Here is a 144,179-nt window from a genome sequence, read left to right on the forward strand (position 1 = left end):
TATTCAAATCTGTTTTTTCATACGTAAACGATTCGATATGCGATCATTGTATATGTTACTTGCCTAACTAAATGTTCTAGAAATTAGTTTATAGAAAATCGTTTGTAGTTGTTATTGTTAGTTGACGTAGGTTTTTAATTACAGTATTCTTAGTACGTAGAAATTTGTGTATGTTGTTTGCTTCGTGTTCGAAACATTCTTTTAACAGCTGTATGGTTGTTGTTATAATTGCTGACAATTTAATTTCAGTTTTCGTATTTGCTTGTTATTATTAATTAGTAATTTTTAGAGTTAGTATTAAAATAACTTGTGTTAACACTAAAAGTTGCCACCGTTTAATCGTTTTCATATTCAAATAAACTGTTTATATCGGCAATTCTGATTCTCAGTATTTAATATGGAAGGGCTGTTTTGTGACAGCATGTAGATTGATAGTTTATTTCAGACTTGTACATGGTACTTCGTCTATAACACAAGGAATAGTTTAAAAAGAGACAACGTGAATTTTACACATTAACAACATTTCATTTAAACAATGGTGTATAAGAAATACATTACAGCAATGGTTATTGAATAAACATACAGTTTATAAACAGTAAGAAAGAAGCAAGTATTATTCATGTAACAATTGTTAATTAGAGTCGGTTTATTAATGACTGCCAATAGGCAGTGGGGATGAACAATTACACAATATTGTCATGTCTTTGTCGAGGGTTCACATTTCGCACATTTTGACTTTACCGTTTATGTCCGGTGCAGCGTGCTTCATGTGTGTGTTAGTGGATACAATTACCGGTTTGTGATTGTATTTAAGAATGTTCAATTTCCCGATGGGTTACACGTTCTCGCGTCAGACCTTGTTTGATGCTTATGGACTTAATGCATGTTACAGTGTTTATGTTAATGACAATATTTAGAGATATTTTTTATGAGTAACATGTCATGGAGACCCATTGATCGATACATCGAATTTTTCCATTTGTGTACTAAGCATGCTTTACTGTCATTTGCTTACACCGTTTTGCTGCTTCTTTAATATAAAAATAAACCGCATATAATATAGTTTTATTGCTATTGATATCAATTCAAAATTCTTCCTATTGTCACGTAAAGCATATACAAACAGGTTAAACGAAACATATTTAATTATTTCTTAAAATTCATAATTTAGAGACATTATTGTACAAACGTAGTTTATTAACTTTGCTAAAATATTTACATGGCCAGTCGCGAACTCTTTTCAGATAATATTTCCCTGCCCTTAGGTTAAAACGTCAAACTACTGTAACCCACTGGCTAATAATTATACTTGAAATGGCGGGTCATTTCCTTTACTGATATCATCTATTACCTGTGCGAAACAATAATTTTCGGTCGACTTCGCAAGTATTGTTAATTGCTGTTATCACCTTTTGATTGGTGTGAATGATTTCTACGTGGTACATTTTCATTGGCTGCCCGAATGTGGGACGCCCAACGAATCATTCGAATACGTAGTATAATTGACATGACGCCTTATCTATGATCGCTCCGCCCACTAGAATTGATCCACCAATCAGCGATCGATTAATCGGGCGCACTCGTTAGCAACGACCTGGCCGCCATTTTCTAGACAAGCTACATGTTTAGGTTCACTTTTATTCCAACGTGTTTCTTTTGTTTTCGTCTTTAAAAAAACGATTAAAAATGGTTAAACGGTGTCAATGGGGATTATGTAACTCGGACAATCGATATCCTGACAGATTTGTTATTGACATTGAATTTATTTCGTTTCCAAAGCCGAAAAAAGATATTGAGAAGTGTAAGAAATTCGGCTTAATATCGAAACATACAGGCAGTTTTGAAAGCACTTCCTCATTTGTAAAGTTGTAAACATGGCCATTTTTATGACACAGATCAGGTTTTGAGGTTTATCGAAAATGGTGGACTTGTAGGATTCACAAGGTGAATACGCAGCATCAGTATTATTTCTACCAATTCAATATAATAATTCGCGCAAATAGTGTTCATACATTATGTGTATCAATTCATTGTTTATCTAGTACTTATTAAGAACTCTTTCGTCGAAAGTAAATAACGGCAAAAACGGTGTAAAAAGGGTAAATGCAACTCTGACATTTGGTATCCAGAAATATAAGTTAGATGAATTATATTTATACCATTTCCAACGCGGCAATGCGGTATTGACAAGAGCGAGTGGAAGCTTCAAGAATTACCGAGATCCCCTTTATAGAACATTAATTTATTTCACAAACTTGAAATGTCATATAAGCAATAACTAAGCATTATTAAGTATGTATTATGTCACGTGTGCATGTAAAATAATTGAGAATTCTGGTACCCAATTCGTGTAACTTTACGAAATCCCCGTTAAAAATCGCGTTTCTGTGTGTGTCAGAAACAAGTGAAAACCATTTTGTTATTATTTTGATAAAGACGTATCGATAAATGATATTGTAAAAGAGTTATTATAACTGATATTAGTTAACCAATAAATGCGGTAACTTCGGGGAAGTCGGTACCTGCGCGAGCGTCTGATATTGGTAGCCTTATTAATTTATAATAGCCTGACCGTATACCATTTCGTACAACGCTAATTTTATATCAGACAATGTCCAAACTTACTGTGTTGTTTTTGCGCTTTAAATTATAGTGATTGATAAATGTCCCATAAGCAATGTTTAATATGATTAACATCTCTTTTATACGCAATAACATGTGGGATTGAGGTACCCACCCGGCGTCAGAAAGCGCGTAAAACTTCACCGAATTCCCAGTTATAAAGCGCTATTTCGTGTCAAATACACGGGTAGGGGGGAATGTTTCGGTAATAATTTTGTTAATAACACGGGTAAATACCGGTGAAGTGTTAATTTATTGCAAATACCACCATTACACGTAATAACGGGTTCGATTTCGGTAAGCGCGCAAGCGTTTGAGAGCGTGTTTAATGTACCGATTTACCCGTTATAAATAGCTGATGTTCTCTTTAATCGTATATTTTTTTGCATTTGCAGAATAACTCAATGGCATCAACCCCTTTACAAGTGTAATATGGTGTTAAACAAGTCCATAAAATCATCCGGAATATCGCGTAAATCTATATGCAGTCTATAGGCAAAGAAGCCATTTTGGTGTTAGTTTGTCTAGGTTTTCTTCCCGCTGAGCCACGTGATTAAGTGGGCGGAGCGATCACTGATAAGGCGTCATGTCAATTCAGTTAGCTACTAGAGGCCGAGACGGTCGGACGGAAAAAATAACAACCTCCGAGTCATGTAGCAATGAACCGATAAACTGTATTAGTCTGTACGCACTTTACGAGCAGAAATGTAATTTCAAGATTTGTAATCATCAAGGTTGAAGCCCATGTTGGGGTTTGCAAGAATATTGTTTACTTTGATATTATTGGACATTAGAAGGTGTTTGTTAATTTAAGCAAAATAAACATCAATGGAACTTTATCGATGTGTTTGTTCAAATGAATAACGTCACACAAACGTTAAGAAAGCAAAATAAACATCAATGGAACTTTATCGATGTGTTTGTTCAAATGAATAACGTCACACTATGCAATGCAAAACTTGCCTGATATTACATAAAAACGTTACCAATCATTAACGTATGGTACATGCTTTATATGTGTTCACAGATAAAGATAACATTTAAATACCATATGAATCATTTAGCAAACACACACTGTGGTTCACACTTTCTGTACGGTCGTATCACATTGTAAAACCAATCCAAATGATTAAAGTCTTTATGACTACCTAATTCGTGAGTAGAAAGTTTTGCTCGCAGATTTATATTTTGATTTATTTTCATCAATTATCTTATTGTATGTTTTCAATTTGTATATGGTGTCAAAATCGAAAGTTTTGAACAGGGCATTTTCATAATGAAATTATATTCTTAGTGAGATAGGTATTCGATATTCCAACAATATTCATTTAATATGATGGTGATTGCAATTTGTCATTATATTCAGTTCTCATAACCATTTTCATCATACTTTCTATGCTTTCAGAACGTCCAAAAGGTCCATGTTACTGTTATTTTGTCTAAGTTATCTCTATGAATTAATTAGGATGATAAAAAGTGCACACAAATCTCGACCCGTGCGTTATGACACACTCTTAATAAATTTGAATGGCGTGTTTATTTAAAACTTGAGATTTATTTTGAAAATGAGTTGCGTCTTAAATTATGCAATAGCGAACAACTTCAGTGCCTTCTGCGCTTTGATTAATTTAACAGGTCCTTTTTACTTAAACACCATAGCGTTTTCTCCAGCTCGAAGGCGCTCACATGATAATCACTATTTTTTTACGAAATTCTACCAACTAAACTGATCGCACAAATTCCGACCGATTCTCGTAAAGTTTACTAAACCTTATACCGCCATAAGATATGTCAAAATCGTTATAAAATTGTTAATAACTTAAATATTCATTAAATTGTATCTGTTAAGTTTCCTGCCAAAACCAGCACCTCCGAGGTACCATTCCACAAGGATGATTGTGATTCCGTCAAATGAAATCGTTCATTTCAATTGGTATGACTGAATAGCGGGAAGTGCCCCTTTCAAAGAACAGGGCTTTCTATAAACGGAAAGGGCCTCATATGTTTTATTTTGAATTTTTCCCAATAGATACAACATAAATGCACTAATAATCTAAATAAATAACTCACACAATATTATTGAAATTTCAGCTTTAATATTTATGAGTCCTTTTCCTTCCACTTAAAGCCCTTTACGCGGGATTTAGCAATCTCCGCTTTTCAGTCACGCCTGTTCAAAATATTTCCCATGAGGAAAATTATAGAAATATGAAAATTTTACAACAAACATATGGAATTATTGCACACAAATCTCAAAGTTTATAACACATACATATTTTGAAAATTATACAACACAAATAACAGAATTATACCACATATATATCAAAATATTGCATACAAATATGAACTTTTAGAATATATCTGAACATTTCGAACATAAATATGAAATTATACAACATATATTTGTTATGCAATATATATATCGGATTTTACCATATATATATATATATGAATTAATACAACATATATATGCAAATGTACCACACAAAAATGGAAATATACAATATATATATACATATATATATATATATATATATATATATATATATATATATATATATATATATATATATATATATATATATATATATATATATATATATATATATATATATATATATATATATATACCACATACATATGGAACATTGAATTTTGCAACGTTTGACACGCAATATTATTGACATAGCATAATTATATCGCTGAATATCTCCATTTAACATATTTCTGGTCTAAAGATAATTCCAGTTTACATAGTTCACGCGATAGCGTCTATATTATATAAAGATTATTTCACTGGCCGCGAACTGACACTGATACCTTGCGGGTTGGAATGCAATGCATTAAAAGGAGACCACGCTTCCACTGCTGGAACGACAGCCTGTTTTAAACCTTTAAACTTTTACCTGTAAAATGTTCAATTTAAAATGGTTTGGCCAACACGAATAATATCAGGATAGGAAAAAAACGATACTTTTATGAACTTAAATATACTAGTACACAGACAGGAATATGGAAGTAATTACTAAATATGAGAATATAGCCTTTAAGTACAAACGCTCTGGCGCTGGCAATCCTCAGAAAATAAAAGGTGCACGAACAAACTGTATTGATGTCGAGAGTTGAGCGTAATATTGTTCTATCTACCAAGCCTTTTCATCAGAGATAAAATTGTCTCATGCTGAACACGCAGTAAAACAGTGTTACAAAGACGCGATCATGTTTCCAATGTTCTGGTGGTATGTTCAAATCAGCCAATTGCATAAATGAAGTGCATTTATTCGTATCTAGCCGCGGGAAATTTTATTTGAATTTTATTGGACACTTACAAAGGTCAGGTAAGGTGAAAAGCTGGATTATACAGCTACGCCGAAAAATAAAAACAACATCGGTAAATACCATTGTATGTGAAATTAATTGTTAATACCAGCGTTACACGTAGTAACATGTGGGATTCCCGTACCCTCGCAAACGTCTAAGAGCATGTTTAACCAAAGATCAGTGTATTTATAGACCTTTGGTTTAACTTACCGGTATAGATAGCAAATGTTATGTAAATAATAATATTTTTGATATTTGCTTCATAAATAAATGGCACAACCCCTTTTAAACAGTATATAGTGGAGGAAAAAATAATCATAAAAATTATCTGGAATAGCTGGAATAATCTATAAGCATAGACGCCACTTTGTCGTTAGCTTGTCGAGGTCTTCTAACCGTTGCGTAACGTGATTAAGAGCATGAAGTCTTCCAGACGAGATATTAATTTACTTTACTAGACTCAAGAACATTGGGACGAATTTTGAATTAAATATGCAATTTATAGCTATTTGGTTTTACTGAAATACATTAAACTTGCTGGGTCTTGTGCTGTGGGGGAAACCGGGTTTCCCGGGGGAACTACACCTGTCAGGTATGACAACCACTCACCAAATTCACAGACGCCGAAAGTGGGGATTAAACAAGGGTCGCCTATGTGAGTAGAGCGTGTACCATCCGCTGCACTAACGGAACAGCCTAATCAATCTTGACACCGTTTGTCCGGTATTGTATTGCCCCTTTGTTAAGCACAACCCGATAATCTCATCATGCTAAGATGCAAACTGTGCACACAGTTACTATCTTTCAATTGGTGACAAAGACAACATGTGTCAAACATTTATCTTGTCTTCTAACAACCTTTATGACTCGTCCTTACCTTTTATCATACCACCGCATTGATATCCGCCTGATATAACGTTGCCTGATATATTTTTGTATATCATGGCCAACAGGATTTTCTAATACCAGTAATGTGCTGAGGATGGCCATATTACTCGGAATCAACTAATATTTGTAATATTTGTAGCAAAATCGAATCAGATTCAACAAAACAAACAATTTTAAAGCAAGATGTAATATCTTTTTAACACAAAATGCAACACAAACAGCAAAAAACATGTTTTTACAAATATTATATTAATGACGGCATGAGCTCTTGCGCTTAATTTTTGTAAAAAATGTTTTTTTTTGCTGTTTGTGGAGGGTGGAATTTTCTTTTGGATACAAGGTAATGATTCTATGTTCATTTTAAAGATAAATTGGTCATTTCCAAATTGGTTTAGAAATAGCTTTGGAATAATTTTCCAATTTGCCTCAGCGTTATTACATAAAAGTTTAATCCATTAAAATTTTTAAGCATTGTGAATAAACTTCAGTCAGGCATATCTATGCCACCTTCAAGCTTCTTGCCAATTTATATCGATCGCTTTATCTTTTCAGGTTTGTTATTCCATAAAAAACTTGAAGAGCATTGAGTTGATTTCATTGAGTCTTTGTTAAGGAGTACATATATTTTGTACTAAATATGCTAACTTTGGTAACACTAATGATTTGATTACCGTTAGCTTTCCGAAGATGGTTAAATTTCGTTTACTAAATTTGTTTATTAACGTTTGGTAATCAGAAAGTTTGTTTTCCCAGTTTAGGAGTTTGCATTCGTCACGGTTTACTCCAAAAACAGTACCAAGAGCCTTCACGGTGGTTTGAATATAACATCGTGTATTTTGATAATTTAGTTGATTTTAGATCTACCACTTAACATGTCCTCTGTTTTATTTTTTTTTATTGAGTTTTAAACCTGGCACGTCTCCAAAATGGTCGACTATTTTTAGTACGCTTGGGATTTCATAGGTATCTCTAAGGAATATAGTTGTGTCATCGGCTAGTTGTGTAAGTTTTATATGCGTACTATTGGATTTAATACGTTTACCTTGGACTTCGTCACTTTCTCTAATGTTATTTGCAAGTACCTCGGCGACAATAATGAATAATAACGATGACAGCGGACATCCTTGTCTAATTCCCCTAGTTACTTTAAAGAAAATATCTGACATCCAGCCATTATTTGTAACTGAAAAGAAAGTATTTGTGTATAATGTCTTGACCCAATAAATGAAGTCTAGTTTAAAACCAAACTTTTTCAGTGTTTCTACCATGAGATTACATTCTACAGTGTCAAATGCTTTTTTGAAGTTTTAAAATATTATCGCGCCATCTATGTCAAAAATATCCGCATAGTCGATTATATCTTGGATCTGGCGTATGTAGCATCCAATAAATCTATTTTTAATAAAAATCCTTGTTGATCTAAACAAATTAGTTTTGGCAATACTGTCTGTAAACGTTGTGCTAGTACTTTTGCTTTTAATTTATAATCCGTATTAAGAAGTGATATAGGGCGCCAATTTTCCAGGTTCACCTTTTTGTAACGTAATGAGAAAATGCACTGTGTTTGTGACCTTGATAATTGACCGTTTGCACTGCATTATAATATGCAGTTAAAAAGAAATGGGGATACCTTTTTTCCAAAATGTTTTGTAAAATTCGACGGTCAGTCCGTCTAGACCTGGGCTTTTATTAAGTTTCATGGTCGGTCAATTCATTTAATGATATAATACCTTTCCGTAGATTACCGTCATCCGATAGTGTGTGTGCAAAAGGCGAGTTATTTAAATAAGACTCTGTTTCTTGACTATTAACAGCGCAAGATTTATAAAGAGATTAATAGAATTCAACTTTGTATTTTAAAATTTCATCCAAGTTGTGTATTGTATTGTGATCAGTGCGTAATGATGTTATAAGTTTTTTGTTTTGTCGCTATGTTCTATACCTAACAAGAAATATCTTTAAAAAAAGATATACGGCGTTGATTGTGGTTGGATTTGGTGAAAAGTAAAGAGTTCATTGAATCAGATCAAATATAGCGAATGTCTTTTTCTGTGCAGTTCTTAGCTGCATCACACGCAGTACGGGATGTTACAAGGAGTTTTCGCAGCGGCTTATTTTACATTATTAAATATTGCTGGTTATAAACCTATAGATACAAAACAGAAAACCTAAAGAAGAATGCAAGTGAAATTAAAACATTAAGTCAACCGGCCACACGCAAAGTTTCCATACATATTTTAAATATTCATACGCGCGTTCTTCGAACAAACCTGTTTTAGTGGTTTGTCGATTATTAACAATATCGAGAACCATCGCGCTCATGCTTAATACATCAGTCAATATGATGGAATAATTCTTGTTAAATAAATCAAAATATTATTAATCATGATATTGTTGAAAACACATTAAGAATCTAGTATTGACATAGCATAAGTATATCATATTTCTGGTCTAAATAAAATTCCACAGTCCAGGGTATATGCCAGATTCTTGAGTCAGATAGACTTCAGCGCTTATCAGCAATACAATAATGGCCTGTAGCTGTTAATAAATAACATACTGAGATTGACCCTTTGAGAAGGTTAACCCGAGAAAGTGTTTTGTTGCTGCTGACCACAAGTCTTTTAGATAATCCAAACACTTCACCTAGTTCACGCGATAACGATTATTTCACTGACCGCGATTTGACCCTGATAGTGGCGCTAGCAATCCTCTGAAAATAAAAGGTGCACGCGCAAACTGCGTTGATGTCGAGAGTTGAGTGTAAAACTGTTCTATCTATCAAGCCTTTTCATCAGAAATCCAATTGTTTCATGCATTAAAACAGTGTTACAAAGACGCGTCCATGTTGCCAATGTTCTGGTGGTATGTTCAAATCAGCCAATTGAATAAATGAAGTGTATTCATTCGTATCTGGTCGCGGGGAATTTTATTTAAATTATATTGGACACTTACAAAGGTCAGGTAAGGTGAAAAGCTGGCTTATACAGCTATGCCGAAAAATATTTTGTATTACGCTCGCCTCCTTCCATAAATTGCAATCTAGAACGTAAGCGTGCTCCTGTCGCTTTAAGGCCATATATTTGTTTTATTTCGTTTTCAAATTCAACTAAAGATGAATTCTCGTGTTGAGTAGTCGAGTTTTGCATGATCAGGTTATTTTGTTGTTCCTCGAGGAAAGCCAATTTATCATGGCGTTCGCGCGCTTTTGATTTCGAGTAATGAATTGAAGCCTGCTATTTGACATATTTTAATTCATGCCGTCGTCAATTACTTTGTTTATCAAAGGTATGTGGTCTGTATCTGATAGAAATGAGTTATTGAGTTTCCAGAATCCAGGACCTCTACTGTAGGTAAGTTAAGTTTAATTGAAATAGCCATGTGCTCCGTTGTCTTGATTATTGCTGGAAGAAAAGAAAAATGCTAAATCGTAGCCACAAGAATTGCAGATGTAATTTGAGGATTTATACGTTGTATTCTGGAAATACCTTTTGTTATATGTCACCTTTTTGCACGTGTTTAGTTTATATATATATAGTCTCCGGACTCCTCCGTAACATAGGAATAAATTGTCTGCTGAGTGTGTATACACTGTGTGAAGTATAGTTTGATGTAACCTATCGTAAAACTTGTGTACACAACAACAACAACTTTAACAAACTATTAAACCAGGAAGAAATTGATATGCCTTTGAAATTATTCAGAGATTATGTGACGTGTTCCAATTTAGAGCGGCTTAAATCTAGAGAAAGAAGGTAATTACAAAATTATGCTTTTTTTACCTTACATCGGAAGATGATGTTTTATTGTTCTTCAAAATAAACTTCGGATCTTCATACTTTGGAATTGTCAGCTTTCGTATTGTATCATGTATGCAATAGAAAGTTAGTTATTAATGATATAATTACGAATATATTTATTATTGACTATAACTTAAATAAAGTTGATTTAACTTTTTTTGGGACAGGGTCCCTTTGGATTTGAAAAAAATCGCAAGGTTTTAAATAAAATTGGGAAATTAGTGGTGTTGATTAAATTTGCTCACAAATTCTTCAAAATTGGGAATATGTAATGTGTTCAATATTATATTTACTTAGGTTCAACTTTAAGAGATGGATTGGAGATAAAGTTAATGTTGAAATCTAAAGAAAATGAATATTTTCTTTTCAAACCTTCAAATGGGAATGTTTAGGTCCCATTTGGGAAAAAAAGATCCTTTTTCCAATGAGAATGGGACTGATTACTGGCTCTAAAGTCTAAATTTGAATGAAAAAAGCACTGAGCGGAATTTCTAAAAAACACTCATTTTCCAGTATAAACAAGCTTGTTGCACATCCTAGGCCTAAGTCACATGTTATATGCCATAAGCAACAATAAACAAACTCACATTCGTACCAGTGTTTTTTTCTCACCATTTTGGGAATGGGGCTGGGTCCCTTTGGATTGGGAAAATTTGCGGCGTTTTGACTAACATTTGGAAATTAGTGTTGTTGTTGTTTTGCTCACAAATGCTTCAAAATTGAGGAAACAAGTGTGTCCAGTATTATATTTACTAAGGTTGATTTTATATGGATGGGAGATGAACAAAATATTGATTTAAAAAAATAAATATATATATTTATTTTTTTGGTTCCATTGGGAATTTTAAGCTCTCATTTGGGAAAATCATATACTTTTTTCCATTGGGAATGGGTCTGGTTACCGGACCCGATTTTGAATGGAAAAAAACACTGCGTACACAAAAGTTTTCATCCATTTTAACTAATCCTCATTTATTCAAACTCATCATTTTATCATTCAGATCATTCTTTAAATTATTCTATCCAAATGTTTTCATTTCATCTGTTTTAAACATAGAACATCCCAGAAAAGTCATGTAATGCTTTAAATATAAATATAGAGAAACTTGAAACTTGAGCATTTGATTGAACGCCTATTTCTAGGTATAAAACATATTCAATGGCGTTGTACAATAAAAATAAAAAATCTAAACACAAATTAAAAACATACAAAGTACCGTACATCACGTATAACCTTAAAAATATACAAAAAACTCACTGAAAAAGTATGTCTTCAGTCGTTTTTTGAAAGTGTCTATTGAAGTACTTTGTCTTATACTCAAAGGTAGGTTGTTCCATAGTTTTGGACCTACAGTACTGAAGCTTCTATCACTAAATGATCTTTTCTTGTTGAAAGGTACATTAAAACAGCCTATTGATGATGCTGATGATCTAAGATTACGTTTAGAAATCAGAGTGGGTAGAGTTTGGTCAAATAGGCAGGGGCATTACCAATTGAACAATTAAACATGAATGTCAGAATTTTGAATTTGATTCTGGCCTTAATTTTTCTTTGGCTCAAAACCAATTTTGCACTGTGACACATATTTTGAATATTCTGTAATTTTGTCAATTCACCAGTCGCTATTTTAGTCTTTTTGTTGCCATAGCAACCAGAATTCTTGACGTAGAAACAAAATGAAATGACGTGCATAATCTTGTTGCCAACTGTCCATGTTTCAAGTTTCATGAAAAAATATGAAGAACTTTTAAAGTTATCCCGGGTGTACTTTGTCCAGGGTTTTCCATGGAAATCCATGGAAAATATGAGGCTGGAGTATTCAGACTAAGTTTCCAGCGTCAATATTTAAAAAAAAAAGGGTGGAAATTGTCCATGGTATGTGGAAATAGCCTGGAATAGTTTCCATGGTTTTCCAGGCTCCCTGGAATAATTACCATGGAACAATTTTCAGGGTTTTCCAGCCAGCATGGAATAAATACCGTCCGAATACTCCATGTAATCTGGAAAACCATGGATTAATTTCCAGGGTTTTCCAGATTACATGGAGTATTCGGACAGTATTTTTTCCATGCTGGCTGAAAAACCCTGGAAAATATTCCAGGGTTTTTCCATGTTTAATATTCCATGGATGCCTGGTATAACATGGATAATTGTCCAGCGTTTACCATGGTCACTGAATAGAAAAAGAAATTTCTGGTCTAAAAACAATATTCATGTATTAAATGAATACAATACTCACAGCTTAAGTAAATCATAATTTAAGGTTAGATTAAAACAAAACAAAAAATCAACATAATGCCTTAGTTTCTTCGATGTATTATTTTGTTCACAATTCATCAAAATATAACATCAGATTACAAATTGTGTTACATTTATTTAACAAATTATTCAGATCAAACAAGTGTTGTTTAATACATGCTTACAAAGCCTCCAGGTCCATTATCATAAATCAGGCCCTTACATAACAGAACAGGCGCTACTTTAAAAGTTAAAAAGTATAATGCAACCTTCACAACATGTATTCAAAGTAACAAAATACAAGCAAGTCAAGTAATATACAGTGTAACAATTCACGAACCCTGTACAAACGATATACAAGAAACAAAATGAAAAATTTAAGTTATTTTTAGCTGCTTCATGTATGTCACAATATATGTAGCTGCCCATGAGCACAAGGATACTATTTTTTTATGTCCCCCACTATAGTAGTGGGGGACATATTGTTTTTGCCCTGTCTGTTGGTTGGTCTGTTGGTTGGTTGGTCTGTTGGTTGGTTGGTTGGTTGGTTTGCGCCAACTTTTAACATTTTGCAATTACTTTTGCTATATTGAATATAGCAACTTGATATTTGGCATGCATGTGTATCTCATGGAGCTGCACATTTTGAGTGGTGAAAGGTCAAGGTCAAGGTCATCCTTCAAGGTCAGAGGTCAAATATATGTGGCCCAAATCGCTTATTTTATGAATACTTTTGCAATATTGAAGATAGCAACTTGATATTTGGCATGCATGTGTATCTCATGGAGCTGCACATTTTGAGTGGTGAAAGGTCAAGGTCAAGGTCATCCTTCAAGGTCAGAGGTCAAATATATGTGGCCCAAATCGCTTATTTTATGAATACTTTTGCAATATTGAAGATAGCAACTTGATATTTGGCATGCATGTGTATCTCATGGAGCTGCACATTTTGAGTGGTGAAAGGTCAAGGTCAACCTTCAAGGTCAGAGGTCAAATATATGTGGCCCAAATCGCTTATTTTATGAAAACTTTTGCAATATTGAAGATAGCAACTTGATATTTGGCATGCATGTGTAACTTATGGAGCTGCACATTTTGAGTGGTGTTGTAATTTTAGTATATGATTTCAATTGAGACTGCTCTGTTTGATGCCATGTGGCATGGTGGGCATTTGTTATCAGAACAGGATACCAGTTGGTCATCATTTTGTAATAAAGATTAGCAACACTGGTTTGTTCTGGTGCTCGCAGAGTCTGCTTGTCAAATATGTCAACACTTGCAATAATAAATACCAATTAAATGCTAAGTTCTATCTGTGTCTGTCCACACATCCAAATATGGGAGGGTGGGCAGAATTGTATGAAAAGCCAGGTTGAGAGAGAGGCTAGACAGAGTTGAATGGACCGTTGAGATGTAAAGAGAGAAGGAGTATGAGAGTCTTATTCATTGTGTATATATTTATTCTCGTAGTGTGTAAATAAAATGTAGAGTACATATACTGTGTGGTGAACTTATGAACTTCCCCCCCCCCTCGAAAATGGTAACACTGGTGGCAGCGTGGGGATAAGGACTTTAACACGCTTGTGAGGAAAGTGCTTATTATATAATTGTGTCAGGATTAAAGTGAGCTGTTGGACTTACGAAATCATCAGGGGACTGTTTCATTGAGGTTGGACATATGGGAATGATACGATGTCTTATTTTGATTATTGGTGTTGTTTCAATGTTTGGAGTTTCGGTTATTGTTGCCCAAAAAGATTTATTTAGCACATGCTGGTTAGTGGAACCCGTGGAAAAGATTTATTTAGCTGCTAGCTGGTTAGTGGAACCTGTGGACATGTTTGGACTGGATTCTGATCGGAATGATCACAGAAAGTTTAGGGATCGATGGAAATGTCTTCAGTAGTGTGATTGTGACAACAATCCCCTCTGGTTGGAAGTGTTCTTGCAGTATGATTTTCGGATACAACACCGAAGTGGCCGAAAACATGTTAATGTGGACAGCCTCAGTCGAATACCAAGTGAACCAGAAGTATGTGAGTGTTATGAAGGTCATCTAACGCTAGAGGAGCCATCATGTAAGGGATGTGACACATGTTTGAGGAAACATAAGCAGTGGTCAGATTTCTCTCAGTTTGATGACGCGGTACCTTTATTTGCAAAAAGGATTGTGCAAATCTCGGGGTCATCGAAAGCAAGAGTTTCCAGAGTAAAACTTCAGGAATCCGGATTCTGGGGTTGGATTTTTTTGCTGCTACAGCTTCAGGTGGTGAAGTTGTTGAATTGTGTACGTTTCATGTATCGTGGGTTACTCAGAATTAGGAAATATCGTCGCTACCGGATATTCCGACTGCGCTTCCGTGAACATTCTGAAAACTCTGATGCAAATTACAGTTCGAAGGCGGATGACAGAAACTATGAAATGCCGAATAAAGACGGAAGACTGCATTAGGTGAAATGTCATCTTCTGTAAAAAGTCTTGTCAAATTCAGCAAAGTCTTCTGTTCATCGGAGAGAATGACCAGACTCCAACAGCAGGATCCAGATATTGGCGTTGTTTTGAAGTGGCTTAAATCTGACAGCCGAAGACCTCCAAGAGATACCGTTTCTGGTTATTCACCTAGTGTTCGAAATTGATGGCTAAATGGGGACTTTATGTTGTGCATTAATACTGCAAAATGTTAAAGACTATCAAAGAAAACTACACCAAATGTATGGGAAGGACCTTATCAAATATAGTTTAAATCATGTGGACAGTGGTTTGAATATACCGTGTTTGTTGCACCAATTCGTGAAGACGGACTTATTGGTATGGATTTTCTGTATAACTTTGATTATCAATTAAGTGGATTACGTTTGAATGGGAAGAGGTGTGCAACATTTGTTGAGAAAATACCTCTCAGGGCAGTTAGGGTCACATCACGAGCCAAGGTAAAAATTCCAGCCAATTCGGAGTGTATCAAACCTGGACAGACAATAAATCTTATATCAATTAATTCAACTCTTGGGATTCTATGCCCTTCGTCAAATAAACAGCCAACAAATGGGATATCATTAGGGCACACTTTAAGCTCCCCAAGGACAGTTAAAAGCCACCAAATACCAATTAGACTGCTGAATACTTCTTCCAGTAATGTTACGCTGGTTAAAGGTGCTACACTGGGATTGTTACAAGAATTTGACCCCAATTAATTGTTGAAAGAAAATGTCGACTTAAATTCAGAAATAGAATCTGTCAGCCGACAGGATCATTCTACATGTGTGTGTCTCCACTGTAACAATAGAAAATGTAGTGTCACTGTGTGCGCTTTTATAGTGTTGTTTTTGTGTGTGTGTGTATTTAATTTCAAACCAATAACTTTGGTATATATGTTGTGCTAAATTGTTGGATTAAGTGAATTTTTACGGAGTGATTGAAAAGTTCCCTGGATTTAAAACCGTGTACACTTGGATTTATTCTTTTTCAGAATCAAACATTGCGCCATATTCTTATAGAATTGTTTATAATATAACCATATGTTCATTTAATAAGTAAGGCGCACAGGACAATTAAGCAGGACGACTGCTACTTATAATTGTATGAACTTAACAAAATTGTTGTGCCTAAATTATACATTCGTTAATGTTAATTTAAAGTAATAAGTGTAAGGCACTTAACGCGGATGCATTTTAGGACTTGTGTGATAGTGATATGTGTGCTTGTGTGAATATGTGCAACTAAATATTAAGACTTTCAAGTAATAAGTGGACAATAAAAGAAGATTTTGCAGATGTGCTTATTAAACAGAGTGTTTACTTTGCATATGACTAAGAATGTATATTCTTGCTTTCATATAATCAAACTGTTGCGATGTTTTAAATATACTAGTAATGCATGATTGTTGAAGAATAATATTTCTTTGAATGTGTTTGTTGTTAATTAAAAGGACGATACTTTAAATGATTCATTATATTGATGGATAGATCTGTGTAATTTTTATTGAGAAGGTATTTGCAATACAAGTCAATGTATATGGATGTTTAATGCCATGTCATGTAGTAATTTACAAGTAATATTCCTTGTTGTGGAGGTTTCTAATCATGAACAAGTACTTTAAAAGGGATGATTCATATGATGTTATGTATTATCACAATTTATCATCGTCTCATAGTAAAATTCCTTATTTGTAGAAGGTTTCTAATATAAGTATTAATAATACATATAGTTTATTTGTATCTGTAGATTTGTGATGTAATATTATATTCATATAAAGTGTTTTGATAACAGTTTCCGTTTAATATGTTGTGAGTGTGAGTCTGGCTATTTAGTCATGTATGCAACAATTTGGCTTAATTGAGGACAATTAAGAAGCTAAGGTGAGGGGAGTGTTGTAATTTTAGTATATGATTTCAATTTAGACTGCTCTGTTTGATGCCATGTGGCATGGTGGGCATTTGTTATCAGAACAGGATACCAGTTGGTCATCATTTTGTAATAAAGATTAGCAACACTGGTTTGTTCTGGTGCTCGCAGAGTCTGCTTGTCAAATATGTCAACACTTGCAATAATAAATACCAATTAAATGCTAAGTTCTATCTGTGTCTGTCCACACATCCAAATATGGGAGGGTGGGCAGAATTGTATGAAAAGCCAGGTTGAGAGAGAGCAGGGCTTCCCCTGGCTAAAAAATTTCTTTAGCCAACATTTTAGCCAATTGGATTTTTTTGTAGCCAAATTTTAGAAACTGTAGCCAAAGTTTTAGCCAAGCATTTGGGACCGCCTCGTGAAAGTCTAGGGGTGTAAGAACACAAATAACTACAATATGAAGCTTAAATATATTTATTACTATAATCATCCTTTTAAAATATTGTACATAACAGAATATAAGTTTATAACAAAAAATATTTATAGATATGCATAGATCTAGATATACATACATCAATGTAATAATCATACTTTTATTCTACATAACAGAATATCAGTTTATACATACATCATAAGCACATGTTCAGTTCACATTGTTTACAAAATAAGCACATTTTCATTATATTCAAGATATTCATTCTTGAGCACATATTTCAATCTTTGCAAAACATAACAGTTGATCAAGACTAAAGATGCTTTATTTTCAAAGCCTCTCACTTCATATTGTTAGTTATATTTGGTCATTTGGATATGATATACATCAGCTTTGACAGCTTCTGTTGTTAAAACATTTTCTGTAAGTGGTCGATGTTTCTAGGCTCAAATAAATGAATGTTTTTCACGCATATTTCTTGACAGAAAGGCCCAGATAATTGCCATCATCCATTCTAGTTGCCTGAAAAATGATAAAACATAGTTTTACCAACTATCAACAACAAACCAACACATAAATGTCCGTATCTTTAAATGTCCGAATTTTTAACTTATCCGAAATATATTACAACAAGTGAATGGTAGACTTTTTATTTCCGAAATTGTTGGTTTCTTAATCAAACTTTACCTTTCCCAAAATATTATAATAATTAAACTATTAAACAGAAATGCTCTCAAATTCCTGTTGAAACAAGATTTCATGTGCTTTTGTGAAGAAATACTTTTTTGTTAAATGCTTTTGCCAGGCCCGTGGTATTGACATAATGTTCGATAACACCTTTACATTTCACACCAGCAAGCGTTCTATACATAGATGGTGACGTCACTGCCAGTACACAATGCACCAGCAAGTTTCCTTTGTTTCGATGACCGGTTCTGACCGGTGTTGCTGCAGACTGCGTATCAAATTTTCTGGTTAATAACACGATGATGTATTGACGCACAGTCGACGGTTTAAAGAGTTTACTATCTGGGATGGTACTTGACAGGCAAAAAACGTTTCGCCGAGCATTTTCGCCAACCGAGAATTTTATTCGCCGAATTTTAAAAACGTTTCGCCGAGCATTTTCGCCAACCGAGAATTTTATTCGCCGAATTTGCGAAATTTTCGCCAACGGCGAATTTGGCGAACGACAGCGGAAGCCCTGGAGAGGCTAGACAGAGTTGAATGGACCGTTGAGATGTAAAGAGAGGAGTATGAGAGTCTTATTCATTGTGTATATATTTATTCTCGTAGTGTGTAAATAAAATGTAGAGTACATATACTGTGTGGTGAACTTATGAACTTCCCCCCCCCCTCGAAAATGGTAACAGTGGTGAAAGGTCAAGGTCATCCTTCTAGGTCAAATATATGGGTCAAAATTGCTCATGTAATGTATCTTCTGCAATATTGAAGCTAGCAATTTTATATTTGACATGCATGTGCATCTTATGGAGCTGCACATTTTGAGTGGTGAAGGGTCAAGGTCAAGGTCATCCTTCAAGGTCAAACGTCATATAGGGGGACATTGTGTTTCACAAACACATCTTGTTCTCAGCTACTTTCACTTTAATGCAATTTAGGTGCTTAATTTCATTAAAATACTTTTATATAATTTTATTGTTCAAAGAAATTCAGAACATAATGCATGTACATGTATTACTTTCCAAGTGACAATTTAAAATGTTATTGCAAGTCTAAAACTTGTGTAGGCAGCTGAGTAAATTATAAGTACCCAGGTGGGATAAAATTACAGTTTTTAAAAACTTTTTAGTTAATTAGCTGGGCTTCAGTAGGTCGTGGATCTTTTATAGAACTTGTACTGCTGTTATACTGTACTGCTCCTGCATGATCTCTAAAAGAAAAACAAAGCAAACAATATTACAAGAAAGTCATAAGTTTTTTACATTCATCTGTAAAAGTAAATGTGCAGCAATCATATGATTGAATGAATATCTTTACTTCAATGCTCATTCATATTTTAATCTATTTTAGATATTTCATATCACTGCTCAATTCGGTACATCTGGCTTTTTTGTATTTGAGCGAACATTTACGATCCTAAGTAGTTAGCAATTATTTCTTTTCCATTTACTGAAATTTATTCTCTTTAAGTTTGCAAGCTGGCTTTAATCTACTTGCAAACAGGCAACCACACAGGAAAACTGAGACTTTCAAGTGAATAAATTGGTGATTTAACTTATATTTTTATATGACTCTCTTTTATTTTGAAATTTATATTGTTGTTTTCTTAAATGCCCCAAAATGGGGTACACTTGCATGTATCTGGAAACTCAAACATATGTAGGAATTTTATATTCAGATATTGCTATATGAAAGTTATGCTAATTTGCTAATTCATATAAAAAATAACCTGTAATTGAAACTAGACCAAAATATTGGAAACCAAAAAGACAAAATACTTTCAGGTGGTTAACACTAAATTACTTATATGAGCCCGGGGCATAACAATATTTACCATGAATTTGTGGCCATGTAAGTCCTCTTGGTAAATGCGCCAAAAGAGCCGCTTTGCTGTCTTGGGTTATTTCCCTGCCAAACTCTGCAGTATCTTCCATCAACTGGTCTGAGCTACAGTTAAAGCACAAAATGAAAATGTATATAGAAAATAATTAAAGTATTGTTTTAAATATTTAGTAAAATGGTCTTTAAATAATAACTTACAATGAAGTTAATACATCACAAAGCATAGCATAACAAAATTTGTTGGTATGATTAGTACAAATTTATTATTGCTATAATTAGAATGATGTGTAATTCTATTGGTATGAAAATGCAAAGTGAAACCTAAAAAACAATTCTATTGGTTTTATTAATTTATTTATAAACATTAACAGCATTAATGAGCATTGAGTTCTCGTCATGCACAGCACATAACTCCCTTAGCCTCAGTTCCCTAGCCATGCATTATAAACTTCCGATACTACATTCAAGCTTATTAATATCTCCACATAGGACTTCCTTTATCAAGCTGCAAACTGCACTTAGTGAAAATGTGTGTGACAACTGCTTTTAAACTTCTATATTTGCCATACTTTTACCTAAAATGTCACATAAAAAAGGTCTACAATGATGACATAACAAGAATAAATTTAAAGGAATATTTAGAAATAATGAAAAGCACAAACCTTCAGTTGTTGTTCTATTCCTAGACAGACTTCTGAAACACTTGTATGCATCACTTTTTAACAATATTTCATGTCACTTTCCAAATGATATCCATACATTATTATTTTAAGAAATTCTTGTTAATGGAAAAACTCATTAACTCTACTGTTTGTGAAATTACATTAACTTCATTTTAACAACAAGTTTAACCTGCATATTTTCTCCAGAATTTCAATCTAACAGGTAAACTTTCTGTATTTGAACTCAGCCAATCAGAAAAGGCTGTGATATTTTATAACCAATAGATTAGCCGCAGACATATCTGACTCACACACAGGCATCTCAGATAGTTTGTTAATTGCAAACCTGGACTGTAGTTAAATATTGAGTGTGTATACACCTTGAACAGGGTTAAGGAATTAAAACTTGTAGACATTGCTTTGAAAGTTACTACTATTACTTCTACTACTAATACTACTACTCCTAGTACTACTACTACTACTACTACTTCTGCAAAACTACTACTATTATTACAACAGCCACAACAACAACAACAACTACTACTACTACTACTACTACTACTACTTCTACTTCTACTACTACTACTACTACTACTACTACTTCTACTACTTCTACTACTACTACTACTACTACTACTACTACTACTACTACAACTGCTGCTACTACTGCTACTACTACTACTACTGCTTCAACTACTACTACTGCTTCAACTACTACTACTACTACTACTGCTACTGCTGCTGCTACTGCTGCTGCTGCTACTACTCCTGCTGCTGCTGCTGCTGCTACTACTACTACTGCTATTGCTGCTGCTGCTGCTGCTACTACTACAACTCCTGCTGCAGCGACTTCTACTACTTCTGCTGCTGCTGCTGTTACTACTACTACTACTACAACCACTACTACTACTTCTACTACTACTACTACTACTACTACTACTACTACTACTACTACTACTACTACTAGTACTTCAACTACTACTGCTACTACCACTGCTACTACTACTGCTACTGATGCTACTGATGCTGCTACTGCTACTACTGCTGCTGCTGCTACTTCTACTACTTCTACTGCTGCTGCTGCTAATGCTACTTCCTTAACTACTACTACTACTGCTGCTACTAGTATTGTTATTATTATTTATACTACTATTGCTACCATTACTGCTACTATTCCTGTAAATGCTAAAACAACAACACAATAATAACTGCTACTACTGCTACTGTCACTTAAATTTGCACCAATAGTATAATTATCAGTAGTTTAACTGCTTGTACAACTTAAACAACAACCACTTTTACTTCTACTCCTACAACATATTCTACTGCCAGCACCAGCATTACTACTTCTACTACTACTACTACTACTACTACTACTATAACTACTACTATTTCTGCCCAAACTATGCACATTGTTTTATGTTTTATTCATATGTTGTGTAAATTGTTGAACTCTGATTTACTTTGAATAAAATGTGTTGCATTTTTATAAGTTATTTTCTCCTCTTATAAAGTCTAAGTTTTTTCCAGGGTCAGCTGAAAATGTTAGAGTCTTTTCCATGCTTAAAAAATTCTATGTTCCACTTTCCATGCTATCTGGAAATATTTTCCATGGTTATCCAGCCTAAATCCAGCGTTTTCCATTCCTTTTCCATGCTTTTCCATCCAAGGCTGGAAAATGCTCGGAAAAAAAGTCCACATTTCATGGACATTTCTAGAACAAAACCCTGGAAAACCCTGGAAACTGTTTCAAATTCCAGAGATTTCCATGGAATTCCATGTTAGACCATGGATTTCCAGCCTAAGTTCCATGATTACCCTGGACAATGTACACCCGGGATCCCAGGATCCAGAAAAGTGTGACTGACAGACAGTGTGTATATACGTCCCCTCCGGTGAAACCGATAGGGGACTAATAATTTGTCTTAATAAATGACACCAATGCAAACTGATAAGACTTAACGTTTTTCCACCCAGAAACAGATAAAATGTTTTTTATATTATTTTCAGCAGAAAATGACATTATAATAATAAATTAATGTTTTTTTCTAACTAAGTCTTCCCTTTATAGTAATTACCTAAATTTATTTTCATTTTTGATGAGTTTACAAATAATCTGTGTGGTAATCAATTAACTTTTACCATTTTGACATTTTGAAATGGTTCTAATTGCATACAGTTGAAAACTGTGAAATAAATAATGTTTAGGTAGTTTTATCAATAGTCTTGTAATTATGTCTTGCAATACCTTTAAATTCAGATACCCTTTATCAAATTAGCTTACCATGTATGTACTGCAGGATACAGTTTTCCACATCCTCTGGGGATTCCTCTAGTAAGCAGTAATATGCTGAAGGATTTTTCTGCTTTGTCAATGTTTTTTTTTGATCATCTTCTGAAACAATAAGTGAAAAAGTGTAAAGCATTTTCACACTGAGTACTTGTCTGATCATTAAAAGCAGGTCATCCCTTTAAATTGAAGATGACATTAACTTGAATGGGGGAATTTAGGATCTTTATCCTGTAAGTGGGGAATTTATTTTCAGCAATGACATGATGCAGACATCTGATCTAGTGGTGAGTGTAAATATTTATGTTAAAAATGGGCAACATGAATCATCCAAAAATCAATTCAATTGAATTTATTTTATGTTACCAATAACTCAATTTACTGTAAAAGCAAGTATCATTGCACTTGTCATTAGGGTCGTTGTGACCTGTGTACTGGTACGTTTTAATTTGGGGACGTTTTGGCTTGCTTCTGTCACTGTTGCATTTTAAAAAGATATTTCATATGAACTAAATCTACCTCATTAACTCAGCAGATGAAGGTTTGAAAATATTTATAAAACAATAAATGTGCTATCCCTTTAGTAGTAATACACAATTTCTTTAGGAGCAAAACAAAATATAAGGTATTAACATGCTGAATCTTGAGAAACAACAAACAATCAGGTTGCGAAAACGTGTAACAATCTGCAAATTGCAGCCATTTGATGAAAATCCAACAAAATGGCGAAGAGTTGCACGTTATAGTACCAAAAAGGCCGCACCAAAAACCCTTCTCGAAAAAGTGCACTAAATGCGCATTTAATGCACATTTAATGCGCATTAAATGCGCATGTTATTGGCACTGTATTTTTTGCTTAACAAGTGCATTTTATTCTGTTAAAAAAACACTTTTTACTAGTGTGTTTATACATATAAGTGTATTTTTTCCACAAAATAATACACTAAAGTGCGTTTATTATGACAATAAGTGCGCTTAAGTTTATTTTTAAGCGCATTTATACACTTGAGTGTATTTTAAGACATACAAATAATACACTTAATGGTCAAAGTAAATTTTTTAATGGGCATTAATACACTCATACAAATAATACACTTCATGGAGTATTCAAAGTGAATTTTTTAAGCGCATTAATACACTTGAGTGCATTTCCAGACATACAAGTAAAACACTTCATTGAGTTTTCAAAGTGAATTTTTGTAAGCGCATTAATACACTTGAGTGCATTTCCACTGATACAAATAATACACCTTACAAAATTGAAAGTGACTTTTTTTAAGCGCATTAATACACTTGAGTGCATTCCCGGTCATACAAATAATACACCTTACAGTATTAAAAGTGAATTTTTAAGCGCTTTTATACACTTGAGTGCATTTTCAGTCATACAAATGATACACTTTATGAAGTGTTGGAAGTGAATTTTTTAAGCGCATTATTCGCTCAAGTGTACTTTTCATCACTTCAAATTAGTATGCTTAAAAATTTACCAAATTTTTTAAAAATCCCAGCATTTTGAAGCCAGCATTCATTCTTTAAATGAAAGGTTTGTGTAAACACATACATAAAAAAAGTACAATTCAATAGATAAGTACACACTTTATTAGAATGTTAAACCTTAAAAAACAAAAACAAAGGTTACATATCAATGTTTTCCCTATCATTTACTAGATTTTTATATATTACATTAATTCCAAATCCCTTTTTAATATGGACAAAAGCAGCACATTCAATTCAATCATACTCTGGATCCTAATATATGATAAATGAACCGTATTCATGAAATTTATATAAATCTATACCTTATTTTTAAGATCTTCCTTTTTTGTTCATTATTGTGCTAAAATATGCCCTTCTGAGAGCCAGTATATGCAGGTTGTTTTGAATTTCCAAGGAAAATTACTGCATACATGCTGACAATATTTAGCAGCTTAGCCCCTGTCACTATATTTGTTGTTATACACTGTTCCTTACAAAGAATGCATTCATAAACCACCCTTTATAGAGCAGTTCACCAGCTGATCAGGTCTGAATACTACTGTCATGGTCTGGGAGGCGCATCTCGTGCATGATCTCATTTGAGATAAGGTCCTGAAAGATATTTTATAATGTAAGTGTTAAATATTGCTGTTATGGTAATCTTGTTCAACAGTTGCTATAAATATCATAAATTTAAATCAAAACAAGTTTGTTGGCTTGTTGTTTTTGTTTCTTTATTTTTGCAATTTTAATCTCGTGATCATATGTGACTTAACGCTTTTCATAAATAATTTAAAAAAAATACGTTTAGTAGAAAATACTGTTTATAAATGTACTAATATATGTGGTCTCCTTTGGCTGTGTGAACTGGTCAGAAGTGTGACGTCTTTAAAATGCAATAACCTTTATTATATAGTTTTACCTCTCAACAAATCCATCTTTTCTTGGTCAAGGACAAGCTACAGGGCGCGGTTTCCCACTCCTGTTCCCCTCAAGTTGGCCTGCGCGAGCAGGGTAAAACCTGGTATAAATGTCCATACATCAGGTAGTCCCCCTTTTGCTCCCTTTTTTGGTAGGCGATGATGCACATTCTGTCCAATGGATCTTCCGATCAATGTAAATTTCACCTTGGGGGTTTAACCTTCAAATATAAAATATAAAAGTTCTTATTAAATATGGGGGAAAGAATTAATGACAAGAAATAGGTATAAATAAATTTTAAGATGACAATAACCATAAAATACAGCCATAATAATTCAAATGGTGTTTTTTTCCTTAAAATTGCATTACATTTTCTTATCCATTTACATTTCCCAGTGACAATACATAAATATGATAATGATCATAATTAATTAAATTCAAAAGAGATGCAGAAATGAAAATACAAACCTGTTACAGCTGTTCTTCAGTATTCCAAAAAAATGGCAGTTGTTGAACAATGAGACCATATCACTTTTACCATCCACTTTGAATTTTCTTTGCAACAAACTTATTGTTGATATACACATTGTTTACAAAAAATAACTTTCTGTGCTCCAAATAACTTGCTGAGCTCCAACCAATCAAAAGTGGTTTATTTTAAAATAGATGGTGCCAGAACCAATCAAAAGTCTATAAACACCCCTTTGTTTTGGCTAGATGGAGCACTGATAGGGATTAGTGTTTATGATGCTAATTGATCTCTTATCTGATCCTGATCTTATCTGATATTTATTGAATAATAATAATATTGAATAATACACAGCACACTTAGCACATTATATTTAATTGTTAATATTTCAATATAACATACTGAATGGTGTTAGCAAATAATAATAATATTATAAAAATTATTTAAATTGTCTTTTAAAATGTATGTTAATAGTCAATGTGGTAGACATTAATTGAATTGGGGTTTAATATCAGTGTAAGAAAGTTCAAATACTTATTTTTTATGTTGTGGAGATAAAATTGATTCTGGCACGCCCACATAATATTTTTGACACTTTCATTATTTTTAATTAGTTACCCACAGCCTGATTTAGTTGTACTTTTCCCTTTAAAAGCTGCTCTACTGATTCACATATTTTATGAGCAGACAAATTGCAACAATAAGACCATAAACATTATGTGAAGATAAAAAAGAATTCAGTACAATCCTCCTATTAAACACTATATCTCTGTCCTTTAACTTCAGTTAGTTGCTATAGTGTTGCTCTTTTTTATGAAGATGCACTAAAACTACACTTGTACAGAAAGAATTTTTTTTTTTGCAAATCAGAAGATACACTAATATGCACAAAAAATGCACTTTATTAAAAAAAAATGCACTTATTGCATAAAAAGATGCACTTTGTCTACAGAAGATACACTAAAAGTACAGTAAAATACACTTAAAGATAATGAAAACACAGATAAAAAAAATGCACTTTTGTTCACTTAATTATGAAATAAGTGCAGAAAAAATACACTTTTTGGTAAAAATGCAGAAAAATACACTTTTTAAAGCGTATTTTGTTAAAAAGTGCATTTTATTTTGAGAAGGGAAGGCTGCATAAGTGAAGCAAAAAGGCCATACAATATTTTTAATTATCATTGAATATTATAGTTATGCTGAATATAATTATCTTAACATTTTTATTAGTCTACTTAAAAGCTGGTAATTTCATCATCAAAGTCGGCAAAATTATCGCCAATTATCGCATACAGTAATTGTTTGTTAGTCACAATATTTTCCTTGAGTAATAGCTGTTTCAGTTTTTTTTTAAATTACAAGCCGTTAATTTTGTAATCAAAGTCGGCATAATTATCGCCAAATAGCACGTAGAAATTATCCATTAAAGAATTTTTTTTCTGAACTTTCTGTTTGCATCTTAAAGTGTAATTATATACAGAGACATACCCCGGTAGATAACGTTATCTACGTCTGTGTTATATAAGAAGACGAAGAACGTTTTATTCAAATCCGATATAATACATATCTACAATGCGTTAGGTCAAAATGACCCATGAGAATTGTTATAATGGCATAACATAGTCAATATCGTCAAAAAAGAACGTAACATGTACATGTATAGTGAACAACGTTTTTCTTAATTACTATGTAAAACAAAAAAATAATAATAAAATAAAATATACACATATCGATAAGTGACTGCTAAAAGACAACTATTTAATATATTTAACATATATAATTAAGTAAATAACAAATTATTATATATTATTAATTTCCTCTTAAACTATTTTTTGCAATGTTTAAAATATAAGATGTTGAAAGAATTTGCATGTACAAAAAAAAACTCGCTTATCAGACCGGGTCTCCAAGTGTCAAGGGTCATTCACAGTTTGCGGCATCTGTTTTGATAACGGATTAGTAGATGCCCACATATGGTGTAAAATGACACTTATTGGGACCTATTGATAATTACTTGCGCATTTCAAAATAGTTTCTTAACTGTTAACGATATAAAACTAGCTACATTAAATTTGGAAGAAATAAAATTGCTTTATTCTATGTTTTATTATCAAAAAATATATCTGATTGTCTATATTATTACGCATTTTATAAGCATTAAAAATATATTTAGCAAGGTTTATAATGTCTTTTTTATTAGTCGACTGCATTAGAATGTCAAATTTATTAAACGTTGGCCACCTTTGAAAATATGGTTTTAGATGTTCCTTTCATATTTCTCTATATAGAGGACAAACAAGTAAAAACTGATACTCGTTTTCTATAGCGCGTCCGTTGCAAAACTTACATTTTCTATTTTCGCATTGTATCTTATTATAACAACCTCTTTTGATCTCTAATTTATGTGGCGATAATCAAAACCGTGTTTGTGATGTTTTACTGCACGTGCATCATTGAATATCACAAAATATATTGTTGTTGTGATACTGTTATAACTTGTTCCAAGTATTTTTAACTAATAGCGGAATATATGTAATTTGCGCATTATGAATAGCGTGTATCGTCCATATACAGGAATAACTCAGATAGCATACAGGGAGGCGATGCGTCTCGGTGAAGTCACATATGTGTCTCGTTCATACAGAGGCAGAGGCCCTCGACAACGAAATGCGCACCCTAGAGATAGTTGACTGTATATTCTCTGTAATTTTTGTGGTAAACGTATTTTTTGTAATAAAGAAAATATTTTTTTTCATGTTTTATGTCATACTCCACTTTGATTTAATAGAAAATAGAATTCACATGTTAAACCATATTATTATGTAATTGAAATTAACTGAAATAATGTATATTTTCTAATTAAGAAAATAAAACATTTCATACATGCTTTATGTTGTACTCCGTTTATTATGTGTATTTGTTTGTAAACACAATTTGAAACTTAAAATAACAATTGCTTTAAGGCCTATTTGGTTCATTTTTTGGCCTTTTTAGTATGCTTTGGGGCCTTTTAAGTAAGGCCTTTTTGGTAATCAGCCTTTTTGGTATGCGGCCTTTTTGGTTTTCGGCCTTTCTGGACCTAAACCAGTTGCATGTGGTAGGTTTCCTATAATTCTTACTTGCTACAACCAAAGAAGGGTACAATTTCCCTTGGAATTTAGTGAAGGTCCATTGTCCGGGTAAAACATCATCTCTGAGTGCTGATTTCAAAACAATATACAAGGTCGTTTCCTCGATCAAATACACCAAGATTTTTGTTGTCTCCATCTTTTGTTAACGTCTTGAATATACCTATCCCGCTGAATCTAAGAGGCATCAGGCTCCCAAGTGTTTTCATTGGTAACTATGAATAGTACACTGGGCTAGAGGGCGCATTTGGTCATGTGATCCGCTCAGCAAGTAGAAATCGTTATGACGTCACACGAAGATGGATTCAACAACAACATTCAAAGATTTCTAGCAAAACTAACAAAAGGAATAAATTGATAGTTCATGAACTAAATTTATTCAGAGTTATTAGTTAGAAAATGTTTGATCAATAGGGAAGTTCAAGAACTATATTTGAATTCATGAACTGTTCAAGAACTTTTTGTGAGACATTGAATAGTTCATGAACTTGGATTCATTGATATAAAAGTTCATGAACTCGTATCTGGGTTCATGAACAGTTATAGAATCCCTAACAAAGTTCATGAACTTAAAATACATCAAAATAAAGTTTCAATAATTTTTTACAGGATTCATCAAATGTTCATGAACTATGCACAAATTCATGAAAAGTTAATGAACAGTTCATGAACTTCATGAACTGCTTTGCAGGGGCAATCATTTCATACGCATTAACTGTTCGCCAACATGCTGATGAAGTGTCAGCAATTCTAATGATTTAATTACAATGTTGAATTTTATTTTTAAGTTCTTTCAGTTATTCAATGGCCCTGGACACATTCCTTAAAGTGTAAGCCTTTCCACACAAGTGTTCAATGCCAAAAGTTAATTATTAAAGTCAAACTGCCTTTTATTTCTATTTTTGGTAAAAAAAACAGAACTTTCAAGCCTAAGCTTTATCCTGGAATTATCCAGGGAATTCCTGCAGAAATTCCAGCAGATATCATCAGCCATTTCCCGTCAAAACCATGACCACTTAAGACTGTGGTGCTGTTTTACAAAAGGAAGGCCATATGACTATGGTCTACCATGGAAGACCATGGTCATATGATCATGGCCAACCACGTTTTGTTAAATGGCACCCTGGTCTTTGACCATGGTCATCATGACCATGATATTTGGCCATGGTAAACCATGTTATTTTGCCATGGTCAACCATGATATTTAGCCATGGTCAACCATGGTATTTTACCATGGTCAACCATGCTCATGATGACCATGGCCAAAGACTGTGGTGTCATTTATCAAAACATTGTCTGCCATGGTAAACCATGGTATATCATGTTGATATGGCCTTCATTTCGCCTGTGATTTTTATGCAACTTCGCTTTTCTCACATGAACACTAAAGGCAGCTCCTGCCCACGTTCAAGGGAAAAGTCAGTAAGACATATGTTATTTTAGTGGTTTAGATTCTAATATTAAGTCAGTTTTATTATTCTAAAAAGTCAGTTTAAACCATCCTGGTCTATTAGTGTATTTTAATATTTATTCAGTTCTCTTATCAAATCAGTCAGTTAAAACATTTAGTCTGTTGGTGTGTATTCTAGTGTTTAGTATTTGACTTGCACTTCCAAATTAACTGCGTATAATGGCATTTGTTCAGGGATCATATTTTTTTCGATTTTGTCAGTCCTAGACTGATTGGTGTTATGAAAGACCAATTGAAAATTCCAAACAGTTGGTCCGATTCTGTTTGCTAAAATTCCCATGTCATGAAATCGATTACACAGTGTACATGCTAACACGCCCTAATGACATTCTTATCTCGATAAGGTGTGATAAACCATTCGCTGCAGTCTCTAAACCGGTCAGGACCGGTTTATTGCATGTCAGTCCAAGAATCAAAATCTTGTGAACAGCAGATTAAAGATGCATCCAAAAAGCTGCGTCTGAAAGCACGCGCTGTAACTAAACAAAACATGCCGATACATTTTCCACCAGCGTTTTAATCCGGTAATATAATTATGAATGAAAGTCGCGGATTTGATCGACAGAACAGCCGAAAGTTATTTTTATGGGCGGAACTTCACATAAAATAGTACACAAGAAAATAATATACATTGTATAAAACTTTAGTAAAACCGTGTTAGAATCGAAATAATTCGTGTTATTTATACTTTGTTGTTGAATTAACTCACGACCGGAAAATTAGATGCGTGGTTTCAAATGTTTGGCTCTCGTGATTAAATCTCTACGCATCTTAACTATCGGCCGTGGGTTATTTGACAACAAACTATAATGTACACAAATTATTTCTTAATTATTTGGTGTGTTATTGTCAGTATTAAACCTACGCAAAGACATTTGTTTGGTTCAGTGCATGTTTGTTAGCTATTATCAAGTCGACAACAATTTAAAACATTGGTATAGACTTATGAAAAGGTCTGATAAAACAGCACACGAAACAAGAATAAAATAGCAAATTATGAAACCAGTTGAAAAAACTCGTTCCGTTTAAAAAAAAATGCCTCAGGGAATTTTACTTGTACATTTATTATACCACCTTCATGAATGGCAAAATCATTGGTAAATATTTTAACGTAATTTGTCATGTTTTCGGACATAAAATTTCTGATACTTTTTCCCCATTTATATCCGGACCGATTGATGATGCAGGAAAATAAGATCCCTGCATTTGTTATATGTTTTATTATACTACTAGTGTAGTTTAGCCTGGGTTAACAGGTGGCTAGGGAAAGAAGAATAATAAGCCTGTTACAATAGAACAACCTTGTTAGCACTCTAAAAGTTACATTTATAGTTTACTCTTCATGAAACTTGGCCAGAACATTTGTTCTAATGATATCTTGGGCAGCACAGAACAGGTCAGTTCCTCCTTTATCTCTCAGGTGAGCAACTTTGGGTCTTTCAGGCCCTCTTATTTTCAGATATGTGCCATAATTTTCAAAATAAGTGAATGGCCGAGCTATAAAACTTGATGAAACTGAGGAGGATAGGCTAAACTGAAATATGTTCTTTTCTTTCAATATAAATATTTAATTGTATGCACTTGAGGTGTATTTTTAAGCAGTAATAGACTGAGTGCACATGTTCCTCGCCAAAACCAAGGCATTATTACTTTTAAATCGTGTGTATTGGTATTCAACATTTCCATGATAGAATATTTGAGGAAAACATTAGAATATTAATGAAACTTGCCTGCTAAAATTTTCCGAGTGGTTACGGAAATTATCGATCGTTGGTTTCCGGAAAACAATATATCACGGTATTTCTGCAAAACACGATGATTTCGCCCAATGATTTAGTAGTGACTGACTTTTACTGTTTCATAAAAATATGACTCTGATTCTCATTTCAGAAATAAAGAGAATTAAACCTAGGTTAAAAGTACAGATATAACACCCCCTGCAAAATGTTGTTCTGCAGTTCACGAATAATTCGTACTCTGTTCATGAACTGTTCGTGAACTGAGTTCATGAATTGTTCACGAATAGTCAGTGAACAGAAAATGAGCCACATTTGTGAAATGTTCTTGAAATTTTAGTTCATGAACTGTTCATGAACACTAATGGCATGAAGTGTTCATGAACTATTCTTGAACCCTTATGGCATGAAGTGTTCATGAACTATTCTTGAAAAATTATGGCATGAAATGTTCATGAACTATTCATTAACACCAATGGCATGAAGTGTTCTTGAACAGTTCATGAACAACACAATTCTTGAAAAATTCTTCAGGGTTTTGCTGTTCATGAACAGTTCATGAACATTTTTCTTCTATTTTTCAATGGCTCATGTTCTGTTCACAGACTGTCAGTGAATAGTTCATGAACCATAGTTCTTCAAGAGTTCATGAACTGAGGTGGCATGAAGTGTTCATGAACTTTTCATGAACAAGAATTTGTCAATTTATGCAAAGGTTATCATAAGTGTTACCAAAGCTCAACAAACAGGTCAGGGTAAGAATAAACAAGTCTTGTATTAGCACTTAACATATTGATAGCAACATATAACAATAATTTGAATATAACACTAATAACTGAGATACAAGTGGTTTGATAATACTCTTTAAATTTCATAATACATCTTTGCACTATATGTTCATGAATAATTCATGTATTGAAAAGATCATTAGTCTCATTTTCAGTTCAAGACTCATTTACTAATCAATGGTTTCCCTGAAATGGTTACACTTACAGTGCCAAAGAACTTGAAATGGAACCAATGGCTGATCAGTTCAGCAGGTAATTTATTAAAGACTTACATTTTCAAATATAACATAAACCATGTGACTTCCGTTTCAACTTCCTGTGCACACAATATTCTTTCTTTGTAAAATCAGCAATGCAATGTACATGTTTGAGTTCTTGATATCATCTTAAACTGTTCTTGAAATAAGATGTCCTTAAAACATTCTTAAACTTGTCTTTTAAGTCTTCCAAGAACAATGACAGATCCTTTTAAGAACATATTGGATTCTTAAAAAGTCCATCATATGTTCAAAAACATTGTGTAGACCTGTTTAAGAAGATCAGAAGGAAACATGTTGTTCAAATAAGTTCTTAAAGTGTTCAAGAATAGTTTAAGAATAATTCAAGAACAGGAAAGGTCCTTAAAAAGTTATTGAACTGTTCCTGAAGGCAGTTCTTGAACAGTTCTTGTACAAATGTTCTTAAAATTCTCTAGAACAGGTCAAGAACTCTTACTTACAGTGGTGAAAATACTATGCATATTCATACTAACTTCACAGGTTTCACAAATCTACAAGATTAGTATGCTAGACATTTCAATATTACTTTCAAAAATATTTATGAAACATCTAGCACAAAGGAATTCATGAATTATTCATGATGGATCCTCAAAGTCTGTCTCAGAAAAGTCATCAGAAATAATTGTTCATGAAATGTTCATTACTAAGAATTTATGGTTAGATGAAGAACTGTTCATGAACTTTGAAGTGTTCAACAAAAATTCATAAACTGTTCATGAATGTGTCTTAAGAACAGTTCATGTCCAAAAGTTCATGAACCAAGATCAGGAACTTTTTGAGAACGGTTCATGAACAATTCCTGATTGGCTTGAAGTGTTCATGAAATCATGAACAACATTTCGCCAAGGTAGACACCACACAATCTAGACATAACAGGTTTGTTTCTACATGTCTCTGGCAAGTTATTAACCCTTTGCATGCTGGGAAATTTGTCGTTTGCTAAAATGTTATCTGCTGAATTTCTAAAATTAGCATTTTCTTCGTTTTTTTTCAAAGAATACTATCAGCATAGAAAACAGTTTGGATCCTGACGTTTTGTGGCGTCTAATCTGGATCCAAACTGTTTGCAAAGGCCTTCAAAATTTGGCTCCAGCACTGAAAGAGTTTTATGGCCTCTTGTTTTGGTTATTGAGATGTCCAGTAGAATATATTTAATATTTCATTTGTTTAAGTATTTGAGGAGTGCAGCTTTAAGGGTTTCACACTTGTGGTAAGTTAAACAAACTTTATTTAATGCTATCCGGTGGTTTATACAGAAATATCAGTGAATTAAAACTGATAATTTCACTGTTTCAAACAATGAAAATTTTCAGTGAAAATTATCGATATCGTCCAGTAGCTATTTTGAAGACAGACGACGATATAAACTCTGTATTCAAAGTATACAGTGTCTGCGCATGAATGACCCAATATTATCCAATAGCTCCTCCCGTTCCCACGTTTCATTCGACAACGTCATTTCATGTGTAAGCGAGCTCAATGTTGATTGGCCAGCTACCATGCGCATTTCAATAACAATAAGGTCAAGTGATGTCTCATAATTGGGTACAGCACGGGTTTCGTTTACTGTTCGAATTGCAAAAACTTTCATTAAACAAAGAGACAAATATAGAAAACCAGTCCGATATAAATGGCGGATGTTTTCAATAAAATTTTACTAGATTTTCGCATTTTCGCAAATAAGATTTTTATTGAGCCAAATTCTCAATATTATGCAAATGGCTCAAATGGCGAACGACAGCGCGAGCCCTGCCTGTTGCACCCCTTTGATGTAATGGTGTAGTTCAAAATGGCTACCGCAAAGCGAATAACAAACGATTAAGTTGAAAATTTGCACAGGAAAAATTTTGTTTTGCTCTAAACTCAAATATTATACGCACCCCCTACTTGAAGAAAAAATCAGCAGGTAAAAAAGTGTGTATTATATTCATGGATTTACAGTAAACGGTGAAAAAAAGGATAAAATAAAATGAAAATTTGTTGGATTTGGAGGAATATCGATTATAATTCACATGTGATCATAGAAACTATATTATTTTCTATGATCAATGGTGAATTAAAATCGATAATCCACTGAATTCAACAAATGTCCTCTATGTAATTGCTTTTATTTTGATGGCATTAAATGATTCTGTAATATTGTAACTGTTACATGTATCAATGTAATAAGGGGGTAACACATGCTATGGTTTTCGGCAATATAGTGAGGAGTTACCTTTCAGACTTATTATTCAAGAAGAAAAAAAGTTCCAGGTATAATTATTATAAATACAATAAAACAACAACAAACCATTTGTGTTGGAGTGTTGAACTTTTGTTAAATTTGTAATAAGCATTATAATGAAAAAGATATGTTGTTTTTAAGTCAAAATTGTGGCTGTTATTGCATGAGCCCGATTCCCAATTAAAAAAAGTATATTTTTTTCCAAATGAATGCCTTACATTGGCAATTAAAGGTTACAAAAAACACAACATTATTATTAGTTTTTTATTTAATAAAATGCAAGATTGAGAGTTTTTCTCTATACAGCTGTGTAAGTTGAATCTTAGTTAAATTATGTTGAAAACCCTTTAACTTTTATTTTTTAAATAATTGTTATGAAAAAACATCAAGTTTCCAATTTTAGTCAAAGTGGGGCAATTTTTTCTAATCCAAAGTGCCCAAGCCCCCTTGCCTAAATGGTGAAAAAACAACAACACCAAGCCTCAACATATCCTATTAAACCAATTCATATTTGTAGTTTGTATTCACTGTGGTTTGTTAACACTTCAACAGCATCCTAGTAGTGATAATTATTCCACAAGAGTGGGACTTGAAGGATCAGCTTGACGCTAGGACCTGACAGACCCACCAGCTGTAGGCTTACTGTCATATGAAGAGGACGTACTTAAGACCCCCTATCAATAACTGATATTTCTAGAAGTTCATTCAGTGTTGTAAGATCTATAGATGGTGTTTCTTATTGGTTAACTGAGCTTCTATAAGGGGTGTGCTTATATACTGTGGACTGGTTGTTGTTGTTTGTGGCTATATACACATGTGTATAAGGATGTTTTCATGCCTACTTACTTGGTGAGACATTTGCATTCACTTTGTGACAAGGATGTATTTGAAATATAGCTTTTGATAGCGATTAAAATTGCTTAAGTTTGTGAAGAAAATCCCATTTCGAAAGTTGTTTTGAAGTGTTGACTGTGTTTGATAGGTAAGGTATATTTGTTGTTTGTGTAAAATTACTTTTCTAAATTATTTTCAAATAGGATATTTTATTTTTACTTGAATATTTAATTCAATTGTAAATTTAAACTTTTGATATAATTGCAACAATTGGTTTTATATACATTTAGATTAAGTTTTGATTTTGCAGAATTACAAGGTTTGTGCAGGTAATGATGGGGAAGGTTTGTGCAGGTAATGAGGTTTGTGCAGGTAATGATGGGGAAGGTTTGTGCAGGTAATGAGGTTTGTGCAGGTAATGATGGGGAAGGTTTGTGCAGGTAATGAGGTTTGTGCAGGTAATGATGGGGAAGGTTTGTGCAGGTAATGAGGTTTGTGCAGGTAATGATGGGGAAGGTTTGTGCAGGTAATGAGGTTTGTGCAGGTAAGGATGGGGAGTCTACTGCTAATCTTAGCACTCCAATAATTTATAAACATGTAGTTTTATTAAATAACAAATAAAAACATTTTCAGATGATGACTCTTTATAGATATTTGTGTTTTGTTCTGATAAAACTGGGCATAATACATGTGCGTAAAGTGTCGTCCCAGATTAGCCTGTGCAGTCCAATCTCGCTCTGCGGTCAAGAGCTATGGTGTACTCTATTAAGTCGCGTAAGGTTTTGTATTATCATCAGGGGACAGGGTAGCTGCTCACCTCACTGCCACATGAATATGTCCTTGGTGTTTTTTTTCATGATTTGGGGAAAGGGACTGACCTTCCATTTTGGGAAAACGTTAATGACAAAACTGAGAAATGGGAAGAAATGTCCCAAAGTAAGCTTGAAATTTGGGGAAAATTGCTTGATTGTAAAGAAATTCTCTTAGGAGCAATGTGCCTTTCTCTTGTGGGAAAGGGCCTTAGTTATAGGACCCTTTCTATAAAATAAAAAGCCGTGTGCCCTCTATTAAAATTTTGCAAAGTTTGAATACCCATGAGTTAACTGCTTTCACTTTTATGGTGGCCTCATGTGGGTCTTTCATGGGTCAAGAAATGATTTCTGCAGTCATTCTCTCCTTTACCTGTGATCTAAGTAGGGCAGTTGTCAGCGTATTAGCATAAGTATTCGCCTTTAAATCCGCTTAAACACACAGGAAAAACGTAAGTTTGATAACTCGGCTACCCCAATGTCAGTGTAATACTGTTGAGAACTGCAAAATATGCAACTGAACATATAAACATTAACAATCTTTAAATAGAATACATGATACTAATCTACTTAAGATGAAAGGCTCCACCAAACATTTACCCATCTTAAAAAGTAATTGAAAACTACAACAATAAAACCATGATAAAACTTGGTATAATGTACAGAATACATTGGTTTGAAGGATTTGTTTTACTGAAAAAATGTACAATAAAAAAAAATAATTAACCACTACATTGCCCATAATGTTATGCACTAATTGGCTTTATATTTGTAAAATAAGTTTAAAGCTGTTTTGTAGCTTTTGTGTATGAAATGTACACTGTGCCATGGTATCAAATTGTTTGCCTTAAATAGGATTCATTTTTTTGTAAATGAAGACTTGATAGTTTATTCTGATTAAAATGACGTACTTCCAAATATAATGACTGATGTCAAGGCCTTAAATAACCTGATATAAATAATATAATTGTCCCCTACCGGTTTCACCGGAGGGGACTTATGGTTTGCACTCCGTCTGTCAGTCCGTCCGTCCGTCACACTTTTCTGGATCCTGCAATAACTTTAAAAGTTCTTAATATTTTTTCATGAAACTTGAAACATAGATAGATGGCAATATGGACATTATGCATGTCATTTCATTCTGTTCCTACGTCAAAAATTCTGGTTGCTATGGCAACAAATAGACTAGAAATACTGCTGAAGATGGTGGTTTTCTGGATCCTGTGATAACTTTAAAAGTTATGAATATTTTTTTTTGAAACTTGGAACATGTCTGAAAATGGTGGAATTTCTGACAATGGTGGAGCCGGTAGGGGACCGTATTGCTTGACAATAGCCTTGTTATATCAGAAGGTATAAAAGGAACTAAAATGATAAAATGAACTTCAGTTTGTGAATTCAAGTAAAGAACTTGAAACTGATTAATACCAGCTACAATATTAGAAAACATTTGACAATGTTATGTTTATTTGCTAAGGAAAATAAGCCTTCTAACCATGGCAACGTTCTGATGTTAAACTCTTAAATTGCAACTTAAAACTTTCTGAAGAATCAAAACAACTTACATCCTGAAAGACTGCTTCAGGGTGATTTATTTGTCATAATTTCCTTTTTTAATCAATAGGGAGAGGATTTTGTAATTAAATCGGCAAAAGAAAACATTAACAGTTAACGTCAATTAAAATTAACTGCAGTTGTCAAAACTCTTGACAAAGGTGAATTACAACACAGCCAGATGAAATTAATTAATTAAATTTCTGTTGGTTATTTAGTAATATTGTACACACATACATTTTAGCCAATGGATTTTATGTCACATCATGACATCAGATATGAAAAAAAAACTATGTTGAATTAAATTTGAATAAAATTCAGTTGATAACAGTTGATAATGAGGAGTTGATCTTAAGTCAAAATGTCCCATGATTTTAACCATTATCCTTGCTCTGGGAAAACAGGGCTAAATGCATGTGATTTTAAATGTCGTCCCATATTAGCCTGTGCGGGCTAGTAAGGGATGGCATTTTTCTCCTTTATATGGTATTGGTCTTCTTAAGGAAGTTATCTCTTCGGAGAATCCAGTTAAGACTGTGTTTCATCCCTCAGATAAGCCTGTGCTAATATATGCACAGGCTTTATATACATTAGTACAGATTTAAGCTTCATTAAGAGAAAGGAATTAAACTTTACACAATTTTGTTTCCCAAAACATCATGGAGTAAATTCATAACAAATATAGCCCTAGGCTGTATTTTTGGAATCTGTATACAAGATCAGGTCAACTGCGAAAGATACTATCAATGAATTTGTATAATTGACTGCTGAAAGCAATTTACTGAATCTGACCACCACTATCTTTTACAGTGTGCGGTAGGGTTGGGGTCATTTACAAAAGGTCATGTTTGGTTGACTTTAATTTTTCATGTCAGTGAATTTGTCAGTAAATAAATTAGAAGGCAAAAATCCAAATAGTCTTTAATTTAGAGCCAACATTTTTTGTGGAGCTAGCGATTGCATGACCATAGCTCAAGCTCAGTTGTTAAACCCTAGAAAACAAATCAGAGGATCACAAGTTTGATTCTAGGCACGCCAACATAACATGATAATTATCCCTGGCAGATGAGGGAGGGATATAGAATTGGCGTTGTCCATCCGCCTGCCTGTTGGTCATTCAGTCCGTCAGTCTGTCTAAAAGCTTTTTAGGGCTATATCTCAGAAACTATATCTCAGATATTCAACATTGAGAAGTGCCATGTAGATAGATAGATAGATAGATTTATTCGGCATATACATGTCAAATAATGCACAAGAACCATAACCTTACACTTTCTTAAGTAAGAGTTATTGCCCTTTGTTTGTTTGTATGATGTAAATTTTCAGGGCTATATCTCAGATACCATGCAAGACTTCAACATTGAACTTCATGGGTGTATTGATATTTATGAGGAGAAGTGCTATGCTAAAGAACCATAACCCTTCGTTTTTAAGCTAACCTGATCACAACGTGCTCATGGTGAGCTTTTGTGATTGCTTTTTTTCCGTCGTCCGTTGTGCAGCGTCAACATTTGCCTTGTTAACTCTCTAGAGGCCACATTTATTGTCCAATCTTCATTAAATTTGGTCAGAAGATTGGTTACAATGATATGTTGGATGAGTTTGAAAATGGCTACGTTTGCTTGAAAAACATGGCTGCCAAGGGGCGGGGCATTTTTCCTTATATGGCTATATTTGGCTTTAGTAAAATCTTGTTAACACTCTAGAGGCCACATTTATTGTCTGATTTTCAAAACCTAGATTTTCAAAACCTAAACGCAAAGTGTGACGGACAGACGGAGGGACAGACAGTCCGATCACTATATGCCCTCCTTCTGAGGGCATAAAAATAATTATACAAAACAATTTGCCTGCTGTCCGTTAAGATTGTTATTTTATTGGTTTAAGTTCTATCTTATGTGTGCACTGAATTATTGATATTACTGGAAACTTATGATTTTATAATACAAAATGGAGCAAATCATAAAATATTTAAGAAATCTATTGTTTTGCCTATCTATTAAGATAATAAGGTTAATGATAATCAATTTGCAGTATTTTCCATGTTTATGTAATCTTTGATCAGCAAATGTGTATACAAATATTGACAATACCATAAAACTTTGTTAAATTTTTCACACCAAATGCCAATGTATGCAAATATGCAAATTTTTTGTGAAACATGTGTTGAAAAAGTTAAAAAATAAAAAAAGTTCCCTTTTTAAGAATGTTAATGTTATTTCTATAACCCTTACTTTTGTATTGCAGAGAAAAAAAAAGTATTGCTTACCATTAATATTTCCTGCAATACTGTAGTAAGTTGACTTACAACAGTATTGCAGGGAATTCAAAATCCCGAACATGTCCAATTTCAGCGCAAGAGAGTAGTAATTCAATTAATTCTACTAAGTTATTATTTTTATTAAGATATATTTTCTTGATTATATGAAATATGTTTGTTTCTCCATTCTTTAATAAAATGTGAAGTATTTTGTTGTTAACAATAAGAATGGAGAAAATGTGCTGTTTTTTGCTTCTCCTGTAAAATTTCAAAAAAGGCAGTTAAGACATTCTTGCGGGCATTTTCCTCCATGGCAATTCAAAACACTATTAAACATGGTTAACATACATGAACAACATTTGTCACATTTCTGCCACTGTAGAATGCTTCTTGAATTTGAAACATCAGAATTCAAAAAGTTATGTAAATTGGGTGCACTTGTGTAAAATGACTATTATGTGGCCAGTGTGATTAATTGTATGAAAAAGTACACTATAATAATTTTTCCATGGAAACTTATATATATATATATAAATTTAATATATTATAATTTAAAAGCTGGCAGTGAAATATTTACTTTAGTAAAAGCATGATATCATATTTCATTGCTAAATTAAATTTTGTGTGTGTTCATTTCATGTATTAAAATGAAAAAGATTGCTGTGATATCAAATGTTTGTAAAAATATGATACCATTTATCATTATGATTAAGCTGTTTTCTTTTCTAGTGTTCATATCTTCTGATTATTTATCCTTCTTGGCCTGTTACACTGACGTAAACCTTATAATATAAATCGGAAAATCTGTAGAAGAAAATTACCATAGACGTTATCTTCTGTTCTTACAAATGGCAGCTATTTTGATATGGTCTTCTCTATATTTGGACTGCTAGGCAGTAAACGGTTAAATTCGATCATGATTTACTGGAAAACTGCATGAAGTCCCTCGCTTTTCTCTGGGATTGTGTTCAATGGACCGTAATTAGGAAGATTGGGGATTTGTTTATTATGGCTCATGATTCTTTGTGTTATGCCAATTGTAGTCATGTTTCTGTCAAGAAAATTTGAGTTTTTGTCGAGCAGTATATGTGTGTGTTGTTATTGATTGGATTTTATGACCATATTTATGCAATTCTTTAACTATGAAATTTTTAAATGAGTTTTTATTAAGAACCCAGTTTAAACTCATATTTTCTGCTTATTTACATGTGGGTCTAATTTAAAAAAAAAGCTTAATTGATTATGCATTATCATTCGAACTAAGGTTAGCTCAAATCAATGTGTCAATTTGTGAGAATTTCATGTAATGCAATAGCATTTAATGGTACAAATTTGTTGTTTGTACCTATTGATAAGTTTTGATCTGTAAGAGTCATTTGTATATATTTTTTGGGTACATTTTATTTTGAGTGTAATTTGAAATGATATATCTGACATTTATGCATCATATACTGTAAAACCATTAAATTTCGTGTGGTACGAATTTTCGTGGATTTCGTTGTTCCGCTGAACCACAATTTTAGTACCAACGATTATTTTTACATTTTTAATCCGAAATCGGTCCTTTTCGAATGTCATTTCCGACATTCTCTATTGTTTTTGGTTATCTGAGTTATTTGATTGAGATATGCTAGGTAATACAATATGTTGTTTTCTTGATCAGTGTTTGGGTAATAATACTTTTTAAATCAAGCACGGAATTTAAACTGTACATCAACGATTGTTCTCTTTTACGTGACATCGTCAAATTAACAGTTTGCAGATTTATCACATATGTCAATTAGTGCCAATTAAAGTTAAAAGAGACATAACGGTTTTCACACCTGTATTTTGGGGACCTTATTACTCAATTGTTACTGCTAGGGGACCGATTGAGCAGAGAATTGCAAATATTGTCAAAACAACATTGATGGCCATTAGCGAGCGGGGACCCACAAGATCGCTGCTTATTCGCTCTTATCAACAATGATCGGCAACACTTTCATGCTTCAGTGCACATTAATCCAAGCCTTGCTGTCAACACACATTAGCAGATTATTCTTCGTTATTACTCTGGTTGTTTTAAGAAAAGATTAATTATTATGACTGTCAATCTTCCCCGAAAATTTGAAATCCACAAAATTACGTGTCAACGAATTATTTGTTTTTTATTTAACCACGAAATTTCATACCGACGAATTTCTATACGTTTACAGTATATCATGAATATGATTGCTAATTGAGTGTCATATTTTTAGGCTTGTTTATTAATTTTTGAGACAATTTTTTCCTTATCTGGTATTCAATGTTGTTGCATAATAGTGTATCATGCACATAAACAATTTGCATTAAAGAGATTTGATCAAAGTTGAAAAGATTAAGACAAAAAAAGAGAATGCACAGGGAAATGTCAAGAATTAAGACTATCCAAAAAAAAGTAAATTCTGGGATTCAAACCTGTGAGGTACTGGATAGCAACAGACTCACGCTCAACCACTTGGCTATTCAAAGCATGACTAATATAGGAGATAATATATCACTGAAAAGGGAAAGCGTATCATATGATGTTGGTTTTAAACTAAAATAGTAAAGGTCATAAAGTATTTTAAGTCCCACACTTAACTGTTCACAATAAGGCAGGGGAAATAGCTTTGTGAAAAAGTTTTGCTTTTAAAATAGCAGTAGTCTTGATTGAAGAAATTGTTGTTTGGGAACAAGTTTTCATTTTAAAGTCAATTTTCCACATTAATATGATATGTATAATAATTCTTACTATGCCTTAATATTTATGTCATTAATATTGCCATGACTGTCAACCATAAGCACACTGTAAACAAACTTCCATCACATGGGCTCCACTTCTCTGTCAATTCCATGGAATCCTGATTGAATCAGAGATGGATTTGACATGTCCTCTGCTAATTATTTTCATCTATTTAGAATGCTCTAGAGTGCATTAACGCTGGACTGGAATTGACACATGTTGGGCAAAATGGCAGTAATTTGTAGGTTTATTATACTCCTGCAGTTGAGTGTCAAAGAATAGTTAATGCTAATGAAATTCTTCCATTTTGAAACCTGAGAGATCTTGTCAGGAGTTTTGTTCTTCAAAAATATATAGAAGTGGGGATAATTTGTAGTTATGATTATAGTTGGATTTAGACATAATTATAGTATTTATCAGTGAAATTGTACCCAGAAAAAGGTGTGTTTGCCATTTGGGGGTAACATGAATGTTGTACAGTCTATTAGCAATTGAAAAAAAGTTGCCGCTGTAGTTACTAATATAATTGCATTTTCTGTATATTGACAGAAAAATTCTTTCTAAATAAACATAGAATATGATTTTGTAATTTCTTTTCTGCTATTTTATTAATGAATCAAGCATTTTAAATAATTATTGTGTATTTATTTCACTAATGATTATGGAAAAAAGGGTTACTTCCACTGAAACCTACACCCACTAGTAAAAAATGTCTTTCTTAAAAAGAAATTCTGCAATATAATTCAATGAAGCAAATATCCTCTATTTATCCTCTATTAATATCCTCTATTTATTCACAATTTACTCTGATAACCTCATCATTCAGCATGAATGTAAATGTCAAGGAATCTGAAAATGTTCTGAAGTCAAAACCAATCAGTCCATTAAACAAGACCAGAAAAAGACTGTGAGAAGTGAGAAGGCTCAGTGGTCTTTTTAAATGGGTAAAATTATACTCTTTGTAGAAAAAGGAGGCCATATTGATGAAATTAATTCCAACACTTATAATACGCAAATATACACCACAGCGTAAAACGTTACATCCATTGGATCATCTTCAGAAGTAGTTTAATAACAATGACAAAATAATTAGGAGCTATATAACAGTTGTACAAAACAAAATCTACTTATTTTAACTGAAAATTTTATTTCAGCAAAATCTTAGGAACCATAATTTTAAAACTATACAATCTAAATAATAAACAACGTTTAATATTGGTAACATAAAATAACTATTGAGCAAAATCTTAACATTTTACCATTTGTAATTAACAAAAAAATACATCCTTTAAAAAAAAATCTAAACTCTGTGATCCTTTGTTCATCAAAAAGAAACTCATTTTCTTTTAATTATATGCTTTAAAATGAAAAATCAAAAGCAGGCTAATAGCTTGAGAGTGGATTGTTTGATGTTATTAAGATGCAAGCTTGCATATAACCTTGCATGGGATTTTATTTGGGGTGTAATTATGGTTAAAAGTCAAGGTCACTTACTTAAAATTGTACTTTGTCACGTAGTCTTTGAAACATAATAAACGTACACAACTCCATTTCAGTGTTCATAGCAATTTATTTCTGTTGATTTAATTATAACACAACGTTGTCAAATGTTTGTAATACTGAAATACAAGCTAAATGCAGGGGCCTTTCGGCCCCATAACAAATTATGTGACTGCAATATACGGCAGTGTGCATGGTATTGTCTCATAAGTTACTTAAGTCAAAATACAGATATAAACAATGAAAAAGTTGATTTAAACATGTGCAAATTCTGACGGGCCGTGTGCAAAGACACGTGTCCAACAATTGCAGAGTAAATATGACGTATGCAATGGACACATAACAAATACATACGGCATTGGCCGATGTTTTGATGCTTATTATGATATGTAAATAAACATTGGGACTCATCAAGTATAATAAGAACATGGAGTGTCCGACACTTATTGACGTTTGATACCCGAGGCAATGAAATGATGGTCTACTCAGGCGTGATTGTCTTTTGAAGATTGTATGCAATTTGGGTTATTGCTTTGATAAAAATTTTGATTATTATATTTATTGTCCCTTACCGCGGGTTTCACAAGAGGAGACTTGTGGTTTGCGCTGTGTGTCCATGAGTCCGTCAGTCTGGGAGTCTGTCACACTTTTCCGGATCCTGCGATAAATTTAAAAGTTCTTACTATTTTTTCATGAAGCTTTTAACATGGATAGATTGCAATATGGACATTATGCACGTCATTTCATTTTGTTCCTTTGTCAAAAATTCTGGTTGCTATGGCAACAAATAAAAAAATAATTATTTCTGACAATGGTGGAGCTGGTAGGGCACATAATATTGCTTTGCAATAATCTTGTTCAATAATGTCCCAAATATTTGTTATGTTACAACTTGTAGTTAGGTTCATTAAGTGATACCAAAGATTTTTCTACTCATGTACAGGATAAACTAAAAAAATAATAAGAATATTCAATATTTTTGCAAAGTATCAAAGGTTGTGTAGACAGTAATTGCCCAGCTGTTTTATGGCAAAATTTGACCTAAAACATCTTATTCTGACCTTGACCTGTGATAGATGGGAGGCATGTGTTACATGCAACATACCGTCTTATGATTGTTTACATTTTTGCCAAATTATTTCAAAATCAATCAATTCAAGGTAAAGTTATGGCTGAAATTGTATAGCTGTTTGAAATCCATATTTAACCTTTGACCTCCAAATGTGAACTCGACTTTAAGGTAGAAAGAATGGTGTCATATGCAATATGTTGTATTATAGTGGACTTTTGTGGCAAGTTTGAAAAAAAATCCTGAAGTATATGGTAACAGGAAACTTCCCACAAAGTACTGACAGTCAGATAGACATGGAGAAAACATGGAGTAAAATCATGATTTTCAAGTAAATTTGCTCATATGCACTCTATCGCATAAGACGTGTCACATTAAATACTTGTCTCCCTTCTTCAAAGTTCAAGGTCAACCTTAAGAGTTCAACGGTCCAAAAACAGCTAGTCTGGACTGCAATTTGTCATTCATTGTGCATTAAAAAGAACTTACCACAAATTACCACATGTGGAGATTGAGTGTGGCATGTATCACCTGTCTCATTACCTCAAAGGTCAAGGTCACACTTAGGGGTCAAAAGTTACAATTTAAGCATTAAACAAGTTGTTTGTTACATAAGCACAATTTTGAGACAAAAGTGGACTGCCATGGGCATCTGTCACACGTTATATAATGCTTATTGTTTCCATACTTACAATAATAATGTGACAGGAAAGTTGTAAAAAGGGGCATCACTTAAATAATTGTTAACATATTACTTTAAAAATAGCACATGCCCGATGTGAATACTATATAGAACAATTCAATACATTGTATTACTTCATAGCATGTGTATTAAACTTTTACCCAGCAAAAACTCAAAAAAGGAATTTAAAGCTCTAAGGTTGATGTAATTTGGTTTCCTATTTTTCAGTCAGTTTTCACTTATGTCTGTCACCATACTTGTGAACATAAGTTATAATATAAGATTTTTGTGAAGAAAAATTATGGTTACTATGATTACAGACACTTATTTAAAACTGTGAGAACAAGAAACCGTCGGAGACGGGTGATGCTCCCCAAAGTTTGTTTATGTCACAATATTGCACTATATATTCAGATACAAGGAAACGTCTTGAGGGCACAGTAGTTGGGGGGCAAGATTTTTTTTAATAGAAAGTTTTTTTTTACTGACAGACATTTTATCTTCGGTGTTGAGCGGGAAGGGAGAGCCAGAGAACCAAGAGGAAGCCTTGCCTGTCAAGTATGGTGAACACCAACCAGGCTTACATTCTTTCTGAGTTGCCAACATAACAAGCATGTTCGTGGAGAACACACAGTTACAAACAAAGTTCATTTCTCTTTTCATCGCGATTTATTTCTGTTGAATATTTTCAAATATAACGCTTGCTACTGTTCGTGAAATACAATTTTACAGCGCGGCGGCCAATAATGCTCACTCAGCCACGCCAAGAAAACGTGACTGCTCTACTCGATTGTCAAACTTAGACTATCTTTTTAGAAAAAATTAAATCTGACAAAACAGGCTGTATACATTTTCTGATCGGCCATGATAAATATGTCGGTTGACCGACTCTTATGTTCCAATTCAATGAAGCGGTCGGCAGATGCTATACAGAAATCATCTTATTTTACCATATGTCAACGAATATTTTTGATGGCTTTTCAAGATAAGTATATTCAGACTGTGTTTCATAACTAATCTTGTTTGACATCTTTAAGTATATACCTATAGGCAGTCACATTTTGATTTGCACCTTGATAACCGTGGTACATTTTAATGTAAACTTAATTACTTTCTCTTATGATTTGATAAATATTTAAATTAAGATTCCATAATTGTATTTAAACCATTATTTTCTCTATAATGAAACATCTATAATATTTAATTCTTTATAATTCTTTATAATAAAACATCATTTGTCATTAGTTGCTGAGAAATAGCCCGGACAAGAATTGCACTATATGTACAGTTAATGGAAAATTTCAAAGGGTCATAACTCTGTAAAAAATCATCCGACCAGATACCGCTGATAAAATGCAAATCTTCCCTTGGTAGTGAAGCTTCCCATAAAGTTTCATTGTATTCCGGTCATTAGTTGCTGAGAAATAGCGTTTTTTCCCAGGAGGGCAAAGGGGCATGGCGCATAACTTTCAAAAAGGGCATTTTAGCGCGCAGTTTAGGCAAAAAAGGGCAAAGAATTTGAATTTGGGAGAAACATTTAATCCCATTAGAGAAAGTTGTTGGTAAAACATAAAAATATAAAGAAGCACACTTACAGGTAATGGATATTTTACTTACTTTAATTATGCCCCCCTTCGAAGAAGAGGGGGTATATTGTTTTGCACATGTCGGTCGGTCCATCGGTTCGGTCGGTCTGTCCGTCCACCAGATGGTTTCCGGATGATAACTCAAGAACGCTTAGGCCTAGGATCATGAAACTTCATAGGTAAATTGATCATGACTGGCAGATGACCCCTATTGATTTTAGGTCACTAGGTCAAAGGTCAAGGTCACAGTGACTCAAAATAGTAAAATGGTTTCCGGATGATAACTCAAGAATGCTTATGCCTAGGATCATGAAACTTCTAAGGAACATTGATCATGACTGGCAGATGACCCCTGTTGATTTTCAGGTCACTAAGTCAAAGGACAAGGTCACAGTGACTCGAAACAGTAAAATGGTTTCCGGATGATAACTCAAGAATGCTTACGCCTAGAATCATGAAACTTCATAGGTACATTGATCATGACTGGCAGATGACCCCTATTGATTTTCAGGTCACTAGGTCAAATGCAAGGTCACAGTGACTCGAAATAGTAAAATGGTTTTCGGATGATAAATCAAGAATGCTTACGCCTAAGATCATGAAACTTGACATTGATCATGACTGGCAGATGACCCCTATTAATTTTCAGGTCACTAGGTCAAAGGTCAAGGTCACAGTGACTCGTTCATTCATTGTATGTATGTGTCCAAAAACTTTAACCTTGGTTAAAGTTTTATAACTTTTGCAATATTGAAGATGGCAACTTCATATTTGGCATACACGTGTATCTGAGCTGCACATTTTGAGTGGTGAAAAGTCAAGGTTCAGGTCACTAGGTCAAAGGTCAAGGTCACAGTGACAAAAACGTATTCACACAATGGCTTTCACTACAACTGACAGCCCATATGGGGGGCATGCATGTTTTACAAACAGCCCTTGTTAATATTAATATATTTACCTTGCAATGTCTGACATTAAGTTCCATGCAGTTTCAATAAACTGTACTGCACGACAAACATAATAAAGCAATATATGCATATGAATCTGATTATACACAGATCCACTAACATATAAATGAAACCATGATTGTCTTATCCCATTTTCTAACGATGATCTTGTCAGATGTTTAAAATTGCGAGTAAACTGATCGCAAACACTCATTTCCGTGACATACATCCACTATGTAAATTGAAAATATGTTGTTGCTATCTAAAACATTTTTATGCATCGTTGATTATCACAGACATTTCATGAATTCCTTCTAAATGTATAACCTCCATCGTAAATTTGATCGTTTGCAACTTTATTTGCCATTTTTTCCGAGTCAAAGTTTAATTCTGTATAGTCCGCCATGTTGTTAAAATGTTAAATGATGTAAGCGACAAGTGCGCATGGCAACATAAAATCGTAAAATACGTCCGCCAAATACGCGATTCGCATTTTGTTTAATTAGTATACGTCTCAGTAATTATTTCAATAATTAATTATCTTAAAGACGATACCGATAAAGAATTAATTTGTTTGTGTTTTTAAATGTTATTATGCGTAAAAATATATGTTTTGATATAACTGATCTATGCACAATCGCCACGAGGATAGAATTGAGTTTTTCATCAAAAGTCTCCGAAGTAACAGTCCACGATTTTACCGTAGAGGAGTACACATTACCGACCAATTAGTGCGCTTGGTATAACAAAGCCTCTAATGTTATCCATTGATATTGACATGGGGTTATTCACGCATGACTAATTTACAACCGCGCGAATCTTCGTTGCCTTGGGGCCAAAATCTGATACTAGTCGGCTTAGAAGTTTGGTCAAGGGGCAATTTAGATGTTATCAATAAGGGCGTAAAACAGCGGGTGCTCATGAATGGGCAGGGCGGCGGCCTTTGGAAAGGGCAGCGTGGTGCTAAATAGCTTTGAAAGGGGCAGCGTGGCGCTACAAAAAAGGGCATGGCGCCGCGCCACTCTTAAACGGCCTGGAAAAAACACTAATAGCCCAGACATGAATTGCACTATATGTACAGTTAATGGAAAATTTCAAAGAGCCATAACTCTGTGAAAAATCATCCGACCAGAATCGGCTGATAATATGCACATCTCCTCTTGGTAGTGAAGCTTCCCATAAAGATTCATTGAATTCCGGTCATTAATTGCTGAGAAATAGCCAGGACAAAAATTGTGCACAGACGGACGGACACACGGACTGACAGACAAAGAGGCAACTACATGCTCCCCCCCCAAATTTTTTGGGGGGGCATAAAAATACGGATCCTGCAATAACTTAGAAAGTGCTTAAGCTAGGTTCAGAAACTTAAATGGCCATACAGGGAAAATGCTTATTATTTTAGTTGTATATCAAACACAAATTTCGGTTGATTTTATAATGGCATCAGAAAAAGTGAAAACTTAAATGAGAGTCAAGCAACCTTTGCTAAAAATATAACCGGTTTAACAAGCATTCAGTAGATTTATCAGTTAAACTGTTGCCTCTCTTAATAATATTATCATCAATATTTTGTTGCTTTTTCAGGAAGGCATAGCCCTTGCTTCCATTTAAAGCCTTCCAAGTGCCATGCTTCGATTCTTTCTTGCAACGTGTGTGATATTGGTGGTGTGTAGCCTGTGCGAGGGCTACACCGAGTACTGTGTGATAGGGGCGGGGCCCGCAGGTCTCCAGATGGGGTACTTCTTCAGTCGCGCTGGACGTGATTACATCATCTTTGAAAAATCAAATGTCTCAGGTAGGTGTCAATAAAGTATTGACATAGGAACTTTCTTAATATGTTATATTCTTGTTGTTTGCATTGTTTTTTGGGAAATCGGTTTATGGTTTAAGTAGGACTTGCTTCACTGACGATGTAGTATCACTCGTTAGACTTGCTGACAATTGTTTGTTCAAATGAAAATTTTCCATTTTTTTTTGTCACAATGTCAAAAAATAATAGAACACTGCACATCAGGGAGTGTAATGGCCTGGACTGGTAATGAAAAAACAGTATTGTAATGAAAACACAGTATTGTTTGTAATGATCAATTGAAATTGATAAAATTATAAAGCGTAAACAACAGTGATTATGGCGGTAGCCTAAATGTAATCCAAAGGACAATTGTTCAAGCCCCAAATAGGAACAAACTTGTTTCTGTTTGTTTTTTTGTTTTTAGCTCATCAATTTTTTGAAAAAAAAAGAGCTATTGTCATCACCTTGGCGTCGGCGTTGGCATCGGTTTCGACGTCCGGTTAAGTTTTCCGTTTAGGTACACTTTTCTCATAAAGTATCAATGCTATTGCATTCAAACTTGGTACACTTACTTACTATCATGAGGGGACTGGGCAGGCAAAGTATGATACTTCTGGCTTGCATTTTGACAGAATTATGTGCCCTTTTTATACGTAGAAAATTGAAAATTTTGGTCAAGTTTAGTGTTAAGGTCCATTTTATTTCTTAAGTATCAAAGCTATTGCTTTCATACTTGCAACACTCACTAACTATTATAAGGGGACTGTGCAGGCAAAGTTATGTAACTATGATAGGCATTTTGACAGAATTATGTGCCCTTTTTATACTTAGAAAATTGAAAATTTGGCTAAGTTTTGTGTTTAGGTCCACTTTTTTCCTAAAGTATCAAAGCCATTGCTTTCATACTCTCAACACTTACTTACTATCGTAAGGGGACTGTGCAGGCAAAGTTATGTAACTCTGACTTGCATTTTGACAGACTTATGTGCCCTTTTTATACTTAGAAAATTAAGTTTTGTGCTTAGGTCCACTTTTTTCCTAAAGTATCAAAGCCATTGCTTTCATACTTGCAACACTTACTAACTATCGTAAGGGGACTGTGCAAGCAAAGTTATGTAACTCTGACTGGTATTTTGATGGAATTATGGGCCCTTTATACTTGAAAATTTGGTTAAGTTTTTTGTTTTGGTCCTTTTTACCTCTAAAGTATCATAGATATTGCTTTCATACTTGGAACACTCACAAACTATCATAAGGGGACAGTAAAGGACAAGTTGCAGAACTCTGGTTGTCATTTTTATGGAATTATGGCCCTTTCTTGACTTAGTAACTTTGAATATATGGTTACATTTTGTGTTTAGATCCACTTTACTTCTAAAGTATCAAGGCTATTGCTTTTAAACTTTAAATACTTTCATGCTATCATGAGGGTACTGTACCTGGCAAGTTGAATTTTACCCTGACCTTTGAATGACCTTGACTCTCAAGGTCAAAATATTAAATTTTGCTAAAATTGCCATAACTTCTTTATTTATGATAAGATTCAATTGATACTTTGACAAAACAACTCTTACCTGACATTCCACAATTGACTCCATCCAAACCATCCCCCAACCCTATCAGGTCATCCTTCAAGGTCAAAAAAATATAATTCAAAGCGGTGTTCTCATGAAGCTGCACATTTTGAGTGGTGGAAGTTCAAGGTCATCCTTCAAGGTCAAGGTCATCCTTCAAGGTCAAAGGTAAAAAAACAAATATTTTTTTTTAAAGCGGCATTATCTGTGATGAAGCTTTACATTTTGAGTGGTGGAAGGTCAAGGTCATTCTTCAAGGTCAAGGTCATCCTTCAAGGTAAAAGGTAAAAAAAATAATTAAAGCGGCGTTATCATGATGCTGCACATTTTGAGTGGTGTAGGTTCAAGGTCAAGTTCATCCTTCAAGGTCAAGGTCATCCTTCAAGGTCAAAGGTCAAACAAAATTTTTTAAAAATCAAAGCGGCGTTATCATAAAGCTGCACATTTTGAGTGGTGGAAGTTCAAGGTCAAGGTCATCCTTAAAGGTCAAAGGTAAAAAAAATAAAATCAAAGCGACGTTTTCATGAAGCTGCACATTTTGAGTGGTTGAAGTTCAAGGTCAAGGTCATTCTTCAAGGTCAAGGTCATCCTTAAAGGTCAAAGGTCAAAAATAAAATAATTTCAAAGCGGTGCTATCATGAAGCTGCACATTTTGAGTGGTGAAAGTTTATGTTCAAGGTCATCCTTCAAGGTCAAGTTCATCCTTCAAGGTCAAAGGTCAAAAAAATAATATTTCAAAGCGGCCTTCCCATAAAGCTGCACATTTTGAGTGGTGGAAGTTCAAGGTCAAGGTCATCCTTCAAGGTCAAAGGTAAAAAAAAAATAAAAAATTTCAAAGGTGCGCAATAGGGGCATTGTGTTTCTGACAAACACATCTCTTGTTTTTTTCAAACATGGTTAAAAAACACAAATATTTATTTTTATTATTTTATTTTTGAAATACAATCCAACCATCACAACCAAGAATCCCCCCCCCCCCCCCAAAAAAAAAATTTGTTTTTGCATTTTTGGAAGATAATGTAATAAATGACCACACCCCCACACTATACATCCCTCTCCACTCCACCCCTCCCTCCTTTGTGATTGAAATTGAGATAGGTCCATACACCTTTAAAAAGAAAAATAGATGAGCGGTCTGCACCCGCAAGGCGGTGCTCTTGTTTTTTTTTGTTATTATGCTGGAGTTTTTTGGAATGTTTTAATTAAACAATTAACAACATTTAATGACTCACTTAGAGTAAATTTATGAACAATTCACTTTTATATATAAGTGCAAATCTATGAGAGAACCTAACTACTGTAAACAAATTTAGTTTCAGCTCACTGAGTTTCTTGTACAAAGTTTTAATATTTAGTGAAAAAATGCACAAACATGATATTTTTGTCATAACAAGGTCAACTTTTACAAATGTCAGATTGGGGTTGTGAACCTGAAACATTTTAAGTTTATCCAAACAATTGTTCTTGTAAGTGAAAATGTGGGGAGAACAAAAGCATTTTTGTTTCTTTTTCTTCAAAAAAGTGGGGACTTTGAGTGGTGAAAACATGTAAAAATGTATTAATAGCAACCTACCAATGCAATTTGCTGTTTATAATTAAAAAAAAAATAGAGTTGCATGTAATTTAGACACTGGATGAATGGGGCCTTATAATGCATATGCTTAAAATGTTTTCCCAGATTAACCTGTGCAGTCAACAGGGATGCAATTTTCTTTCTAGACTAGACTTTTGTGTAGAGAGACTTCTAAGACAAAATATTCCATTAAAGCGGAAAGAGGTGTCCCTGATTAGCCTGTGGAAACTGCACTGGCTAATCTTGGGTGACACTTTATATGCAAATGCATTCAGCTCTTCTTTCCCAAATCAAGGCTCTTATATGCAGCTGCAGCCTGTCTTATAAAATCTTGTACACCAAATCAAAGTTATGTTGTTATGTGTTACAAAATAAATGGGATGTGCTCTGTGAAAAAGGGGTTTAATGCATGTGCACAAGGTGATGTCCCAGATTAGCCTGTGCAGTTCGCATAGGCTAATAAGGGACGACACTCTACGCTGTTATGGAATTTTTTGTTGACAGAAAGTCTCTTCTTAGCAAAAATCCAGTTTAGGCGGAAAGTGTAATGCCTGATTAACCTGTGCTGACTGCATAGACTAATCTGGGAGGACACTTAACGAACATGCATTAAACCCCCTTTTTACAGAGCATGGCTCAATTACCTTTTAGCAATCTACAACAACCTGTATGATAAGTAAATTAAAGTTTTATTATTATTTCAATGTCTCATTTGATCTTTTATTATATTTAGGACTTATTGATCATGAGTGAAATTTATTTTTATATTGAAATATTCTATGCTTTAATAACTTAAAATCTGAACACCCCCCCCCCAAAAAAAAAAAAAAAAAAAAAAAATTATAAATAAAACAACAACACAAAAACAAACACACTTTAACAAAAGTAACTTAATATGCTGAATTTATGGATGCAGAAGATTTGTTGATAATGTACAAAGTTTGCTTGATTTTCCTCATCTGAGAATAACTTCCATATAACTGTCACATCTTCATATGATTTGTTATGCAACACAAAACTTCCGCAAAACATTGTTATGGCAACCATCTGCATACAAATATTATTTTATTATTCTTTACCATCTAATGACATTTGATATGCTTGAACAGTCATGGTTTCCCAGCAGCCAGTGAATTGAATAAGCCAAGCTCATAAAGATATTATTACATTATTTCATAATGTTTCTAATGTCATTTATAACTGCTTGCAAACACCATTGACTCGTGAATTTATTGGTATTAGCTGCAGACAGACATTAGTCTCTTGGATTTTCTAGGGCATCATTAATAGTTTGAAGAATGCACAATGAGGAAGACAAACACAAATATATTTGTAAACATTTTTATTATTCTATCCACAAATGTATGTACACTTGTAATCACATGCAGTCTTTATGTAAATAAGTACTTGAGTGTCTTATGCATTTTAAAATTATGTTTCTTATGTTTTGCATCACATGCATATTGTATAAAATTGTCTGCCTTTTGCATCCTTAAATTATGTGCCTTTTGTGTTGTTAAATGATGTTTCTTTTGCTCATCAAAGTTATGTGCCTTTTACATGTCAAAGTTTATAATGTGCCTTTTAACATATGGTTGATTCAAGAAAGGGCAAGCATAGCACAAAAAGTCTGATTTGGGGAAATAAATTTGGCGTGTTAGTTTCAGTTTGAGGAAAATATTCACACCTTTGAACTATAAACGCATGAATCTGATTAAACACAGATCCACTAAAATATAAATCAAACAATGTTTGTCTTTTTCATTTTCAAATGATAATCTTGTTAGATGTATTTTTCTAGACAAGTAGACTGAACTCCAATTCACCCGTTCTGTGACATTCATACATAAATTTCTTTTTGTTTATTAGCTCACCTGAGCACAACGTGCTCATGGTGAGCTATTGTGATCGCCCCTTGTCCGTCGTGCGTTGTGTGTCGTCAACATTTACCTTGTTAACACTCTAAAGGTCACATTTATTGTCCAATCGTCGTGAAACTTGGTTAGAACATGTGTCTCGATAATTTCTTGGACGAGTTCAAAAATGGTTCCGGTTGGTTGAAAAACATGGCTGCCAGGGGGGTGTGGCAGTTTTCCTGATATGGCTATAGTAAAACCTTGTTAACACTCAAGTCACATTTTTAGTCCAATCTTCATGAAACTTTGTCAGAACATGTGTCCCAATAATATCTTGGGACGAGTTCAAAAATGGTTTCAGTTAAATGAAAAACATGGCCGCCATGGGGCGGGGCAGTTTTTTCTTATATGGCCTTACTGTATGGTGGTAAAACCTTGTTAACACTCTAGAAGTCACATTTGTGGTCCAATGCTCATGAAACTTTGTCAGAATATTTGAACAAATAATATCTGGGCTAAGTTCAAAAATGGTTGAGATCTGTTAAAAACATGGCCGCAAGGGGGCGTGGCATTTTTCCTTAAATGGCTATTTACTACAAAACCTTGTTAACACTCTAGAAGTCACATTTATTATCTTTATGAAACTTGATCAGAACATTTGTTCTAACAATAGCTCGAGTGAGTTTGAAAATGGTTATGGTTCGTTGAAAAACACGGCCGCCAGGGGGGGGGGCAGTTGTCCTTATATGGCTTTAGTGAAAACTTGTTGACACTATACACTATATTAGCCACATTTATTGGCCAATCTTCATGAAACTTGGTCAGAACATTTGTCCCAATGAAATTTTGCCAGAGATCGAAGCTGGGTCATATGAGCTCAAAAACTAGGTCAATGTGACTGTTTTAAGGGGTAAAATAAGCTCGATCCGCAGTCAAATTGTGTCGTGTTCTGAGAAAACTGGGCATTATGCATGTGCGTAAAGTGTCGTTCTTGATTAGCCTGTGAGGCAGGCTAATGTGGGACGACATTTTACGCACATGCATTTTGCCCAGTTTTCTCAGAACATGTCTCAATTTATTACACAAACGTAAGCCGATGAGATCAATTCATTTTCTGTGAGTCTCTCAGGTAACCACATCTGGGTGTTTGGCCTTGTTATTATTCTAGCTGGTCAAGGATGTTTAAAGAATTGCATTTGTGGTAATTATACGTAATAAAAAGTCATGTGCTTCAGTATTTTAGTCGTTATTTATTTAATTATACTTCTTTTACTAATGGATCAACAGTCTATATATATATCTGAGTTGTCAAAAAGCCCTATTTGTAATTTGCTAAATTAACCATTTTAATTATATGTATATGTTGTTTTTATTTTGTTTTAAATGAATTTATTTATCCTAACCCATGCTGAATTTTACTGTTATTTTAATTATAATGTGTGGCCCCTGATCTAAAATCTTAAGAATTATTTTACCTGTTCTAGCTCTTCTTTTGGAGCCTTAGAGTGGAGTGCAGAATTAAGGTCAAATCCCAAAAATTAATAATAATTATAAGAATATTTTATATGTTCTATTGAAAAAAGACACTTTTTTATAATTCTGCAGATAAAGTTTGTCCATTAATTTATCTGAATCTAAGCTGACCTATGAAACGAATGGTGATTATGAATTTTATGTCTATGATGTTGGAATATGAAGAAGGTACCAACTACTGTGAAACCATTTATTTTCGCCAGCACGAAATTTCGCTATTTTTATAAAAATGACGTTTTCGTCAGCACTTAAATTTGCCAATTCCTGACTTTGAAAGAATATATGTATAAATGCTAATCAGGCAATATCCGATTTGTTTGCCCGAAATATATCGCAGTTGCGATGAATCGTAGTAGGGAAAGAGGGAGGACACTCGCGAGTCACTTGCAGGAGGTTGGGCCTGTTTGTCACATATGCTAGTCATGTTAGGTGATCAGTAATTGGCCCTATTTAGTGTATCATTATTAAGATTAGCGGATAAGTGGGACCGAATATTAAACCGTTAACGAGTGTTTGAAACAGTGAAGCAAATTGCCAATTGGTCTTATTTATTTATAATCATCGCCAAACTAATAACAATCTTATCTTTATAGGCGCAAATTAGAGAAGATGCGAAGATTATTGGTTAAATGAGCAAACTATTTGGTCAATTTTCAATAAAGTTTCCAGAGTTTTGCATCGTAAATATTTGAACACTTTAAGTACAATAATTTTCTGAAGTGTAAAATTAACAGTGCATTATGGGACAGCGGTTTCATAGGGCACAGTTCAGATTTAATTGTAACAACCAATGGGCGAATGAGTTTAAATTAGATTGAATGAAATAGGATACAAAACAATGTTTTATTTTGTCATACTCAGTCATTCAAAAATTGTGCTTTCCGGGGATTTCCTGAAAATCGCGCAAAAATATAAGTGAATTTTTGTAAACAAATATCCTACGTTCGGATGGAACTAATCGTCATGATTTCTAATTTCTCTTTACCTGTTACGTTTTCAATTTATGTTTTCTGCATAAATTTGTAATCAATGCCGAGAATGTATATAAGTCAGGTGTTGATCACACATCATCATCTTTTGATTTCGTTCATTGTCTCTGAATTCCGGATGCGCTGCGTGGAGGCTGTATAATTTGCTACAACACTGAAAAGTACAATACACACAATGGGTAATAAAGTTGTTAACAATTAGCGCTAATCATTACTATTCTACCTAAAGGAAGTCAACGCAGTCGATACAGCTGTACTGCACTCGCGTTTCAGAGCAATGTCACCTGTCAGTTAAGTACACTGTGTAGTGTAATCTACTCCCTTATGTGTCAAAACCGGATTAATCTTGATTGCGAAACAGACGGAGTATGTATGCGTGGATAAGGTTGGATTTTAGGGCCTCATCCCTTTGGTAATTCAGTCTGTATAATTTGTTCAAATATGGGACATAATTGTTTGTTAAGATCTTGATTTCGTCAATTTGTCGCCTGACGGAATACACGAAAATTAATGCCTGACGATTAATAATGGTTTCACAGTAATTTTTGAGGTTTATTTAAAGAACAAATGGCCACTTCAGTTTCAACGCTTTATTATAATTATTTGGTCTTAAATATATATAGGGAAAATAAATTTGATGTGAAATAAATCATTAACAAGTATGTTGGAAAATTCCCTTTTTGAATGTTACTTATTGATCGATTAAAGAGGGGTTTACTGGATTGGTGTGATTTATTTTACATTCAATAGAAAATTCACAACAGCATTGTTATCTGTTCTATGACTAACTCTATTTGAGATATGCTCTGTTTAATGCATTTGCGTAAAGTAGCATCCCATATTAGCCTGCGCAGTCCCACACACTAATTGGGGACGACGCTTTCCACTTGCATTGTATCATTTGTTTAAAGGAAGACTCTTTGTGACAAAAATTCAGTTAAGGCGGAAAGTATTGTCTCTGATTAGCCTGTGCAGACTGCACAGGTTTGTCTGGTACGACACTTCATGCACATGCATAGAACACTTTGTTCTCAGAGTGCGTCTCATTTGAAAATACAAGATTAACAGCATCCAAATATAACCCATGGTTACGCCCCTGCTATCAGAAAATACCATATGTGACCCAGTCAGTTACTATTTGTTGACCTCATTTTGAATATTTTATACTACCCATGAAAATAGGCCATGCAATCAATTTGATCACCTCTGCAGTCAACTTTAAATAATAGTTGGACTGAACAGCCTACCATTTATTGACCAGTGTTGAATAATGAATTGTTTCTCATTATCAACTATACCATAATTGATTATAATGACTCATAATTCATCATTAACAATTCTAACATAATTGGATCAGGCATTATATTCTAATGAATTTTGTTTTGTTTAAATAATGAGAACATATTGAAAGAAACAATTTTTAAAAAGGATATATCCTTCAATACACTTGACATTATCAATCCTATTTTTATGGAGGAGGATACATACATCCTTAAAGGTACTTGACTTAAATGATGCCCTTGGAAAACGGAAGTGCTTGAATTAATGATTTGAGTCGTGTTCTGAGAAAACTGGGCATAATGCATGTGCGTAAAGTGTCGTCCCAGATTAGCCTGTGCAGTCTGCACAGGCTAATCAGGGATGACACTTTCTGCTTTCATGGTATTTTTAGTTTCAAGGAAATCCTTCCTTACCGAAAATCAAGTTAAGGTGGAAAGTGTCGTCCCTGATTAGCCTGTGCGGACTGCACAGGCTAATCTGGGACGACACTATGCGCAAATGCATTAAGCCCAGTTTTCTCAGAACAGGACTCATTTAATACAGAATTGAGAGGATGTGGTGCGGTAGTGGATTTGGGCCCGTATTCACCAAACAACTCTTAGACTTAAAGGATCATCTTTTCACGTTTTGGTAAATTGACAAAATTGAAAATAGTTGTTTCAGATTAGCAAATTTTCGGTTTAGTTATGATATTTGATATTTGATATTTACTGAACATTTGCCATGGTCTAATATAGCCAATATACGCATCTTTTGACAATTTAAAAACCTAAAAATTATAAAGCGTTGCAACGCGAAACGATTGAATAATTTGGAGAGTTCTGTTATTGTCGTTTAAATTTGTGAAACTACATAGATTGCTTATATAAGCTATAAAATACGCAACTTATGTATGCTTGGCAGGATAGCTCAGTTGGCTAATGCGTTTTTACTTCAGAATTCTGGGGGTCACTGGTTCAATCCCTGCTGCGGGCTACTTTTTTTTTCCTTTTTTAAATTTTATTTTTGATTTTTCACTGGAGCTTTTTAAATTTAATGTTTACATTTATCAAAATAAAGCATTTAATGACAAACTTCAAAGCATGTGAAAATCTGTGAAAAGGCCCCTTTAAGTCTAAGAATACTTTTTTTTCTTAAATTGATATATTCAATTATTGCTTGATTTTTTAGTAAAACTTGTTATTAAACACCCCTATCTATGACATTTTTCATGTAGAACAGTTTGCTAATTACATAATTACCAGTGGAGGCATCTATATATTCAAACACTGAATGCATTTTTCTTGGTTCCAAGTATTTTCTTTATTCTTAAGTCTAAGAATGGGTTGGTGAATACGGGCCATGATAAGGAGGTCTCATGTTTGATTTCTTCTCTGGGACTGTTCCCAAAAACTTATCTTACAATGCTAAGTCCTGATTCTACAGAGGAAACAGGCTCAGAGAGTGCCTCAGGGAGGCCCTAAATTCAATCAAGGTTAATTAAATGTGCGCTCTGGGAAAACAGGGCTCAACATGGCTAAATGTATGTGTGAAAAGTGTCCCAAATTAGCCTGTGCAGTCTGCTTGTTGTCCCCTACCGGTTTCACCGGAGGGGACTTATGGTTTTCGCTCTGTGTGTCCGTCTGTCTGTCGGTCGTCAGTCTGTCACACTTTTCTGGATCCTGCGATATTTTTGAAAGTTCTTCATATTTTTTCATGAAACTTGAAACATGGACAGATGGCAATATGGAGATGATGCACGTCCTTTCATTTTGTTCCTACATCAAGAATTCTGATTGCTATGGCAACAAATGGACTAGAAATACTGCTGAAAATGGGGGATCCTGCACACCTTTTTGGATCCTGCAATAACTTTTACAGTTCTTAATATTTTTTCATGAAACTTGCAACATGGATAGATGGCAATATGGACATTATGCATGCCATTTCATGTTGTTCCTACGTCAAAAATTGTGGTTGCTATGGCAACTAAAAAAAAAATTCTGAAAATGATGGAGTTTCTGACAATGGTGGAGTCAGTAGGGGACCATATTGCTTGACATTATAGCCTTGTATATAACTTTTGTTGAAAGGATTCAGTCTCCTCTTAGCGAAAATCCAGTTTAGTGAGTATATGTAAATGTTTTCCCTGATTTACTTTCAATGCTTTATCTGGGATGACACTTCGCTTTGGCTTTTGCTTTGTTACAATTTTTGTTCACCACCTGTTTTCCTGATTTTAATATTTGTTTTGCCACTTTAAAAAAAATTCTAAGACATTCTTAAATCAAAGCATTCTTTTATTCTTTGTTTTATTATATAAAAAAACAATATAACAGTAGCCCTTGCTTTAATTTTCAGTTGTCACGATACAATAAACATGCACAGTAAGGCTGAAACGAGTGGACAATATCAACTCCATGCATTTCAATTATAACATGACATAAGCAATTAAAACCTTTATTTTTCTTATTTTTTATGGATTGAAGATTATGATTGTACTTTTAAAATTTTGATGTTTGTTTTTGCCTGTAAAAAAGGTGTATTAGCTAATAAAAATGATGTTTAAATCAGTATTCATGTTCCATATATTTTTACTTTCTTGTAATTTAAAACCTTTAACATTGAATCAAATTTATATTTTGTTAAACAAATTTGTTTTTATTAAAAAATACATGTTAAAAAAATGCATTTAATAGGAGACATTCCAATTCTGACCTGTAAACATTAACCACATATTTATGCCCCCCTTCGAAGAAGAGGGGGTATATTGTTTTGCACATGTTGGTCTGTCCGTCGGTCGGTCCGTCCACCAAATGGTTTCCGGATGATTACTCAAGAACGGTTAGGCCTAGGATCATGAAACTTAATAGGTACATTGATTATGACTGGCAGATGACCCCTATTGATTTTTAGGTCACTAGGTTAAAGGTCAAGGTCACAGTGACTCGAAACAGTAAAATGGTTTCCGGATGATAACTCAAGAATGCTTATGCCTAGGATCATGAAACTTCATAGGTACATTGATCATCACTGGCAGATGACTCCTATTGATTTTCAGGTCACTAGGTCAGAGGTCAAGGTCACAGTGACTCGAAACAGTAAAATGGTTTTCAGATGATACTCAAGAATGCTTAGGCCTAGGATCAGGAAACTTCATAGGTACATTGATCATGACTGCCAGATGACCCCTATTGATTTTCAGGTCACTAGGACAAAGTTCAAGGTCACTGAAATGAAGCAGTAAAATGGTTTCTAAAGTATTCACACAATGGCTGCCACTACAACTGACAGCCCATTTGGGGGGCATGCATGTTTTACAAACAGCCCTTGTTATCGATAGTGACTTGAAAAACCTTTATTTCAGCCATGTTACCTCATCCTAATTTCTCAATATACCCCCATTACCATTAGTAATGTGGGCTTTATAGGTCAGTCACTTTGTCGGTGTTTCTGTCGGTCTGTCAGTCGGTCTGTCTGTCTGTCCCGCAATTTCATCTGGTCTTCACCAAACTTTGTCAGAAGTTGTATATAGATGTCTAGGTCACATTTGAATATGGGTCATGCCTGGTCAAAAAATAGGTCACAGGGTCATTTAGTGCATTTTTAACCAAAAGTTTGTCCGGACCATAACTTTGTCATTTATTGTTAGATTTTAAAATGACTTGGTACATTTGTTCAACATCATTGGACAGTGTGTCACGCACAAGAATTACGTCGATATCTGCAAGGTCAAGGTCACACTTTTAGTTCAAAGGTCAAATGCTTGTCCGGGCATAACTTTTCGATTATTGTGAGACTTAAAAATCATTTGACACATTTGTTCACCATCATTGAACGGTGTGTTGCACGAAAGAATTACATCAATATCTCCAAGGTCAAGGTCACACTTTGTGTTTAAAGGTCAAAAAGGCCATAAATGAGCTTGTCCGGGCCATAACTATATGTCATTCATTGCGAGATTTTGAAATCATTTGGCACATTTGTTAACCATTATTGATGGTGTGTCGCGCAAAAGAATTACGTTGATATCATCAAGGTCAAGGTCACACTTTGAGTTTAAAGGTCAAAAATGGCCATAAATGAGCTTGTCCAAGCCATAACTATAATGTTGTTCATTGTGAGATTTTAAAATCATTTGGCACATTTGTTAACCATTATTGGACGATGTATCGCGCAAAAGAATTACATCGGTATCTCCAAGGTCAAGGTCACAGTTTTAGTTCAAAGGTCAAAAATGGCCATAAATGATATTTTCCGAGCCATAACTTTATAATGTCATTTATTGTGAGATTTTAAAATGACTCTGTACATTAATTTTGTTCACAGTCATTGGAGGGCATGTCATGCGAAAGAATTCAAGAGTTCAAAGGTCAAAATGGCCATAAATGATAATGGCATAATAATTTTTAAAAATCGCCATAAAATAGATTCTCTTGTTTTGTGCAGATAGCATGCCAAATAGTCTGTGTCAATGTGGCACATGGGGGTATACGTCACGTCTGTGACAAAGCTCTTGTTCTTAGTGTTGTTTTAATGGGCCAATTTATCAAGGCATCGTCGATAAACAATTTCAAAATGTCTTATGTTTCCTGGCTGTCCAATGTTCAACTTTGCATGACCTTTAAAAGGGATATAACTTATTGCAGAGACTGCTCTGTTGACCAGCCATTCTCCACATCTAAATGATTATGTTTATGCAAATTGAATGATTTTATGGCCACTTTTCTAAAACTTTTGCATGTGGTGACAATTGCAAATGGCAGCGAGAGCACTGCTTTGTGCACATGCAGTAAGCCCCATTTTACCATAGCAAGGCTAAAATAAGTCGTGTTCTGAGAAAACTGGGCATAATGCATGTGGTTAAAGTGTCGTTCCAGATTAGCCTGTGCAGTCCGCACTGTGTGAGGCTAATCTGGGACGACACTTTCCGCCTAAATTGGATTTTTGCTAAGAAGAGACTTCATTTCAACAATAAAAGTCATAAAAGCGGACTACACAGGCTTATCTGGGATGACACTACCCACATGCATTTAGCCCAGTTTTCTCAGAACAAGGCTCAAATGACTATGTATTTTTTTTCAGGGAATTTCTTTGTCAAATATCCACGCCACCGAAAGCTGATCAGTATTAACAAACGCTGGACAGGCAAAACCAACAAGGAGTTCAACCTCCGTCACGATTGGAACAGCCTTCTTAGCGACAATGAAGACCTTCTCTTTACCAAGTATTCCAATAAGATGTTCCCGCATGCTGACGAGATCGTAAAGTACTTCGATGACTTTCAGAAGACGTTTGGGCTGAAAGTCCAGTTAAATACAGAGATCCGTAACATTCAGAAGGAGGTTTGTGACATGGCTCCTGATGGTCACATCTTCACCATGGTGGACCAGAATAACACACCCTACAGATGTGGGTAGGTAACACTACAGTATTTTTGTTAAACTGCTGTTAAAAAATGTTATTACAATAGTGGGATTGAAAAGCACTATATACCCACAGATACTGTTTGGATAAAGTAGACTTTTCTGAAATCCTGGCCTTTAAGTCCATGGTGTCTTTATAGGTTCAATCATTATTCACAAAACTGAATGAAAAATGTGTGGGCATTATTTTGATAAACAGTAAAATAATGACCAATGTATTATTGTCAGAAATTTACCTTTTCAGCACTTTCTTTACATCTGAATTTTTATCAACATAAAACTCTCATTAACATTTTTATAAAAATAAAATCTGCTTATATCAATTTATATGAAATTATCCCAGGAAATGATATTGAATAATTTCACACCATTTTGGTGTTGATAATACTATTGTTTTGTGTGTAGCACAGTTTAAAAAATAGCCTTGCTTTGAAGCTTAATGCATTAGTGTTAAGTGTTATCCCATTTTAGCCTGTGCTGTCTGAACAAGCTAATCAGGGACGATACTTTCTGCTTTTATAGTATTTTCATTGTTTCTTGTTAGCAAACATCCTTATTAGGTGCAAAGTGTCATCCCTGATTAGCCTGTGTGTGTGTGTGGACTGAGTGTCATCCCTGATTAGCCTGTGTGTGTGTGGACTGAGCGTCATCCCTGATTAGCCTGTGTGTCATCCCTGATTAGCATGTGTGTCATCCCTGATTAGCCTGTGTGTCATCCCTGATTAGCCTGTGTGTCATCCCTGATTAGCCTGTGTGGACTGCCAGCTTTTTTTCAGACGGAGACTGAAATAAAAAATTATACCACTTAGTGAATGATGACTTTAATTAATTTGCAGATCATTAGTTCAAATTTTATGGTCAAGGTCACAGGTGCATGCAATAATAAAATGTATTTTAACATAATTGCAAAAATAGACACTAGGATTTATGTTGAGGGCACAGAACCCAGGCGAAACGATGACCATGGTAGACCATGGTTGGCTATGGTCCCGAAAAACATAGACCATGGTCGGCAATGGTGACCACAGTTAACCATGGTAGGCAGTGTCACAAAAGACAGACCATGGTTGGACATGGTCACAAAAAACATGGACCATGATTGGCAATGTTACTTTTATTTTTATTTTAGTGTTCCCATGGTGTTTAATGTTCATTTACATAAAATATGCAATAACTTTAATTGTTTTTGGAAGAATTAAAAGAACAGTTTGAGAAAGTTTTAAAGACATCTTATTTCAAAAACAGTTTAAGATGATATCAAGAACACAAACATTTACATTGCATTGCTGTTTTTACAAAGGAAGAATATTGTGTGCACAGGAATTTGAAACGGAAGCAAGCTGAATGAAGCAACATGGTTTATGTTATATTTGGAAATGTAAGTCTTTAATAAATTACCGGCTAAACTGATCAGCCATTGGTTCCATTTCAGATACTTTTGCACTGTGTTCACTTATGTTTCCCAATTTTTGCTACATTGTATCACTCTTTCCTCTGCTTTATGAATGTTTTTGTCATCAACCGAATCAGAAGCATAACTTATCATTTCATACTCATCAACTGATCGCCAACATGCCGATGAAGTGTCAGCAATTCTAATGATTTTATTACAATGTTGAATTTTATCTTTAAGTTCTTTCAGTAATTCAATGGCCCTGGACACATCCCTTAGAATAAGAGCCTTTCCACACAAGTGTTCAATGCCAATAAGTTAATTATTAATGTCAAACTGCCATTTATTTATAGTTTTGGTAAAAAAAAACAGAACTATCAAGCCTGACCTTTTTCCTGGAATTCTTCAGGTAATTCCTGCAGATATTCCAGCAGTTATCATCAGCCTTTTTCCCTCAAAACCATGACTACTTAAGATTGTAGTGCCGTTTTACAAAAGGAAGGCCATATGACTATGGTCTACCATGGTAGACCATGGTCATATGACCATGGTAGACCATGGCTAACCACGTTTTGTTAAATGGCACCACGGTCTTTGACCATGGTCAACATGACCATGGTATTTGGCCATGGTCGACCATGGTATTTTGCCGTGGTTGACCATGGTATTTGGCCATTGTGGACCATGATATTTGGCCATGGTCGACCATGGTCAACCATGGTCATGATGACCATGACCAAAGACTGTGGTGCAATTTAACAAAATGTGGTCTACCATGGTATTCCATGGTCATATGACCATGGTCAGCCATGGTTTAGCCATGGTATTCCATGGTCACATGGTCTTCATTTTGTATGGAAAATCTCTTTTTAGTGCCAATTATTTTGTTATTAGAATGGGTGTGGAAAGCTAATCAGCAATCATTTAAGAACATGCTAAATGGGCTAAAAAACTATCATAATTTAATTTCTGTTTCCATAAAATTCATCAGGAATGCAAGCATGTTTTCTATTCAGTGTTAAATGCTTTAATAAAAAGTAAAAGCCATTATTCCCAAGAGTTCACACCTGTTCCATGATTTAAATTTGTGTTATTTTTTATTTGTCTGACATTCAGTATGCTAGAAAAAGATGCATTATACATATTTTCTAAGATTGGTGATCCTATAGAGAAAAAATATTTATGAACTTGTATTCCATGCATAAATAACATGAGCAGGTGATGATATAAATGTTACTTGCTACTCCAGTGAAGGTGTGAAAGGGCATATATAGACTGTACTTCTTCTAATTGAAAAACCATAAAGAGAAATGTTCCTTTGCTGTGAATCTTTATTTGAGGTGTTATATTCAAGTTGTTTGTTTTATCAGTTAAAGTATTCATAATCAATCAATGCTAGCATAATCATGTTAAAATTACGATTGTTTTATAATGGAGCCGTGCTCTGGGAAATGCATCATGCCTCAAGTGTTATCCCAGATTAGCCTGCGCAGTGTGCACAGGCTTATAAGGGACAACACTTTCAGCATAGATTTGTGTTTCTTTAGAATTAAAATTCTGTACACACAAAACGTGTTGTACTGTCACTGCAGCACAATCTAATCTGAGACAACACTTTTGGTACATACTTTAATCACCCTTTTCGCAGAGAGTTGCTAAATTATTATGTATACAAGCTTCTGTTTGGTGATCATAACTATGAATCTTACATGTTTATCTTCAATAAGTTATAATATACATTTATATAATTTTTTAAAAATTTTTCTATGCATATTAATTTATCTTTTGTAGTCTTATATTATCAATCATGGTTTAGATGAAACGGGCACACATCTCTCTTTTATGCTAACTTAGATTATCTGTCTATCAAATTAGAACTGTGTCTTTTAATCATATGTAAATTCCATATGCAATCATTAAGATATGCAAACAAGCCATGATATTCATAAAACGATAATAACGTGTTCCATTAGATAGTTCTGTTAGTTTGCTAACCTTGCCATTAACCCTTTGCATGCTGGGAAATTTGTCATCTGCTTAAATGTCATCTGCTGAATTTCTTAAAATAGCATTTTCTACGAATTTTTTTAAAGAATATTATCAGAATAGCAAACAGTTTGGATCCTGATGAGACGCCACGTTCTGTGGCGTCTCATCTGGATCCAAACTGTTTGCAAAGGCCTTTAAAATTCGGTTCCAGCGCTGAAAGGGTTAAGATCTGCTTTCAGATAACTTCATTTCTCCCCCTCACAAATTGCCTTCATTAAAACCATAACATCTGCCATATTTGGAAAATGCGTTTTGATGGAGCCGTGGATATTCCTTGCCAAGCCTTAACAGAGAGGGTTTCTGTGTTTTAATAATCTGTTTAGAGAGTCTTGCATAAGAATCTACTGGTCTCCTGTTGATGATGCATTTACTATGAGGATTGCATGTCAAAACCTCCTAGCTGATATAGGCATGTTCTGGGAATACAGGGCTTAATACATGCATTGAGTGTTGTCCCAGATTAGCCTGTACTGCCTGAACAATTTTTGCCTTAACTCACTCAGGATTAAATTTGTGCATGAAAGAGACTTCCTTACAACAATTACAATAAAAGCAGAAAGTGCCCTTCATAATGAGCGTCTATGGACTTAACAGGCTAATCTGGGACAATATTTTACTCAGATGCATTAAGCCACATTTTCCCATGTTCTGGAGATATAGGAGCTGTTTGCTCATTGTCATTAGAAGTTTGGTCTCCCTGCATAAAGCCCTTATGTTTGTGCATGTGCAGACTGTTTTAGGCGTGTTAAATATGTACAACTGAATATCTAAATAGGTGTGCTAATTTGCTCGTATGTCAGAAACATTAATTGTAATGGCCTTTACGGAAGACCAATATGTCTCCTTTGGGGGATTGATGAATATGCATGTGCAGGCTCTCAGTTTTAGGAGTGTTCAATAAAAACAACACAGTATCCAATGATGCCAGCTAATAGCTCATAAATCATGATATGCTTATACGTCAGGAGCATTTATGGTAATGACCTTTATGCAAGAACATGTTTCCTTTTGGGGATTGATCATATGCCCAGAGACTGATGTGAAACATTACTGGATGATGGAATTTCTATGTTATTTACACTGCAAACACTAGTTATTGTGTTGATCCTGTTCCAGTTGATTTATCAGATAATGATGGGACGTATGTTGTTTTGAGATAAAACAAAAATATTAAGATTGAACAAAGGATATAAAATGTTAGTATAAAATGTCATTCACAAGATCGATAAACAATATCCGCCTTCTAGATATTTAAGTACATGTAAATTTTGGAAATCTAACCAAAATCTAAACTGATTTGATGACTCAATTCTCAGTAATCAAACATTATTGCTTGATATTTAACCTTAAGTTTTCCTAAATTTTTCACAAGTTTTAACTTTAAAAGGCTCCATTTTCAAACCCTGAGATGAGCAGTCTTAAGGTCTCAAATTAAATTGTGTCGTGTTCTGAGAAAACTGGGCTTAATACATGTGCGTAAAGTGTCATCCCAGATTAGCCTGTGCAGTCCGCACAGGCTAATCTGGGACGACACTTTCTGCTTTTATGGTATTTTTAGTTACAAGGAAGTTCCTCCTTACCGAAAATCAAGTTTAGGCGGAAAGTGTCGTCCCTGATTAGCCTGTGCGGACTGCACAGGCTAATCTGGGACGACACTTTACGCACATGTATTATGCCCAGTTTTATCAGAACAAGACACAATTTAACGTTCTTAGGGACAACAAATACGTCAAATACATATCTAAGTGGTAAAGGGTTAATTCAAGCTTAACTCAAGTTTGCCTTAAACTGCAGGACAACACTTAATTCATCTAATGAAATTAATGGAGTTTATCCATTGAAATCTCTTTCAACATTATTATTACAACTACTCAAATAAATTTAAATGTGCAATAAAAGTATTTCCCCAGTTTAATTGCATGTTATTAGTGTAATTAATTTAATCTTGAATGAGAACAATTCATGATCAGTGTTGTACTTGGATGAGATGGGATTGTTTTAATTTAGAGATTAGTTGATAATAAGTTGCAAAATAGGGCTCCTATTGGTTGCAATATCCAGTAGGATAATAAAATGGTATTAACTTTATCTATGATTATTTTTTTACTGTCATTAGTCACATTTTTGTCCCCTACCGGTAAAACCGGTGGGGTCATATGGTTTGCACTCCGTCTGTCAGTCAGTCTGTCTGTCTGTCTGTCTGTCTGTCTGTCTGTCTGTCTGTCTGTCTGTCTGTCTGTCTGTCTGTCTGTCTGTCTGTCTGTCTGTCTGTCTGTCTGTCTGTCAGTCAGTCAGTCAGTCAGTCAGTCAGTCAGTCAGTCAGTCAGTCAGTCAGTCAGTCAGTCAGTCAGTCAGTCAGTCAGTCAGTCAGTCAGTCAGTCAGTCAGTCACACTTTTCTGGATCCTGCGATAACTTTAAAAGTTTTTAATATTTTTTCATGAAACTTGAAACATGGATAGATGGCAATATGGAGATTATGCAGGTCATTTCATTTTGTGTCTAGGTCAAAAATTCTGGTTGCTATGGCAACAAATATTTTTTTTTTTTAACTGACAATGGTGGATTATATTGCTTGGAAATCTCTTGTTTAAAAGGGCATAATTTGTTAGATTGTATACATTTGTTAGTAAGTGAAAAATTAGCCATTCTATGGGAAAATGGGGCTTAATGCATTTGTGTAATGTGGCGTCCCAGATGTGGTCCTGACAGCCTGACTTTACCACAACACTTTCCACCTTGAGGTGATTTTCAATGAGAAGAGACTTCCTTTTAAAGAAAACATTCGTTAAAGTGGTACCTTCTGAACTTGTCTCCCAAAATGCAAGTGAATTGTGGGAATTATAAGTGTGCTCTAAATATGAAGACTAGTACCAAAAAAATTGGTGTGCATGTTAGAAGAAACAAAGAAGACCATTTTAGTAAATTATGAATTTTACTGTACATTTTACAAGTAGCCTATGTTATGAATGGAAAAACATTGGTCATACAATTCATAGTACATGCGGAGAACAATGTATACGGTGAACTCAACAACTTTGGCTGATGTGTATAAAATGTTGTGACCTAACCCAGGCTAAATAAAGGCCATATGACCATGGTATACCATGATCAGGAACATGGTTGGCCATGGTCACAAAAAACATGGACCATGGTCAGCAATAGTGACCATGTCCAATCATGGTCTGTCTTTTGTCACCATTGCTGACTATGGTTAACCAAGGTCACCATTGCCGACCATGGTCCATGTTTTTTGTGACCATGGCCAACCATGTTCCTGATCATGTTTCACCACTGTTTTTGATGGCTGACAATCAAATTTCATGGTCAACCATCAAAAACCATGTTGACCATGGTCTACCATGGTCATTGTTTCGCCTGGGTAATGGCATTAATTTTCCATCGTTGTCTTGTCCTATTTTGATAATGTGGTTATTATATTTTTTTAATTTTCAACACAAAAATGAATGCAATAATGTAGCTAAAAGGTGTCACAGAAATGTCCTACAAATATAAGGCAGGTATTTTTATACCCCCGGTATAGCGGCATATAGTATTTGAACTGTCTGTCAGTCCGTCCGTCAGTCAGTCCGAAAACTTTAACATTTGCCATAACTTTTGCAATGTTGAAGATAGCAACTTGATATATGGCATGCATGTGTATCTCATGGAGCAGGCTTTTTCCGCTCCATTTTGGGAATACGCCACACTGGAATTTTGGGAATTTCGCGTCGTGAAAACCCCCATTTTGGGAAAAAAAATATTCGCAAAATTGGCTCAATTGGGAAAAATAATCGCATGTAAATAGTGTTTCTTATATTTCAAAGAAGCCGTTAACTGGTAAATAACGACTATTTTGATAACTTATTATTGAAATTTTACAAAGTATTATGAACATGTGAGATAAGTGCAGGTTTTTTAATTTGAATTTGGGGAAAAGGCCTGGCCTTTTTTGAGGTGAAAAAAATCGTGTGAAGCGCCGGATTTTGAGGAAAATAAGGAAAGTCTTAAATAATCATTTATATATTTTACAGTTTTTAAAACAAATTCAAGGCAACAGATAATTTTATTATGCAACACTTTCTATTTTCTACACCGGATAAGGTTAACTTATATATTTTAAGGTAAAAAAAAAAAAAAAAAATTTTTTTTTTTTTTTTTTTGGAATTGGGAATTTTTTTTTTCAATTGGGAAAAAAACAACCAGATTTGCATTGGGAATGGGGCCGAATTTCGGACCCGTGGCATAGGGCGGAAAAAGCCTGTGGAGCTGCACATTTTGAGTGGTGAAGGGTCAAGGTCATCCTTCAATGCCAAAAGTCAGAAAGTACAATCCAAGGGAAGTAATAAGCTTTAAAAGGGAGATAATTTCTAAACCTGCCAAATGATATATTGAAATTTATATCAAAGCGGCGCAAAAGGAGGCATTGTGTTTCTGACAAACACATCTCTTGTTTTTCTAGAGTTAGCTATAAATAAAAGCTCTGTTATATGTAATTCTAGGGCTTTGAGGTTACAGTATATTAAATAACCGTTTCATGTAGGGCTGTACTTTCTAAAAAATATCATAGTTGATTCGAAGGCATGTTGTACACTTTAAACTATTGTTCTGGCTTTATCTTTGAGAGAAAGTAGTAGGGCGTGAATAGGTGCTCACTACTAAATCTCTGACATATGATAAACTTAAAGACTATAGTAAAACATTGCACTGAAAAAGGTTACATTCCACTAGAAAACGGCCGGAAAAAAAGTTGCAAAAACAGTCGATTTTGACTTTTGACAAATTCTTTCTTGGTTCGTACATGACATACCTTTTTTATTGCACAAATCGACTCCGCTTAGAATGACCTTTAAGAAAAGGTATGGCTATGGGGGTCTCTATGTGCAAAATGTTGCATTTATTTTTGCTCAGAGATGTCGCTTTTACATTGAATTATATAGGGAAACTATTTAGTATATTATGACCTTGAGAAGCAAATGAATAGTATTTTGGAAATTATAATGTGCCATTCGGCTCAAAACCTTTTGTTATTGAACACTAAAAATGTTTCCATGAAAATAACTTCATTTCATTTAAATTTATCAGCAGTTATACAAGCATGTTGGCTTTTAAGAATTAAATGCTGTAATAAAAAATAACAGCTATTGTTACTGATATTTCACACCTGGTCCATAATATATGATACTCAAAGCAATTGGTGTTTTTCTGTAGTGGAAAAAAAGCAAATGGAAATGCATTATTTAAACTTTTTAACACTTTTGTAATGGAGAAATATTTATTAAGTTTGATTCCATGCATAAATAACTGGAGCAGGTGGTGTCATTATTGTTACTTTTCACTCCAGGGAAGGTGTGAAAGGGCGTATATAGAATGTACTTTCTTGAAATCTCTTGATGTAAGCCATATAGTAATATTTCTTTAACCCATTTATGCCTAGCGTCTAGAAAAAAGGCCTTGGCAAACAGCGTAGACCCAGATGAGACGCCGCATGATGCGGCGTCTCATCTGGGTCTGCGCTGTTTGCTTAAAGGAATTTCTGTAAGAAATAGTCTAAATATAGAAATTAATATAGTAGACTTCCCTAATTTTGGAAATAAATTGATCCAATTTAGAAGGATGGGAGAGTCCACTAGGCATAAATGGGTTAAGTGTTATGTGCAGGTTGTGTGTTCATCTGTCAACGTGTTCATAATCTGCAATCAATTTTAGCCTTCATTAAAAGTCATATTAAAATATCATTACAATATTAAATATATCAAGCAATAGTGTTTGGCTGCTGGGCATAGATTTATTAAACCAGTCTTAGATTGTATAGATATCCAAATTCGGCTTAATAATTTGTAGATATTGTTAAAAGATTGTGACATCTTGTGGTTTATACTTTTGTAATAAACAGGATATAAAACACCATTGACGTTGATTCTAATGTACAACCTTTTATATCATTAATTTTGTTCAATTTTATATGAGTTTGTGTTATCAAAGCAATATAATTATACAATGTATACATTCCTCAATGATCTGATGAACAAACTGAAACAGGATCAACAAAATAACTAGTGTTTAAAGTAAATAACATAGAAATTCGAGCATCCAGTAATGTTTCACACCACTCTGGGCATATGATCAATCCCCAAAAGGAAACATGTTCTTGCATGAAGGTCATTACCATAAATGCTCCTGAGGTATAAGCATATCATTGATTCATGAGCCATTAGCTGGCATCATTGGATACTGTGTTGTTTTTATTGAACATTCCTAATGCACATGCACATTCATCAATACCCCAAAGGAGACATGGTATACCACAAACATATGAGCAAATAAGCCCAATCATACTGTGTTGTTTGTGAACACTCTTAACAGAGCCGTAACATGCACAAACAAGCCAGCTTTATGCCCCCATAGAGACTTACTTTTGAGACTAACAAGTCTTTATCAGCTACCAGGTTTCGACATTCATCCCTTCTAGTAATGCATCGCCAACAGGAGACCAGTACTGTTATTCTTATTCAGGACTCTCTAAACAGATTATTAAAACACAGAAACCCTCTCTCTAAAGGCATGGCAACACAAATCCTTGAATCCATCAATATGTATTTTCCACAAACATGGCAAACATTAACGTTTTAATGAAGGCAATTTGTGTGGGTGTCTTCAGTTATCTGAAAGCAGAACTTATTGGTGAGGGTAGCATTACAAATATCTATTTAGAAATATCTCATGGAATTAGTTAGAATTGTTTTATGGATATCATTTACTCAATGTATGCATATGAGATTTACATATGATAATATGACACTGTACTAATTTGATAGACACATAATTATAAAGTTGACATGTCTGGACTGAGATGTTTGGCATCATCTGCGCCATGATTGATAATTTCAGACTAATAGAGGTCAATAAATATGTTATATGTCAATGTTTATCATAAGATTAACATTTAAACATGTACAAGTCGTAATGTTCTCGACAAACAATCATATTATGCATATCTATTATAGAGCAGCACTCTCAGAAAATTGGGCTTAATGCATGTGTGCACAGGCTAATCAGGGACCACATCTACATGTACTGTGTATATGGAATTTAACTTGTAGAGGAAGTCTCCCTGTAAACAAACATCCAGTCTAGATGGGCGATGTTTTCCCAGAGCACAGCTCGATTACAAAACAATAGTAATAGGAACATGAAGGCAATTTACATAGACTTACCTTTCACACTTTGACAGATTAACAAACAACCAGTGTTTACTAACAAATCTATACAATTTTAACCATTTAAACCAATAATTACAGCAAGAAAAAAGGCTGTAAAAAATATTGCCTTTCCTTAGGCATTCGAACCTGGGACTTCTGGAATAAGAAGATTTTGGGTGTCCACTGCGCCACTCTTGCTTTAATATTGTTGAGAGTATTATATACACTATGTTAGTTCCCAATTGATGAGAAAAAGCCTTACAAATGCCTCATTATTACACTCATTTTGAATGACAACTTTACATTAATGAACCAATATATTTGATATTTGCCAGTTCTGGGGTTTGAACAATGGTGTCTTAATGATATAACCAACATCTAACCCTGCAGCACTACGCCACACTAGATTTTGAATTTTGATGGTAGTTTTTAAGCCGGAGACACTTTCCGCTTTAAGATGGATTTTCGTTTAGAAGAGACTTCCTTTTAAGGAAAAATTCCATAAAAGTGGAAAGTGTTGTCCCTGATTAGCCTGTGCAGACTGCTCAGGCTTATCAGGGATGAAGTTTTACCCACAGGAATTGAGCCCAATTTTCCCATAGGCAGCATTATTTTTAGAACTTAATGGTTTCACACTGATGATTTCCATTGAAATCTATTTTAACGTCACCTAAACTGCATCTACCATACTAAATAAAGTGTGCAATAAAAGTTTGAGCACCCTTTGATTTAAAACAGTTGAAAACAGTAATTGCTGCCAGTGGGAGTGTTGTGTTCAACAACATGCAGTAATAAGGGTAAGTGAATCTAATCTAGTCCAAAAACATTTAATGAGTAATTTACTTTGATGAGAAGGGATTAGTATTTGCAGAGTTTTTTAATTATTAGATAACAAAATAGGGCTCCTATTAGTAATGTGCAGGAGGAAAATAAATGGTGTTAACTTTATCAATCATTTTATTCGTGTAATTTGTTAAAGTTTTAAAAAGGGCATTATTTGTTGGAATGTTTGCAATTTCTAGTACCGGTAAATAAAATGAAATAATTAGTATATTTGATTAACAAAACTGAAACCCTATACACAAGTAATAATATATGCAAGCTACCACTGGTGATTGTCAATTAAAGTGACATTAGACGCATCCAACAGTAAATGCTATGTTTATAGGTGTCTATCGCAACCTTGTTTATTTTTGGTGTTTTCACTTCATATACACTTATATTTGTTAATTCAGCATCAACATACTAAAACAATATCCCAGAAAGAGAAAAATAATGCATTTGAATATCAATCGTACTTTCGTTTGACAACTGAAGACAGAAATGATTCCTTTGCCTGCAGCGATATCTATTCATATGACACACGAACACTAACTCCGATCCTTAAAAAAGACAGTTCCGCTCGGCTTAAGAGGACTGGGACAGTCATGTAAAATATGGAATATAATATATATTTTTTATAAACAACTGGCAGCAAGATGAGTTGCAGATAATTGGTCAGTTACCACATTTAAACTAACTCTTTTTACCTGTTAATTCTTTTCAACTCAATTTAACAGTGAAAAATGCCCATAATGTCACTTTAACCAAATGTTCTACATGTCTAAAGAATGATGTACATATAGATGATAAATGCCAAGTTTGTTGTAACCATCTGACCATTGCACCTGCTCTGCCAATCACTAATCAGGGTGACACTTTCTGCCTAAACTGGATTTTCGCTAAAAGGAGACTTTGTTTCAAGATAAATTACCATATTTTGATAATGCGCTTTGCTCATCGCCTCTGTAATAAGGTCCTGTTTGTAAGCAATTAATAAGCAATACAAACCAAAGATACCAGTGCCATAATCTAGTCTGTTATGACTATCTCCTTAAGATGTCTTGTACATTAAACAAGCCTTGTTCTGGCAAAACTGGGCTTAATGCATGTCATAAAGTTCCTATATAAACTTGTGCAGTCCACACAGGCTAATCAAAGAGTAAACTGTCCACATACACTGGAATTTCACTAAGAAAAGACTTTCTTTAAACAAATACCATACACGCGGAAAGTGTTGTCTCTGATTAGTCCGTGCGGACTGAACATGCTTTATGCATTAAGCCATATTTTCCCAGATCGAGACTCAGATGTCTTGTAAGCGTAAGATGCTTGTTCTTATCCCCATCTTCATGTTCTGACATCCTGGGTATAGACCCTCAGTCAGTCTTAGCCTATTGTTCATGATTCTTGAGGAACAATCATGACATTTTTATGCCCCGAAGGTGGGCATATAGTGATCGCATATCTGTCTGTCTGTCTGTTTGTCCGTCTGTCTGTCTGTCCGTAACACTTTGCGTTTAGGTTTAGAAAAATGCTCATAACTTCTATGTTGCTTCAGATGTAACCTTCATATTTGGTATGCATGTGTATGGACAAGGTCTTTCCATAGGCACACTAATTTTGACCCCCTTGACCTTGCACTTGGGGTCCGGGATTAGGTTTCGAAATCTGCGTTTAGGTTTTGAAAAAGCGTTTTTTAGGGGGCATATGTCATCTGATAGTGACAGCTCTTGTAAGTCTTTCTGTTTGTAAATAGTAATTCCTGTCATTTTATCGTTAAATTCAAACTTTCAAAATCTATGATCTTTTTTGTATTATATTTGGATAAGTATTATTTATCTTTCAAAATTATTGTTTTCAATCAACCAATCATATATTCCTTAATAATGAATCTCAATCATGCAATTTAAGTTTACATCTTTATAATCAATCAAGGGTCTATTGAGCCGTGGCCTGCTTTAAATGGGTCTTATGCCATATGCAACCAGCGTAGCCCCAGGCTAGCCTGCACATATGCATAGTCTTGTCAGGGGTAGAGTACAGTGGATTTGTGTAAAGCCGATTTTAGTGAGTAACGGATAGGTTAAATGTTTTTTGCAAAATACTTTTTATGTCCCCTACTATAGAAGTGGGGGACATATTGTTTTTGCCCTGTCTGTTGGTCTGTCTGTTGGTCTGTCTGTTGGTCTGCCTGTTGGTCTGTTTGCGCCAACTTTAACATTTTGCAATAACTTTTGCTATATTGAAGATAGCAACTTCATATTTGGCATGCATGTGTATCTCATGAAGCTGCACATTTTGAGTGGTGAAAGGTCAAGGTCAAGGTCATCCTTCAAGGTCAGAGGTCAAATATATATGGCCAAAATCGCTCATTTTATGAATACTTTTGCAATATTGAAGATAGCAACTTGATATTTGGCATGCATGTGTATCTCATGGAGCTGCACATTTTGAGTGGTGAAAGGTCAAGGTCATCCTTCAAGGTCAGAGGTCAAATATATGTGGCCCAAATCGCTTATTTTATAAATACTTTTGCAATATTGAATATAGCAACTTGATATTTGGCATGCATGTTCATCTCATGGAGCTGCACATTTTGAGTGGTGAAAGGTCAAGGTCAAGGTCATCCTTCAAGGTCAGAGGTCAACTATATGTAGCCCAAATCGCTTATTTTATGAATACTTTTGCAATATTGAATATAGCAACTTGATATTTTGCATGCATGTGTATCTCATGGAGCTGCACATTTTGAGTGGTGAAAGGTCAAGGTCATCCTTCACAAGGTCAAGGTCATCCTTCAAAGTCAAACGTCATATAGGGGGACATTGTGTTTCACAAACGCATCTTGTTTTATGCTAAGATTTATAGTTTTCTATGAATTGATTACAAAAAGCCTATCATTGTTAAGTTGATTCATGTTTTTGTTGACGTGTGTCAATGTTTACAACTGTTTATTTTTTCGAAAGCAAAGCAAGGTCATGTTATGTACACACCGTTTTTGTGATGACAGGAAAACAGGAAAAGTGCAGACGAATGGTTTCTTGAATTTTGCAGATTTTGTTTGGTAAACATAATGTTCATTGATGTAATATTTTAGTATTGTGTGTCCTTTACTAAAGTAAGAATGGTCAGAAACTAAATTGATGCGTACCATATAAAATAAGCATGAAAGCTGCAACTCGGGATTTAGTGAATAACGGATATGACCATATTCAGGAATGTGGGGATTGTCTCAAAATAAATAATATAAACTCAATTGAAGTTGTCCAATACACATGTGGTTAGCGTGTGGCTATGATATTATTTAGTGAAAACATCATTTTTAATAAAAAGTAATCAAATTTTAACGAAAAATCTATTTCTCTGAAAACATATTTTTCACTATCAAATCTATATATATAACAAGGTATTCAACTCAAAATGACCCGAACAGCCAAATACTTCATCAATTGTGCAGCGATTTCCATGAACTTGGTCTTATTAAACGCAGAAATGAATTTCCTTTCATGTAATCTGATAAAGACCTAAGCGATTCGGTAATGGCTGTATCAGTGTGACATGAAATTCGCGCTGCAAACAAATAATATTTTTCGGAAATTTATAACCGCTGGCATGTTTCAATAGGAAAGACATGTGTCTATCTAGGTTTAATGGTTTAATTACTGAATGCATGGTGTTTACGTTGACATGAGACTCCAAGTCCTTAGCTATCTGTTATACACCAATCAACTGTAGCTCCTGGATCACATGGCATTACACCAAATATTTTTTTGCAGGATGCTGGTCAAATCTGACTAAGCATTATCACAGGGGCAATCCATTATCATATCTTCAGTGCTTTGGAGACTTATGCAACTTTAACACTAATTATATTTTCTTAAGGAAAAAACAGGAGAATCAACATAATATTTTGGCGTAAAATAGTATTGCAATTGTGTTTCATGATTGACTCATGCCTCTGTAATTGACTGCCATTCAGCACACCCATTATATCCATCAGTCATTGGCAATCCTGTTCCTTTATTGATGGTCCACATACTGTAAACAAATCAAATCTGTGACATCCCTAATTCCATGCCATTTCAAACTGGCACATAGATGTTGTTTGTCTCCTGGTTTTGTTACGCATCTAAATTCTAGAAATGAGTGTATCCCTTCCATCAAAGGGTAAACCTGCAGAAGCAGACACCTACACATAGAACAGCACAATGGAAAGTTGTCGTAAATTATTGTTTGGCTTATTAATTAACTCTTTCAGTGCGGGAACCGAATTTTGAAGGCCTTTGCAAAAAGTTTGGATCCAGATGAGACGCCACAGAACGTGGCATCTCATCTGGTCTAAACTGTTTGCTATTCTGATAGTATTTTTTGAAAAAAAATCGAAGAAATGCTAATTGTAGAAATTCAGCAGACGACATTTTAGCAGACGATAAATTTCCCAGCATGTAAAGGGTTATCAGAAGGTTCAACTGATCCTTTTTGTATTGACTGGGCTATGCATAAAAAAATTGTTGAAAAATGGGCTGCACTCTGGGAAAACCTGAGGCTTAATGCCTGTGCATAAGGTATCAGCCCAGATTAGCTTGTGCAGTCTGCAATGGTCAATCAGGGATAATTTTTCCACTTTCATTGAATTTTTGTGCCCCCAGATCAAATGATCGGCCCGGGTATATATTGTTTTTTGCCTGTCTGTCTCTATGTCTGTCATTCTGTCTGTCGTTCTGTCCCAAAACTTGAACCTTGGTCATAACTTTTGCAATATTGAAGAAAGCATCTTGATATTTGGCATGCATGTGTATCTCATGGAGCTGCACATTTTGAGTGGTGAAAGGTCAAGGTCATCCTTCAAGGTCAAAGGTCAAATATAAGGCTTCAAAGCGGCACAATAGGGTGCATTGTGTTTCACAAACACAGCTCTTGTTCATTTAAATGAAGTCTCTTCTTAACAAAAATCCAGTCTATCTATGTGGACAGTGTTGTCAATTATAATCCAGTCTATCTATGTGGACAGTGTTGTCAATTATAATCCAGTCTATCTATGTGGACAGTGTTGTCAATTATAAAGCCTGTGAAAACTGCATGCACATGCATTTAGCCCAATTATCCCAGAGTGTGTCTCAAATTGATATTGTGGCTCTATAATGGACTGTGGTCAATAGATTTTCAATATTTTGTTTTTCTTTGGGAGGTATTCTTCTTTGGGAGATATTCTTAATGCCACTTAAGCTGCCTTTAATTAGCTGGCATAAACAGCCAATGGTCTGTAATGATATACATCAGACTGTCTTGGGATGAATTTCACAACAAAACCTGTACACAAAAACCTTGTCTGCATGTTGATTTTCTTTAATAAATCTTGCAACTGCAGTTTCAAACTGCTGTAAATTGGTTGTCTTTTAGTATTGTGGAACATGCAGATTAATATTGAAAGATAATAAATGTAAGAAACCTACAACCAAAAATGACGTTAAGTGAATATTTACAGTTTTTGCTCACGTTTGAGGCCAATGAATCCCGTGTCCATGTACACTGTGAGATACAGGATTCATATCATCATTAACCCTTTCCCACTAAGAAGCAAAGTGAAAACGGCTAGTGTTTTTCCCAGGAGGGCAAAGGGGCATGGCGCATTACTTTCAAAAAGGGCATTTTAGCGCGCAGTTTAGGCAAAAAAGGGCAAAAACGTTCCCTGAATACCTGAATTACGGGGAAACATGTAAACACATCAGAAGCAGTTGTGGAAAAAATAACATATAAACAAGCACATTTAATGGTAATAGATGTATTTAACTTACTATGATTTATATTAATATATTTACCTTGCAATGTACATTTAAGTTCCATGCTGTTTCAATAAACTGTACAACTGTACAAACATAATAAAGCAATATATGATATGAATCTGATTATACACAGATCCACTAACATATAAATGAAACCATGTTTGTCTTATCCCATGTTCTAACAATAATCTCGACAGATGTTTAAAATAACATTGCGAGTAAATTGATCGCTTACAATATGCAAACACTCGTTTCAGTGACATACATCCACTGAGTAGATAACAAATAAATAAATAATGTTGTTGCTATCTAAAACATGTTTATGCATCGTTGATTATCACAGACATTTCATTAATTCCTTCTTAATGTATAATCTTCATCGTTAATTCGATCGTTTACGACGTTATTTGCCATTTTTGACGAGTCCCAATTTAATTCTGTATAGTCCGCCATGTTGATAAAATGTCAAATGATGTAAGCGACAGGTGCGCATAGCAACGTTAAAGCGTATACGCGATTCGCATTTGTTAAATTGGTATATGTCTCAGTAATTATTTCAATAATAAGATCTAATTATCTTAAAGATGCAAACGATAAAGAATAAATTTGTTTGTGAATTTAAATGTAATTATGCGTAAAAATATATGTTTTGATATAACTGAATAATGCATGCAAAGCACGATTGCCACGAGAATAACATCGAGTTTTTCATTAAAAGTCTCCGAAGAAATGATTATATCGTGGAGGAGTACACAATGCCGAGCGAAAAGTGCGCTTGGTATAACATAGCCTCAGGTATTATCGATTGATACTGACACGGGGTTATTCACGCATGACTAATTCACAGCTTTGGAGCAGTCAGTAAGACCTACCTATAAATCGAGCACTGTTATAGATTAAATCTGCTCAATTAAATATAGTCGATTAGACGTTTACGTCTCTCGAGTAAATCAAGCACAATCGGAGCGTCACAGACAATCAAGGAAGCTGATTTTGCAGACCAAGTTAGATCGTAAGGCAATAAAGATGTTATCGATAAGGGCGCGTGGCGAAATTTGCCTTTGAAAAAAAGGGCGCGTGGCGAAATTTGCCTTTGAAAAGGGCAGCGTGGCGATTCGGGAGGGCGGCTTGGCTTTTCGCCACGCTAAAATGGCCTGGGAAAAGCACTAACGGCTAGGTGCAAACAACATCAAACCAGACGAATAAGTATAGAAATCCTGCTTTCAGTTTTAAAAGTGGTACCGTTTGAAAAATAATTAATTTCTTGCTAACTAGGCTATAGATTTACGGTAGGTTTCCACGCATAGCGCGCAGTGTTTTACCTCCAAAATTCAAATTTAAAAGCTGGTGCACGCTATACATCGATACAACGCTATCCTGGCTGCTAAATTGGTAAAACATATGTTGTGTAATCGTAAAAAATCAAAATGGCCGCCATGTTTTTTTCCAGAAAACTACCACCCTATAATCGTACAGACTGAGGGGCCATTGTCGAAACAACAAGAAGTCGCTACTGGTATATATAAATGCGGTAGAAGAAGTTTTGGTCAAAAATAAATTTGTTTGAATAAACTTGCGGACATTTCTTTGTTTGTGTTTTTACACTTCTTTATTGATGAATTCCGATGGGGATTGTTGTCGACATTCCGGAGAGCAAGCAAGGGTAGGTGCGAACGAGGTCTTTTTTGCGAAGTAACGGTAGGTGTGAAAGGGGGTCATTTTGCACTTCGTAATTGGCAGATGTTATTGAGTAATATGTGCCACGACTTGTTAAGAAGCTAATTGACATTTGAGACACTAATTGACACTTGAGAACGTGAAGATATGCAATTGCATTTTGTGTGTATAAATATTGAATGTTCAACAGTGGTGTACCTCAACAACTGTATCCCTTTCTCCCATGCAACATTCAAATTCACCGGTAATGCCCATGCTTTCCCCGAGGAAAAATCGCACGATGTACACTAATTCTTATTTTCTCACGTTTTTCGCGAAATGCACGTGGACTGTTAATCTTTTGCTAGAAAATTACAAAATTGTCAGAAAAGTATAGTGCTATGCAACCCATGCTCCTAATCATAATGACGCTTCCTATTTTGAATGCTTGATTAAGCTTTCCAATGCCCCAGAATATTGGATTGTGCAATAGTAAAATGGCGGCCATTTTCAGTCCGATTTGGTGGTTTTATTGTCTTTAAATATTTTTTTCTCCATTTTTGTATTTAAAAAACAGCATGCGCGCTATACACGGGAGAGCGCTATACATGGAAACCTACTGTAATGACAATTTTGAACACTTTCAAATTGCATCCATATGTATTGATTAACATGTATTTCATTTCAAAGTCAGAGGCAAGGTGTGTGGCTTTAAATGTAAATTTCTAATGGACTACAAATGCATCAAAATATGTATTTAAGTGGTAAAGGGTTAAAGCATTAAATCTTTACTTTAAGTAGGGTATCTGTAATAAACTCGTTCATTTTTTCTTGTTTGCTGATTTATGGAGAGGGCTGAGAGTGACGTATGCAATTTTAGAGACTACATTCAGAACTGAGTCTGACTTGCCTTGTCTTATTTTAAGTTGTCATTTTTAGCACATCTATTTAAAAAAAAATATTATGAGCTATGGTCATCACCTTGGCGTCGGCGTCAGCGTTGGCGATTCGGGAGGGCGGCTTGGCTTTTCGCCACGCTAAAATGGCCTTGGAAAAACACTAACGGCTATGTGCAAACAATATCAAACCAGACGAATAAGTATAGAAATCCTGCTTTCAGTTTTAAAAGTGGTACCGTTTGAAAAATAATTAATTTCTTGCTAACTAGGCTATAGATTTACGGTAGGTTTCCACGCATAGCGCGCAGTGTTTTACCTCCAAAATTCAAATTTAAAAGCTGGTGCACGCTATACATCGATACAACGCTATCCTGGCTGCTAAATTGGTAAAACATATGTTGTGTAATCGTAAAAAATCAAAATGGCCGCCATGTTTTTTTCCAGAAAACTACCACCCTATAATCGTACAGACTGAGGGGCCATTGTCGAAACAACAAGAAGTCGCTACTGGTATATATAAATGCGGTAGAAGAAGTTTTGGTCAAAAATAAATTTGTTTGAATAAACTTGCGGACATTTCTTTGTTTGTGTTTTTACACTTCTTTATTGATGAATTCCGATGGGGATTGTTGTCGACATTCCGGAGAGCAAGCAAGGGTAGGTGCGAACGAGGTCTTTTTTGCGAAGTAACGGTAGGTGTGAAAGGGGGTCATTTTGCACTTCGTAATTGGCAGATGTTATTGAGTAATATGTGCCATGACTTGTTAAGAAGCTAATTGACATTTGAGACACTAATTGACACTTGAGAACGTGAAGATATGCAATTGCATTTTGTGTGTATAAATATTGAATGTTCAACAGTGGTGTACCTCAACAACTGTATCCCTTTCTCCCATGCAACATTCAAATTCACCGGTAATGCCCATGCTTTCCCCGAGGAAAAATCGCACGATGTACACTAATTCTTATTTTCTCACGTTTTTCGCGAAATGCATGTGGACTGTTAATCTTTTGCTAGAAAATTACAAAATTGTCAGAAAAGTATAGTGCTATGCAACCCATGCTCCTAATCATAATGATGCTTCCTATTTTGAATGCTTAATTAAGCTTTCCAATGCCCCAGAATATTGGATTGTGCAATAGTAAAATGGCGGCCATTTTCAGTCCGATTTGGTGGTTTTATTGTCTTTAAATATTTTTTTCTCCATTTTTGTATTTAAAAAACAGCCTGCGCGCTATACACGGGAGAGCGCTATACATGGAAACCTACTGTAATGACAATTTTGAACACTTTCAAATTGCATCCATATGTATTGATTAACATGTATTTCATTTCAAAGTCAGAGGCAAGGTGTGTGGCTTTAAATGTAAATTTCTAATGGACTACAAATGCATCAAAATATGTATTTAAGTGGTAAAGGGTTAAAGCATTAAATCTTTAGGGTATCTGTAATAAACTCGTTCATTTTTTCTTGTTTGCTGATTTATGGAGAGGGCTGAGAGTGACGTATGCAATTTTAGAGACTACATTCAGAACTGAGTCTGACTTGCCTTGTCTTATTTTAAGTTGTCATTTTTAGCTCATCTATTTAAAAAAAAATATTATGAGCTATGGTCATCACCTTGGCGTCGGCGTCAGCGTTGGCGTCCGGTTAAGTTTTGCGTTTATGTCCACTTTTCTCAGAAAGTATCAATGCTATTGCATTCAAACTTGGTACACTTACTTACTATTATGAGGGGACTGGGCAGGCAAAGTTAGATAACTCCGACAGAATTATGTGCCCTTTTAATACTTAGAAAATTGAAAATTTTGGTTAAGTTTTGTGTTTAGGTCTATTTTATTCCTAAGTATCAAAGCTATTGCTATCATACTTGCAACACTTACTGACTATCATAAGGGGACTGTGCAGGCAAAGTAATGTAACTCTGACTGGCATTTTGACAGAATTATGTGCCCTTTTTATACTTAGAAAATTGAAAATTTGGTTAAGTTTTGTGTTTAGGTCCACTTTACCCCTAAAGTATCATAGATATTGCTTTCATACTTGGAACACTCGCAAACTATCATAAGGGTACAACAGTAAAAGGACAAGTTGCATAACTCTGGTTGTCATTTTTACGGAATTATGGCCCTTTTTTGACTTAGTAACTTTGAATATATGGTTAAATTTTGTGTATCGATCCACTTTACTTCTAAAGTATCAAGGCTATTGCTTTCAAACTTCAAATACTTTCATGCTATCATGAGGTTACTGTACCTGGCAGGTTGAATTTTACCTTGACCTTTGAATGACCTTGACTCTCAAGGTCAAATTATTTAATTTTGCTAAAATTGCCATAACTTCTTTATTTATGATTAGATTTGATTGAAACTTTGACAAAACTACTCTTACCTGACAGACCACAATAGACTCCACCCAAACCACCCCCCCCCCCGAACCCTTTTTTTTTTTTTTTTTTAAAGATCATCTCACAAATGACCACCACACCCTCACACTTTACCCCCCCCCCCCACCCCGTCCCCCCCCCCCCCCAATTTTTTTTTTTTTTGAAATGGTTAAAAAACACAAATATTTATTTTTATAATTTTATTTTTGAAATACCGTCCAACCATCACACCCAAGAATCCCCTCCCCCCATCCACCCACCCCCCGAAAAAATTGTTGTTTTTTTGCATTTTTTTTCGCATTTTTGGAAGATAATGTAATAAATGTCCACACCACCACACTATACACACCTCTTCACTCCACCCCTCCCTCCTTTGTGATTGAAATTGAGAGTCCCTTCACCTTTAAAAAGAAAATAGATGAGCGGTCTGCACCCGCAAGGCGGTGCTCTTGTTTATTGGAAATAATCAGTTTATTTAAGATAATAATATGTGTATACAAAGTATTATATTCATAATTGGTTGTTTAAAAAGTGGATATCTGAGGGCTCAAGCTGGGCTGATATTTTAGGGAGAAGTGACTTCTCCCTGGACACTGATTTAGGGAGAAGTGAGGAGACTCTAGGGAGAAGTCGAGAGACTCGGACACAAGGGTTTGCATGTAGGGCATTACAACACATATATGTGTATCACATTATTGAAGTATACCACTGTAGTACACATAATTACATTTCTTTTGCATATCTTAATTTTTCCAGCAGTACTAATTAACCAAGTAATAATAAACACGACAGATAAATAATTAAAATTTTTCTAACCTTATATTCAATCCATTTTGATGTAAAAATCATATTATACAGACTAAAGTATTTCAAAGATAATATGTTTATGAAGCAGTAGATAACATAAGCTTAATAAAACTGTCAGACCAGATAAATATTTATGTTTGAAATATGACATTTAGCATATGCTTTCTTAAAAATTATTTGTTATTTTTTAAAGTCTCTCCAATTGCAATTTCATGTGAATACAATTTGAAATATGATAAACCACACCTTCTGCATCATTCCATCTGCATTCTTCATTCTATTTCTTCTGTAAAGAACTTCGAAATTAAATTATAATCGACGAAAAATAATGTATCCGAAAACAACTTCCGAAAAATTGTACGCGTTACGCACATGAAACAAATTGTGCATATTGTTTGACAGCAAAAAAATGAAAATCGGAAACCTAGCAAATACTTAATTAATATACAATTTCATTGACAATATTGCTTTACAATACCATAGTTTGTGGGTAAAAAACAACTTAATTATCACCTTTTAATTTCAAACGATAATCGGCAGAAAGGTGTAACATCATCGACATATATCTAATTATTTTATTATCATCCTTTTGTTAATTCAGATCGATAGTTGGTAGAAATGTAAAGTGATCAACTTAGAAATAATTTGTTTATTGTTAGGCTCCTTTTTATTTGTTTATCTTTAAATACGACGTTTGCAATCAGCCGCTATTGTGTTGGCAGACGACAATGTCAACTGTGTATTTCCAAGTATACAGTGTCTGCGCATGAATGACCCAATATTATGTGTGAGCGAACTCAGTGTTGATTGGCCATCTACCATGTGACTTTAATGCTGACTTGACCAATATTGATCGCTGATTAGATAAGTTCGGAGGTTGGGAGAATCGGGGCGGAGTTTAACTCATATTACCTGTCGCTCAATTGCGACACGCTCTGGGCTGCGACAGTGTGTATTGGAAAATTGAGTCACACCTTGACATCGAGAAAACCGGATGTAAACAAATTCCGATGAGAGGGATACTGGAAGTCGCTTTTTATCTACAATTCCTTAAATTTTAGGCAACTTTTTGCGTAAGATTAAAAGCGACTTAGTCGCTCACGTTGCCCCTTAGCGCAAGCCCTGGATTTTATATATAATGCTGTAAATGAAGTATGGAAAATACCAAACATTATAATTTATAACATTTGTATTACATAATGTTCTATATCTTCATTAAAAACCTGCTAATTTTAAAATGCTTATTGTAATACATGCAAACATAAAAGCCAGAAAGACCACTTAGTTAAAATCCAAAGGCTGGTCACGGGTGAAATCCCTACTGTGTGAGTGTTCTTAAGATCTTGCCCAAAAGCACCGAGTACTTCTTCTAGTTCTAGGAAACGGACTCAAAACGTTTTAAATATTTGAATAAGTAGAAAGTACTTAAATGCACTCAAGCTGAAATAAATAAGTTAAAAAAAAAGCCATAAAGGCCCAACCCTCAAGTCAAAATTTGAAGACGTTTTTAACCTTGTTGGTAATTAAAATTATGGTTAAATTTACAACCAGGGCACATATGTTCTAAACTACAAAAATAACTTGTGAGTTAACTTTCCCAGAAGGTGACATTTAGAAAGAAATATCAGTGAATTAAAACTGATAATTCACTGTTATAAACAGTGAAAATTACTGCAAAATGTAGAGGTTGTTTTCATGAAGTTATGAGTTTGCTATTGTCAAAAAAGTTGCTGTCGTGTGGACAAAGTTTATTTTCTTAGAAGTTGCAAGAAGCTTTCTTTTTACTTGCAATTGTTGAAAGAGGACAGATCCATTATTTAAATAAGATATAGAAAAGGAAAGGCAAGAACAATGCTTTGGTAATTGGCAGTTTTTTAATGGGAACCTATGGGAATTGGAAAAGTTTAATCCAACTTTAAATAAAAAAGAATAATGTGCCTATCTCTGGTAAAATAGGGCTTAATGCATTCAAGGAAGTGTCGCCCTAGAGACATATGTCAGGGAAAACTCTTTATGCCTTAACTGGATTAAAGCTAAGAAGAGACTTCCTTTAAATGAAAAATACCTTCAAGATAAAAGTGCTGTCCCTGATCAGCCTGTGCAGAATACACAGGCTAATCTGAGATGATGCTTTACGCACATGCATTAAACCCCATTGTCCTTAATTGCGGATTAATTGTAAAATTATAGCTTTTTATGTTTGTTGACGTCATATAAGTCTGGCTTGTGTTTATGATTACAAGAATCAATGATTTTCATGTTGTGTGTATGATTACTAGAATCAATGATTTCCATGTTGTGTGTATGATTACTAGAATCAATGTTTTTCAATATTGCAGTCACCTGATCATCGCTACAGGGATGAGTAAGGCGAATGCGCCCGTGTTTGAGGGGAGCCAATATATTGACACTTACGAGGATATGTCACTGAACACAGACGACTATGAGGGGAAAACGGTTCTCATCCTTGGTAAAAGAAGCTATGACAGTTTGATAACAAATTGAGAACATTGAAATTTTGATTAAAGCATTTAAAGCATTGAGACAATTGAAATTTTGATTAAAGCATTTAAAGCAGTGAGACAATTAAAATTTTGATTAAAGGATCTAAAGCATAGAGCAAATTAGAATTTGATAAAAGTATTGAGAACTCAATTTACATTTAAGCATCAGTTAATGGTATAAATGATTAATTGATTGCAAAACTGAACTGTTCATAAAAATGCATTGAGACCACTAACAAATTTGGATATAACAACCATCGTTAAAATTATCAGGGCTGAAAATGAACAGTTTGGGCAGTCGTTTTATTGTATCCCATTATTTTTATGCCCACGGTAGGGTAGCATATAGCAGATGAAATGTCCGTCAATCAGTCTGTCCGTCTGAAAGTTAAACATTGGCCATAACGGTTTCAATATTGAAGATAGACACTTGATATTTGGCATGCATTTTATCATGGAGCTGCACATTTTGAGTTGTGAAAGGTCAAGGTCATCCTTCAAGGTCAAAGGTAAAAAAAATTAAATCCAAGGGAAGTAATAAGCTTTAAAGGGAGTAATTTCTATTTATCATTTGGCAAGTACAGATAATTTTTACAAGGGAAATCATTTTTTTATTATATCCCTTTAAATTTTTTTTCTTCCTTTGTAAAAATTATCTGAACATGTTAATATTAAAAAAACAAAAACAAATCAAAGTGGCGCAGTAGAGGGCATAGTGTTTCTGACAAACACATCTCTTGTTTTGTACCAAGATTACCTGGATAGCATGTTGACAATTATAAATATAGAGAATAATAGGTTAGTGTTGATTATAGATCAGGTTTATCATGCGAGGCTTAGAAAACAAAAAGCACGAGCCTTGGCGAGTGCTTTTTCGTTTTCGTGCCGAGCATGATAAACCTGATCTATAATCAACACTAACCTATTATTCTATTTATCCCACTTTTTATTCAGTAAACTTTTTTTATTTAAACAAAATAAGTTTTCATGAGTGTTTGTCGTACTTTGATAATGACTGTAGTGTAACCAAGGTCAGTGTATTACTCCGCGTTCCAAAAATAACCGCTGATCAAATAATCATTTTTTTAAATCAGAATATCGTTCTGTAACAAAGTGTCGAGCGTTATTAATTACAATTTTAATCATATTGAATTGCAAATCTTTAAGTTTTATGATATCAATATGACATTAAGTTGTTATATACAAGGAACTACATTTGTTTACAACGTAGCCTAACACCACACACAATTCACTTTCGATATCAAACTATCGAGTCGATCACGAGGTGCACAATATTTCCTTCTTTGTTATAATATTTGGTTATTTCGTGACGAAATAACAAAGATTACTTGGATTTAAGCTAATTATATACATTAACATTTTGAATGTTGAAAGTGGCACCAAAGAATTGTGAGGCAAAGTTGTTCGAACTAGAGAAAGACATTTGCTGGTGAAGTGACTGGGTGGGGCGAACATCAAGATCAACTTGTTCGACGGTAGACAGTGGTTGTCTAGGCTGCATTTCGGCCATAGTTTCGGTGCATGAAGGTGAACAAGAGGAATCTGTTGGATTGTTACATTTACTGGACTGAGCAAGAATGAACACTTTTGCTGCTGTTCAACAGATACGTTGGAATAATTGGTTATGGACTGGACATTTTTTGCCCTGTTATGGCCATGGTTTCAGTGGGTGGAATGTTTGCATTTCGAAGTTTTTTGACCAGGAATTTGCGAACTGAGTGGTTCGTTATTCTCTTGTGCTTGAGAAAGCCGGCGTCTTTTGCCATGGCCTTCAGCATCTGACCTAGCTTGTTGACACCCAATTGTTGACGCAAGAACAACTGGGATGCAGTGTCATTTGTGCGTATTGCCAGGTTGGAAAGATGCTTTGAAGATAAATCAGATGGACACATATCCGAGTACAGCTTGTAAATTAACACAGGATTTCTTGGTCCAGACGATTGTTTTCTACGGTCAAAAGGGAGCAACTCGAACTGACTTCTTCAAAGGGGAGCTACAACAACAGAACCTATTTGCATAGTGTTAAATTTACCTAATACTAGAGGTTTTAATAAAAATAAATGACAAAAAAACACGTTTTTTTGCTACTTTTCTTTGTTTTAAGGTCATTAAGATTGACAAACATTTGAGATTGTTTTTATTATTGATGCACTTGGCAAATACAGGTGACGAGGTGCGTGGGAAAAAGTAGTCCCGGTTCGGCAGTTGATGACGTCATTTCGTGCCATTGATTATAGCCTTGCCGTTGATTATAGATGAAATTTAATCAACGGGGCTTTAATCAACCGATTTCGCTGTAAAAGTGGGATAAATAATGTTTATTAACTCATGATGCAGTCTGCTAGATCTTAAAAGATCTTTTTCTCTGATTAAAAAATAAATCTTTGTGATATAATTGTCATCATGTCTTTGGTATCTGTAGGCAGAGGAAATGCAGCCTTTGAGACAGCCACACACATCTATGGCTCCACCAACCTCATCCACATGATTTCAAGGTCACGGGTTCGACTTTCATGGGCCACCCACTATGTGGGGGATCTAAGGTGGGACATTGGTAGCGTTGTATCTGTATGTGGAAGATCTAAGTTGGGAGATTGGTAGTTTTGTACCTCTACAGGGCTCGACACTAACAGCGGTCCGTTGACCTGGTGTCATTAAAAAATAGGAAGGACTAGTGAAACTAGAAATTTGGTTGATCCGTTGGACCAGTGAAAAATCCTGGCCAGCTTATTGTAAAATACTGGTGGAAAGCCGTTTTTATCAATAAAACAACTTTATATGTTCATAATAAACTGATAATTTCATCAATATTTTATGGGCCGACTCGAGACTGGGATAAAAATAGCAACATATTGGAAATTCCAATTTTTTTTAGATGCCCGGATGACAAAAACCTGTTGTCAGATCAAAAAATTGATTTGAGTTTTGCAAATGTCTCCCCATATGTTTCCGGGCTTGCCATGATCGATACACACATTAACATAATATTTGAAGCGTTTGGATGGAGAAATGAACAAAATGGTATTTATTATTTTGAAAAAGCAGCCATAATCAGCATTTTATCGATCTTAGTACCATCAGAATATACTTTATTTACCGAGCGAATTTACACTGAAGGGCGCTGATATGTTTTGATATTGCCGGAGAGTGAACGTGCGTATTTTCAAGATTACAAGTTTTCGCAATGGGGAATTTCATTCCAGGGTGGTTGAACATCTGCCTAAAAAACCTAAAAGAACCTCTGCCTAAAAACCCTAATACTAATTAAGAGAAGCTTGAAGTACAGCAAAAATATGAAGAGAGTAAGAAATAATTTAGTAGAAAGTATAGTTTTCTTTTTATAAATGCTCAGTACATTTTGGATATTTATAGTCAGGAAAGTAAGTTGAAATTTAGGTAAAATAACATAGAAATTGAAATCTTGGAGGACCAGTTATTTCAGAAAGCTGGTGGTCCTTTGGGTCAATAGGTAAAAAAAAGTTGGTGTCAAGCCCTGCCTATATGAGAGAGATCTAAGGTGGGTCATTGGTAGCTTTGTAACTCTATGAGAGAGATTTAAGGTGGGAGATTGGTAGCTTTGTACCTCTATGAGAGAGATCTAAGGTGGGACATTGGTATCTTTGTACCTCTATGTTGGAGATCTAAGGTTGGACATTGGTAGCTTTGTACCACTATGTTAGAGATCTAAGGTGGGACATTGGTAGCTTTGTACCTCTATGTTGGAGATCTAAGGTGGGAGATTGGTAGCTTTGTACCACTATGTGGGAGATCTAAGGTGGGACATTTGTAGCTTTGTACCTCTATGAGTTAGTTCTAAGGTGGAACATTGGTAGCTTTGTATCACTATGTGGGAGATCTAAGGTGGGAGATTGGTAGCTTTGTACCACTATGAGAGAGATCTAAGGTGGGACATTGGTAGCTTTGTACCTCTATGTTGAACACCTAAGGTGGGAGATTGGTAGCTTTGTATCACTGTGTTGGAGATCTAAGGTGGGGAATTAGTAGTTTTGTATCACTATGTGGGAGAACCAAGGCGGGACATTGGTAGCTTTGTATCACTATGTGGGAGATCAAATGTGGGGCATTGGAAGCTTTGTATCACTATGTGGGAGATATATGGTGGGAGATTTGTAGTAGTTGTATCTCTTTGTGGGAGATCTAAGGTGGGGGATTGGTAGTTTTGTACCACTATGTGGGAGATCTAAGGTGGGAGATTGGTAGCTTTGTACCTCTATGTTGGAGATCTTAGGTGGGACATTGGTAGCTTTTTACATCTATGAGAGAGATCTAAGGTGGGACATTGGTAGCTTTGTACCTATAAGAGAGAGATCTAAGGTGGGAGATTAGTAGTTTTGTACCACTATGTGGGAGATCTAAGGTGGGACATTGGTAGCTTTGTACCTCTATGTTGAAGATCTAAGGTGGGACATTGGTAGCTTTGTACCTCTATGAGAGAGATCTAAGGTGGGACATTGGTAGCTTTGTACCTCTATGTTGGAGATCTAAGGTGGGACATTGGTAGCTTTGTACCTCTATGAGAGAGATCTAAGGTGGGACATTGGTAGTTTTGTATCACTATGTGGGAGATCTAAGGTGGGACATTGGTAGTTTTGTATCACTATGTGGGAGATCTAAGGTGGGACATTGGTAGTTTTGTACCACTATGAGAGAGATCTAAGGTGGGACATTGGTAGTTTTGTATCACTATGTGGGAGATCTAAGGTGGGGCATTGGTAGTTTTGTACTACTATTTTGGGGATCTAAGGTGGGACATTAGTAGTTTTGTATCACTATGTGGGAGATCTTAGATGGGAGATTGGAAGCTATGTACCTCTATGTTGGAGATCTAAGGTGGAACATTGGTAGCTTTGTACCTCTATGTGGGAGAACTAAGGTGGGACATTGGTAGCTTTGTACCTCTATGAGAGAGATCTAAGGTGGGACATTGGTAGCTTTGTACCTATAAGAGAGAGATCTAAGGTGGGGCATTAGTAGTTTTGTATCACTATGTGGGAGATCTAAGGTGGGAAATTGGTAGTTTTGTACCACTATGTGGCAGATCTAAGGTGGGACATAAGTAGTTTTGTATCACTAGGTGGGAGATTGGTAGCTTTGTATCACTATGTGTGAGATCTTAGGTGGGAGATAAGTAGTTTTGTATCACTTTGTGGGAGATCTAAGGTGGGAGATTGGTAGCTTTGTATCACTATGTGGGAGATGTAAGGTGGACCATTGGTAGCTTTGTACCTCTATTAGAGAAATCTAAGGTGGGACATTGGTATCTTTGTACCACTATGAGAGAGATCTAAGGTGTGACATTAGTAGTTTTGTATCACTATGTGGGAGATCTAAGGTGGGACATTGGTAGTTTCGTACCACTATGTGGGAGATCTAAGGTGGGACATTAGTAGTTTTGTATCACTATGTGGGAGATCTTAGGTGGGAGATTGGTAGCTTTGTATAACTATGCGGGAGATCTTAGGTGGGAGATAAGTTGTTTTGTATCACTATGTGGGAGTTCTAAGGTGGGAGATTGGTTGCTTTGTATCTCTATATGGGAGATCTAAGGTGGGAGATTGGTAGCTTTTTATCACTATGTGGGAGATCTAAGGTGGGAGATTAGTAGTTTTGTATCACTATGTGGGAGATCTCATGTGGGGTATTGGTAGCTTTGTATCACTATGTGGGAGATGTAATGTGGGAGATAAGTAGTTTTGTATTGCTACATGTATGTGGTAGATCTAAGGTGGGAGATTGGTAGCTTCGTACCTCTATGTGAGATATAAAAGGTGGGACATTGGTAGCTTTGTACCTCTATGAGAGAGATCTAAGGTGGGACATTGGTAGTTTTGTACCACTGTGTGGGGGATCTAAGGTTGCATATAAGTAGTTTTGTATCACTATGTCTGAGATCTTAGGTGGGAGATTGGTAGCTTTGTATCACTATGTGTGAGATCTAAGGTGGGAGGTTGGTAGCTTTTTATCACTATGTGGGAGATCTTAGGTGGGAGACTTCTATGTGGGGGATCCAAGGTGGGAAATAAGTAGTTTTGTACAACTATGTGGTTGATCTAAGGTTGGAAATTTGTAGCTTTGTACCACTATGAGGGAGATCTAAAGTGGGAGATTAGTAGTTTTGTATCACTATGTGGGAGATCTAAGGTTGGAAATTAGTTGCTTTGTATCACTATGTGGGAGATCTAAGGTGGGAGTTTGGTAGCTTTGTATCACTATGTGGGAGATATATGGTGGGAGATTGGTAGCTTTGTACCACTATGAGGGAAATCTTAGGTGGGAGATTGGTAGCTTCATGTCACTATGTGGGAGATATATGGTAGGAAATAAGTAGTTTTGTTTCACTATGTGGGAGATGTACGATGGGAGATTAGTAGTTGTATACCACTATGTGGGAGATCTAAGGTTGGAAATTAGTAGCTTTGTATCACTATGTGGGAGATATATGGTGGGCGATAAGTAAATGTGTACCACTATGAGAGAGATCTAAGGTGGTACATTAGTACCGTAATAACTCTATGTTTTCGGACACACTAAGTTTTCGAACACTCCCTTTTTTAGCAAAAATAATTATTTTTTGTGACTCTTTATTTTCGCACACGGGTTTTCGTCCGTAATTTATGTCTCTAAGTTTTCGGACAGTATATTTTACGGCGCTATTTTACCAAATTTCGAACATGTTTTCGATTTCTAAGGACACTTCGATCATGTGGTTTTACAACGAGATTAACATCATAAAACATTGCGGGTGCATGCTTGAGGGCAATGGACCATTACATTTGCGTTATTGGGTAAATAACCTTGTAAACCGGTATTAAACAATGGTTTCGCCCGATAGCATAAGCGTTATGACAATTACCAGGGGTAGTGCCAATTATCAGTTCAATTATCTACCGCAATGGTACTACCCCTTCTCGGTAAAATAACTGTGACAAATACTAAATGTTTCAAATTGTGATGCACCCTATTACAAGTTTTACGAACAATGGAAGGTATTACACAACAACTATCGGAAATGAACAAACAAAGAATTCATAGTTTGCTTTTTTTATTGCGTTAATTACAGGTTCATACAAGGTACATCACATGCTCATTTTTGAACTCGTTGGTCAAAGTACAACCTTGAAGTAACTTTCTGTCAAATAAATTAAGCATTTACAATTATTTAAAATGCAGTGCAAACATGTATAACTGTAATTAATACTATACGGCATGGTATTTTACAAGCACGTGCTATTACCGGTAGTTGTTGATTCAATTGACGCTATTTTCGGACACTTCCATTTTCGACTCTAAGTTTTCGGACACCTGTATCTTGTTAATATTTTTCGTATCTAAGTTTTCGGACATGAAAAAAATTAATTATTTTTAAGTGTCCGAAAACATAGAGTTATTACGGTAGTTTTGTATCACTATGTGGGAGATCTAAGATGGGACATTGGTAGTTTTGTATCACTTTGTGGGAGATCTTAGATGGGAGACAGGTAGCTTTGTATCACTATGTGGGAGATCTAAGGTGGAAGATAAGTAGTTTTGTATCACTATGTGGGAGATCTAAGGTGGGAGATTGGTAGCTTTGTTCCACTATGTGGGAAATGTAAGGTGGGAGATTGGTAGCTTTGTACCTTTATGAAGGTGATCTAAGGTTGGACAGTGGTAGCTTTGTAACATTATGTGGGAGATCTAAGGTGGGAGATTGGTAGCTTTGTACCTCTATGTTAGAGATCTAAGGCAGGACATTGGTAGCTTTGTACCTCTATGTTGGAGATCTAAGGTGGGACATTGGTAGCGTTGTTTCACTGTGTGGGAGATCTAAGGTGGGAGATTTATAGCTTTGTACCTCTATGTTGGAGATCTAAGGTGGGACATTGGTAGCTTTGTACAAACTTACGAATTTAACCTTAGATGCAATATCAAAATTATGGAGACTTTATCAGGTTTTGAAAAAGAAATGCACAGGAAGAAGCATTTAAAGAATTTAGCCCCTTTACAAATAAGAATAATACCACATTTATAAATAATACAATTTTAAACAAATGGTCAAAATGAATATCAAACATATTTATGTACAAATAAATCTCTGCTACAAATTATGAATTTATAAAAAATATCTGTACATTCCCCGGACATTCCTTAAGATGACTGTGTGAGATATTATTTTGACAACTTATGGGAGTTTTGTTGATCATGATGGTCTCCTAACTAGAAAGGTGGGTTTTTTTCTGGTACTTGGGCATCCCCCACAACACAAGACACACAAATTAACAGATATCTCTCAGTAACTGCAAACAAAAGCTGTTAATTGTAACTATAATGTAAAACTTCATCCCCCCCCCCCCTGCACACTCACACACATGATTGTGACATACATGTATTTTTTTCAATCTTGTGTCCATGCTGGCATTTCCCCACCTTAGTATGAAATAGTAACAAGCTAAAGATTATAGAAATTTGGTTTTATAAAGTTTCCTTTTCTGCTATTTTGCTTACTAAGGATCCATCTGAAAATTGAAATTGACATTTACAGACACAGTTTGATCATTAATCATTTCAAATCAAGGGGATCTGTATCTGACAAAAGAGCTAAAGAGAATATTATTACGATCATTAAATGTAATTTCCTGTCCATACTAAAACTATCCATTAACGTTTGGTATTTTATCTCCTTTGAAAGAGCTTAATTAGTGCCTCAGGAAAGATATTGGACGATGGGTGTGAGCATATTCCAGAAGTTTGCTTTTATAGAAGAAAAAACTGTTGATAATATGAATTTAATCATATTAGATTGTTCAATTGAAATTTGAATCCTTTTATCCTCCCGACATCTAATGATGCAGGAGGTATATATTGATGTCTATGTGGCCATTTTTAGTTCACGAGTCTCACTCTGCGAAAACGTGGCTTAATGCATATGCATTAAGTTTTGTCTCAGATTCATCCGTGATGTGCATAGGCTTTTCAGGACTGACACTTTTCACGTTAGCTGGATTTTTATTTAAAAGAGACTTTGTTGAAACAAAAACTGCCATAAAAGCTGTTGTCCCTGATCAGCCTGTGTGGAGTGCACATCCATAACAGGGATGACACTTTACTGAGATAAATTAAGCCCAATTTTTCCCAGAAAACGGACCATATGGCAATTTTGCCTCCTGCATCATGTTCAAAGTAGTCTGTCAGCTAATAAGATCTGGTTTAAGATGACGCTAATTATTGAAGGAAGGTGGTATAATTAAGGTAATTATACTGAATATCAGACACTGTTTTTTGATAAGTCATTTTTTTCTTGTCTGATTTTTTTCTCATTTGTATGAAATAGTTATATTGTGGCTCAAGCAAGTTCAACCAATAGGTAACAATAAAGTTGCCAAAATAAACTGTTAAATATGTATTGACCTTAACATTTTGTTCAGAATGTAAACCAGCATTATATGTGATGAATAAAAAAGCACAGACAAATTAAGTGGTTAAATTAAGAGCCATTCTATATGCTGTATAGTTTTATACTCATACACTTAGTTAAATTTAGGCATTTTGCACCCATCAGCAAATACATGCCAATCAGGGACTACACTTTCAGCTTTGATTGAATTTTGTTAAAAGGAAATATCTTTTGAAAGAAAATTCAATTTAAGCAGAAAGTTTCGTCTCTGATAAGACTGCACATTAATCTAATCTACACCAACACTTCACTCACATGCATTAAGCCCCGTTTTCCCAGAACAAGGCTTATTTTGTTAATCAAGAGGCATAACTAAAAACAGCTTTTGTCTTTCAGGGCCATAAATAATCAGTAGGTGGAGACATACCATATTTTTCAACTCGACTTCACTTTCACTTTTTAATTTTTTATGGAACTGGTATCACAACATTACTTTAAAGTTGTGGCTCAGGGGGTGGGGATGTATTCATCACTACTACAACAAGAAAGCTTCAGTTCAGTTCAGTCAAGTTCTTAAAACAGTTTTCTTGACCTTGCCCTTTACCTTTCAGGGCTGTAAACAATGAGTTGTTGGACACCTATCAGCTGAAGTCACTGGACGGGGTCCTGGAGGCGTCTATTGATGAGATGGGGCTTATCAAGAATGACAAGGGGCAGTTAATTCTTACTGTAAAAGATGGTGACACTAGCTCACATGCGGAGATGGACTTCGATAACTTTGCGATGCGCGAGCCTTATGATAAGATCATCAGATGCCTTGGATTTGTTTTTGATACGGATATATTTAATGGGTGAGTGGAAAAGAGGTGTGACTAATATAACCTCAATCTGGGAAAACAGTGTAATCAAGGTTACAGTTTTTGCTTTTATGGATTTTTTTTTGTTGAAAGGTAGTCTCTTCTAAATCCAATTCATGTGGAAAGTGTCGTCCCTGATCAGCCTGTGCAAAGGCTAATCTGTGATGACACTTTGCGCACATGCATGTAGCTCTGCAGTGTTTCCAGATTAAGGCTCATTTAAATTGTCTAATGATAAATGGTGTCTTGTTCTGAGAAAACTGGGCTTAATTCATGTGTGTAAAGTGTGATACCAGATTAGCCTGTGCAGTTTGCACAGGCTAATCAGGGACAACACTATCTGCCTAAACTTGATTTTCGATACGGAGGGACTTCCTTGAAACTAAAAATACCATAAAAGCGGAAAGTGTCGTCCCTGATAAGCCTGTGCGGACTGCACAGGCTAATTTGGGATGACACTTTACGCACATGAATTAAGCCCAGTTTTCTCAGAACAAGACACAATTGTAGTAGTTACACAAGTATGGTTACATATCTATTTAAACTAAAATATTTTATAGAAACATTTTGAGAATACCTTACATTAATGTAATAGCTGCATTTTCTGTGTGTTAAATGAAAACAATACTATAAATGTGTTTCTTTGAAATATTGATTTTGAAAAAAATTTCCACTAGATAATTTAATATATAAAAATCTTAATATAAAGGCTTTGGATCAAAGTTTGCTCTATCGGCTTAAGCTCTTTATATCCATTTCACCCACCCAGTTCAATGACGATAAGCAGGCCAACGGGTCGCGCCAAGAAGTACGCTTCCATCAACTACAATTACGAGTCAAAGGACCACCGCGGCATGTTCATTGCTGGAACTGCATCTCATTCGTTGGACTTCCGCAAGTCAGCCGGGGGCTTCATTCACGGCTTCCGATACTCAGGTACTTTTATACAGTATTTAGTTGAAACCTATTTATTACTTTGAAAGCATTTAGTTTGTATATACAACATTTGAACCTTGTTTTGGAAAACCAGGCTTAACGCATGTGGGTGAAGTGTTGTCCTAGATTGCACAGATTGCAAAGGCAACTTATGGATGAAAATTTGAATTGTTATAGAATTTTTTCTTTAATGGAAATTTCTCTTCTTAGCAAAGATCCTGTTTAGGCGAAATATTTTTTGACTGACAACTGGTTAATCTGGGACGACACTTCGCTCATACATTAAGCCCAGTTATATCAGAACGATGCTAATTATGTAGTTAATCTACTGGGAAGAACCAGTCCTGTAAGCAGAAGATAACACGTCACCAGTGTGCCACCCAGCACTGGTTTGTTCATGTAAAACATAAACACTATCTAAGTACTCAACGGATTTTCCAAATTATCAAGGAAGTGTAACAAACACTGATTTTTAATGATTTAAAATCGTGATTATCCAATATTTAAAGGATTTTATTAGTCAGGAGTACTATTTTGCATGTTTAAACATAATGTTTACATTCTTGGTTGAATCTATGACAATTATTTTTGAAAATCGTCAAGTTGCCAACCTGTGAACAAGTCCATTTAAGAACAGGACTTGCCTTAGATGATGTTTTGACAAAAATCACTGACTATATGGTAATTTTCTCTTGTTTTTGTATTTTTTGGACATTGATTTGTTGATAATTTTCTTAATGCATAAATTTCCATAACAGACACATATTATGATAGCAGAAAATGTCTACTTTGTTATGCAAAAAGCTAAAAGCAATTGTGGGAAACCTAGAACTTTTGTTTTTTGCCTCGTTAATAAACAGTTTATTTTCTTAAATTGCTTGTATTTTCTGGATTTATGTATAATGCCCTGCCAAATGATTAGGTTAGGAATTTCTAATGAGCTTCATTCTAGGAAAACTGGGCTAAATGCATCATGTGTGGAAAGTTTCATACCAGATGAACCTGTGCAGTGAACACAGGATACTCTGTTTTTCTAATATTTTACATGTATTTTTTTTTCTCTTTTTTGGGAAATTCAGTTAAGGCAAAAAGTATTGTCCCTGATTACTCTCTGCAGACTACACAGTCTATTTTGAACAACACTTTACACACATGCATTAAGCCTTGATTTCCCTGAATGGGTCTCTGACTTTTAGGCTGACTTTATATCCACCGCGTAAATTTATTGGAGAACACTTTTTTATGCCCCCAGATCGAAAGATAGGGGGTATATTGTTTTTGGTCTGTCTGTCTAGCTGTCTGTCTGTCATTGTGTCAGTCAGTCAGTCAGTCATTGTATGTGTGTGTCACAAATCTCATGGAGCTGCACATTTTGAGTGGTGAAAAGTCAAGGTCAAGGTCATCCATCAAGGTTTCTGACAAACACATCTCTTGTTTTTTCATGCAGACTGCACAGGCTAATCTTGGAAACACTTAACCCACATGCATAAAGCCCAAAGTAATTGACTTTTTTTGTCCATCATTGCAGCCAATCCCTATTTTGGCCTGCTTGAGCCGCAATACCACAGCGTCCCCTTGTACCATACCAGCGCCCCCACCTCACAACTTCTGACCCACATCCTTAAATTCATGAATACTGCATTCCGGAAAAACTGGGTTTGATGCATGCACAGGAATAATACTTTTATGTTTTTGATTTTTGAAAACTCTATTTTAGGTAAATTACAAAATGAAAGCCCAGTTTTCCGGAAATGCAGCTCTAATTGTTATGTTGATCCCATATCCACCACATTTAATCCTTTCTGTGTTTTCAGCTCGTGCCTTATTCCGTCTGCTGGAGTGGCGATACCACCGTGTCCCCTGGCCCCATACCAGCGCCCCCTCTTCCCAACTGCTGACCCACATTCTCAAGCGCATCAATGAGGCTTCTGGCATCTATCAGATGTTCTCTATACTCGGTGATGTCATCATACTCAGGTTTGCTGTTATTTTTTCATGTCTTTGCTGTAATTTTAGAGATTTTGTGTTAGAAAATAATGTCCTGTGTTATAGATTATAGTAATTTAACTGATGAAGACTATAGTTGAAACATGGTAAGTATTTAATAAAACTAAAATCCACAAAAGTAACCTGGTTGTTAAATATATATATTTAATTTTATTAAGGGATTTTGCATGTAATGTTTATAAAATATAGCAGCACTTAGTTTGAAAATTCCAAAGCCTTGGCTTTAAACACACTGCAAGGAACTGTAAAAAATCACTGGTTATCTGTCATTTTTCTGACTGAAACTGGTATAATATTTTGAATGTATATAAAAGTTTGGCTTAATAACGGAATAAAAGGGCCTTTACCAGATGTTGGTGCTCCATTAATGACATTTTCATACGTTGGCTTCATAGGGACTTAGTAGTGGTAAAATCAGCTCTCCTAGGAACAGTGTATGATGGAAATCTGACTGTTTACTGAAATACTGTTGAAAGTTCTGAAACCAACATCTTTTACTCTCAAGGATTAAGTTGTTTATGATAATCCTGATGAATTATTTATTTCATAATTTTAAAAAAATGTGCAAAAACAACATGGCCCTGATAATTATGTTTGCTTAATGATTGTATCAAATAGCCTTTTAAATAATTTGGATTACAAGATGTTCACGATATATATGATCCTGATATGTTAGTTAACCCTTTACACACTTTGACGCATTTGTAGTCCTTTAGAAAAACACCTGAACAGACTGCGAGTTACTATGTTTGTTTAATGTTTGTATCAAAGTGCACTTCTGTTCTCTAGGAATGACACGTACATGTATTTAGAGGAGTTCCCAATCAATCTGATCCACGAACTCCCAGAGTCGTCCGGTCATGACGCGGGCCGGATAATCGTCCTAAACATGCAGTATGGGGCCTCGTTTTCCGGGCCTGGCAACGACATCTTCAGACTCAACCGGGCCACCGGTGACCCCTCTGAGGCCCATGAGTCGAACTTCCTGCATCCTGTCTTCTATTATTATGAAAAACTTCCATCAGGTAATTATCCTTATGTTGAACTTGGGTCCACTGCATGTGCTTTATATTTGAAATAAAAATATGAGCCTTGCTCTGGGAAAATGGGGTTTAACGCATGTGCCTAAAATGTTGTCCCTGATACGCATGTGCCTAAAGTGTTGTTCCTGATACGCATGTGCCTAAAGTGTTGTCCCTGATACGCATGTGGCTTAAGTGTTGTCCCTTATACGCATGTGCCTAAAGTGTTGTCCCTGATACGCATGTGCCTAAAGTGTTGTCCCTGATACGCATGTGGCTTAAGTGTTGTCCCTTATACGCATGTGCCTAAAGTGTTGTCCCTGATACGCATGTGCCTAAAGTGTTGTCCCTTATACGCATGTGCCTAAAGTGTTGTTCCTGATACGCATGTGCCTAAAGTGTTGTCCCTGATACGCATGTGCCTAAAGTGTTGTCGCTGATACGCATGTGCCTAAAGTGTTGTCCCTGATACGCATGTGCCTAAAGTGTTGTCCCTGATACGCATGTGCCTAAAGTGTTGTCCCTGATACGCATGTGCCTAAAGTGTTGTCCCTGATACGCATGTGCCTAAAGTGTTGTCCCTGATACGCATGTGCCTAAAGTGTTGTCCCTGATACGCATGTGCCTAAAGTGTTGACCTTGGTTAAAGCTTTGCAATATTGTTTGCATTATTGAAGATAGCAAGTTGATATTTGGCATGCATGTGTATCTCATAGCTGCACATTTTGAGTGGTGAAAGGTCAAGGTCATCCCATAAGGTCAAAGGTTAAATATATGGCTTTAAAGTGGCGCACTTTGGGGCTTTGTGTTTCTGAATTATGTCTCTATTTATTTGTTTTACAAATATTATTTTACTATCTAAAACAAATGTTGTCATACAAGCAAACACATTTGGGCAGGGATTTGGTACTACTGTGACAAGCTCTTGTTCGAACTGCGGTCGCAGATTTCTTCAAAACCTGAAAACTGTCCCGAGTTCAAGGTCAAGGTCACAGGGGTAACAAATTATATGCGCATGGAAAGATCTTGTTCAGATACACATGCATACCAAATATGAAAGCAATATCTGAAGGAACACAGTAGTTATGAGCCTTTTTCGAATTGCAGTCGCAGATTTCGAAACCTGGAAACTGACCCCAAGTTTAAGGTCAAGGTCATAGGGGAAAAAATTGTGTGCGCATGGATAGGTGTTGTCTAGATACACATGCAAACCAAATATGAAAGCAATATGATAGCAGTTAATCAATGAAACAAAGCATTGATTGATATCGCTGGTAGTCTGTCATCTATCGTTAGTTACTGTGTTCTACAAGCAATGTTATAATGACTTAATTGGTGTAGATATACAAAACTTCACTGTGAAAGTGCAAATAAATATGCACCAAGGGCATTTTTTGTTAAGAAATCAATAAGAAGTCTATAGCTGCAACTTAAAGTGGTATGGTGAAAAAGCTTATATCTGAAATAACAGTATGAATATTCCGCTTGGTTAGCCACAAACACACTATCAAAATCGATATGAAAAGTGCATCAAACAGGCAATGTTAGAACATTGTAATGCTACACAGATTTTGAGTTCATAGAAAAAAAATGTCAGAAATATGATAAATGTAACCAATTTGATATGAAACTCGATCTTTGACATATGAAGTCATCAATTAATCATGTTTGATATCGATACTCTGGGAATGAAAAGCCAATATACCCATGTATGAGTGTCAAATGACTGACAGAATGTAGAGTGAAGTGTAACCTTTTGTGCTAAAGCCACCCTTCCTCTCATTTCTCATACTGACATTAGTTAATCGCTTAGCAAGAGATATTCCATGTTTCATCATTACTGTCAGCCAGAGACTGTAGGGGAAAACGCATAGTGTTTGATTATTGATAACATTGTATCACTAAATGAGGCATAAATGACAATTTGCTGGTGAATTTATTCTAATATCTTTGCAAGGCTTTATGGTCAGTCATTCTGAAATCTGAAATGTTTATTGTAAATGATTGACAATTTTTTGTTTTAAATGAGCATAAGCTGATTTACTGTTCCAATTGCCATCATAAATATATGCTGGGAAGTCTGGGATTTGTTTTTGGAATCATAAAACCTGGACTGTTTTGGCAAAGCTTGACTGCTTGCATTTTGTCATCTGTTTTCATAAAAAAGTAATTAACTTATTAGACGGTTTTGTCTGTAGCAGACATGTCTGGTTTTAAATCGTAGAATAAATGTGTTTTTTTTTTTTCAGAAGAAATAATGTTGTTTTTGTTAGCATTTCTCACCAAGATAAATTTTGACCAAGAATGTTTAGATAATTATGCAGCAGGGGAAATCAATGTCTAGTAGATTGGTGCTCTTTTGACCTAACATGTTTAGAAAATAATACTGCAGGAGAATTAAATGTCAGATAGACTGGTGCTCTTTTGACCTAACATGTTTAGAAAATAATACTGCAGGAGAATTAAATGTCAGATAGACTGGTGCTCTTTTGACCTAACATGTTTAGAAAATAATACTGCAGGAGAATTAAATGTCAGATAGACTGGTGCTCTTTTGACCTAACATGTTTAGATAATAATACTGCAGGAGAATTAAATGTCAGATAGACTGGTGCTCTTTTGACCTAAAATGTTAAGATAATAATACTGCAGGAGAATTCAATGTCCAATAGACTGGTGCTCTTTTGACCTAGAATATTTAGATAATAATGCTGCAGGAGAATTAAATGTCCAATAGACTGGTGCACTTTTGACCCAGATTGTTATGATAATGATGCAGCAGGGGAATTCAATGTCCAATAGACTGATGCACTTTTGACCTAGAATATTTAGATAATAATGCAGCAGGACAATTCAATGCCCAATAGACTGGTGCACTTTTGACTTAGAATACACTGCAACGCCGATATATCGCGGTTGGTGGGGTCCAAAGATCGCGAGCGCGATATATCCGGCGCACGATATAACTCGAGAAATGTCTAACTTAATTATATTGCTGTGAACTTGTCAAATTTCCCCAATGTCTTCATTTTATATACAGTGCTGCTACATATTTGTATTGTAATAATTGCAAACCAATTCTACAATAAACGTTTTCATTACTTCATAAGTATCTGTGTATTTATCATAAAACCAAAATGTAAATTATGTTTTTTATTTTCATGTACGATCTCTGCGAATCAGCTAAAATGAAAAATTCTTGCCGTAAAAAACGTATAAAATATTTTGTGCATAGGTTCGAATTTGCCCTTAGCGTAACGGTAACGATACCGCGTGTTTGAATTATATTTTATTAAGGGGAAATGTCAATTCCACATAATTCGCGATATACCGCGGTTCTTTTGTTGAAATTTACAACGAAACTTTTAATGGAAATTAAATTATCGCAATGTTGTACCGGCTACAAAATTTTTATTTACAAATAAATACACCCACGCCAATTTTCGCGCGCTTTTTATCAGGACAAAGAAATTCATGACCAGAACCCAAATTTAACGATTTATATACCAGTATACTGCCATTATTACCTTTGCAATGACACTAATTGAATATTTCCTAAGTGTTAAAAACAACCCCAGCCTTGTGTAAACAACATTGTCACTAATTGACTGTTTTTCACGCTTCACTGCGTACCATAGTAAGCCGCGAAATATTGTGTGTTAATACTAGCTAGAACCGGTTTTTTGCTTAAGTTAGCGAATTCTCAGATTAAAACATGTCATTTAGTGATCATGCTCGCCGGATTTTTGGGAGCCATAGCCAAAGCGCGATATATTGGACAGCGCGATATAACGGTCCGCGATATATCAGCGTTGCAGTGTATTTAGATAATAATGCAGCAGGAGAATTAAATGTCCAATAGACTGGTGCTTATTTGTTAATTTTAGGGAATGCAAAATACAATGATTTCAGGTCCACAATTACTGTTGGGTAATTTGGAAATTACAAATGACATAATTATAAGCACAGTTATGAGTAGATTCTCTACAGAAAACTCTGGAACTGAAGATAAAAAAATGAGTCCTATTAATAATTGCCTGTCATTAACAGTATGTATTATTTTTCCACATTATGAAAAAAATAACTTTTTTATTGAGCCTTCTTTTAAAGCATTCTATAAATAGGAAGTACCACGGGCTCACTTTACTGTGCAATCGTTGCTATAAACCAAACCACATACTTATTTAACTGGCACTTTTTCTTTGAGTGTCCAATAAATTGTAACGTTATTTTTATAATCTTAGTTTTTTTGTAATGAAATTTGTTTATAGATATTTTTTTTGAGGAACTTTGGACATGCGATATGTAAAAAAAATAAATAGAATTTGAGTGATTAAATGAAGTTCAATCATCCATTACAAAATCAAGTACTACAGTCTTACTTGTACGTGTTCAAGTTAAAAAGGTTATGTGTATCTTAGGATATAAGCTTATACAAAGAAAAAAATACTTCATTTTGAATAATTTGTTGCTGTGACACACTGACGGGGTTGGTTGAATTGTGTTTTTAATCAACGTAAGTAATATAAATATACATAAAATAGGTGGATTTTTATATAAAATCCTTCTTTGTTCTGTATAAAATATTCACTTTTTATATCAATTTTGACCATGGCCAAGCAATAATCCAATACATATCTGTTTATGGTTTTAAAGACAAGGCTTACATCTTGTGAACAAGCATCATTTAGAATAATTCCTGACATTCTCAGACATACTAGTATAACGGGGATCATTGCTTTTGAGTCACATAATGGTAATGGGTAACATTGTACTATTTATTTCAGCAGAAGAAAAAAAAGGCTTTTATTTTTTATTTTTTTGGAATGGAGGAAAAAGGGGAAGCTGGTTCCTTGAACCAAAATATTTAACAAAGATTACACTGATAAGCATACTATACTTTGAAAAATAAATATGTGTCTTATTCTGAGAAAACTGGGCTTAATGCTTGTGCGTAAAGTGCCGTCCCAGATAAGCCTGTGCAATCCGCACAGGCTAATCAGGGACAACACTTTTCGCTTTTATGGTATTTTTAGTTTCAAGGAAGTCCCTCCTTACCGAAAATCAAGTTTATGCGGAAAGTGTTGTCCCTGATTAGCCTGTGCAAACTGCACAGGCTAATCTGGGACGACACTTTACGCACATGAATTAAGCCCAGTTTTCACAGAACAAGACACATATGTACAATTGTTATTTTTTGTTACTAATTTTCCGGACAATGTCTTTTTTGTGTCTCTGAGTTACTATTGTTAAGTATCTTATGGTAAAGACATGGGGCAGAATATGTTTGGTTGTTAATTCCTGTTACTGTGTTTATGCCAAATTAATTACTGGTAATGGTCAGGTATTTCAAAATTGATTTTGATGCAAGTTGTCCTTTTTTACGACGTTTCACGTTTGCTATGAACTATGGGGACAGAAAGAAGAGCAACTGATATTGCATTAAAGTGTTTTTTTACCATGGAACAGATGATTCTATTTGTCTATTTATTGTATGCGTGATCCCTGCTTTTGCAAGCAAAAGTTATATGCAAATAAACACATCAAATTTGCAGTGATGGTAGTTTTGCATGCTCAAATGCATCGGCAGTAAACTATTTACACCATTTCAGGATCCAATCATTAAAGGAAATTGCAAGTCTAATGAATTTACATTTAAAGAATACTGAGATAACACCTTTGGCATATATTAATCTAAATTAGTGAGAAACTGTTTTGAGCTGAAGGAAATATTATCATATTGAACAAGCTATTAATGCCCATGGGAGTCTCCTACAAATGATGGTCCGTCTAAGTAATAAGTCACTCTGATAGGATGATCAAAGAACTAGTGTTTTTCGGAGAAATTAGTCTCAAAGACTCCCTTTGGCAGATTATGTCTTGCAATTGGATTATACGTTTATTGATTTTGATGGAATTTGTGTTTGTAGGTTTATATTTTCTGAAACGATTGTCTGATCATTAAGTGATTGTAATTATACTGAAGGAGTGAAATTGTTGGTGCATTAAGATGGGCTTTTATCTTGCTATAAATCGTGAACATTGACTCCCATAAGGATAAAGATTACAAAAATGTTCATGTTCAAGAGAGAATGCCAACTTAACAAAAGTTATTAAATTTGTATAAAAATAACTTTTGGAAATTAAAATAAGGGCATGTTATATAAATATATATTCAAATTCTCAACATTTTTTGGAACAACTTTAATGATTGTATATATTATATTATAATTAGAATGATATATTTATTCACAAAACAAATGATTACCATTGTGTCAAAAAAACTGCCCTGTTGGTTTAGGTAAAATTGCAATGGTGCCATTCACAAGTTGTGAAATAGGTTCTTTCGTACGTAAGGTTATTATTTGGGAAACACACCTGCTTAGAACTAGACATTGTTTTGATACTTTGTTGTGTACTTTTTTTTCAGGCAGCGATATAAAGTACAAGCATTCTGGCTCAAGATTGACAGCATTTTGTTCTTTCTTTCAGGCAGCGATACAAGCACATGCATTCTGGCTAAACAACGACAGAATTGTGTTCATTTTTTCAGGCAGCAATAAAAAAACACGCATTCTTGCAAAGCATTGACATAATTGTGTTCTTGTTTTCAGGCAATGATATGAAGTACAAGCCATTGTTGGAGCATCTACCCCGTCCTGATAGGCTGCACCACATTGTGGAGGACTTCCTTACGACATGGGACGGCACCACATCGCACATTCTCCCCCTGCGACGTTTCGTGGAGGCCGTTCTGGACCAGGACATGCGCAATTACCTGGCAGAGGACTGCATGGTGACAGCCATGACATCCACTGACATACCGCACAAATGTGACCAGTTCTACATGCAGGGGGAGGGAATCACTGGGTCACATGTGTACCAAACAATTATGTAAACGGCCAGATAATCACATATAAGCCAAGAAAACTGGACTTTGCACAATAAATATGCGTAAAGTGTTTACCCGAATTAGCCTGTGTGGTCTGCACTTGTTAATCAGAGACAAAACTTTTTCCTATTCATTGGATTTTCTTTCAAAAGAGACTGCCTTTAAACAAAAAAAACCATGAAAGAGGAAAGTTTCGTCCCTGATTGGCGTATGGGGACTGCAAAGGATTATCTGTGATGATACTTTATGCACATGTATTAAACCCTGTATTCTCAGTGCAGAGTATATATATGTATATCAAAACTGCTTTTCTGCAACAAGTTTGTGCCTTATATAGCCATTTTGAAAATCCTCAACATGTTTCTGCTGAATTATTACATTTCTGCTTTAATATGTTGTATCAGGTTTAAAGAAGTTCAGTAAATGTAAACGCAAAATAAAAATATTGTGACATGTGCAGATAACCAAACGTTGCATAGACCTCTAATTTATATCATCATAATTTATGTTGTTTTAAATATGACACTTTGTTTGCTTTATTATGCTCCCTGAAATAAAATTTTGGCGGAGCATATAGTTGCCAGTTTGTCCTTCCTTACTTCCTTACTTCCTTCCATCACACTTTTGCTACCGTTTCTCATAGCACCTTCCATTCTTTACCGATCTCTTTCATATTTGGCATGTAGGTACTTTGCATGGACCTCTACCTTTTGATGAGGTTTGAGGTCACTGGGGTCAAGGTCAAGGTCACCGAGGCTAATAATAGATTTTTCTGTCACACTTTTGTTACAGTTTCTTATAGCACCTTCAATTCTTTACCAATCTCTTCATATTTGGCATGTAGTTACCTTGCATGGACCTCTACCTTTTGATGAGGTTTGAGGTCACTGGGTCAAGATTACCTAGGCTAATAATAGATTTTTCCGTCACACTTTTGTTACAGTTTCTCATAGCACCTTTAATACTTTACTGATCTCTTTCATATTTGGCATGTATGGACCTTGCATGGACCTCTACCTTTTGATGACGTTTGAGATCACTGGGGTCAAAGTCAAGGTCATCGAGGCTAATAATAGATTTTTCTGTCACACTTTTGTTAAAGTTTCTCATAGCACCTTCAATACTTTACCGATCTCTTTCATATTTTGCATGTAGGTGCTTTGCATGGACTTTTCCCTTTTGAAGAGGTTTGAGGTCACTGGGGTCAAGGTCACAGAGGCTAATATTAGATTTTTTTAGGTGGTTATTAACACATAGATTGACAAAGCGCATCATCTGGGAGCATCCATCAGTTTCACTGATATTCTTGTTTTTGATTTTGCTGTTATGAGGTATGTTCTCGTTTTGTCATGCATGGCTACCTACAACATTTGTGTGCACATTAGAGCCATTCTGTCTTGTTTGAAATGTATGTAATAGAGCACAAATATGTCTAGTTTTTATGCCCCCGGATCAAAAGATCGGGGGTATATTGTTTTTGGCCTGTCTGTCTGTCATTCATTCATTCATTATGTGTGTCCCAAAACTTTAACCTTGGTTAAAGTTTTGCAATAACTTTTGCATTATTGAAGATAGCAAATTGATATTTGGCATGCATTTGTATCTCTTGAAGCTGCACATTTTGAGTGGTGAAAGGTCAAGGTCAAGGTAATCCTTTAAGGTCAAAGGTCAAAGCCGCAAAAAAGGGGGCATTGTGTTTCTGACAAACACATCTCTTGTTAATGATGGTTTCATGAGTCAAATTGTTTTTCTGACAAATAACTCACGGAGTACCAAAGAGTTATTCTAGCAAGGATGTTATAAAAATGAGAACATCATTAAGAATCTTTTACTTGTTTATCTCAAGAGGTTGAAATTCTTCCCCCCATCTCAGGCATAGAAATGAGCAATTTAAGTAGCCAGTCAAAATCCTTATTTTATGTCTGACATCAATACAGTGTTACAGGTCTGACTGTATGAAACTGACAATCTGAGCAAATAAACAAACAGCGGAACTTCAGCTGCTCTAGCTTAAGAGAAACTGTATAGCATGTCATATTATATTTATGGCAAGAAACAAATTGCCAAACAGAAGACACAAAATAAATGTCTACACAAAACACACAAATTCCCAACAAACACCCCTGGTTATAATTTGCCAGTATATAGGACTTGTGGGATTGCCCTTATTATATCTTGGCCAAGTTCTAAACTGGGACCTGTGGGGTCAAAGGAAGGTCAATAGGTTAAAGGAAAAGGAACACAAAGCTTTAGAAGGTATCTTAGTTGCTTTCATTCTCATTTAAACTTGGTTAGAAATTTGTAACTATGATATCTCCACAGAGTTTGGGTCATACAGAAATGCATATTATGTTTTAGAAATGTAAAGGTTATATGAAAGATATGAAATGTAAAGGAACAATAATAATAAGAATCTATATTTGTACTCTTTACATAATACATGTATGCATAACTTTGTTTTTCTATTATCCATTTTTTGCCATTGTTTCAAAACATGTGTTTCATCAGACAAGTATACATAGTTGTTTCTCTCATGTTAAACTGCACTGCAAATGGTACTTGCACTTAGTTTAAAGTTTAGGTCTGGTATGTGCATGGTTTGCGATACATAAGACTATGATACTATTTAGGCAAAAACTAAATGATCAGTTGTTTGACAGAATTTTGCATACAATTTTATAGCAAGCAAGTGAAATAACAATACTTTTGTTTCTTTTTCAATGTAATCAGAGGCGATCACAAATTGAAGAATACAAAATTATGACCATATTAATTAAAAATTTGTTCAATGTGAATGAAAGCTGTATATATTACTAATAGGTTCATTTTGATAAATCTTCCTCATTCTTTGTTTGACTTTGGTTTGTGATTTCTATTATAGAATGATGTTTACCACACTTCCTTTGATTACAGTGGATTGGTGTATAGCGGATAGCGAAGGACTTCGAGTCTCATTTCAACGTAAACACCATGCATTCAGTAATTAAACCATTAAACCTAGATAGACACATGTCTTTCCTATTGAAACATGCCAGCGGTTTTAATTTTCCGAAAAAATATTATTTGTTTACAGCGCGAATTTCATGGTACACTGATTCAGCCATTACCGGATCGCTTAGGTCTTTATCTGATTACATGGGTATCGTGTTATTTCTTGAAATTTGACACAGCATTTGTAAAAATAATTGCAATATATGTACATTTCCAGAAAGGAAATTCATTTCTGCGTTTAATAAGACCAAATTCATGGAAATCGCTGCACAATTGATGAAGTAATGGCTGTTCAAAGCGATGCACCCTATATTCGGGTCATTTTGAGTTTAATATCTTGTTATATATATATAGATTTGATAGTGAAAATATGTTTTCAGAGACATCGATTTTTCGTTATAATTTGATTATTTTTCATTAAAAATGATGTTTTCGTTAATTAATATTATAGCCACACGCTAACCACATGTGTATTGGACAACTTAATTGAGTTTATATTTATTTTGAGACAATCCCGTCATTCCTGAATATAAGTCACCACATTTCCGTTATTCACTAAATCCCGAGTTACAGCTTACATGCTTATTTTATATGGTACGCATCAATTTGCTTTCTGAGCATTCTTACTTTTGTAAAGGACACATACTACTAAAATATTACATCAATGAACATTAAATTTACCAAACAAAATCTGCAAAATTCAAGAAACCATTCGTCTGCACTTTTCCTGTCGTCACAAAAACGGTGCGTACATAACGTGACCTTGTTTTGCTTTCGAAAAAAGAAACAGTTGTAAACATTGACACACGTCAACAAAAACATGAATCGACTTAACAATGATATGCTTTTTGTTTTCAATTCATAGAAAACTATAAATCTTAACATAAATAAAAGTATTTTGCAAGAAACGTTTAACCTATCTGTTACTCACTAAAATCCGTTATACACCAATCGATTGTATATTTATATAAATACTACAGATGAAGGCTAAGGTCAAAGATGTTAAGTATTGAAGAACAAGATATACCCCGGTAGTAGCAAAAGTAAAGCCTCTACACTGTTATGTTTGTCAAGTATATATTACTGATGTAAGAACTCTAGAATGGATGACTTGATAGGCAATGACCACAACAGTTGCTAAAGGCGTTTTACACCTAGATTTTTGTGTGGAAATCATTACTGCAGAAACAACAAGGAATACACATTCTCATAATACAAGATACAAGAATCTTTATTTAACGTCGGATGTGAATAACAATAAACATAAGCTCATGAGCTATTTCTGTAGACATGACATCATCTTGATTGAGAATAGACAAATTGTTTGCTGTATAAACATGGATTCACATCTGTCAGACAGAACAAGCATGACCACGTTATGAAATACTGTCAGTTGTTTCATTTCCTTTTATGCAGTGAAGACCCCTTTGATGAAGTTGGTTTAAATTGATCCTTTGTTACCAAAAATGTTTATTATATTTATTTGTATGGTTTAAAGAAAATGTTGATAATCCTTTACAAGTTTGTAAATACTAAAATTATATTTGTTGACTCATAGAAATGTGTTTAACTTTGGATTATAATTGTAGTTTCATTCAAATAGAAACATAATTGAACTCTGAAATTGTGTATTGAATCTGTTCTTTCTTTGGTTGATCACTTAAGTGTGAGCACATAAGCCTATTTTTTGTTATGATTTATTTTTCTATGTGTTTTTGTTTTGTATGCACTTACAAAAAGTAATATTATTTATAGCAAAATATAAATACTAATAAAAATTGGTTGGGTTATATATACACTGCTGTTGTTTATTTTGTTGTCTTTTGCCAGTTGCGTTGACACGGAAAAAAATGAAAATGAAGTGAAAGCATAATTGATTATTAGCTTGATATAGCTGTTATCAGATTTATTGAGAACTTAAGGGTGTTGGTTGGTCACCATACTGGACAGGTGAGGTTTCCTCAGAGTATTCCGGCCACCTTTCACACCGCGAGGCAACAATAAAATTAACCATATCTTTTAGGAAAACATAAATGGCTGGAAATTGCTGACATACCCGGTAATTAAACATTCGTCCCAACGTTCGTGTGTCAAATATAAGAGAGGAGTACTTGGGCTCACTGCGGATCCTCAAATAATGCAGCATCAGGCGCGGAAGGACCTAAACAACTTGGAAATAAACATACTCTATACACTAGCATGGGTATCTGTGTGCTTGGCTGACGGAGATTATCCTGACCTAACATATAGCATGCATCTCGCAATTTTAAATTCCACATCTCATTCACGATGCAGACACTTTGTGTAGCTGTTACGACCCTTGTCCAAACATGAAGAGGGCACATTCACTTGAAGTGGTAAACTATGGACATTACACAGAACAAAATTAATATTTTAATCATCCTGCATATTCCAGCTGATCATGTTAGCTAATTCACAATAATACATACACATGTGAAAATAATAAATAATCCAAATATAAGTTATAATTATACGATAACAGAGAATTATATACACAATATAATTCACACTTTATTAACAATGGATCTAATTATATGCCGGTATGGTGAAAAAGTGCGTGTGAGTTTGTTCAGAGAGAGAAAGGGAGAGTGGGTGTTAATGTGCGTGTAATTTTGACGCAGCGTATGTTTACACACGAACAACGTTAGAAACAAATCCCTTTTATAACGGCAACCTAGTACTAGATATCATTCAATAAAGCGTACGTATTTCTTAATTTTAAGGAATCTACAGCGTATTAGGCTGTTACTTTATTAATCATCATAAACATTAAAAACACATATTGCACATTTATATTTTTAATGTCGAGGTCAATGGAAATTGTGTATGTTATTAATGGTATCCTTATTTAGTTCGCGTATGTTTAAAACCTCAAAGGGTAATCAATCTGTCAAATTTATTTTGAAAAATAAATTAATTCAACATAAAATGGCAATTAATTTTGGGAGGGAGAGTGTATCAAACGTGCCATTTAAGGCTATCATTAAGCTTCACAGACTCTGCGTTCATGGGAAAATATGTCAGAAATATGATACATGTCAAAGATTTGATATTTGTCTGGAAGAATTGAAACTGAATAGTTGTCATATGAATTCATCGATTGATCTTGTCTGTTTTCCTTAAATGTGGTCATAGAAAGCCGATATTCCCATATCAGAGTGTCCAATGACTGGTAGAATGTAGCCTGAAGTGTAACATACTGTGCTGAGGTCACCGTTCCTCTCATTTCTCATAAACTGACATTAGTAAATCACTAAGCACTAAGATATTCCATGCTTCATTATTACTGTCAGCCAGTGACTGTAGGGAAAAACGCTATCAAAGTGTTTGATTATTGATAATATTGTTTCACTAAATGAGGCATGTTTGACCATTTGCTGGTGCATTTATTCTAGTATCTTTGCAAGGATCAATAGTCAGTCATTCTGAAATCAAAAATATTAATTGTTAATGATTGAAATTTAGAGACTTTTGATATCATGTGACATCAGACTAGCCTGGTATGGCGTAGGAAAAGGCGAGGCTTGCCGACCCTTTCCAAACACCATATCGGACGAGTCTGATATCACATGATATCAAAAGTCACCAACCGTATATGCTATTTATTAAAATAAGGCGAAGTCCTAAAAAAGTGATTTAAAATTAAAATCACAATCTGCCGACGACACTTCTTGACTCCTCGATGGATCTGCAGAATATCGAATCTCTTAATGAAACCTTAGATTGATTGTCACACTTTACACACTACTCACTGTTAAACATTAATTTCGACAAAACGAAATTAGTCTGGAAAGGTAAAACAACAAACTTTTGACATCTGAGGTTTAACGTTTCAAATTAAAAAATGATAGAACGAAATAACGTTGATAAAATGGACAAAATTTAAGCTTTATTAAAAACTGCTCTTGGCGGGATTTTAACTCCGATTTGCAAAATTCAAGTAATTAAAACATTTGCATTACCTGTGTTAAATCATCTTTTTGTTTTATTGCCAAATCCGCCATACAAATATATACATATCGTTAATACAATGAGTTATGTTAAACAATACAGCAGTGGAAGTCACTATCCTAAAAACTTAATTAAAGATACACAATTATTTTGAAAAGATGCATTAAAATCATTTGCTGAACCTTTAAAAATCAGTTTTTGCTTCAAAATCCATTATTCTATAACACCGACATATAACAAATGGTAACACAAGTGTATGTGTTAAATCATGATTTGAAAAGGTGTTCATTTTGTCGTTGACTTGATGCAAAACGCTGAAGATTTAACCTTGTACAATTATGACGAATTTTGCAAAGTATTTAACTTAAATCCGAACTACTTACTATTCTTAGGTATTTTTACTGCAGTTAAAATGTACATGAAGCTCAAAAACACTAATGAAACTTTCTTTACATTGGCCTTTATTCCCGATAGCCTACGGTCTATCTTAGTCAAACCAAATGGTACAAAACCAAAACTTTGTACACATACTAACTTAAGATGAGTCTTCGCAGATGTGCATAGATAAATGTCGAATATTTTAATTTTATTGCGACAAAAGAATGGCGACATATTTTTGAAATGACTTTTCTTATTACACGGGATATGAGTTTGCAGTGGTTTTAATATAAAATTATACATAGAATCATAGGTACAAACAAAACTCTTTTTTGTTTAGAGTTGGATAAGTAACAACAGCAAATTGCACTTTTGTCAAACCGAATGTGAAACTTTCGAACATTTATTTCGGGAATGTAAGCAAGTTAATAAATTCTTGTAGAATTGTTATCTGGATATAATCATTTTTCGAAATTTTTAATTTTGCCCCCCCCCCCCCCCCCCCACCCCCTCACCACTTTATACTAGGACATGCAAATACAATGGGACCCTTAAACATAATCTTTTGATACAAATGCATATTTATAATTGTAAAATAAGAAAAAAGTAGATCCATTCTTAAAGCGGCTAAATCATACATTTCCTTGCATTTCAATTTACTAAAGAAAATTGTCCATGTTAATGATTTGCGTCAACGTAATGAATGGGAACTTATTTCCTCTTTTTCAGTAGTAGGGATATGCCAAACATTGTTGTTATAAAATGTAAAAGTTAATATAGTTAAAATGTATACATTTGCGTTGTATTATGAATATATTATTCGTTAACTTTGTGCGGTGCGGATTGAGATGCCCTCGACCCCCACACACCTATTCAAAAGGATAATTCGATATATTTAAAAAAAATCCAGCGGGAGAATTCAATGCCCAATAGACTGTAGCTAATTTGTAAATGTTAGGGAATGCAAAATACAACAATGATATCACGTCCACAATAACTGTTGCGTACATTTGGGAATTACACATTACATAATTCCAAGCATAAGTTGTTGAAACACAGTGATGAGTAGATTTTCTACAGAAAAACTCCGGAACTGAAGATACAAAAAAAACCTATCACTATTAGAAATTGCCTGTCATGAACAATATGTATAATTTATCCACATAATGAAAAAATAACTATTTTAACGAGCCTGCATATAAAGCATTCTATAAATAGCAATTACTGCGCTCTACTTTACGGTGCAATCGTTACTTAAACGAATCATATACCTATTGAACTTACATTGTTTCTTTGAGTGTTCAATAAATTGTTAAGTTATATTAAAAATATTAGGTGTTTGTTTGAAATGAAATTTAATAAAATATTTTTGGGGGAAACATTTTGGACAGGCGAGGGGTAAAAACCCCAACACACTATTTCAAATTAGAAGTTTAGTGATAAAATGAAGTTCAATCATCCATTACGCAAAACGAGTACTGCAGTCTTAGCTGTAATTGTTCAAATAAGCTAATAAAAAGGAAAACATACTTCATTTTTATCTTTTGTTGTTGCTGTGACACACTTACGGGGTGGGTTAAATTGTGTTTTTACGCAACATAAGTAATTGATGGATGTTGTATAAATTATTGTTTGTTCAGTATATATATTTAAAATTCACTTTATATATCAATTTTGACCATGGTCTAGCTAGAATCCAATTAATATATATTTATGGTGCTAAAGACAAGGCAATAATCTTTCAAAAGAACACCATTTAGAATAATTCTAGATGTTCTCAGACATACTAGTATATCGAGGATCATCGATTTGAGTCCCATAACCGTAACAGTTAACATTTCACTATTTATTCAAGCGGAAGAAAACAATTGCTTTTATCTTTAATTTTTTGGAAGGAAAAACAAAGGGGAAGCGATAAGCGACACATGGGGCAGAATATGTTTGGTCGTTAATTCCTGTTACTGAGTTTAGGCCAAATTAATTAAGGGTCAGATATTTCAAAATTGATTTTGATGCAAGTTGTCCCTTTTTAAGAGGTTTCTTGTCTGCTATGCAATATGGGGACAGAAAATAGAGCAACTGATATTGCAAATCATTAAAATGCTTTTTACCAAAGAACAGTCGATTCTATTTGTCAATCTATTGTATGTGTGGTCACTGCTTTTGCAAGCAAGAAATTTTATGCAAATAAACACATCAAATCGTAGTGATCGTTGTTTTTCATGCTATAATGCATCGGCAGTAAACTCTTTACACCATTTTAGGATCCAAAAAATAAAGGAAATTGCAAGTCTTATCAATGAAAATTTAAAGAATATAGAGATGACACCTTTTGCACATATTAATCACAATTGGCGAGAAACTATTTTGAGCTGAATATTATCATCTTGTACAAGCTATTAATGCCCGTGGGAGTCTCCTACAAATGATGGTCCGTCTTAGTAATAAGTCACTCTGATAGAACTGGGTGTTCATTGGAGAAATGAGTCTCACAGACTCTTTTTAGCAGATTATCCCTTGCAATTGGTTTATAAGTTAATTGATTCTGGTAGAGTGTTTGTCATTTTGTATTTTCAGTATTCACAAAAGATTGTCTGATCATTTAGTGATTGTAATTATACTGAAGGACAATTTGTTGGAGCATTAAGGTGAGCTTTATATGAGTATATGAATCGTGAACATTGACTCCCATAAGAATGACACAAATCTTCATGTTCAATTAAATGCTAACTTAACAAAAGTTATTTGATATGTATATAAACAACTTTTGGAGATTGAAATATTAATAGTTTTTAAAATGAACAATTAAACTAAAGACATGGCATATACGTATATATTCAGATTCTCAACATAAATAGGAACAACTTTAAGCTTGTTTATATTATAATCATAATTATATATTTATTCACAAATCAAATGATAATAATTTTATTTAATGTTCCATAATGGCCACGTTGGTCAAAGTAAAATTTCAATGGTGCCATTAACAAGTTGTGAAACAGGTTATTACGTACATAAGGTAAATATAAGGCAACGCTCCTGCTTAGAACTAGAGATTGTGTTGATACTTTGTTATAACGAGATATATTTTTAATGGTACATTTGCTTTTGGCAAAATAAATAGGCCAAACATATTAAAGCTTATTTGATTGAATTTATTTTTCCTTTCATCAAAAAATCATCTACTTATTTTCAGATACAAATGTCAGATAATGATAATTATCAGTTCACTCACATTGTATTATTCAACAAAAGTTAAGATAAGTTACGAATTTCCTTAAGAAATGCAGTGCAATATATACAGCACAACAACATGAAACATAGAAATCATTGGAAAATAGTCCTCTATATGAACTTCAGGTTGAAATATATCGACGACACCTTTTTGTTCCGGCTTCTATACTAGCCTTGTTGATTTTAGTTGTTTTAATCGTTGGACTTTGGAACGAGGAGAAATTCCCGTATTCTGCCAATCCAGGAGCTGTGTTTTTCTGCGAGCTATGGCCTATGGATCTTTCCAGTTTGTTTTAGGAGATTCCTTGAGGATCAGTCAATCGTTCGTGTCAAGAAATTGCCGGGTACCAATGCTGCTTACATCAATAACAAATAATTCGTTGTAAAGAACGCTGAAAATAGCGTTGGCGAATACCGATAAAGAATCGACCTGCGAACGTGCTTAGAAAAGAACACAATAACGAGTTTCTTTATTCTTTACTTTTAAGTAAAGAATACGGGCCCCGGTGCAGAGTTTAGGCCAAATTAATTAAGGATACTGAACAATCGTTACAAAATGAAGAGAGATAAATATTTTCATCATACAAAATGTAGTCCGTTTTTATCCAAAAGGGTCAATTCTATATCCCAAATCTGTTTGTTGTCCCCACTTTTGCCGCGGATGCAAATAAACCCATCATTGTAGTGATGGTAGGTTTGCATGCTTTAATGCGTTGGCTGTAAACTCTCTACACCATTTTGGGATTCAATCATTATAGGAAATTGCAAGTCTAATGAATTTACATTAAAAGACCATTCAGATGACACCCATAGCATATGTTAATCTAAATAAGTGAGAACCTGCTTTGAGCTGATGGAAATGTTATCATGTTTTACAAGCAATTAATGCCCGTGGGAGTCTCCTACACATGATGGTCCGTCTAAGAAATAAGTCAGTCTGATAGTGTGTTCATCGAACTGGGTATTCATTAAAGACATTAGTCAAACAGGGTCCGTTTTGGCAGATTACATTCTTCAATTGGTTTAGCATAATATTGATGTTGATGGAATTTATTAGAGGTTGTCATTTTGTATTCGTTTTGCTCCAAAAAGATGGACTGATCATTTGGTGTGTAATTATATTGACAGACAATGCTTTGTCATAGCATTATTAAATAAATGTTAACTTTGATATATTTGTCATACTGCGATAAGTATATGCAGTGGGAATATTGACTGCCATAAGAATTTTGGATATTGTCATGTTTAAGGGTATTCAAACTTACAACAACGGTTTGTTTATATTTACAAGATTTAAATGTATATCGTTGTTAAAATGATTCATAAAAAGACATTGAATATACATATATATTCTAGTACTTGACATATTTATGAACACTTTTAGTAAATGTATGTTTCAATCAGAATGGTTGTATTTAGCTTCGAATAAACGACGCCATCACAGTGACCACATCATTTTTTTTTATTTTAGTTTGATAATAATGTGCGCTTTTCTGCCGATTTTTAATGTTTCATAATCGATCAACTGACATTTTAATATATTTTATATGTGTTCAAAAACGCAAATTCACCATACAACTTGCAGAAACAAAACAACGTCAAAGGTAGGAGCAAATTAGCCGGTTTTATCAATTGATGTGTGTGTAGGTGAAATAAATTTAAAAATCAATCTTATATAACTTATGTAGGAGATTGTCATTCAATGTCAACTATTGTATTCTGATAGTATCATTCTCTTGACTGTTGTTAATCGAGATGGAATGGAAGGCGTTGTCAGCATTTTGGTACAGAGGTAATTATACATGTATTCACAAATGTATAGTATTTTCCGTCCACGAACTTGAACAATGAGAAAACTGCCCGAAAGCTTTATTTATGTGGCTAGTATGTTTGTTCAAAAATAAAATAAAAAACGCATTTTTATTTTTCATATTTCCATATTTCTCTTTTCAAAATTGACTGATTGGGTTGTATTATGTAATGTCTTTTTATTTTAAATGCAATCTAAGAGTGTTATACAGTACATATAAATCATTATGTCTTGAGGTTACGTTTGAATATGAATACGGCCGTTTTCAGTATTCCCAGAACATGTTTTATAAACATTTTATAATCCCCATTCTGCTTGTGTAAAAAGCAATGACGCCATTCATACACGACAGATTAATTGTTCCCATGGCGAAGACTTTTTTCGATTTTGAATTTAAAACACGCTTATCATGTTCAGAAATGTATATGATTTAACATAACACGTACGCAAACAGTTCGACGCTAATTTAAGAGCTTCCCCAAAAAAGACAAAACACTTTAAGACCATGATTTATATTCAAATCATTTTAAATAGCTGTTTTAGGAATATTGTGTTTGTTTGAGCTTTCGTTCAGGTTCAATACATTAAAGTTCCATTAAACTATTCCACAATTCCAATTAAAGTAGTTTTTTAAAACATTCCTTCCAAAAATGTATACTAACTATATCAAAGAATCGAACAATCATATTAATATCATCTGTTTAAGATATGTAGTATCATCAATAACCATCTGTGTCATACCCACGGTTTTAAAGTTCTTAAAAGAAAGTACATGTTAAGTCGCACTATATATAACTAATGTCTGGAAATGCAAGTGTTTATCATTAAACATTTCATGAAAACGTATTACATCTCCAACAATATGATGCAGCTGATTTCATCTCTTCATACAACATCCCCATACGCCCCAGTTTTGGTGCATTTTAGTTAAGAACCCCATACAAGGCCTTAAGAATTGAAATAACATAAGACTTACACAAAATCCATAAAATCGCATTTATTTGACAATAGGAAATCTGAAAGAGAATACCATTATATAAGCAGGTCACAGTTATTATTCGAAACTTAGTGAGAACTGTTTTTGCGCTCATTATCATTAGGTACTTTTGACATAATATGAATCCATGTTATAATGTATTTTCCTAATAAAACAAGCACAAATGCGTATCCATCCGAAACTCCAAGTACTGGTATTTCACAGGAAACGACTCGAGATTTTCTATATAAGCACATAGCTTTCGATACAATCGAGCGTAATAAATAGTATTAAATTAAACTTTTCTGAGCTTACAGTTGTGTCAATATATGCGAATATTCATGTGACACAAGAGCACGCAACACAACAGAGAATATCGTACACAGGCATACGCCAAATTTCTAATGAGATATATTCGTTTCTACATTCCTCAACAATCATTATTAATATCCCATGAGCATAATTGAAACAATTTGCCAAAAATGTTATTATGTTCATGTTTTCAATTTTGGCAATCCTTTATTGAATGTCAGAAAATAACACGGACAATATTTGTCAGTAAACGGAAAGTGTTCAACATGAGTTAGCAGTATTTATCGTGAGTGCTTTACATAAACCCCTATGGAGATAATTATGTCGAAACTGGTTGGGTATGATATATTACTTCGCCTTTAATGTTTGTAAACGCCAAACATCGGTCAATATTAATAAATAATCGGGTTTGCAAAGGTAGATATCTCGTGACTGAAGATCGCTCACAAAATATGATTTAATCATATGATTATATTATACGATTCCATAATGATTTCTATAATGTCAGTATGAGCTTTTGTAATCGAATATATGGACAATATGTATATTTAAATATCCAATCTTCATAACATACATAATAATCTATCTTAAAGACACTTTCAATGTTTGTTTCATTATAAATGTAAAGACGCCGAGATAATTGAGACGCGTAATTATCAGACTTCTAGCATCCCATGCCTGGATGTCAATTTATGTTGTAAGCAGCAGACAAGAAACTCATCAAGATCGTCCTTATGGTTTAAGAATTGCATTCAGACAAGGAGTTAATTGACGTGACCTATAAAACTATGGACAAATTGTGTATTAATGAAACGAATGTCATTTTAATGGAAACGGTTCATGTTTCATACAAAGACCAAGGCATATACATGTAAGAAAGATTACACTCCCTTGACACACTCAATAAACTGTGTTTATATGCTATGTATTATGTATATATTGTTCTGTCCTGTATATGCATGAAGATTCTTGCCATTATCATTCAAAACTTCCGGATGATAACAAGATTTACTCTACTGATAATGAACTTGCTGACTTCAGACGTAAAGTATATTGGTACGCATCATACATTTTCGTACGTAACAGCCGTGTTTCACATGTTAGATAATGTCAAGAATCATGTGACCGATACAAAACCAAGTTTTTATATTGTAGTGTTCTTTGCAACCATTTAAATTCAAAATTTGGTGATGAACATCAAACTATATAATTTGATAGTGTTCTATCATTACCGTTTTTAGTTACATGCATGGTAATTCCAAGAAAGGTCCGAGCATTTCGTAGATATTATTTTAATCTTAATAATAATAATAATAATAAAAGCTTTATTTATAGAAGGTTACACATAAAGACAATGACACATTATACATATTATGCAAATGAATCAATACTTTTTTACAATGTGGCCTTCTTAAAATATCATACACAAATAGGTCTATAATAAGTATAACGTTCAAACAATATTTTCTTACACCCATACATAACACACATAGATAGACACACATGAAATATTATTGATAATAATAATAATAATAATAATAATAAAAGCTTTATTCACAGAAGATTACACATAAAGACAAAGACGCATTATACATATTATGCAGATGAATCAATGCTTTTGACAATGTGGCCGTCTTACACTAACACACACAAATAGGTCTATAACAAGTAAAACATTTAAACAATATTTTCTTACACCAATACATCACACACATTTTGCCTTTTAGACAGACACACATGAAATATCATTGATTAGAAAAAAGACAACAACAACATATGACATATTATTTATTAGAAAATAAATGTGCTTTATATTGCCTTTTAAAAGCAGAGATAGAGCATGCCATTCTTATTCCAATCGGTATACTGTTCCAAATATCCATGCTATGGTATGAAAAAGCTCGTTTCTTATAACCTGTATTTGCTTTGGTATTAACAATATCGCTATGGGTGGCAGATCTTAAGTTATATTTTTGATTTTGAGAAAAAGTTATAATATTATTTAAATATTCTGGAGTCTGATTGTTGACACATTTATATATCAAGATTGCCGTGTGGTATTTACATCTATTATTAAACGAGAGCCAATTAAGCTGTAAAAACAATTCTTTGGATGGTGTTCTATTTGGCTTTTGCAGAATGACTTTCGCTGCGCGTTTTTGTAAAATATTCACTTTTTTTAAATTGGTTTTATTAGCGTTGCCCCAGATCGTACAACAGTAATCGAAACATGTTAGAATGTATGAATTATGAAATAATTTCTTCATATCAAAAGTGAGGTAATTTGATATCTTTTTTAGTAGAGTTATTTTACTGCTTATTTTAGAGCATGTTTTATCAATGTGTACTTTCCATTGCAGATGTTTGTCAATATAAAGACCTAAAATGTTATGACTAGTGACATTTTCAATAGCATTATTATCTATTTTTAGATCAAGGTTGATATTCTTAATTTTTTGTTTTGATCCAATAAGCATGCATTTTGATTTATTAGGGTTTATCATCATGTTATTGAGGGTGCACCATTTTTGTATGGAATAAATATCATTTTGTAAGTTAGTTTGAATTTCTGAAGGATTGGCCCCTGTAGCATGTAGTGTCGAGTCATCAGCATACAAGTCTATGTCTGATTGGTTTAGTAATAACCCAATATCATTTATATAAATTAGAAACAAGAGAGGGCCCAAAATAGAACCTTGAGGGACACCACTCTTAATAGTAAGAGGGGTAGAAAAACTAGTTCCTAGTTTAACGCATTGTTGTCTTTGACTAAGATAAGAATGAAAAAGGGACAAGGTACCATCCGAAAAGTGATGAAGTTTTAGTTTGTATAACAGAATTTCATGATCTACTAAATCAAAAGCTTTTTTCATGTCAATAAAAACAGAACCAATACAATTACCGTTATCTACATCTTTGAGCCACTCATCAATAAGTCGAATCAGTGCTGTTTGGCAAGAATGATTTTCTCTAAAGCCTGACTGATGTTTATTCAACACATTTGTTATTCGAAAGAATTTTTTCAATTCATTTGAAAGATGTCTTTCGAATATTTTGGATATAGTTGGCAAAATTGAAATCGGACGATAGTTATTACAGTCCTCTCTGTCTGAGTCTTTATATATTGGTAGAACAAACGCTTGTTTTAACAAATCGGGGAAAATTCTTGTACGAATACAATTATTAATTATCGAGGTAATTGGTAAAACAATATGCTCTCCACAGTATTTAATAATGTTTGCACTGATCCCGTCGAGTCCCGTAGCCTTGTTAACATTTTAATTGCCAATTATTATACTTACTTCGAGAGGGGTAATGTAATTTATAGAAAATTCATGCTGTTTTAAAGATTTGTCGAGATATAACTTCAAATAAGCAAAGTTTTCTTCGTGAAATTTAAGCTTATCAACAATATTTGATATGTTTGTAAAATGCTCATTTAAGGCAATTAGGATCCTACTTTTGTCCTCAACATACACACCGTTCACTAAAATTTTATTTGGCAAATTTACTCCGCAGTTTTGATCATTGTCATTATTAGATATCATTTTCAATTTTTTCCAAATATTTGTCGTACTAGTACCATTTTTAACAGCATTGTTGTAATATTCTTTCTTGCTTTTGCGAATTAATGCCGTAGTTTTATTTCGTAACAGTTTATAATTGTCCCAGTCTTTAATTTTGTGGAAGTGATCTCTATCGCACATACTTTTAATAACTTCTTTGTTTATCCATTTTGGCATATGTGTGCTTTTTATTCTCTTTTGCTTGTAAGGGGCGTGCTTTTCTAAAACGTTATTTAAAATTCTATATAAAGATTGAAGGGACATATTTGGATCGTGAACAGTTTCAATTAAGTTTAGTTGCGAAATTGATAGATCAAATTGGAAATCAGATATTGAAAACTTTTTAAAGCATCTATATCTTATATTCGAGTGAGTGCCTTGTTTCGAGATTTTATAGTTAATTTTCCTTGTCATGCATACCGGATAGTGGTCGCTTATAGATATTTGTGGGACATAAGCAGTACTTACTCTGTCAGTTCGATTAGTATATATATGATCAATTATTGAAGACGATTTATCTTAACCACATATGAAACAAAAATCCCAAATGGCTATATTTTTATTTAAGAAATAATATTTTTCTATCATGGTTTGTTGTCGAATAACCTACAGTAAGGAGTATAGATGCGTAGGAATTAAATCACGAGTGCGAAGCACGAGTGATTTGATAACACGCATCTATACAACTTACTGTGGGTTATTCGAAAACAAACCATCATAGAAAAATATTATTTCGATTCTAACACGATTCTGATTGATTTGGTTCAAGCTTTAGGACGTGAACTATATTTTTCAATACTCCGCCCTTCTTAGTACAAAGTCCACTATTTAGTGACGTCATTGAATTGTACAAACATATGACGTCGTTTTCATTCATAAATAATTTGCAAATGACGTCACTTTCATTGAATCGTAGAATCGAAGAAACTAAATGACGTCAAGTTTATTGATGCTACTGAAAAGCTGACATGCTATAAATGTTTTCTGTACGTTACCTAACAATTAACATTCTTTGAAGGCGTGGTTATGCCATTTATCACCAAATATACAATTTGTTGTTTCATTACATTTATATACATGCTACATTTATGAGATTTCTTTTAGAGCGGGTTTTAGCACGTGCATTTTATTTTCTTTATTTATTTGAAACTATTTTCGAAACATTAAAGTCCGCCCATAAGTTATTGCAGAATAACCCACACTTGATTTCCTTCTTTGTCTATAGAAAACAAGTCGCGGGCCGTGTTAGAATTTGAGTTAAACATGTATATTCCTTTGACAATAAAATTATAATTATTTTCAATATCATTAATTTATTTCGTGTTTGGTTGGTCGGGAATATCTTGGGGAGCGATATCATCTAATTGGTCTATGGGCTTCATATTGCTTGTATGGTAAAGTTGATCGGTTATGTCTGGTTATTTGTTAAGGTAGTAAATAATGCATTTTGCTTAAATGGGTAACTTCTTGTTATCCTTCAATGTAATGCAAATGGTCAGCATATTCCACTTTCAAGTCCCGAAGATAAGATCCTCAATACAACCAACAGTGAATGGTGTACAAGATGAATCCTGCTCGTATGAGCATTGTTACACACAATTATAAATTACCTACACATAAAAGAGCTAGCACCTGGAAACATCCCTCTAAATATAATGAGTCATTAACCCATTTATGCCTTGTGGACTCTGCCAAATTAGGAATGTCTAGTATATTTATTTCTATATATAGAACATTTCTTACAAAAATTCCTTTAAGCAAACAGCGCTGGGTCTACGCTGTTTACCAAGGCCTTTTTTCTAGACGCTAGGCATAAATGGGTTAATTAAAGACACAATACACATTGCCCATACTTTATTAGACAAAGACCACAGCACAACACGCAGCATTCACGGACTGAAAATATCACTACATTACTACTATTGTCTGTTTGCAATTGTAAAGGCATGCCAAATCTGAATCCGTTTCTATTGAAAATTTGAAATTTTAGTTTCTTAGATTTAGTTCTTCAAAATCAAAATCGTGCTATCGTACGTTAGTATATAATACACAATCATACACGTGTAATCATTATGTAGATATACTTGGTAAAACGTACATCTGATTCGGATTCATTTCTTTAAAGCTTTTTCGAATAGCATTTATAAAGTATGGTGGAAAAATGCAAACAGTCGTCCATATAAGTAACTGGAAACGCCAACAAGATCTATTTAAGTCTCATGTAAAACACGTTGCGGTACTTGCGACCACTTTATTAACTTAATTATTGTAACTTAATACCATTAAACGTGTGATTTCCTGTCGAGTTACTCCTCGTCAGCTTCATAATGGTTTTCTAATTGCATCGCTGGCAAGAAATAATTTGAAGTGATCCATAAGATTGTCGACAATTTCTATGCTAATGAAGGAACTGCTAGATAACATGTGTTTGGAGCGAAATTCCATCTTATTTCTGCCGAGTTTCGTTCGGATTTGTTTGCAGATATCTTGTCATTTGAAACATACAATACTATATGTTTCTTTGATAAATTATCAAGTGGTTCCTGTACACTTGAGTACGACAAAAAGTCGTTCTTTATTTTAGATCGCCCGTAACAATAAATTTGATAAATCTTTAACAATTCACGTTTTACTTGATCTATGAACATATTGTATATTTAATTTTGCTTCCAAAATACAACAGAAGCATTGACATATAGTGTGTATCAATATGTAAATATTAAGCATATGATTGAGTAAATTATAGTGATGCGTTGTGCGTGTGTCGTTGTGCATGACGGAACGTAAAAATTTTTTTTATACAACGCATTTATAATATATACAACTAGTCTTAGCTCCAGTATAGTGAATAATGACAAGAAGACCGAAACAGATTTACCCCATCGGGATTCGAAACGATGTCATAGAGTTATTTACAGTTTGTATTGATATTTTCAATCATGCGTTTCAACTTTCTATTTGTTATCCGCGTATTTTCACAAATTAAAAGAAAGCAATTGAACCACTCCAAATTAGTCGATCGTTTCATGCTTATTACTCTGTATAATGATTTCATTATCAAATCATGATTTCTCGTGAACGACCATGCATTGTCAGAATTCGCCATCGTCATTAGTCCATTCTGGTTCATGGTGTACTTTTTTTTGTTCAGTTTATGAATATGTAAAAACGCGATACCATATTGTCGTTTCGACATTTTGCGATTAAGTTCGTTCAAATGGAAAAAACTCCGCAGGTTTTGTTTGCTTAGGCGACATGAGTTATCATTCCAACGAACATATAAGTTTTGAACTTTTCTTGATTCAGCGACACCTTTGAGCCGATTAGACATCCACAGAAGGCACCAACTTACCAAAAGAGGTTTTTCCTACGGCTAATATTCACAGCTAGGCGTTTTTAATCGGTTTTTATGTTGTCTTAACCATCAAGTAAAATTAATGTGTTCAAAAATTATTTGAGTTAAAAACGTTAGTTAAGATAGATATAATTCGACTGTTTTAAAGAAAGACAATTAACGCATCAACGGAATAAACAAGAACACTATACTTAATAACGTGTTTGTATCTCTTACATTGCAGTGGACAATATTGTTTGAAATTAAATTATTCAAAGTTTTTGGTAGTGTGAGAAAATCGATGCGGTAAACGAACGTGAACGGCGGAAAGGTATTGATTAGAAGTGCTATGTGCGTGCTCGAAAATATAACATGCATTTTGACGTTTTACTTATGCATTAAATTCCACATTTCATTATTCATAAATATTGCTTCTGTTTAATTAAAACGTTTCGGTCGATGGAACAGTAATACAATGCAAAATCTTAATAATACCCGTGACGTTATGTATGGTGACGGCCTAGCGAACGGGAGGTCATGGTTTCGATCTCCACGATAGGGTCGTTCTTTAAATCCCCACAAAACACAAAGTTCTGGTTCTACTTAGGAAACGGGCTCGAGAGTATTTCAATAAGCATCAGGCGTTCGCTGCAATCAAGCTTCGGCCTCCTCACACATAGACGAATCCATATGACGAAGCCTGGCGAAAAGGGTAAATTAATGAATTATAGCGAATTCTTGCCGAAATTGTTTGAACATTTATTGCATTGTGTAATATTATAACGAAAGGTGAACGTATAGGAATTTTTTGGTGCGAATGATTTACGAAGTGTGACGAACAGTTACAGCAATTCGCTAGAAAGCGTTAGGTCGCGCAAATAATATCCGTTCTTTCGTATAGCGATGAGGAGCTATTCAGAGCGTTAAGATACGAATGTAAGCGCAATCTTGCGCATAGTTGCGCATACCGCCGAATATTTCCGAAACGGTGTTTCTGCATCAGGGCGTTTTGATATAGAATCCGACTCGACAGTATTGCTGTGACTACTGATTATGTAAGTCAAAAGTATGCCGCTTTTGGGAAGAGGAAGAGGATTTAGAGCGAGGAAGGCTGTTGCTCTAATGCCACGGGAACTTAAGCAACCACAGATGCAGAAATAGAGCATGTCGACGGTGTCATTTGGAAAGGGCTGTGTGTCCTAAAATCCAATGGAACCATCCTGCACCATCTCCAGGAATTCTGATTCATTATAAATCTTGGCATCTCCACTTGAACCGTATCCTGAAAATACAAAATAATAAGAAATTGTCAGTATACAACTGTACATTGAAAACAGCACTAAATGTATATAATTTATGCAATTACAAAATAATGCAGTTAAATTTATGTAGACTAATACTCACCACCCAGACCACAACATACGAATTTGTAGTCCGAGTCGACAATGACCAGTAAGAGGATGCTGAAGAATCCCTTATAGTTATAATATACGGAACCAGAGCTGGAAGGCTTTCTGATAGTTATGTGCTTGCCATCAATATCAGCAACGCAATTTGGAAAGTTCCAATTCTCGAGGAAACCATCAGCCAGTTGTCTCCGTTCCTCATGTGTGGAGGGGGCTGTCATAATCTCATCAACATATTCTTCACATATAGCATGACACACGTCCCTGACCACTACAGAGAGGGTATTTTCAGCGACCCAACAGGAATCCCGCATGTCTAAGTACTTGACACCAAAAACCAGGTGACGTAGTGTGGCAGCTAACTTTAGCCCTGGATCCAAGGGGTCCCTTTGCCGATTGTGTGAGTTCACGAGGCGATGACGAACCTTCCCAAAATTTCATCGTACATTTTAGTAGGCATGCGGAGGAATTTCTTAAATGATCCAGGATCTTCTCTTCTGAGCTCAACCATGAGCTGATCATAGATGCCAAATTTGTGCCGTCTCCCGGGATGCAGCCATGGTCTTCTCCAGATATTACGTGCTCTGTCTCCTCTTCTCCACCTTAGTCGGCCTCTGAGAAACCGGTGTATGTTTAGTTCTTGCTGGACTACTTCTTGATTGGCCATAGCAGCAACATACTGCTGTCTCAGGCGTTGTATATATTCCATTATGACGAAGAAATAATGATACCTTCAACATTATATATATGAAATACCTGCATATGTCTGCGCCAACTTCTAAAACAATTAGGAGCGCTAAAATTCGGATGGATTCGCATAGTTTCGCTTATCGTAGTTACCCTTCGGATTGATTCGTATACGAGCGTATGCCGTTCGTTTTCTGAACTTTAACTTATCGTTATAAATCGCTTAAATGCGTCGGATTCAATTCGCAACAATACGCAAATCCTCGCTTAAGTTCGCAAAAGTTCGCAAGCTATCGCAAAGATTGGTTTTCGGATCGTCCTTTTTCGCTTGATATGCAAATCAAGTAATTCCTAATATGCAAATTAGCTGAGAGATGCGACCTATTACGCCAGTTGACGAACGCTATGCGAAGACTTTCCGATCGCCTAACGTATTGAAACGTATTTTAACGACCGATAAACGAAACTTTTATTCGCCAACAATTTTTCAACATGTTTAAAATTTTTTCACGAACAGAACTAATCGCAACGGACGCAAAAGCTCTCAAACGCATCCATACGAACACCACCAACGGTGTGCAACGTACATATACTAATGAGAACGAATTTTGCTGAAGTCTTATTCGCCAGTACACGCAAGTTGACGTCGGGATACTTTCGCCTATGTGTGAGGAGGCTTTATCAAAGAATTAAACGAAACTACAGACATTCTTATAAAATAGTAATGAAATCAATTAAATAAAATCACACAAAATGAAATTTACTAACTTTGATCTATCAATCAAAATAATATTGTTACATCGCCTATTATGCTGTTTGGATCTAATAAAAAATGTCCGTATACTAAAAGTTGCTTTATGTACATTCGTTTAAATTATCTACCCTAATAAGCAACAATTAGAATATTCACAGTCAGATGATTTTGAACGCATACATTTATAACTTCGCAATCTCATTCTATAAGTTAAAACAAATCTAATGATGCTGTTTATGGGGAAATAAGAAAATAAATTGACACCCATTGCGAATCGCCATATGCAAAGAAAAACATACCACGAATTAACATTGCTGTTTAAGTTTTAATAACTTTGATTTATTGTAACTAAATACCATTAAACAGACGATTATCATTCACATGATATTGTTAGTTTGTTGTTCTTAACTTATGAATAATAATTTATATAATATTGAGGGTCTGGAGCATGATTTTTTAAATATATATTATGTGGGGGAGTTTGCCGTACACTTTAAACACAATTGTGAATTTCGGAATGTGACTGGTCAAGATTAGAAAATAGACAGTATTTGCAGAGTGTGAAGCAGAATGATGCTGTCATTCAATAAGTCAGTACAATACTGATTCTGAGACATACTGAACATGACATTTTTGTACAGGGGATATGATTGTTTATGTAGTGTTCATTGTCACATAAGTAAAAAGATTAAGTGGTTTTTTTCCTAGACAGTTAGAAATATAATACTGTTTATAGAGTTCCAATGTATGTAAGTGCCAATTTGAAAATCTTCATTGTTTAAACCAGTACTGAAACAAATCGCAATAACATGGTTATTTTCGGATGAATTTAATAAAATTGAAGTGCAGGCATGACCTAAATTTCGCAAGGAGGCGGGGTGATTTGTGTAAGAAAATTGTGTTATAAGGTAAACTATGTATAGATTATCAAACAACTTAATCATTGCGGCTGTATGCGAGGTGTACACACATAAAACTCGCCCATATCCTCTTGGCCTTTCATTACCGATCCATTGCGGTGAACTCAGCATTATATATTCGAGTTAAAAAATATTGTGTTTTTGTTGCTCTTTCTTAATGTTTCAGCATTAATATAATGTCAGTTGAATATATGTTCATATGCAAAAACATCAAAACAACTGTCAAAACAATAAAAAAAAAACTATTAAGTTTCGAGGCAGAAGCACATTGTCCGTATTTATAATTTTTTCAAATGAAAGAGCAAGAAGGTGAAAATAAATAACAAACCGTTAAACGTGTGGTCGAATTTGTTGTCAATCTTCTGTGATATATAACTAAATGTTATCATGTTAAAATGATATGCATTCAAAATGATATAAGTGTATACTGATATGTTTAATTTATAGTTGGAAATAGACAATAATAGAATCGTTGTTACCATTATGTTGCAAAGTTATAAATATATTGACAAACTTTGGCCATGATATTTTTTCCCAAAGGAGTTTCAGTTTTAAAGTCAGTGGTTGTCTTTTTAAAATTTACTCGACTTTATGCATGTTCATTTGAATTCTTTTAAATGCAATCTAATATAACATAATTATAAATCATGATGTATTGAGCTTTTTTTGCAAACGTTTACCACCTCAGAATGTGTTATATTCAAATTGTATTTTCCACATTCTACTAAGAAAACAATGACGACATTCATACATGACAGTTTAATTGTTCCCATGGCGAAGACTTTTTGCCGATTTGAATTATAAACACGCTTATTGTTAAGAATTGTTCATGATTAAACAAAGCATGCATAAAGCACACATTTCAAACCTTCTCTGAAAAATAACCATACATATAAGGACAAAATTTATATTCGATTCATTTGAAATGGCTTTTTCAACGGAAAATGTGTTTGTACGTTTTTTTTAAACCGTTCCATGATATAAAAATAATATTAAACAATACATCATTTGATGTATGTTCATAATATCTGTATTAGTATTGTCATCAATCAACAACTGTGTCCTAACTAAGTTCTAAGCATGCGTTTATCATAAAATACCTAACAGCAATATCATGCAATTGATGTCAGCTCTTCATAACACATCCCCCATTCCCTAGTTTGTTGTATTATAGCTTTGAAGCTCGTACAAAAGCATGCATTCAAGCTTTCAATAATTAAACTGACTTAAGAATTGAACAAAGCATTTGGAATCACATCAATTTTACATCAAATTTACGGTTTAAAATATGAAAAATACCTTATATAAGCAGGTAACCGTCGTTATTCGGAACTTAGTGAGAGTTGGTTTTTCCGATAATAAACATAAGGTGCTAATTAAAATAACATGAATTCATGACGTTATATATTAGGATTAACACAACAAACAACAATTTTGATCCTACCAGGAACGTACAGTTATTCCCAGGACTCGAGAGTATCTCTATTAGCAAATAGCTTTCGAGACAGCTTATGTTATTAGTTGTAAAGTAAAATGAAAATGTCATTACAGTGTTGTCAATATGTGAATGTTGTTGTGACACAAGTGCATGTAACAGTACAAAGAAGACCACACAAAGGCATAAGTTGAATTTCTAATAAGGTTTTGTCGTCTGTTCATTACTAAACAATCGTTATGGATATCCTAAAATCATTATTGTACCGGAAACATAATTATTTCTAAATATCAATCGTCTTTTCAATATGGTAAATCATTTATTGAATGTCTGACAAGAACATGGACTAGATTTGCCATCAATCGATAATGTTCAAAAAGAGATTGAGAATCGTCTTGAGTATTAAACAGAAATCCCTATGGGGTACGTCTGTCGGAATTGGTTTGGTTTGCTATATTTGTTTGCTCGCCTTTCTTTTTAAAGTCGAACCATGATCTATGAAAGTAAGCTTTCGGGATTGCATAGTTAAAAACGCTTCCATATTTATTTATTTAATATCAGTATGTTCTCTTGTAATGGCATATATGGATGATATTTTAAAAATCACATTTTTAGCGAACTTCATAGTAAAATTTTCTCTTCATTACTAATATAATACTTTCTGCTTCCGAAACCTGAAAACAGATAAAATAGACTTTCCATGGCCGCTGCAATATTTACATACATATAGACGGGAGATAATAGAGGCGCGTATATCGCCAGTCTACTAGCATCAAATGCATGATAATTAATTTATATTGTTAACAACTCATCAATATTAACCTAATAGTTTTGTAATTGCATTCAGTTAAGGAGTTAATTGAAGTGGTCTATAACACTGCCGACAAATTGTGTATTAATGAGACGCTTGTTATTGGAATCAAATCGGTTTATATATCATATTAAGACCAAGTCATACAAGAACAAAGCGCTGAAGGCACTGGAATTGTTAGCTATTGCATAACCTTAGACGCACCTCATTTTTGTTTAAATAAGCGATCGCATTGAAACCATAAATTGAAAATAAACACAATCCATTTAAATTTATTGAGAGTGTGTCTAAACTCAAATGTCGATATGTATGTGTCATGAAAGGCATTCTATAGATGTTATAGATGGATGGAGATGACAATAGACAAAATAATACAAACAACACGTCCTTTTTGATTTTCTAAAAGAAAAGAAAATATGATGAAAGTTTTACATGTTTGCTTCTTACCGCTGTTGCCAACATGTACAACCATTTTTATTCAAATTGGGGCTATCAAAAGCAAACTATATACTATGGCATTGTTCTTCCTCTGCAGTTACTATTGACATCGCATTGTACAACTAAATTTACCGATGTTTTTATTTGTATTTTTGTCCAAACACGTATACTTCTTTAACAGTGAAACGGTCACTGGTTGTTATAAATGCTTTTTTTGATACAAAAGATTTATATCGTGTTTGTCGGGAGTATCTTACACAAATCCTTTGGGGAGCGATATCATCTAATTGGTTTATAGGCTATATATTGCCTGCATGGTCAATTTGATCGGTTATGTCTGGCTATACGTGGAGGTAGTAAATAATGCATTTTGTTGAAATGGTAACTTCTTTTTTGCCCTGAATGTTATACATGGTCAGTATGTTCCACTTTCATGTCCCAAGTGTTATGTTTTGGAACGTGTTGCTCATTCTATTTATGTAGTATGGGAATTATGCTAGCCTGAGAAGTATTGCAAGTATGTATAAATGAACAATACATGAATATGAGACAATTGTAACTCAGGTGTCACCATACCCCCCCCCACCAGATATCTTAAGTCACTAATAAAAGAGGATTGACAAATCGCCCATCCTTTACACGACAAAACCGACACCACTAGACGCAGCATACACTAAATAAAATGGTCACCTCATTGCAACTATTATATGTATGCAATTTTATGGTAAACCTGAGTACGTTTCTAATAAGAATTCACACTATACGTTTTTTTGATTTAGGTATCAAAAAGTAACATCGTGCTAGCGTACGGTTGCATATAAAGCAAACGTGTATGCGTTTATAGTAATTATGCGGTTAACTTTCAAGTTTGTACAACGAACTGGTATTTTTCGTTTCTTTAGTTGTGAAAAGCATATATAATTCATGAAAGAACAAAGGTAAACAGCCGGTCATGTTGTAACTGAACACGCCAGCAAGCTTGTATTTAAGTCTCGTGTAAGAACACATTGAGACAACTATTTTGCACTTAATTATAACAGCTTAACACCATTTAGCCTGTTATTTCCTGTCGCGATACTCCTCGTCAGCTTCATAATGTTTTTCTAATTGCATCTCTGGCAAGAAATAATTTGAAGTGATCCAGAACACCGTTAACAATTTGTATGTTAATGAAAAACATGCTAGGGACCGACATATGTTGGGAACCAAATGTTTAACCCTAAATACACTCTATAAACACATCGTATATGAAGCTGTGCTTCCAAACTACAATAGCAGAATAAGCCTATGAGTTTTTTTCAATATGTAAACACGGACGATAAGATACATAAATTATAGTGATGCTATTTGTGAACATGACGAATTTCGCCTGATGAATGTTGGTAAAAAACATACATATATCATACATTCATTAGTTTCAACTCCAGTTTAGTAAATTATTGAGTTTGAATCAGAACAAGTTTAGTCACGCAAGGTTTCAAAACGATATAATATAATTCTCGACCCTACGGACCTTTACATTACCTCATTCATTTTATGCGGTCTTCATCAGTAACTCCAAATTAGTCCATCGTTTCTTCTATGTAATGCTTAATAATAATATCAACATAGACTCATAAATACTAGTGAACGACAATGCGTTTTCAGTGTTGCCTGTGTCTCGAGTTTATATCGCTTCATGGTGTACTTTGTTCTATAAAGTCTTCGAATTGGTGTCAATATTGCCATTCGAGATTCTGCGAACAAGTATTTTCAAACGAAAAATACTCCGTGTGTTTTGCTCTCTGGGGCGACACGAGTTATCCTTCCAACAAATGGTGTATTTTAGATCTTTCATGATTCAGCAACACATTTAAGCGTGTTAGAGTAACATCCACAAAAGAAAAAAACAACCAATAAACAGAAAAACACCCTCCACTGATCATCAAAGGTGGGCGTTTGTTCATGTTTGCTTTTAGTATCTACCGATGTTAAAGATTGTAGATTTGTAGTTAATCATTAAAAGCATTTTGGATAGATATACTCCGATATTCAAGTAGAGCCAAGGATCTGGTGAGGGACAAAATGCTTATTGTGAATGTGAATGTTAAAGTAGTCTACACTAAGAAGGAAGGCACAATATTGATGACGACTTGAAGCAAATTTATTTAGCGATATGGCTTTTTATCAATGATTAAAATGTTTGACATAACTATTTATCGATTCAAAATGAATTCTTCTAACGACTGACACGTATGGTCGGAAAATTTACACCTTTATTCTCGTTTGTTCTGTACTCATACAATAATAGTGTCGACTAAATGTATTATTTCTATATTCATAGTTTACAATTATTAGGTAAAATACACTTCTGGTGACAATGTTCCATGTGTTTAAATCCCAATCCGACATGACATTAAACTATCTTACTCGGACAACAGTGGTGATAAGTATGGTAAATTTAATGGACATCTTTATCGCCTTTCAATATCCGTTTTTAGTCCGTTATTAGAGGCGGTTGATAGACAAAAAACGGTGGCGGATTAAAGTATATTATAATCATGTGTCAAAAGAAACAACTTTTTAAAAATGCATGATATTAGGCATTGCGCAAGAACATCTGCTTGCATTCCGATTTGTATATTGTATAATCGCAAACCGTATATATTTGTTTCTTTCTTCATCTGGTATAAACGTGGGAATAACAAAGGCTCATACGTTGCTTGGCATCTGCAGAACGCAATGTTTTAGTTTTTATTTAAATACGCATAGATATACAGCAAACTGTCGCTTTTAATATATAAAACGTTCTGAATTACTGGTCACTTATATGCGTGTTGATGAATAGATAGTGTGTTTGATTACAATTCATTTTGAACTATACATTATTTCATTGCACAGTAAATGCAGTATAACGTCTAATCACATGATAACGAGAATGTGTCCTCGATAATTTTTTTTTAATTTAGATCATTACAATATGAGTGGTAAAAAGACTCTTACAAACATTCACCTTATGATAAGTATGATTGTGTTGCATTTCAAAACAGGCATATCAATGCTTTTTCTTTAGCATTTCAGTAATAGTGTTTTCCTTTAGTTTGTTTTAAACGATTAAATAAAACATGTCTGCTGTCCATGACTTTGAAGGTTTAGTGTACACTGTTGTGTCAAACGAAAACACTCTTTTATAACTCAGAATATAATTTTGTTTCAGTAAAAAGGGTTAAGTATTTAAATAAAGAACTATAGTTTTAATGCATACTCTTTCTTTCTTTCAACTGATCATTTAACGTTCAAAACTTATGCATTTAAAAAATATATCATACATAACAATACACACATTTATTCAAATAGATTAACTTTATGTCATCCATTCTAACAAAACAAACATAATAGACAATTAATTAAAAAAAAATCTAAAAATTAAAAAAAAAACACTTTCTAATCATGTTCTTACCTACCAAATGCGATATAAATCCATGATGATAGAAATAGCAAATATTTACATCTTTTATACTTACTAAGTTAAATCGTGGATTTTCTGTTTAGCAAAATATTTAACAAGACATAACCTCATTCAAATATTATATTATACATTATGTTTGTAAGTATCATTAAAGCACAAAGTTTAAATGCATGAATTTATAGAAGTTACAAACAACATTTGTTAAATATTACTTGTTAAATATATTGCACTTTAATAGTTCATTAGTTATATGTATTGAAATAGCTAAGAGTGCATGGATAGCTTGATAAGATAAGCGTAAGTGGTTTCCCATATTCTGCACTCGGTTGAGATCATGCACTAATTTCATACAAATAAATGAGCGTTTAACCGTAAATCCACGGGATGCTGTTTTATATTTGACTTCAAAATGACAAAAATGCATTTTTACTAGTGATTTTGAAAGTAATTTATTAATATAGGTCAATGTCAGGTTATTTAGGGTGAGCAATACACTGTTGAAAATAACGAAAATAACATTAAACACTAAAATTGCTTAACTGATGATCAAACAATAAAATACAATTATTAGGAAAGATAATATTACGTTATTATAAATATTCGGATTTTCTTTTTTAGAAACATTCCATATGCCGTCTATCAGTTAGTTCGGGCATTTAAATCCTGTACATTAGTCACAAACACATTCTACTTCAATATGTGTAGTAGATCTATAGCGATTTCAAAACGCATTATTATGTTAAGACAAGTAAACAAGTATAATTTGAACATAATGTACATATTATAATAAAACACAAACAAGTTTTATTATTATTATAATGTTTGTAATGATTGATAATTTAGTTTGACATTATTCTCTTTTACAAAGTTTCATTATAGTGCCACTTGTGATCAAATTGGTTCCTGTTTGGTTTGTTTATACAATTTTTTTCAGGTTTCAGATTAAATGGCGTTAAATTAATGAGTGCGATGTATTGTCGATTATGAATCAATAAAAGCGCAGGAAATATACATTTTCTATCAAGCAAGAATATCAGACAATTGTCGATTATTTACAGAAAGTAACTCGACGTGAAGAACAAGGCCGCGATTGTTTAACAAAACAGCAAAACAAATGAAGTGGAACATTTAAAAAAAGCCGCGATATTTCTGCAGTGAACACATACGGTTCAATGTTCATTGAACACATGCAGTCTAAATCTCAATAAGTGTACGATTAAGTTAAATCAGCAAGTGAGTGTTGCAAGTGTCATACACATGAAATACGATAATAGTTTGACATGTATGCTTGAACTGACTGCCGGTGTACTTTGAATAAGATTTTGTAACTTTTCTTTTAATTTTTGGTCAAGTTAAAACTATTAAACTGCAGACTAAACATCATACAATATCCAACTACAAATTTATTAAATGATCTTGTAGCTACCTTATAAGTATAGTTAAAATTATTATCATAAATAAAAT

At 34.3% G+C, this 144,179-nt stretch overlaps 2 protein-coding genes across 5 annotated transcripts; one reads left to right on the plus strand and one right to left on the minus strand.

Moving 5' to 3' along the window:
* The first annotated feature begins 10,032 nt into the window (after nt 1-10,032).
* Nucleotides 10,033-117,032, plus strand: LOC127850191 (FAD-dependent oxidoreductase domain-containing protein 2-like). 4 transcript variants are annotated; one of them, XM_052383025.1, is made up of 12 exons: nt 10,501-10,586; nt 32,488-32,531; nt 34,249-34,275; nt 51,195-51,405; nt 65,273-65,603; nt 90,950-91,080; nt 93,558-93,678; nt 101,141-101,380; nt 102,156-102,322; nt 104,137-104,299; nt 105,119-105,354; nt 111,966-117,032. In XM_052383025.1, exons 4-12 carry the CDS (start codon nt 51,237-51,239, stop codon nt 112,247-112,249), a joined length of 1,842 nt encoding a protein of 613 aa, XP_052238985.1. In that variant the 5' UTR covers nt 10,501-10,586; nt 32,488-32,531; nt 34,249-34,275; nt 51,195-51,236; the 3' UTR covers nt 112,250-117,032. The 4 variants fall into 4 exon arrangements, with proteins under 4 accessions (XP_052238987.1, XP_052238984.1, XP_052238985.1 ...); XM_052383027.1 differs by lacking the exons at nt 10,501-10,586; nt 32,488-32,531; nt 34,249-34,275 and adding an exon at nt 10,033-10,184; XM_052383024.1 differs by lacking the exons at nt 32,488-32,531; nt 34,249-34,275 and having other exon boundaries at nt 10,441-10,586.
* Nucleotides 117,033-134,015: 16,983 nt separating this feature from the next.
* LOC127849644 (uncharacterized) lies at nt 134,016-134,536 on the minus strand. Its single transcript, XM_052382390.1, has 2 exons — nt 134,221-134,536; nt 134,016-134,098 (listed from the first exon to the last, which is right to left on the minus strand). The coding sequence occupies exons 1-2, from the start codon at nt 134,534-134,536 to the stop codon at nt 134,016-134,018; spliced, it is 399 nt and encodes a 132-aa protein (XP_052238350.1).
* Nucleotides 134,537-144,179: the final 9,643 nt, after the last annotated feature.

This window comes from Dreissena polymorpha, chromosome 11, assembly GCF_020536995.1.
Source record: "Dreissena polymorpha isolate Duluth1 chromosome 11, UMN_Dpol_1.0, whole genome shotgun sequence".
Taxonomy (NCBI): Eukaryota; Metazoa; Mollusca; class Bivalvia; order Myida; family Dreissenidae; genus Dreissena; species Dreissena polymorpha.

Excerpts from the sequence above, each read along its gene's own strand:
- LOC127850191 (XM_052383027.1), top strand. The coding sequence starts at position 51,237 with ATGCTTCGATTCTTTCTTGCAACGTGTGTGATATTGGTGGTGTGTAGC. Across the intron at positions 93,679-101,140 it reads CACTATGTGGGGGATCTAAG|GGCTGTAAACAATGAGTTGT; the intron begins GTGGGACATTGG and ends TTTACCTTTCAG. Across the intron at positions 102,323-104,136 it reads TCACGGCTTCCGATACTCAG|CTCGTGCCTTATTCCGTCTG; the intron begins GTACTTTTATAC and ends CTGTGTTTTCAG.
- LOC127849644 (XM_052382390.1), bottom strand. The coding sequence starts at position 134,536 with ATGCGGGATTCCTGTTGGGTCGCTGAAAATACCCTCTCTGTAGTGGTC. Across the intron at positions 134,099-134,220 it reads CGTATGTTGTGGTCTGGGTG|GATACGGTTCAAGTGGAGAT; the intron begins GTGAGTATTAGT and ends TTGTATTTTCAG.